The following is a 115519-nucleotide window of genomic DNA, read 5'->3' on the forward strand; positions in this document are numbered from 1 at the left end:
CTCCTGCTGCAGGTTGGTTTTTAACCAACCCCGTTCTCTGTGACCGGGCCAGCACAGAACAATCAGGCATTTGTTGGGCTGATCTGAACCACATGCCCCAGCAATAGAAACAGCAATATTTGAAAAGCTGTGAAGCACTCAGCAGTCATTAACAACAGGGATGGCTGTTCTTAAACTGAATTACACAGAAGTGCAATTAAGAGGAAAGAGAATTAAACATTCTTCCAATTTGCAATGAACTCTCCCAAATGTCTTGTCATGGCCCAAGTCTGTGAGGCTGAAGTAAACCAGACTTTGTTCAGACCCCATGTCTCTATTAAGTATAAAACACACAGGAGATTATATCTTATTATTGTATCAGCAGCCCCATTTCACAACTGAAGTCACTGCAGATTTGTTAGAATTGGTTTTAGGTGCAAGACCTCATGAATAAAGCTGTTGGATTAATAATGCCATTTAAAACCCTCATGGGGAGGTTTATCCCAGTGAAGAGTGCTGAGTTCCCATCTCCCCATGCTAGGAGAGCAGTTTGTGAGGGGAGAAGTTGTCATTTATTACCAACACAATGTGACACAAGCAATTTGGGAAGTGTATTCTCATTCTGGGACAAGGCTGCTCTCAGGGGGAGTTTCAGTGGCATAAAGGATCATTGTGCTCATTCTGCTTCCCAGGCAGCTCCAATGGCAGGCACAGCCCTGCAGCAGAATGAAATTCCATGTGAGTTACACAGAAATAAGATCAGCAGCACGGAAATCGGGGCTGGTAAAGCTCAGGGAGGAGGAGGAGGCTGCTTTAAAGCTGCTTTAAAGCTCTGGTGCTGCAAAAAGGCACCCAAGAACTCAGCACCCTTCTCTCTGGGAGTTGCTGGGGAACTGCTGCAAACACACCCTGAAACCAAACCAAACACACGCTGTGGTTTTCCAGCAGGAAATTCACAGAGTGCTGCAGGTCTGCGAGGATCCAAGGCTGTGCCTGCAAACTGGAGGCTGGAACATGCAAGACACCTCAGGTTTATTTCTAAGCCAAGGCAGAGATCCTTCATCACTCATTGCAAACCCGTTACAAAATCATTGTTGCAGATACCACACACTAAAAGCACGCTGACCTTATTTAGAACTTCAGCTCATGCCAAGTCATTCTAATGGCTAAAATTCTAAAAAATTAAAAGAACACTTCACCTGGCTTTCTTCACGACTGCAATGACTTCACTTTTCCAGCAATGGTGCCAATCTTTCCCATCCTTCTGGCAATGTCCTTCTGCCACAGGGCACCCCAGATCTGGGTGGAACATTCAGTGCAGGTCCTCATGTGAAGCAGTCAAACCTGAGGGATGCTGATCAGACTGAGATCTGTGTCCCATGGCCCGAAGGAATGAACATTCCTCAATGGCACAGCAGCCTGGGATGGCAGCTCTGGATTCACTATTCCACAAAAACAAATTTTCTGTGCATTTTTCTGTGAAGGACTCCACTGGAGTATTTATAATCTAACTTGGATCTTGTTCCAAGTTTTGATTCCCAATCTGACAAGCTCTGACAAGGTATTCCTGGCAGCATGGATTCCCATCCATCAAAGTCCACTCTCTGGCAAATTAATTGTTTTCAGAATGTCTGTAAAATGTTGTTTTTTTTTTATTTTTTGCTCTGTGCCAAGCACTCCCACTACAATTCCAGTCTCTGATGTGCGTTCTTGGCTGGATTTTTAGGTTCTTTTAATGATTTGTGTGAGCAGATCTGTGTTTATATTGCACAAGGTAACAACTCGACCTGCTGCTTGCATACAGAAAGATGCTAACTGTAAATATTTAATGCAAAAAACATGATCAGAGATCCCCATCCCTTCTCTGTTGAGTCCTGCACACAGACCCTGAACATAAAACCACACAAATTCCATTTTTTTGGGAAGTGTATATGTCTGCACATCTCCTGTGTTAGTGACTGAACTTCATCTGCCATTCAAACTTGAATCATCTGTCATTCAAAACCTGTAAAAATCAGGCACTTCTTCATGTGAGATTGCCAAGATATGAACAGCAATGTCCTCCCACCAGTTTCCATTCATGAATATTAAAAATAAAGATGAAAATACACTGGTGGCAGACACCAGGGCTGCATCAGCTCCAAGTCTTTCTGTCCCTGCAGGAGTTTGCTGCAAATCCCTCACATGAAAATGCAGACACTTTTCACTGAACTCTTCACCAAACCCTGTGACTGTGGGGTCAGATGTGCCTTTTATCCACCTTTATGTGAGTCACACATGAGCGTGGTGAGAAATCATCTCTCCACCCACCAACTGGATTGTTTTCATCACACAAACAGCTTTAATGGAGAGGGCTGGTCCTGTGCAAACAGCCTGGTGACAACTCCTGGGGCTCAGCAGGGCAGTTGGTAATGGTGTTCTCCACAAAAATTGCATTAATTACTCTGTGTGCAACAATAGTTACACACTCCAGAGAGACACTGGTCATTTATTTCAGGGTTGCACAGTTGGGGCCCTGTGGGATTCCACAAATTGAACTCACCGATGATCAAAATTTATTACTATTTACACATTTTAGCAAACAAAGGAATTAGTGTGCCTTGGCTACAGGTCACATAGTTCTGAATTAGTATTCTATCTTCTCTTGGTTAATTATTCTGTTGTTTCTCATGCTAATTAGTCCCGTTCTCTCCTTTTGGGCCAGTGGTCTGTGGGTTGGTGGTCATGACCTGCCCCTGCAGATGTAAAATTACATTTACCCAGTTGGAGGTCATTTCAGCACAGTCGCTGAGTTGAGTTTATTAGTTTCTTCCTTATCTTGGGAGCTCTTGCCAGATGGCCCATAAATTCTGCATTCTTTGTGTCCTCTATCAGCGGGCATCCTTTTTTCTCGAGCTTTGTTAAGCTCCCCCTAGGTCTGGGACCATGGAAGCATGTCCAGCCCTAAACTTTAACAAGGCAATTCTACCAATCTGTTATTCTAACACAGGCACATCACTTAGAGTTCGTTAGCTGCCGTTTCACGGGTTACATCTCCCTTCTTGTTGATTAGGCTAGAAGGCATAAAAACGCCAAACATCAAAGAACACCTTTCCTTAACAGAACTTATCCATACTCCACATTTTGCAACAGCAATGCCACAGGACAGCGATCCCCTGAGCCTCGGGAAGGACGTTAGAGCCCGAGGCGGTGTCAGTTGGGCGCACAGGAGGGAGGCACGGCGCCGTGAGGCGGCCGCACGAAGCCGGGCCGCGCTCTCCCCTCACGGCGGGGGCGCAGCCGCCATCTTGCCCCGCGCGCGCTCCCCCTTCCCGCTCTTTCGGCGGGAAAAGCGAGGGGGAGGGAGGTGAGGAGCAACGCGCATGCGCGGCGCGCGCCGGCGGGCCCGCGAGCTCCCGCGCGCGGCCGGGGCGCATGCGCGAGGCCGGAGCGGGGCAGGATTTTGGCGCCGCGTTTCGCTCTCGCCGGAAGCCCCCCCGGGAAGTCTCGCGAGAGGCGGCGCGCGGGCGGGCGGTGCAGCTCCCCCAGGGTCGCCTCAGCCGCTCCCGCCGCGCCCGGGCCGCGCTCGCTCCTTCCCTCCCTCCTTCCTTCCTTCCCTCCTCTCCTTCCTGCCGTCCGCCCCGCCGCCGCCGACATGTCCCGCTACCTGCGGCCCCCCAACACCTCGCTCTTCGTGCGAAACGTGGCCGACGACACCCGGTGAGTGGGGGCGGAGCGGGGGCTCGCGCAGGCTTTGGCGGGCTCGCTAGGCCGCGGCCGCGGGGGTCCCCTCACAGCCGGGGGAGGGGAGGGAAGGGGGCGAGCCCGGCCCGCTCCTTTCCTCCGCCTGGCTTCTTCCTTCTCCCTGCCCTGCCTTCCATTTTCCTCGCGATGCTGCTGCTCGTTCCCCGCCTCTCCACGCGGCTTCGTTTCCAAACAGCGTCCAGGCAGAACAAAGCTGGGCCGCAACAAAGTGAAACTCCCGCAGCCCTCGGAGCGTGTCCGGCGGGATGTGGCACCGGGGCCGTGCCGGACAGCCGCTGCTTTGGGATGCTCCTCTGGAAATGCAGGATTGCTGCTAGAGGGGAGGAAATGGAGAGTTTGTGCCCAAAATTCCTGCCTGGCCGGTCCCGTTAGCGGGGAGCTGCTGCGGTGCAGGTGGAATGTTCGGTGCTTGTTGGGTACCGGGGCCTCTCGGGACGCTCAGGCCGGAGCCGAGGGAAGCAATGCTTGGTCTCCGTTATAATCCTGTGGTTCCGAGAGCCTGTAAGGACTAAACAGTGAGAGAACTTCTCGTAGGGAATTGAAACAACAAAAAAAAGCGTTGCACAGGTTCTTATTTATTCTTTATATGCTTTTAGTGAGCTGCTGGTTTTCTTCATTTCGCTTGGGCAATTTAGTGACCAAAACCACCTTTGGTGTTTGTTATTGTTTGTGGAACATTTACACATCGTCCTGTGGGCACAATGGAATGGAATGGAATGAAATTAAACTTTTTTTTTTTTTCCCATGAATTTGTTCATTTTTCCAATAGTTTATTTTACTTCAAGAAGAGCTGAGGATGATCGCTTCCAAATTCTTTACAGTAATGTGGATCCTGTTGAGGATTCACCTTAAGCACTGAGTTCTTGGAGGTGATTTCGTTGTGAGATCTCCCCTTCTGCCAGCACTGACTGTGCAGATTTGTTTCCCAACTGGTGCAAGAGAAAGAAAAAAATACTAAAAACCAATAGTAATTGTCACATACCACCTCAATGTGGTATTGCATCAATCTTCTCATGCAGGATTTTGTCCTCAAATTAAACGTGAGCAGCTGATGTGAGTAAGAAGCCTCTGTTGAGGAGAGGCTGTTCCGGGGTGGCTGCAGCTGAGCAGTTTTGTCTCAGCTCTCTAAATCCAACTCTTTGGAAAAGCTATCCCGAGGGCATGAGTGGCTGCTCACTGGGATCTGTCCTTTTTGATGTGGTTGTGAGTATTGATTATTTATGGAAATGAGTTTGGGTGACTGGTTTGCTCTCACAATGTTTATTTGGATCTCATAATTGATGTTTATGTGTTGCAAAATCACTGTCGAGGTACTTGAATAATAACAACGATAATTGAACAATCCTTTCTTTCCTTTCTGCCAGCCTTGGCTGCATTGGATGAAGTGGTGCGCATCACTTCTCAGTTTACATTTTTGTTTTAGGTTGTGCTGAAGGCTGGTTTCAAACTGCCAGGGTGTGCTTGAGCATCCTGAGTGTTTCGGGAAAGCTCTGTGTGCTCCCAGCGCTGCCCAATCACTTCTTCTCCCCAAATCTCCACTTTCATCCTCCACCACATGCTTCCAAACCCCGGGGGTGCTGATGCTAACTGCAGATTTGATTTTTGCCTGTCCAGGCTCGGTGTGGTGGGTGTTTGTGGCGCTCAGGCGGTGCCACAGCCACATCGGGTGTCTGTGGTGTTGCAGGTCCGAAGACTTGCGCCGGGAGTTTGGTCGGTACGGGCCCATTGTTGATGTTTACGTTCCCCTTGACTTCTACACTCGCCGTCCCCGAGGATTTGCCTATGTTCAATATCCTTTCTTCAGATGCCTCATTAGTGAGGGGTGTTGAAGTTTGAAATTCAAGTTTGTGTAAGAGGTAACCAATCTCCATGAAAAAGCAGTTTATTTTGTGTTGTATCTAATAAGTGTCTTACTGATGTCGTGGTGTTGCGTTATTTTTGAAGATTTAACTTCTCTCAATTGTTCTTTGCCTTTTTTGCAAAACTTAAATCCAGTAATATAAAAGCTTGCTTATGCCACTGAAATTAATACTATATGATTTAATTGAAAATTTATCACTGCCTCAGAATTGTCTAGCACGTTTTTATTATCACTGGTGTGTAAGTAAAGTTGTGCTTAGCAAAATGTGGCTGCTATTCATTGTTAATTTAACAAATGGAAACTGGAATCACTTGATCAAAATCAGATTGTGTAAAAAATGAGGTGAACTTCTTTCTTTAATATTGTCCCCTAATTTGCTGTCCTCTGTTGTTGCCTCAGAATGTAAAGCTGTACAGTAATGGCGACCCCAAAGAGAAAGCATGAAAGAACCTTTAGAGTAGAGTTCAACAATTAAGGCAAGTAGACAAGCCAAAGACCTCTTAAGGATCAGGCTTGAAGAGAAGGGAGAGTTTGGGAAAAGAAAAAATAAAGAAAAGCTGGAAGAAGGACAAGCCATAATGGGAGACAAAGCTTCGCTTTATCTGCAAAAGGGGGAAAAGGTTGTTTTTCAAAGTTAAAGATAAAGCCATCTGTCATTTTTGGCCAAGCATCTCATGACAAGTCCTTCTGACAAGCACTTAAAGAGTTAAAGGTCAAGATGAAGTTGAATGGTGGCCAAGATTAAAGGAGTCATACCTGATGTATCCTACAGAATAACAGTTTTTCTTCTGTCTGTCATGTAAGCAGTAATTTGATGAATTATTCTGGTTTAGTCCATTGACAAAACCTGTAATATTTCTCTTGTGAGTGCTACTGTAACTGTGGTCTGAATGAAATGGAAGTTTCTCTCCTGCAGAGATGGTGCTGCTGAGAATTGAGTGGCGTGGAGGGGAAAGGCAGCTCATTGTTTTGGGGCCCACGAGCTGGAATTAGGGGTGTAGATTCCAGCATTAAAACAAATGTCTGTCACTGTACCTTGGCCCTGAGTGGCACCGCTGGGCTCCCAGTGTCTGCTCCTCTCTCACACTGGGGAGGCTCTCTCTGCACACAGGGCTGTGACATGGCATCAGTTAAACCCAAAATCACTTGTTTAAAACATAAAGGAAAGCTTTATTCCAATTCCTAAGTTAATAGTTAATATTTACCATTGGTATTTCCAACATAACTTAAGAACTAGGGCTTAATTTTAATAAACTCAATGTAGTGGAGAGAACTAAATGACCATTAACAAGTGTGTTTTGAAAGGATACCTTTGTTTTCTTTGCATAAGTACAAGTGGGAGAAGAAAAAAAATTGCGAGTATCACATAGCAAGTGCTTGCTGATGGATAAATTCATGGTCATGTTACAAGATTTTAATTTTATAACAGGAGTTCTCAGCTAGCTGGTGGTTAATTAAAGAAAACACTAGTGTGTAGAGTAGCATGACTAAAATACTTTAAACATGGCTGTAAAATGAGAAAATAACTTGAAAATTTTATTTTAAATACCAAATGTGTTAAACTGCTCAAACTGCCAAGTACCTTAACACTGGCCACATTTGAAGATGTCCGTGATGCAGAGGATGCTCTCCATAACTTGGATCGCAAGTGGATTTGTGGGCGGCAAATAGAAATCCAGTTTGCACAGGGGGACCGCAAGAGTGAGTGCCTGCATTTTATCTCCTCTCTCCCTGCATTTTATCATCTCCTCTCTCCCTGCATTTTATCTCTCTCTGGATTTTATCTCTCCCTGCATTTTACCTCCCCGATTTCAGCACCCAGCCCTGCACGTGCTGCTCGTGTTTGTGATGTGCTCCTGTTGTATATAAATAGCACATGGATGTTCTGCCTTTCATCCAGTGACTGTTAATGACTCGTTTAATTATAAATGGATAACTAAGTACAGCAGTCACCACAGTCGTTCTTCAGAGCTTTCTGTGCAGCTCTGTGTGATTTCCAGGATTGAGGTAATGTCTTCATTTTCATTTGGCTTTAGGATAAAAGTCAGTTTCGAGTTATCTCAATCAAGGTGGAGCAGAACTTTTTATTTTCTGAACAGATAAATGTAAAGAGAATTTGGGTCTTTTACATCTGTTGTTTGTGTGCATAGTCGTAATTTGCAGGGAGATAAAGATTTGTAAAACCTGGCTCAGCCCTGTTGGAATAAACCAGGACTGTAACACTCATGTGGTGCCTGGAAATAAAGAGACCTTAAAGGGCTTTAGTTACAGCTCTCAGAGAAACAACCTGACTGTCCAGTTTTCCCTCAGGTCCTCACAATTATCTTTAATGGAGTCAGTGGAAATTCTACCCTCCAAAGGACAACTTTCTGCCCTGTGTATAAACATTGGGATTTCTAACAAGTTTCTGAGCAAAATTAACTAAATGCACCTTAGCGTGTTGCAAGCAGCACCAAAAACTTAAAATTTGAAGCTGTTTAGTACAGAGGATATTTGTTGCAGCATGTTTAAATACTTGGAGCATGAATTCCATACAAAGGAAGGATAGCTGTGCTGCTTAGAGGAAATACAGTGGAAGACTAATAGGTTCATTCATTCTTAATTACTTTAATAACTAAGCTGCAGAGTGAAAGTGAATTGTTTTATTGGAGAGTTCCTTTTGGAATCAGACTTCCCTTTGTGTGGCATCCTCCAAAGCCTTTGTGTAAGCTGGGCCTTTAATCATTGCAGACAGCTGTGGATCAGGTGTGATGATGGTGCTGTGCAGCCAGGAGAAAGTGTTTAATTAGCTTTCACTCGTTGGGTAAATTCAGCAATGTCAGAATGTGTCAGTCATGGGTCTGACCTGCTGTACCAGTTTCCAGCTGGCCTGAAATCACCTTGGCCAGCTCTGTGTTCTGCTTTTATGGAGCATTAGTCCTTTCTGACTGGTTTTGAGGGGGCTTTTTTTTGTTTGTTTTGCTTTCTGGATTTACAGTGCCCCCAGGGCTGCATTAATTTGTGTCCAGTGGCCCAAGCAGCGCAAAACAAATGGCACAGAGCAGCCTCTCACCTGTCCCATCAAATCACAAACGAACCTTTCTGCTCAACACCAAATACAAGGCTTAAACCTTGAGGGGAGAAAGTAGGGCATCATCTTCACCTGCAAATATTGCTATTTTTCCAGCACCAAACCAAATGAAAGCCAAGGAAGGGAGAAACCTGTACAGTTCTTCTCGTTACGATGACTATGACAGATACAGGCGGTCTCGGAGTCGCAGCTACGAGCGCAGGCGGTCTCGGAGTCGCTCCTTTGATTACAGCTATAGAAGATCCTATAGTCCCAGAAAGTAAGTGTAGTGTGTGGGGCTGGCCTCAGCTGCACAGCACTGTGACTTTTTCACACACCACGCTCACTATTTCATTGTCACACTTTGCAATAATCTTTTTTTTCTATCGTGGGAGTAACTGCTGGGAGTTGTGTACCTTGCATGCTGCATCTGATCAGGAATAATGAATGAAACCATTCTGTGCTGCATTGGAGAGTAGCTAAAAGCAAATGCACAGCTTGAAAGTAGAATGTTTCGAGTGTTTGTATGTTTACGTAGGTATTTGTCACCGTTTACTTTTTCTGATGTACCTTTTTAGCAGTAGACCTACTGGAAGACCTCGTCGTAGCAGAAGCCATTCGGACAATGATAGGTAAAAATCCACTTTTTACACCCTTTCAATTGCAAGCTAGATCACTGTATTCCTTTAACTATAGGTTTAAAAAAAAAGTTTCTCCTGCAAAAACGGTAAACAATTTTTGATGTACTAGATGTGTAAGAATAGTGTTTTTACATTCAAATCTCCTCTCTCCCCTTTATTCTGCTAGGTTCAAACACCGCAATCGATCTTTTTCAAGATCTAAGTCCAATTCAAGATCACGATCCAAGTCACAGCCCAAGAAAGAAATGAAGGCTAAATCACGGTCTAGGTCTGCATCTCACACCAAATCTAGAGGCACCTCTAAAACAGATTCTAAAACACACTATAAGTCCAGCTCAAGATATGAGAAGGAGTCGAGAAAAAAAGAACCAGCTAGATCCAAATCACAGTCAAGATCACATTCTAGATCTAGGTCAAAATCCAGATCGAGGTCTTGGACTAGTCCCAAGTCCAGTGGCCACTAACAGTGTATCCATGTTGGTTTAGGCATGTAAGATTCATTTACACACAGTTCAGTTTACTTAAATTATCAGGAATATGATGTTGCAACAGTGCTAAAAAATATTTTCTTTGTCAGTTTTCCCTGTAGCCGACAATGGTTGAAATTAAAACAGTGTTGAGAAGCCACAGAGAGAGAGAGGGAGAGAGATTGTCCATTTGGTTAAATGTCATGGGCAGCTACTGATTTGGTTGTGGTGTCTCTGTATATTTTTGTAAAGATTTGCATTTTTAATGCTTAGATATTTGGTGATGACTTGATTGATCGTAACTTGCAACATTGTCCTTTTACAAATGTCACACCCATAGAGAAATTGGTACCAGTTTGTGCTGGGCAGTTAAACCAGCTGTTTGACTGGTTCTTCAACTCTATAAACTTTGTGAGGAAAAGGAAAACTGGACAGCTGTAGTGCAACACTGGCTGCTGGGAGATCAGCCTGGCAGTTTGTTTCCATGGCTCCAGGGCAGGTTTCGGTGTTCTCCGTGCCCACCAGCCCCAGCAGGTTGGCACAAGGAGCTCTGTGGAGGGAGATTTGGGAGATTTCTCTTTAGCCTGCTGTCTGGAGAGGTGGTACTGACCGTGCATGTACGACATGGGCAGAGAGCTGCTCTGGGAGCTCACTCAGAGCCTCGGGATAGAGGAGAGGCTTCACTGCCTCTGCCCTGGCTGCTGGTGTTGAAAGTGAGGGAAAAACCCACCTTGAAATGGAAAATCTAAATTCACATTTCAGCAAACGGCAGAGCAGCTAAATATTAGGTTGTGTGTACATTTTATGCAGTTTTTTGTATCTATTCTCAGTTTTAGTGAGCAGTTAACCATAAAGTTGCTTAGTTTTCCTGCTGTTAGATACAAGTAGATCGTTTCGAGTTGTGTGTGTACAGTATATAAGAACTAAACTTTTATGCCAATGACTCCTGTGGTTAGTTGGTGTATTCATAGGTATCAAACTGTAGCCATCTCCCTGGGTTACCAGGCTTGCTTGCTTTTTACACAGCAAAAAAGCAGTTGGTCAAGCAAGCCTGAATCACTCCTTCCTCAGAATGGATAGTGGTTTGGTTAAAAGATTTCGTTTTCCTTCAGAACAAATGTTTGAAGTTGGATATGAACAAGAGCTGCATCTCTAGTTATGTAGTTTATCACTAATACAGTATATTTAGAAAATTGAACGTGAAAAATAACAAACCCAGTGTGTACTCTTACCAGTATTTCTCTAGAAGGCAAGGTCCTTTGTTATGGAAATGGCTTTTGGCATTGTTTTTTCTTTTTCCTCTTTGCCTTCAAAAGCCACCATCAAACACTTAAGTGTTCCTCGCTGTCTGATGTCTGTAGCATATAAAGACATTGATTTCCAAAAGTTCCTTTTTAGAGAAATGTTTTAGAGTTTGGGTTTAGTGTTTCAGCAGGGCCTTTCCAGAAGCGCAGGTGGCTTTGGGATCTCGTCAGCGGAACGTGCTTAGGAGTTGATCCTAGAACCTTTGTACATTTAATAGTATTTCTAACTTTTTCTTTACTGTTTGCAGTTAATGTTCATGTTCTGCTATGCAATCATTTATATGCACGTTCCTTTAATTTTGTAGACTTTCCTGGATGTATAGTTTAAAAACAGCAAAAAGTCTATTTAAAACTGTAGCAGTAGCGTGCAGCTCTAGCAGAGGAAAGTTGTGGGATTAAACTTTGTATTTCCTTTCTTATAGAGGCTTCTAAAAAGGTATTTTTATATGTTCTTTTTAACAAATATTGTGTACTACCTTTAAAACATCGATGTTTTGATCAAAATAACTAAAGACCCAGCTTATTTTCTGCTTGCTGTAAATTTAGCAAACATGCTGTAATAAAAAAATGAAGGAAATACTGATCCACTGGAATTATTGTAGCATTAGAATTTGACTCCAGAGCATGGTTAGGAGTAGAGCTATGCATCCCTTATGGAGTAAAATCCTTACTATGGTATTTCAGTAAGGGCAGGAATTTTTCATTTAGTGTCTGAATAAATAATGTCACTTCACATTTTTGAAGGGGTACAAGACAAACTGAGAACACTAAGCATAAATTGTACTCTAATATATTGAATTTTCTTTGCCATTAACTTTCATTATTGCTGGATGGACTTGCCCCATAGGTTATAATTCAGATATTATTAGCCAGGTTATGAAACGTACTTGAAAACAACGACTGAATGTTCATACATAATCAAAATTATGGTATCACCATAACAATTTCTAATTGCCATATCCAAACTGGTGCCAGCAGTGGTTCTGTGGGAGGTGGCAACAGGGCTGGAGCTGCCTCCTGGCCCTGGTGTGTGCCCAGCTGAAGGTGCTGCCCTGAAAGACAAAAATCCTCTGTAAAGCACTGAATTGCTTTCATAAACCCACTGTCACCCTTTCTAAGCTGAGCTGTGATTATTTCTGCTTTAGCAGCACAAACCCCACTCTTTTCAGCTTTCTAGATTTCTGTATATATAAATGTAGTCTTCATGACCACCTGCTGCCTGAGAGGGTCCTGGTGCCTGCGAGGTGGGGAGAGCGGGGCTGTGTCTGCCAGGGCCTGCAGGGATTGCTGTGCTTGGTGCTGCTGCTGCTCCAGCTGCAATTGGAGCTGGAAGGGGGGAGGAGGGAGGAGAAATCTCCACGTCCAGGCAGGGTAACAGTAACTGTTCCTTAACTGTTGTGTCAGCATGTCCTTATATTGTGTGCCTCAGCGTTTATGTATAGCACAGTTTAATTTTTGTTTTGAAAAGCCAGATCATTGCAAGTATAATGTAGTGTCTGCCAGTTCTGATGGTTCTTTCTTTCTCTCCCAGAGGTAGGACTAAACTTTGACTTGACTTGTGTATATGAACAAGCCAGAAAAGCCGAACACAAACCCACGATGTTTCAAGAGTGCATGAATAAAGATGTTGTCCTAGTTCTTGCTCCCATGGAAAAATTGTGAAGAAGCTGTTCTGTGGGCCTGTCAGTTGGGGACGAGTTAGCAGGATGTGGCCAAAAGGGCAGGGAATGTTTATGCATTCATGCAAATCAAGCCACAGCCCATCTAGATAACATCTCCCTTCCTTGATGCAGGTATCCCAGTCCTGCCCTAAACAAAGCAGGAGCCTGTCTTGTGCAAGCTTCCTGCAGGTTATGCACAGCTGGAATGCAAGAACTTTGCAGGCTATAAAAGATCATGTCTAGATATCTTTCTTTTGGAGTCTCAAGAACGGTGGGAATTACGTTTTTCTGTGGTAAATCTAGATTTTGTCATTCCTGCAAAATTTGTAGAATTGAAGTAGCGTGTAAAAAAACCCATCTGCTGAAATTAATGGCTGTGCTCCAAAATATCTGCAGCAAATCGATTGGTGTCAGCAGTCATAGAAGGCTCTATTGGAACTTCTTTTTCACCTAAAGTCCATGCACCCAACTGGTAATTAAAAATCTTCAATTTAGTGGTTAAGTAGCTGGGTGTTTAATTAGGGACTCTGATAGACTGGTCTCTGAAAGCTCAATGTTATCCTTTCTATGTCTTATCAAGATGTTTAATGTACAGTATCATGGTTTTACTCAAAGTGGAATCTTTTGGTTTCAATGTTGTTTGGAGCTCTCTGCTTGGACAGAGCTTTTTTTCCTGCCTGTTGAGCCTGGTGCCAGCTGGGGCGTGCTCAGAGCCGGGCAGTGCAGCCTCACCCAGCACTGCTGCTCGGGCCTTGCCAGGGAAGTACAAAGGGATAAAATTGACACATTTTTAGGACATAATCACCCATTAAGAATTGCTGGTTTTCTCCATTTATCTTGTAACTTGCTTAAAAAAGTCTGTAGTCCATTGCTATAATTAATATTTGTCTAAAGATGCTCTTGCTGCTGAGACTATTGTAGGAAGGGAAGACTCTGTACCCTGTAGTGTGTTTGATGGGAGATGCTGATGTTTTATTCACCCACATCCTTTCTTCTTGAGTTTTGTGTTCCATCTGTGCAAATAACCCTGTGAATTGGGAATAAAATGTACAAGTTTTGACTATAACTTGAGAGCAACTTCTGACTTAATTAATCCAGCTGTAGTGTGTGGGAGACGGAGCCCCAAGCTTTTGGTTAATTAGTGTTAATTCTCCAGCCCTGTGTGCCCTAACCACTGCAAAGGCATGAGGAGAAGGCTGCAGTTAAAGAAACCTCCCTTGAGAAGGGAACTGCCAAAATGAGGTCATCCCACTTTTCCATTTCCATCTGAAAACAAAGAGATGCTTTTAGGGGGTAAAAAGAAAGTTTATTTATGTTTTGTTTCCAATTTGTACAAACATCATCAGTAATTGACAATTTGAAGTGGAGAATAGATAATTAACTGGGATACAGCTCAGACTCTGGTGAAGGTCCAGGTCACAACACAAGTTTAGAGACTGCCAATTCCGTGTGATTTGGAGCAATAATTTTGTAAACATTCAGCTCAGCTGCCACTGCATTTGGAATGTACAGAAAGACACCTCCAAACATTTCACAATCTGCAAAAGGCCCGTTCAAATTAAAGCACTTTTTTTAGTAATCCTTGTATTTTGAAAGAGCCCTGGTTGCTCCTGCTGTCACCCTGCAGCAGGATCAGCTGGAAGGTGACAGCTCAGGAGCCACCTGCCCTGGCCCTCTGCTGAGGGATTTTAGCAAAGACTGGGACACAATGTTGTTTTACAGAGCATTGATGCATTTCACAAGCACAGAATGATTCCAATCCTTCAGTTTTATCGAGCACCTGAACCCAGGCATTTGCATTTCTTGTGAAACACTTGATTTGGAACATTTCAGTGCTTTTTCATCACTGAACACACTCCTCCTCTCCTACACATTCACAACAGGAGGATCTGGGATCTGAAACTCCAGCAGCTTCTTTTTTTTTTATTTTTTTTCTTTAATTAAAAAAAATTCTAAATAAGCATTTTTGCACTGATTTTACTTAAAAAAATGAGATTAGAACCAAATACAATGTGCATATTCATTTCATGTGAAGTGCAAGGGCACAGCCACAAATGTCTTTTTTTTTTTAATTTTTTTTAAACAAAATATCTTTTTTTTAAACCAGGCCACGTACTCAACATGGTCATCTTACATTCAGCAGTTTTGTACTAAAAATACTTCTGTGCAGGAAAGCCCAGCAGAAATTTACATATGCTACAATGTTTTACATGTATTTACATGGCTCTGTCTTTCCTGTGAGAACATCTAACACCTGCCCCAAACTATTAATTGTTACAGGGGAACCAGTTAACACCAAACTAAAGAACTACTCCACCTTTTTTTATAAAAACTGATACAAAACTGTGGTTTAGAACTCCTCAGTGCAGTGGGCACACAGAGGATTTGGGGGAGCTTTTTTGGCAGTCACCTGGCAATGCAAGGTCTTTAGTTGGCACTCAGGGAGATTCCTGGGAAGCACAGGAGGGTCTGCCCCGGGCGTTCTTCCACACCCTTCCAGAACATTCCAGATGGGAGTCAGGGGCTTGAAACGCTCACCCAGCACTGCAGGAGTGCCACTAAAGGTCACAGGGCAGGGCAGAGGATCAGCTGTGCCTCCCCGTGTGCCCAGGTGGAGGTTTCTGCTCTGCAGAGTGTTTAGCAAATCTCACACCAGCCTGAAAGCAGCAAATCACCTGACTAAAGTTCTCAGTGCGTTTTTATTTTCAGTTCATGCTGCATTAAGTTAGCTAAAAGTTGGTTTTCTAACAATTCAAAGCCACAATTCCAATTTTGGCACACAGTCCCATTTATTCTTAAATACAGTAAATGGTGACTGCTCAAGATTTGATTGATTTACAAGAAAATATCTGTTTCACAGTGAGGTGAACACAGCACTGAACTTTTGAGGTAAAAGATGAGGGGAATGTAAACTTTCACCCCTCTCCAAGTGACTAACTACATGCAGCAAGAACACCTGGTCCTGGCACACCTGGAGTTTGGAATAACAATGCTCAAATCTGAAACCCTGACAGTCGAAATCACTTCTGAAAATCACACAAGTTACACCTCAGGCCTGGACTTTCAGTAAGGTTTTGAGCTGAAATGTCATTATTTCCTTATCAGAAGGTTTAAAAGAAACAGGTACCCAGTGGCTTGGTGGCTTAGGCAGAACACTTGGGGAGGGTGGCTCGCTGAACTTGGCTCCAGCATAGTTCTGGTTGCTCTGAGGGGTGAACAACAGGTTGTGATTGGACAGAGCAGGATTCCAGTTGGGATTCTTGGGGAAGTGAACGTTGTTCTTCCCCCCTTTCTGCATGGCCTGCCATGCACCAGGAGAGGAGCTGCAGCCGTGGCCTCTTTCCTTCTTCACGCAGGTTTTCATCTGAGAATTGGGGTCTTTGCTCTTCTGCCTGTTTTTAAATTGCTGATGGTTCTTGGTGGTATTTCTAGACTGGGGAACGGGAATGTTGTATCTTTCTCCACCGCCCATCTTCAACTTAAATGTCACCTGCAAAAACGAGCAGTCAGGATAAGTCTTTACTGCTTTTTTTTTAAACAAAGTATTTCAGAGAATGTTTAGATTTCAAGCAAAGGGACAAAAAACAACCTAACCAAAACTGGCTCTAAACACACCACTTCTCTCCTCAGAAAAGGTGTAACTGGAGAAATGGGACTGACAAAACCTTGCTCAAAAAAGGCAGAGCCAGATTTTATCAGTCAATATTGAGTGCTGAGACATTTAAATTCAGCCTGTTAGCCCCTTAAGAGTGGGCAAAGTTTGCACTGATAAGGCCACTGCCCAGAATTCCTGGTAAGTGTAAGAATTGCTCTGATAAACTCAAAATGAACTGAAAAGCACCTCAAGTGGAGCAGATTTCACACAATTCCCAAAGCCCGTGCCCAGACTCCAGCACAGCACACTCAGCACTTCCCTGCTGGCTCTCCTGCAATGTTTATTTCCCCTCTCCCACCTCCATTTACCTCTCAGTGGTCTTCTCCGATTCCACACTCTCCAACTCTTGCCCCCTTTCTTGCTTCCAAGCCTGAAAGAAGAGGTGCTGCCTTGTGCTGGACTCCTTCCTTTGACTGGGAATAGAAGTTTTCATGGGCTGATCTGCTGTCTTCAGCCAGGGAGCCGAGCCCAACATCGGATTCTCGGCACAGAAGCTCCAAGGGAGAAGTCCTGCTGCAAAAAGGAGAAAAAAAATTCAATTCAAATTATGGAAACAATTGCTTCACTTGGGGGTGGAAAGAAGGGCAAGCAGAAATAGTTCAGACTCTGCTGTGTCTGTTTATATGTTAAAGACGACAACATCCTACAAACAAAACCCCAAAACCCCACCCAAAAAGACACAGCTTTGTCTTTCTCTACTTACATCAAGTTCACCATATTTAGCCTATCCCAAGTAACATTTTGCTCGTGCTCTGTCTTACAAAGCATTTTAACAGACAATCAAGAACTACTGCCCTTTCGTTTTAGAAGGGAAAATGTAAAGTACAACAGAAAGTACTTTGGGAACTGGGACAATACAGGAACTGCCCACATTGTCCAAACCTTCCCCAGCCATCACAGAGCTTCATTTGTCATCTGTCAGCTGTTTCTTTAACCTTCGTTAGCCGAGTAATTCCTTAATAACTCTTACACTAATGTCCTGTTTTGCTCATGGCTTGTCTTTCCTGGGATCTCTGAGATTTTAACCTTGACGCACTCGAGTCTGTTCAGCTTCCCAAACGGAGCAGCCCCCTGCCCATCCCTCCCAGAGCTCCAGAGGAGCCGCCCATCTCCATTTCCAGCTTCCGCCTTGTTTGGACTGCAACCAAAAGCCGAGATAACGTCACCGGCCCCGGCCCAGCAGCCCTCTTCTCCCGCTCACCGGAGCTTCTTCGCCTCCGAACTTTCTCCCTTCTCTCACCGACACCTGGGGGCAGCCGGGACCCCCGTCCCCGCTTCCCCCACAACGGAGCACAACATGGCGGCGGCCGCGCCCGGCCCTTCCCGCACCGCTCCGCCCTTACCGACTTCTGTCCGCTGCGCTCGCCCACAAGCACGGACACACACACGGCCCTCCGGGAACCGACCCCGCGCTGCTCCGCCGTCACCGTCCGACCCCCGCCCCCAGAGCTCGCTTAGCTCCGCTCCGCACCGCCCCTGACTCTCTCTCACAAAATGGCGGCCGCGTCCTGTGCCGTTTAACACCCTCTCTCTCCTCCCCCCTCCGCGGGCCCGTGCGGCCGCAGCCAATGGGATCGCGCCCTCCGCGCGCTCCGCCAATGGGAGCCAAGCCCCGCCTGTTGCCAGGCGGGCCCGGGGCAGAGCGGACGCGGCGCGCGGGCGGGCGGGGCCGCCATTTGAATCCCCTCACGGAGAGCAGCGCGGGAGCGGCCGCCGCTCTTTGTCCCGCCCGGGTCGGCCCCGCCGCCCGGCACCGCCCGCGGGCCCCACTGGCCCTTCGCCACAGCCCCCCGGCCCCGCTGCCAGCCCCGCCCCGCCCGCGAATTAGCACAACAAACATCGCGGGGAACGCCTCCGCCAGCTGCCGCTGGGGGCTTCAAAGAGATGAAATAATTAACAACAACAACAAAAAAGAGAAACGCACAAAACACCCGGCTGTGCGATCGAGGGCCTTCGAGAGAAGGGATTGAGCGAACAAAGAGTGAAATCCGGCCCCCCGGAGATGGCCACAGCGCTGCGGTGTCAAATGGACGGTGTCGGGTTTGTTGGACCCATTCCCCAGCCTGCATTTAGTTAAACTATTTAATGTTTAAATTTAAAGTATTGAAAATTATGTAGAGCGATGTTTCAGGTCAAAAGACGGAAGATATTTCCCAGGTTTAAAACAGCGCTGTGGGTACGCAGAGCCCCTGGCAGTGGCTGCACTTTGTGTTTATATTCACAATCTCTTATTTTGCCTCAAAGGATCGTTTCAAAGAAAAAACCCACAGGATTTGGCCTTTGCCATGTGTAGGATGATTAAAAATTAGGTATACATAAGAAATTCACACATGTGAGACTGTTCCCTGCCCACCACTGTGGGGCCAATCTAGACTGTACACCACATTAAAGGCTGAAAAAAGGAAGTTTCAAAGAAAGTGGAAAAGAACGAGTTCAGTTCCAACCCCACCAAATCAGGGCAGTACTTAAAAACAACAGATGAACCTTGAGAGTTTTTATTTTGAAGTAAAGATCCTGGTTTCATTGAGTAACCCTGTATTCTTAGCTACAGAAGGAAAAAAATCCTGTTTTATCCCTAAAACAAAACTGTTTCCTTACTGACCTAGTGTTACAGTGCTCTGACCCACCCCAGGACAAGGTAAAGACTCTTAAATAGAAGTTTGTATTCATTGTGATGTTATTTTAAAAGCCAGCATATATTTTAATACATGAGAGATGTTGACATACCTAAACCCAGACCTTTGTTCCTGTTCTTTATTGTATGTTAGCTCAAAGCCAACTGAAATTAATTTGTTTTCCTCCCTTTGCTTTGGATTTCTTGGCACAATGTAATGGCTGAGGTCCTTATAGGAGCTTTTTCTGCCTTTACATGGAAGACAACAATATCTGCTGTAAGCCTGGAAATTCCACTCATTAATTAACAACTCTCCTCCAATGCACATCAGCTGATTTTTGCTTTGTTTCTATCTCTAGTGTGTTTATTTCTGCTAAAACACGATCTCAGCCCAGTGTGGATGTTCTCAAGCCAGGATGTGTCAGTGGCATTGAGAAACAGCATTTTGCAGGCTGCAAATGTTCTGCTCTTGTCTGGGCAGCACAACAGCGTGTACTTTTCAGTTCAGAACAAGGATGACACAAGGTCTGGCTGTTTGTCCTCGCTATCTCTGAGATAATTAAAGAAACATCTTGTCTTTCAGAGCTGGTGTTGGGGTCAGGCTGACACATTCAGCCTGGGGGAGCAGGAAATGTCAGTGATAAGCCATTGCTGTATTTGTGCAGGAACTGTTCCACTGAAACAAATGGAGTCATTTGGAGGCCGAGCAGGAACATGAGGGCATTTTTAAAATCAAAGGGACAAAACCCCAAACACCACAAAGTCCAGCTTGCAAAGTTGTGTGTTTCACCCTTCAGCTGTTAGAGCCCTGGGCTGGTTTCCTCCCCTGCAGTGGAAGGAAAGGAGATGTTCCCAGGGCTGTGCAAACCACAACAGACAGAAGCACTCGAGTTCCTGCTGCATCCTAAAGACTCAGCACAGACTGAATCCTGAGGTTCCGTCTCAGTCCTTTATCATCACCACCTGAGATTCCTCCAACAGCCACTTCACTCCTTCAAATGCTGATTTTTAACCTTCTTCCTTTTCAAAGGTCTCACTGTAACATTTGTGATTCCTGAGCATGTGACACTACATCCACCTCAGGTACTCATGGGCAGGCTGGGATATCGTAGCTGCCTCCAGGATCTTGCTGTGCTCACCCTGATGTCCTGCATGTGCCACAGGCCCAGCTCCAGAGCCCTCAAACACTGCTGGAACAGGGCAGTGCCTCCAAACCCACCCTGAGGATCATGCTGTGCTCACCCTGATGTCCTGCATGTGCCACAGGCCCAGCTCCAGAGCCCTCAAACACTGCTGGAACAGGGCAGTGCCTCCAAACCCACCCTGAGGATCGTGCTGTGCTCACCCTGATGTCCTGCAGGTGCCACAGGCCCAGCTCCAGAGGCAGAGCCCTCAAACACTGCTGGAACAGGGCAGTGCCTCCAAACCCACCCTGCTGTGCCACAGACTCAGTGACCTCCTGTGCACCTCTCATAACCTGTACACAGCACGAACAGGAGTTTTCTATTGTGCAAGTGTCTGCCCTGTCTGGATTATTCCACTTCCTCCAGGCACTCCAAAGATGACTGCAATAAATCCCAGCTTCCCTCATGTTCCCAGGGAGCTGTGTTACCCAAATCCTCCTCAGCTCCCCACCATGCTCCTGCTGCCACGGTGACAGCACCTCAAGGAATTCCCCAGCCACTTTTATTTCTCACTCAGCACCTCCACTCCCTCTCAGAGCAAACATTAATCCAGCCCAGGGACGCAGCTCCATCTGTGCTGGCACTGCCACAACCAGCAAGTCCCAGTGAACACAAAGCCTCCAGGGCTTCATTAGCCCCACATTAAGATGCTCCCAGCTGTGGCTGAGCTGGATCTCAGCACACACACACTCCTGGCCGGGTGTTTCAGTGGATGCTGCAGGAAGTCTGCAGCACGGATGACTCATTTGTTAAATCAACAGTGAACCATTGCCCCAGTTTCATTCACAGTGACGAGTTTCCGGCTGTGGGTGATTTTCAGTAAAGCCAAGATGTTTACATTTTGTGGCTCCAAGAGCACCATGACACACTTGAAACTCGTTAGACGTTTCCACCTGAGCCAAACATTAACCAGATTGTTAATCTAAGTTTCCTTATGAGGGAAACGTGTGAGCTTGTGTTTTCTTTAAAGGCTGCATGGAAGCACTGGGTATTCAGTAATGTTTAGAATATCCTTTATTCTGCCTGGCAGAGCACCCATGTTCATTAAATGAAGCTCAGGATATTCACAGCAGTGAGCTACAGGAACTGAGCACACATTTGAATGTCTCTCTGCAGGGTAAATAAAGAGGCTCAAGAACCCAAACAATGTGATAAAACTACACATTTTTAATGTTTAAATCTCATTATAAGTATATTGATATATGCTTTAGACATGAATTAAGTTGGTATCCAGCAGCACCTGAGTTAGATCAGCTCTAGAACACGAGTTCTGTCCTCTGCCCTGCTGGAGCTCGTGAGTGTGAGATCACATCCAGCATCGTGCATTGGTGTGTGGGGCGTGCACAGCACCCAGCAAACAGCACCAGGGGTAAAACCCCCCTGGACACCGACAGGGCCAAACCCCGAGCCTGGGGGGTTTAAAGGGCTCGTGCTGAAGCAGCTTTGTCACAGCTGACAGCTTTTCCCACTCTGGAAAACAAACACATCCAGGCACGACTGCCGAGTCACACCCTGTTTTGTGCCTCAACAGCTCCCCGTTGGAGCCCTCACCGGCTCTGAGTCACAGAGGAACCTTCAGCCCATGTAAATCAATATGCCTGGTGCACGTCCTGTCAGCAGGGAAAACAGTTCTACCTGAACCCTCCTCCCTCCAGGAGAGCAGCAGAGGTGTTTGTGCACAGGACAATCCCTCAGCCAAGCCCTGTTTGCTCTCAGGAGCTGTTCTAGACATGGCAGTAAAGATGGGTTTTTTTCTGGGCATTTTCTCTATGAGTGCAGCAGAGTCACTCACCGTGGCTCCCTGAGTCACACCTTATCAAGGTGAGCAGTGCCCGACCCTCGGCCCCATCTGCACCACCCGGTTTTCAAACAGCCCAGCAAACACAACAGTCAGAGAAAAATGAGCAATCCCTGTCCTCCCACAGAGCACAGGCACCCTTCCAGCAGGGGCTGGGTCTGAGTGTCCCAGCACAGCCCCAGGGCTCCTCTCTCTGCTCTGGAGACAGAAACTCCTGCACTCCTGAGCAATACCGGGCTCACAGTCCCTTTCCCCAGCACCTGCTCAGCGTTGCTTCAACCCCGAGTATGGGGGTGCTCCCAAAGCTGGGTTATTCCAGCAAAAACCCTTTACATTCCAACAATCAGCTCTGATGGTTTTCCTTTAGTCTGCCAGGACAATTTTTGCTATAAATCAGAGTCAATTCAAAAGCTTCTAACTATGCTGCCATAATAATATTTCTTTCCTGTGACACAAGGTTCTCCCTGCAGACAGAGGAAACTTGGGGCCATGCTTCACAGGATGCTGCTGGATGTGAAGCTGTGTCAGGGCAGAGAATAATTTGGGGCTGGGTGCTGCTGTTGGAACTCAGAACCAGCATAAAGAATCTTTGTTTCTCACCTGCTCTTTACAATCTCGTACCTGCTCCTGCAAATTTCTCAGTTCCTGGAAACAAGAATGGAAGAATTATTTTTTGGGACAGAGCTGACAACCCATCATCTCCTGTGATGCCTCTCATGGTCATTGTGGTTTCCAGACCCCCTCCCAGCCCCGGAAGGTCCCTGCAGAGCCTGGAACCCCCTTTTCCCGGCCGGGGCCCAGGAGGAAGCGCCGAGTTCCCAGTTCTGCCTCCTCCCGAGCTTTCCCCGGGCGCTGTCCGGGTTTCCCTGGAGAGGGCAGCCGAGCTCCGCTGAGCTCCGACGGCCGCTGCCGAGCCCTGAGCCGCACACGCTGCCCGAGGGGAAGGAGGCAAAGCGGGGTTTGGAGAGCACGCGGTGTAACCGCTGGTGATGCCACCGAGTGAGGGAACTGGGCCCCCTGCAGGAGGGAAAGTTGAGTTCCCAGCTGGAGAACCGCGTTGCTGGTGCTGGGATGGCGCTGTGGGCTGGCTCTGGGTGGCAGAGCCAGGTAAGGAGCAGCCAAGGGCTAAGGATCACGGCTTTGCTTCGCCTCCAAGGTCCCCGCTGCAGCCTGGATGGTCACATCCAACCACAGCGTGGCCAGCTCCTTTGGGACTTGGGGCCAGCTTGCCTGTCCCCCCTGACCGGTGACATTATCCGTGGTGTCACCAGGCAGGGAGAGCTGTCCCTGCTTTCCATCAGCACCAGCACAGCCCAGCCGAGGAGGGAAGTGGTCACTGGAGGGAGGAGGGATGGATGAGAGCAGGTACAGCAGCACCACAGCCTCTGCAGCCCCGGGTCCTGCCTGACCACACGGATTGTGGAGTTGAAGACCTTGATTTTCCTTCCACTTGAAGAGAGAAAATTGCCTCGTCTCTCCAGCATGAGTGGACTGTGTGCAGAGAAATTCAGGGGCACAGGTGAGGTTTGTGCTGCTCATGCAGGCACAGACAGCAGATTTCTGAGCTTGCCCTTAGACCTGCACACAGCCAGGTACATACAGATTCTTCCACACTGCCTCCTTGCTTTCCCCCCCCCTCATACTTTCCCATGCTCCCAGAGAAATCAGGAGGAGAACCTGAATGTCTCTTGCCTCAAACTCTGCAGTTAGAAGGAGAAATGAGAGGGACTGGGAGAAGAATTTCAGCGAGCCGGAGGGTTTGGGTGGTTTGTAGATGTGGCACGAGCAGGCAGCAGAACACAACACCCAGAGGAGAAGGGAGGAAGGAAAGAAAACCCGACACACATTCTCCGAAAGAATGTGCCAGAGAGCAAGGAGGCAGAGGAAGGATTCACACTGATGGATTTCCAGCCCAGGGGAATAAAGCAGAATGGTTCAAGAAACGCAGAGGAAACCAGAAGTGCCGTGAGAGGAGAGGGAAGCAGGCGCTGTCCGCAGCTGCAGCAGCTGCCCTGAGAGCCCGGGCCATGGGAAGCCCCAGAGCCTCGGCGGGGAGGTGAGTGGTTTGTGTTTGCTGACCCACAGCATCCTGCAGCCCTGGGCCCTCTTCTCACATCACCCCTGATGTGAGAGCCCTCGGTGCTGCCCTGCACAAGGCAGCCTGGGGAGACTCTGCTGCACAGGAGATTCCTGGGGTTCACCATCAGCTGTTGGGGATAAACTGCAAGGCAATGTGTAACTGCTTTTTAGGATGGATCCTTTCTTCAGGAGATGAAAGGTAAGTGCTTCATGGCAGGCTGTGGGTTAACTCTTTACAGCTGATTTTGGGAATTGTTCATGTTGGAACTGGAGTGACAGGACAAGGGGGAATGGGTTCCGAGAATTCTTCCCTGTGAGGTGGGCAGACCCTGGCACAGGGTGCCCAGAGCAGCTGTGGCTGCCCCTGGATCCCTGGCAGTGCCCAAGTCCAGGCTGGATGGGGTTTGAGCAACATGGAATGGTGGAAGGATGGCACTGGATGGGCTTTAAGGTCCCTTCCTCTCTGATTCTCTGTCAGAGTATTTCCAAATGTCTCACAGGGATGTGACGCTGAGTTCAGTGTTTCTGTGATGGTTTTGGTGCTGTGAGAGCAGCCCTGGTTTGCCCTGCTTTGTGCCCAAAGTGGCACTTGCAGCTGCTCTGCACCCACCCCGTCCTGAATTTCACTTTCCCCTCAGGCAGTCACACATGGGCAGAGCTGATAAAGGATCAAATAATCCTCAGTGTGGCATTTGAGGCAGACAGCTCTTACATCAGGGAGGGAATCCCACTCAGTGTCATTTAATGTGGTCAGGACAAACCAGGGGAACAGCTGATTCCAAAATAATGGAAAAACTTCTGCAACTAAACCAGGAAATCACATACAAACTAAAATGTTTGTAAAGCAAAAGATACTTTGCTTCTTCAGCAAGTGAAATTTGCAAGCATTAGTGACAATTTTTTGCATAAATCACTGCAGATGTTCATAGCAGGTGATCATTTAGGACATTTTATTTTATTGTAAAGCTCAAAACTCTCAGATATTCTGCACATGAAATATTCAAGAGCACTTTCAGAGTGCTGCAGGCACAATGCACTGGCTGATTGCAGCAGGCAAATTTAATTTTACATTATCTAAGCAACTGGTACATAACTTTTTAATCAGCAGGATGCTGTGGTGGCTCTGTGAGGGCAGAGCCATCCCAAGTGGAGCAGGATTGGTGCTGCTGTGTGCAGGGCACTGCCAGCCCCACAGCTGGAATCAGTCACAGGCACTGAGAGGGAAAGGACTCCTTCCTTTGGAAATTGAATTTCCCCAAAGCCAGGGGAAATTCAGGAGTTTAGGCTGAAATTCAGGAGTTTAGGGAAATGTTAGGCTGGAGTGAGTGGGCTTGGAGCAGATCTGATGGGAGGGGAGGTTTCACTTTGCAGTCACTGGGGCTGCATCAGGAATATGTTGCATTCCCAAGTCTCTGATCTGTGTTCTGTTCCTAATAACTCACCCCTTGTTCATTCACTGCTGTTTGCTGGGGCTCTGCTCTTGTTGCTGGGGAGTCCCTATTGCAAGGCCACGTTATTTTGGCAAAATATTCCCTGCCCTGGGCCTTCCTGCTGGCAGGAGATGCCGTGATCAGAGAGTTCATCCTGTGCAGCAGCCAGGGAATCTCAGCTCAGCTGCTGCATTCCAGGGAAGCAGCCCCTCTGTGCCACAGCCCCTGGAGCCACAGGAGGGCCAGAAGACACTTGGTGCCTTTCTCGTTGAGCCCATGGGGCTGTGGCTCCCTGGCTGGATGCACAGCCATGCCTGGGGCTGGGATTCCCAAGGAGGTGGAGATCTGCTCTTGAAAAGGGGTTTCACCCTGGGAGTGGGACCTGTCCCATGGAGGATGCTGCAGGTCAGCTCTCCCCCAGGAACCAGATGTGGGCTGGCACTTTTCCCAGCAGCTAAGGCAGGCAGGGGGCAGAGACCACGGTCAAACAAATGCAGGGGCCCATCTGACAAGAGGGAAATGTCCCCTGGGCAGGAAAAAGCAGATTTGTGGCCAAAAAAGAAAAAAAAAAAAGAAAAAAAAAAAAAAAAAGAAAAGAAAAGAGGTACAGGCAGTGCAAGGAGAGGAGCTCCTGGCACTGCCTGTGTTTTCATGCTTGTGCACAGGGGACCTTTTGCTGGAGCAAGCTCTGTGCTTCCCTCATGGCCACAGGAGCTGCAAGGAGGCTCTGGGGAGCAGAGATCTGTCCTTGTCATTCAGCCTGAGACAGAGCAGATGTGGGAAAGGAAGATCAGGGCTGGCTGATTGCTGTGAGCCCAGCACACCACTTTGAACTGAGGCTTATCTGAGTTTTTTCAGCCTAGTGGAGAGAGCTGGGCCAGGACAGGCAGCACAGGAGTTATTTTTACATTATAAGCAGGTTCTCTCCCCAAGCAGCTCAACATCAGGGATGGCATTTTGCTGCCCTCACTCCCTTGCCTGGTGTTCAGTGCTTTCCAGGCTCCTAAGGATGTGAGCTGGATATTGCACAACTGCAGGTTTGAGGATTTATGGTGGTCCTGGGAATGCTGGCTGCAGGTAATGGATGCCAAGGTGATGCTGGAGGCTGCTTAATGAAGAAATGTCTTGGTTTGGATGCTGGGGTTTGGCTGGGGAGGGTTGGAAACTCGAGGCAGTTGGTCCCTGCAGTATGAGAAGTCCATCTGTCTGCTAAATCCATCTCTCTCCAGAGGAAGGGATGTGTCAGGTTTAATAACAGCAGTTGGTAATTCCTGCTGCCAGTGAGGTGTTCCTGAGAAGGGCTGCAGGAAACGAGAGCACTGAGATCTGAGGGCAACATCCTCTCCTGTGATGTTACCCCATGCAAGAGCCTTATGTAAGAGGAGGGCAGCTTGCTGCAACTCTCAGCCACACATCAGCCCAAAGTCCAGGACTCCTCCAGCCTTGGAACACCAAGAAATCCCAATCAGGAAATCAGGATTGCCCTGCTGTGCCTGAAACCTGCACTGAACTCCCTGACAGTCAAATGTGGGGCTGGGGCTCTTCTCTGTCACCTCCTGGGCAGCCTCTCCAATCATTGGGGTATTTTGCAACTCCTGAAACACAGGAAGAGAGATGAGTGTTGGGGGAATCAGTGGGGAAGGAAGTGCCCAGGCCAGTTAAAACACCCATGTTTTACAAACCCATCTCTGCTGAGATGTCACGGCTGAGGTGTGCTGGGCAGCGCTGGCTGCTCTCACCTCCAGCAGCAGCTGAATTTCACACAGCAGGCAGGTGGAGGGGCACAGGAGGGTGGAACCCACAGTCCTGCCCCTGTTCTGTGTCTGTCACACATCCTGGCCGTGCCTCGGGTGTTTGGGACATTTCCTCTTTCACAAGAGAGCCCAGGGCAGCGAGGGACAGTGAATTGTTCTGGGGGAAAGGGAACGCTGTCAGCTCAGTGCTCTCCTCCAGCAGAGGGAACTCACGATCCCATTGCCTGCTTTTGGGAAGGGGGGTCCTGTTCCCTGGGCTTGGTCACAGCATTTTGCTGTACTCCAGGCAGGTTTGGGGTATCCCACAGCTGCCTCTTCACCTGCTCTAACCCAGTCCAGCATGACATTGTTCCCTGAAATCCAAGGCTGCACAACTTGGTTTAAATACCAGTGCAATCCACAGAAAGAATGGGAGAAAATAACACCTCAAGGACAGGTTATGAAGATGAGGGGGTTAAATTGAGCTGCAGAACTGTAGAGAAAAACCCAGCTCTTGCTGCAGAATGCACTGAGTAGCTCAGCATCTGCCCTGTGCAAAACCAGGCACTTCCCTCCATCACACCTCTGCTGGTGCTAAAAGTATTGATGAAATTACCTAATTCTGGGTGTGGGCAGGGGTTCTTAGGCTCAGGTGGTCTCAGTTTGTATGTCCCACCTGTACTCTAATATTGATCTCTAATTAATCTCTAATAACATCTATTAATCACTCTGACAACCCTAACCCTAGGCAGGAAAAGCAGCCCTGGCCTAGGGCTGCTCCCAAGGAAAAAGCCATGGAGGCAGGCATGTTGTGGCAGTTTTGTGCTCCCCTTGGGATGCCTTTCACAGCTGTGGTGTCCCCCTGAGCTGTCCCTTCCAGTGCTGCTGGCCCTGAGCAGTGAGTCCTGGTAAGATCTGGCTCAGGATTTGTACAATTCTCAGTGTTGCTGCTTCCATCTTGTGGTGTGCCACCGAGGTGGTACAGCCAGGCTTCCCCTGGGCTGTGGGAAATGGGTCTCAGCCAAAGAACCAGCTGGGAAAAGCATGGAAGTTGGGCTGATTTTATTTTCCTTACTTGCTTCTAAAGAGAAGAAAGCATCTTGGGTAAATTTATTGCTTGTTAAGTCCTCTTCACCTCCACCTTTTCCAGAGCACCTGAGGAAGTGCAGAGGGAAGCAGCAGGCTCTCTGTGAGCTCCCAGCTCCAGGTCACCACCATGGATTCCTGCAGGATCCCTGCAAACGCCTCCAAGTGCAGCGGGACCACCATGGAGTGCTTCATGGTGCTCAGCACACAGGCACAGAAGATAAGCATTGGTATCCTGTGTGGCCTCTTTGGGACAATGTGTGTTTTTGAGAACTCTCTGGTGCTCTACCTGATTTTCTCATCCCCTGGGATCAGGAAGAAGCCTTCCTACCTCTTCATCGGCAGCCTGGCGCTGGCTGACATCCTGGCCAGCGTCATCTTTGTCTGCAGCTTCGTGAACTTCCACGTGTTCAACGAGGCTGGTTTCTCCAAGGAGGTGTTCCTGCTGCAGCTGGGAGGGGTGAACACCTCCTTCTCAGCCTCCCTCAGCAGCCTGCTGCTCACGGCCCTGGACCGCTACCTCTCCATCGGCCGGCCCTCGGAGTACAAGCTCCTGATGACCAGGAAAAGGGCCTGGACAGCCCTGGCAGTGCTCTGGGTGACCTGTGCCACCATTGCTGGCCTGCCCCTGCTGGGCTGGAACTGCTGCACGCTGGATTCCTCCTGCTCCGAGCTGTTCCCCTTTGTGGATGACAATTACCTGTCGGGCTGGCTCTGCTGGGTCGTGGTGCTGCTGGGCTGCATCGTCTGCGCCTACGCCCACGTGCTCTGGAGGGCTCGGCAGCACGTGGCCTACATGGAGCAGCACCAGGCACAGGCAGGGAAGCAAACCAGCAGGATGAGGATGGACGTGATGCTGGCCAAGACCCTGGTGATGGTGCTGGCTGTCCTCATGCTCTGCTGGTCCCCCGTGCTCGTGCTGATGATCTACAGCGTCTTCGGCAGGCTGAGCGACCGCCTGCGCAAGATGTTCGCCTTCTGCAGCACCCTCTGCCTGCTCAACTCCATGGTCAACCCCATCATTTACGCCCTGAGGAGCAAGGAGCTCTTCTCCTCCCTGAGGAGGGTGCTGTCCCGCTTCAGGAGGCAGCTGAAGGCCCCTGAGGAGAGCCCAGAAGCAGAGAGCAGCCACAAGTCCTCCGTGATAGAGACCGTCTGCGAGGACACGCACACCGTGTAGGGAGGCACCGGGGGAGATCCACCCACTCAGCCTGCAAGGAACAGTCTGGATCACTTTTCTTTTTATTTTCTCTTCTGATGGGAGTTGAGGGGTCAGCTGTGATGGGGAGACAGCTCCTGCTGATGTCACCCTTCAATGCTGGGACATGAAGTGCACAAACTTTGCTCTCAGGCACAGGTTGGGATTGTTGGGGTGTCCTGTGCAGGACCGGGACTGGATGGTCCTTGGGGTGTCCCTTCCAGCTCGGGATATTCCATGATTCTGTGATAATCTCCCACCAGGGGAGGTTCAGGTTGGACATCAGCAGGAATTTCTTTATGGAAAAGCTTTGGAAGGAGCTGCCCAGGGAGGTTTGGAGTCCCTGTCCTTGTAGGTGTCACCTGGATGTGGCACTCAGTGCTCTGGGCTGTGACAAAGTGAGGACTGGTCACAGCTGGGACTCGATGATCTGGGAGGGCTTTTCCAACCTCTCCCTGTGGCTTAAGGACTTGGCCAGAGCTGGGGCAGACAGGACCTTGCAGGCAGCACAATTCTTCCAGCAGATTTCAGGAGAACTGACCGAGCCACACGGGTGTTTGTGAGATGTTATGTGATTAAACATACAAGCCATTTTCCAGGACTTTCTTCCTTTTCTTTCCTGGTGTACAAAGTTCTCCAGGTGACAAGGTTAAGCCCAAACTGGGCCAGATACTTTGAGCACGAGGAACTTGATTGGGGTTGTTTTTCTGCAAATTACGCAAAAGCAGCACTTCTGACTGAATGGACAATGAAATGGGACAGGGCCATTCACCGGTGACCTGGAGCAGCTGGGCTCCTGCCAGCCCCCAAAATGCCTCCAACAGGGATGAGCCTGCCTGGGGCACGGCCACGAGGCCCTTGCACTCTGCCCTGTGTCCCAGAGGATGCAGTGCCCAGGCTCCCCAGGGAATGGACACAGCCCCGAGACTGCCAGAGCCCCAGGAGCCTTTGGACACGGCTCCAGGGATGCTCAGGGTGGATTATTGGGGTTTTCCCTGGTGTTCCTCCATCTTTTCCCAGGATGTTATTCAATTATTGGGGTTATCCCTCCATCCCTCCCCGGGACATTCCCCAATTTTTGGGCTATCCCCGGTGTCCCTCCATCATTCCCCAGGACATTCCCCAATTTTTGGGCTATCCCCGATGTCTCCCATCCCTCCCCGGTTCATTCCCCGCCGTGCCCGCGGGCAGCTGTCGGGCCCCAGCCTCGAACCCGCGGCCCCAGGACCCGCGGCGTGGGTGACGTCACGGGGTGGCGGCCATGGCGGCGCTGGCCCTGCTCGGAGTGGCGGCCGCGCTGGGCCCGGGCCTGGCCGCGCCCCGCTACCGCCCGGACTGGGCCAGCCTGGACGCGCGGCCGCTGCCCGCCTGGTACGACCGGGCCAAGGTGGGGGTGTTCGTGCACTGGGGGGTGTTCTCCGTGCCCGCCTGGGGCTCCGAGTGGTTCTGGTGGCACTGGCAGGGCCAGCACGATGCCGCCTACGAGAGCTTCGTGCGCCGCCGCTTCCCGCCCGGCACCACCTACGCGGAGTTCGCGCCCCGTTTCACCGCCTACGACTTCCAGCCCCGACAGTGGGCACAGCTCTTCCAGCGGGCCGGGGCCAGGTCAGCGCCGGGATGGCCGGAGCTGGGGTCCCTGAGGGGATGAGTGCCATGGCCGGGGGTCCCTGAGGGGATTGGGTGTCCCTGAGGGGATGAGTGCCATGGCCGGGGGTCCCTGAGGGGATTGGGTGTCCCTGAGGGGATGAGTGCCATGGTCGGGGGTCTCTGAGGGGATTGGAGATCCCTGAGGGGATGAGTGCCATGGTCGGGGGTCTCTGAGGGGATTGGAGATCCCTGAGGGGATGAGTGCCATGGTCGGGGGTCTCTGAGGGGATTGGAGATCCCTGAGGGGATGAGTGCCATGGCCGGGGGTCCCTGAGGGGATGGGGGGTCTCTGAGGGGATTGGAGATCCCTGAGGGGATGAGTGCCATGGCCGGGGGTCCCTGAGGGGATGGGGGGTCCCTGAGGGGATTGGAGATCCCTGAGGGGATGAGTGCCATGGCCGGGGGTCCCTGAGGGGATAGGGGGTCCCTGAGGGGATGGAGGAGTCCCTCAGGGGATGAGTGCCATGGTCAGGGGTCCCTGAGGGATTGGGGGTCCCTGACAGTGCTGGGCATCGCTGAGGGGTGCTGAGAAGATGAAAGCTCTTGCTCTTTCCTAAGTACTTCCCGTTCATTCTTTCCCAGCATTAAAATCCACTAACTCTTATTCTTATATTTGCTTCTAAACCCAAGGGATAGTGACAGAGGGCTCCTCACAGTGTGGTTATCCAGTGCCTTGCTGTTTTAGTGACTGGGATTGCAGTAGGGTCGGGAAATATTTCATTTGTTCCTTTGCCATCCCAACAATTCCTTTTCTCCTCTCAGATACGTGGTCCTGACCACCAAGCACCACGAGGGCTTCACCAACTGGGGGTCGCCAGTGTCCTGGAACTGGAATTCTGTGGATACAGGGCCCCACCGGGACCTGGTGGGAGAGCTGGGAGAGGCCCTCAGGGAGAGGTGAGGCCCTGGCAGGGAGCTCTGCTCTGAGAGCAGTGAATGCTCCTGGCTCTGCTTGACAAACAGCAGAAAACCCTGTGAAAAATGGAGTGCTTTCAAATGATGAAAAATAATAATGCCAGTAATTTCATTTCCACTTATTTCTAATCCCCACTGAAGCCTAACTCTCCCCTCTGTGTTTTGTCCTTCAGCAACCTCCGTTATGGGCTGTATCACTCCCTGATGGAGTGGTTTAACCCTCTCTACCTTGCTGACAAACAAAATGACTTCAAGACCCAGAGCTTTGTTTTAAAGAAGACGATGCCAGAACTTTATGATCTTGTCTTAAAGTAAGAGCCACAACCAGCTCAGAATCACCAGCATTTCCTGGTTTCAGTTCTGTAGAGAAAGGTGCAAAGAACAGAAATGTTGATTTTTGTCAAGGCAAATTCTCTTTGCTAAGCAGTAATTAGAGAAGGGCTTCAGTTTTAACCTGTGGAAGGTCTGATCTGTAGAATAACCAGGGACAAATTTTTCCTGCAATTCCCTTTAATCCTGCCTTTGTGCAGGGGGGCTAGAAGTGGAACAAACTGTTCAGTATTTAGTAGAACAGAAAAGTGATTTCACTGGGAATTTGCATCCTTGCCTGCTGACAAAAATAAAAGGCTTGGGCTTGTGGATTGTTGTCCCAACTCAAGAATGTGCACTTTGAGGTGCCAGATTCTGGGTTTTTTGGAAGAACTGCACCCTCTCTTGAGCTGTGGATCTACACCTTCTTCTTTGCTGCTGCAAGAACCTCCCTTAGAGCTTTGTGTGAAGCAGAAAATGAAGCAAAATCCTCCTGGTGATGGCAGGCAGTGGAAAGGGGAAGAAACAGAGTGTGGCAGGAGCAGATGAGCCTTTATGAAACAACTTCTGTCTCCCTTAGATACAAACCAGACCTGATCTGGTCGGATGGGGACTGGGAAGCTCCAGATTCCTACTGGAATTCCACCTCTTTCCTTGCCTGGCTCTACAACGACAGCCCCGTGAAGGTACCAGTGCCTGCTGCCCCTCCTGGCTCTGGGTGGGTGTGGGAGGGCAGGAGGCTGTGGGGTGTGGGATCAAACCAGAAACCTCCTGGACATTTGGTGTGTTTTATTCTCTGACAAAGAGAGAACCTTGGCTGTGCTGCTGGGACAGCTCCAACCTTTGATGGACGCTCAGCTTTGTTGTCTCAGCTCCTGCCTGAGCAGAGGGAGGCATTCAGCCTTCTCAGTTGGGTTTCCATTACACTGGGAATTTTTGGTGCTTCCTCAGGGGGGTGGCTGCCAGCTGGACAGCCCAAGAACAGAAGGATCTGTGCCCTGAGCTGTTTTCCTTCTCTCAGGACACCGTGGTTGTCAACGACCGCTGGGGTCGGGGCTGCTCCTGCCGCCACGGGGGTTTCTACAACTGTGCTGACAAGTTCAGGCCAGGCACGCTGCCCGAGCACAAGTGGGAGATGTGCTCCTCCCTGGACAGGCTCTCCTGGGGCTACCGCAGCAACATGAGCCTGCCCGAGGTCATGGATGAAATGAGCATGATCGAGGTGAGAAACCTGACCTGAATAGCCTGGGGGGATTGCTGGGAGGGAGGGGCTTCTGGGTAAAACTGCTCCGTTTCTGTGTGTCTGAGGTGAGGATAATGTTATCTTGCTTTATCTGCCGCAGGAGCTGGTGCAGACTGTGAGTTTGGGTGGCAACTACCTCCTCAATGTGGGGCCTACAAAAGAAGGGGTGATTGTCCCCATCTTCCAAGAGAGACTCCTGGCCCTTGGGAGATGGCTGGATACCAATGGGGAGGCGATTTATGAGTCCCAGCCTTGGAGGGTGCAGATGGAGAACACCACAGACACTGTCTGGTGAGGGCCCTGCTGCTCAGACCAGCTGAGCTGGTGTTTATTTCTTACCTTTTCCTAAATTCGGAGTTGGGGGCAGTGGGTGACACCTGTGTGGTGACAGAGGGCAGAATTGTGTTCTTGTGCTGTCTGGGCAGGTGAGGTTTGTGCCTGGTGCCCTTCCCCTGCTGAACTCCTGCTCCCCCAGGTACACCTCCAAGGGACCCGTGGTCTTTGCCATCTTCCTGCTCTGGCCTCGGGACAATGTCCTGCACCTGTCCTCACCCATTGAATCCCCAGGCACACAGGTGAGGGACTGAGCACACGCTGAGAGCATCTGGGGGCATTTGGGGGTGGGAAGGGCCAGCCTGGATTTGTTCAGGAGCTGGGGCACTGGGGAGGTGTGGTGGTGTTTGCAGGGGTCTGAGGATGAAGGAAGAGAATCTTGACTCCATGTTTGAGAAGGTTTGATTTATTATTTTATGATATATTTTATATTAAAACTATACTAAAAGAATAGAAGAAAGGATTTCATCAGAAGGCTGGCTAAGAATAGAAAAGGAATGATGACAAAGGTTTGTGACTGAGACAGTCCAGACAGCTGGGCTGTGATTGGCCATTAATTAGAAACAACCACATGAGACCAATCCCAGATGCACCTGTAGCATTCCACAGCAGCAGATAATCAATGTTTGCATTTTGTTCCTGAGGCCTCGCAGCTTCTCAGGAGAAAAAAAACCCTAAGGAAAGGACTTTTCAGAAAATCTCGTGGCTACAGGGAGGGTGTTTGCTGTGGGCTCCTTGCAGCACCCCAGGCTGTTCCCCAGGCTTTGGCTCACATGGAACGTGGCACAGGAGCTGCCAGGGAAGATTCCAGTCCTGGGGTGTGTTGATCCTGCTGTTGCAGGGGAGGGAAGCAGGAGGGGCTGTCCTGCAGCCCAGGTGCAGTGCCCTGCTGGTGGCACATGTCACCGTGACGCACACGTGGCAGCGGCCTTTGCTCTGAACAAACAGGGGCAAAGCATCAGCAACAAACAAACCCCAAACAACAAACTGCAGCCTGCTGTGGCCTCCAGACACCCCTGTGTCACCCCCTGTGCCACCTGAGCCATGGCTGGGTACCCCAGACAACAAACTGCAGCCTGCTGTGGCTTCCAAACACCCCTGTGTCAGCCCTGTGCCATGTGAGCCATTCCTGGGGACCTGCAGGGGCTCTGGGCTGTGCAAATGGGGCTGCTGAGCCCCAGCTGAGTGTCCCCTTCCTTCCTGCCTTCCTCTGCAGGTGACACTGCTGGGCTTTGCTGGCACTCTGGAGTGGCAGATCCAGCCAGGGGCAGGGATGCTCATAACCCTGCCCTCCATGCTGCCATCTCCCCTCCCTCCCCAGCCTGGCTGGGTGGTGAAACTCGAGGGGGTGAAGTGATGCCTGTGGGGGGATCGCAGCATCTCCCAGTGCCTTTCTTTTTGATGGAAGCCAAGAGGAATTTTATGTTTCACATTGAATACATTATTTTTCACTTGAGAGAATCTCCCCTCCGGTCTCTGTTGCCTTGTGTCACTTCAGTGTTGGTTGGAACAGTTGTGATCAGCTGCTTCCATGATGAATAAATCTAATGGAACCTTGCTGGAAGAAATCTTCTGTAAAGATATACAAATCCATCAACAAACTTTTATTGATATTCTGCTGGACACAGCTACAACAAAAGATTTTGTTCTTAGAGAATTGAAGAGACTCCACTGTTGTGAATTGCACTGGTGACTTCTGCTTGCACTCCTGAACTTGTGAACTTTGGGTCCCAGTGGGAGCAGGGCTCCTGCGTGGATGCTGAACTTCCCAGGAAGGGTTGAACAGCGTGGGTGTGAGCGGTGAGGCCGCTCCCAAGGGCACACCCAGGTTGTTGTGAAGGCACCGCGGCGTTGCAGGCACCCCAAGCATTGCGGGCACCCCAAGCTTTGCGGGCACCCCAAACGTCGCAGACCCCACAGCGTTACAGGCAGGCTGTTTTGTTCCCGTCCCAGCTAAACCTGCCGGGACGCTCCGAGCTGAGCTGGAGCAGAGCCCCGAGGCACGGCCACGTGCGGAGCCGGTGCCGTGGGCGCCGTTACCCAAGGGACAAACAAACATCCACCGGCACCGAGCGCCAGGACCCGCTCACGGGAGCGCCGCCGGTGACGCCGTTACAAACAAAAAAAATGCGACAAACGGGGACAACGGAGCGATGGCCTCTGCCTCGCTGCCCCATCAGCGGTGCCGGTGACCCCTGGCGCGGAGCGGGGCCCGCCCCAAACAAACAGCTCGGTGTTTACTCGGCGCACCGGGCACCGGCAAAGCCCCGCTATAAGGGCGCGGCGGGCGCGGCGGCGGGGCAGAGGCGCAGGGGAAGATGCCGCGCTGTGACACGGGCTGCGCGCCGCGGGACGGCGCCTGGGGACAGGGACAGGGACAGGGACAGGTACCGGGACCGGGGCTGCGGGCGGGACCGGGGACGGAGGGGACGGCGGCGGTGCCACGTGCGGCTGCGCTCACGTGACCGCAGCGGCCACGCCCCCGGTGGCGCGCCCCCGGTGATGTCACGTGCCGGGGGCGTGTGCGGTCACGTGAGCGCGGCGGACATGGCGGCGCGGCGGCTCCTGCCCCGCTGGGCGGGATCGCTGCGGCCCGTGAGGGACCGGGGCACCGGGAACCGGGCAGGGGCATCGGGGGCACCGGGAACGGGGACAGAGAGACCGGGGGGAATCGGAACCGGGACAAAGGGACCGGGGGCACCGGGAACGGGACAGGGGGATCGGGGGAGAAAAAGGACCAGGGGATCGGAACCGGGGGCACCGGGGACGGGGGAAAAGGGACTGGGACAGAGGGACCGGGGGATCGGAACCGGGACAGAGGGACCGGGGGATCGGCACCGGGGGCAGAGGGTCTGAGGGGATCGGAACTGCGGGAAAAGGGACCGAGGGCACCGGGACAGACTCGGACGGGGCCAGCGTGGGGGGATCGGTACCGGGGCCCGGCTGACCGTGCCCTCCGTGCCAGGTGAGCTCCGCTGCGGCGGCGGGCGGGCCGTACCCGAAGCGAGTGAAGGTGGTGGAGGTGGGACCCCGCGATGGGCTCCAGAACGAGAAGGTAACGGCGGCTCCCGGCTCCTCCCGGGGGGTTCTCCAGCCCAATCCCCCAAACGCCCCCCTGTGCCCTCCAATGGGGTGGGTTTTCTTTAAATGCTGCTTTTTTCATGTTGAAAATTCTCTGGTTTTTATTTTTCAGTGGTGGAAGAGTTCACTGTGTAAATAATAATAACTTTGTGTCATTTTTCTTTTCTTGTTCTTCTTAGAATCTTGTGCCCACCCCAGTGAAGATCAATTTAATCAACATGCTGTCAGAGACAGGGCTGCAGGTCATAGAGGCCACCAGCTTCGTGTCCCCCAAGTGGGTTCCTCAGGTCAGTGTTCACACAGGATTTGCAGTGCTGTGCTCTGAAAGTGCAGCAATGCAGTGGTTCTGCTGGCTCCCAACTCCCTGTTACTGGGCAGGAGGAGTTAAAACATCCCAGAGCTTCCCTTTGGACCCTGGACAGGGCAGAGGGACACGCAGGTCACCCACAAACTCTGTTTGTGCCTGCCTGGGTGACCCCTGACCGCTCACAGGCTGCAGCTCTGTTTGCTTTAGGAGGCTCTGATCCCTGCACGTTTCTGTGCCCTTTACAAAAAGGAATTTTAGTGATGATTTTCTGGCAGGCAGAAGTGCAGAACCCTCACGGACATTTCTTTGTTTGCAGATGGCTGATCACACCGAGGTGCTGCAGGGCATCAGGAAGTGCCCTGGGATCAGTTACCCCGTGCTCACCCCAAACCTCAGGGGCTTCCAGGCAGCGGTGAGGGCTGGGGGCACCCCAATATCCCCCTGGGCTCTGCGCTGCCCCTGCTCCTCTGCCTTCACCCTTTCCCAGGCAGGCTCAGGGCTGTTCTGGTGGTTTTGCTGCAGAACGAGCTGAGGGAAGGATTGGGATGTCTGGGGGAAATGCTTTTGTAAAATGAGAGAGCTGCAGTCAGGGATTGCAGATCACAGAGACATTGAGGAGGAGAAGAGCCCCGAGATCTCCAAGTCTAAATAAGCAAGGCAGATTTATTTAGGAACAGAGGAGCCTCTGTAAGGGGAGGTGTTTATGGGCTGGTTTGAGACATCCCTACCAAGAGATGCTTCTGAAACCCTTGGATTAACTCTTGGCCGTGAAATCATGAAGTTGGGGCTCTGTTTGTCATTTCCCTCACAAGAAAAATCCCCTGGCTTTGATTTAAGTGCTGGGGTAAGGCTTGGAGCTGCTGATCTCAGGGCTCTTTTCCAGCCTCACTGGTGCTGTGGTTCCAGTTTGGGATTTTCTATTTGCAGGTGGCAGCAGGGGCCAAAGAGGTGTCGATCTTTGGGGCAGCATCCGAGCTCTTCACCCAGAAAAACATCAACTGCTCCATCGAGGAGAGCCTGGAGAGGTTTGAGGAGGTGATGAGGGCAGCCAAGGAAGCCAGCATTCCTGTCAGGGGGTAAGGCCTTCCTGCTGGAGCTCACCCTCATTCAGTTGGGGTCAGATTTTCTTGGCCAGCATCCCACGTGGAGGTACACACATCACACCCCCAGCAGCCCTCTGGGCTCATCTTGGCAAATTTTACACCCGTGGAAGGAGAAATTGGTGAAATCCTGTAACCTTTGGCCACGGGAATATAAAATTGATTCTCCCATCTTGCAGACATGGAAGGTGCACAAATACTGACTGATTTGTCAGTAGAATCCCATTGCCCTTTTCCAGCTAAAAGTTTGGGGTTTGTTTTAACCACAGATACGTTTCCTGTGTCCTTGGATGTCCCTATGAAGGGAAGATTTCTGCAGCTAAAGTTGCAGAGGTGAGTCACTCATAGGAGTCACTCATAAGAGTCCCACAGCCAGGACTCCTGAGAGGGCTCTGATTGATTTTGATGGATGTGAGGTGGGCACTGGGGGTATCCAGGATAAAAGGGGGGTATAGAAGGGAATATCCAGGTCCTCAGAGACTGAAATGGGGAACCGAGGGGGGGTTGGATTTTTAATTTCAGAGAGGAGTGGCCAGGGGATTGTACAGCAGGAATGAGCTCTGGGAGGGCAGGGATGTCCAGGGGATTGTACAGCAGGAATGAGCTCTGGGAGGGCAGGGATGTCCAGGGGATTGTACAGCAGGAATGAGCTCTGGGAGGGCAGGGATGTCCAGGGGATTTTGTACAGCAGGAATCAGGTCTGAGAGAGGAGGAGTGTCCAGGGGAGGATGCCCTCTGATGCCCTGCTGGCCCTGCCCAGGTCTCCAAGAAGATGTACTCCATGGGGTGCTACGAGATCTCCCTGGGGGACACCATTGGCGTGGGCACCCCGGGCTCCATGAGGGAGATGCTGGCAGCGGTGATGAAGGAGGTGCCCGTGGGGGCTCTGGCCGTTCACTGCCATGACACCTATGGCCAGGCCCTGGCCAACATCCTGGTGGCCCTGCAGGTAGGATCCCCGCTCTGCACCACAAATTCTCTAAAGGGAATTCCTTAAAGGACCTTAGATCCCACCTTGTCCCACCCCCTGCCCGTCTGCCACTGTCCCAGGCTGCTCCAAGCTCGCCCAGCCTGGCCTGGGGCACTGCCAGGGATGGGGCAGCCCCACAAATGGAGCAGCTGCCCTTGGGGAGTTTGGGCTTGCTGGGAATTGCAGATTTGTGCTCCCAGAGCAGCCCCTGCCCCGGGCTCTGTTTGCAGATGGGGGTGAGCGTGGTGGACGCGTCCGTGGCCGGCCTTGGGGGGTGCCCCTATGCCCAGGGAGCCTCTGGGAACGTGGCCACAGAGGATCTGGTGTACATGCTCAACGGGCTGGGCATCCACACGGTGAGTGCCACCTCAGGCTCTGCTCAGGGCACTGCACAGGGCAGCAGCCTGGGCACGCTGGGGGCAGGACAGGGGGAGTGTGAGATGGGATATCAGGGAAAACATCCCTGGGAGGGTGGGCAGGCCTGGCACAGGTGCCCAGAGCGGCTGTGGCTGCCCCTGGAGTGCCCAAGGCCAGGCTGATGGGGTGTGAGCCACCCTGGGGTGGTGGGAGATGTCCCTCAAGGCATGTCCTGGGCCTTTGCCATGCAGGGGGTGGATCTGCAGAAGCTGATGGACACAGGCACCTTCATCTGCAATGCCCTGAACAGAAAAACCAACTCCAAGGTGTCTCAGGCCTCCTGCAGACTGTGACACTGAGTGGGAATTCTCCTTGGATCAAGAAATCGAGGATCCAGCCCTGGCTGGGATTCCTGTCTGACCTGAGCTCCTTCCCGGCTCAGCATTTGAGAGGAAGCTCAAAATCCACCAGAATTAGGAAGAAGTGAGAGAATCTCCTGTTAGATTGTGTTCTATTGGACCTTGAGGCTGTCCCCATGTGCCTTGGAGAGGGGAGGACGTGGAGGGGCACAGGAGAGCCCTGAGCACAGATTTTGCAGTTGGAGCTCAGCTCCAGCTCAGGCTGTCCCTTCTCCCCTCTCCCCTCCACAAATGTCCAAAGGCTGAGCCCAAACCTCCCCTGGGGCCCCCTCAGCCTTCAGGGCTGTGTGTGCTGCTGCTCTGTGTATCTGTTGTAAGATACCCTGGCACACCGGGAGTAATAAACACGTTATTTAATAATCTAAACTGAAAATTTGATTCAGCTGAACCAACAAAGGAGCTTTGGCTGCTGCTTTGGCTCCAGGTGCCTCTTGTGTGTGGAAATTGCACCATCGTGGGCTGGGGGTGAGGAATTCCCTCCACCCTGAGAGCAGAGAGTGAAACTCCTCAGGTGCTCAGGTCCTTGGGAACTGCCCCCAGCTCTTTTTAAAGTAATTTATGGAGGAGTTTATTTGTGAGACTGGAGAGAAGCACGGGAACTTTGTCCTTTGAGGGCCAGGACAGGTGTGAGGCTGCGTGTGCCTCCTCTCCACATGACTGCAATAAACTGTAACAAAAAGTTACCAAACCTTCACTAATGAACGCTGCAGAAATGGAGCGGAATGGGGCAATAATTTGCGGTTTTGCGGTAATAATTCGTGATTTTGGGGCAATAATTTGGGGTTTTGGGGCAATAATTAGGGATTTTGGGACAGTAATTCGGGGTTTTGGGACAGTAATTCAGGATTTTGGGACAGTAATTCGGGGTTTTGGGGCAATAATTCGGGGTTTTGGGACAGTAATTCGGGGTTTTGGGACAGTAATTCGGGGTTTTGGGACAGTAATTCAGGATTTTGGGACAGTAATTCGGGGTTTTGGGGCAATAATTCGGGGTTTTGGGACAGTAATTCGGGGTTTTGGGACAGTAATTCGGGGTTTTGGGACAGTAATTCGGGGTTTGGGCCTCCTCCCGCCGCCAGGGGGCGCTGCGGCACCGAGCTCCCCGCGGTGGCCCCGCCCCCTCCCGCGCGCACCAATGGCCGCCGTCCCCCGCGGAATTTTGTCCCCGCCGCCGCCCCGTAGCTCTGACACGTTTCCATGGAGGAGCCGCGCGCGTGGCGCCGAGGGGCGGGGCCAAGTCCCGGCCTTAAAGGGGCCGCGCCCCTCACGGGGCTGAGCGGGAGCGGCGGCAGCGGCGGGTGAGAGACCGGGGGTAACCGGGGGGGATGGGCAGGAACGGGCAGGGGAGCGGGTGTGCTGCCCTGCCCTGCTGCCTTTAGTAGGGACATCCAAACACCCGCGGCTTGGGGCGCCCCCGCGCTCTGGAGCGATTCCGGTCCCCGGTTCTGCCCCTCGGCCCCGGGACTCTCCGCTCCTCCCGGGCCGTCCCCGCTCCCGGCTGAAATCCGCGATATTTTGCCTTTCACCGAGCCCGGTGCTGTTTCCCCAGCCCGGGAGTTTGGGGGGCTCCGGTTGGGGCCGCAGCTCCGGAGGGAAATGTCCCGGTCCCGGGCCGGGTCCTCCCGGGGCTCCCGCCCCTACCCGGGCCGGAGGTCCCGGGGGTCCCACACGTATCCCCGGCTGTCCCCGAGCCCTCCCTGGGGCTGGGAAACAGGAAGCGGCTGAAGGGCAGAGCTGGTACCCCGCGGAGACCACCCCAATTCATTCATTGATTAATGAGTTAATGAGTTCATTAACAGCGAGAACTGCTGCCCTGAGGGGGACAGGTGAGCCCAGGGTGTAACAGGAACAACCCGGACTCGTATCCGGGAGGTGCGACCGGCCCTGCCCGCCCCGCCCGTCCCTCGGCAGCACGGACCTGGCCGTGCCGTGCCTGTACCGGGCCGTGCCGTGCCTGTACCGGGCCGTGCCCACCCCGGCTCTGCGCTTCCCCCGCAGGAGCCATGGCCGAGACCATCCTGGTGACGGGCGGCGCCGGCTACATCGGCAGCCACTGCGTGCTGGAGCTGCTGCAGGCGGGCTACGAGCCCGTGGTCATCGACAACTTCCACAACGCCATCCGAGGTACGGCAGCCCCGGCCCGGCCCCGTGCCCGGCCTGGGCCCGGCTCCAGCCCCTCACTCCCCTCCATCATCCCCAGGCTCCGAGGAGCTCCCCGAGAGCCTCCGGCGGGTGCAGGAGATCGCGCACCGGCCCCTGCTCTTCCAGGAGCTCGACATCACGGACCGGGCGGCGCTGCAGGAGCTCTTCAGGAAGGTACGAGCGGGAGCTGCAGGGCCCGGGGCGGCTCCGGGAACCCTGGCAGGGGTGGGAGCCACGGGAGAGGGAGGGAACGCGGTGCCCGCTCCTGTGGGAGCGCCCCGGGCCGGCCGGCCGGGGATCCGGGGGGATCCTGGGGGATCCCAGCCCGTTCCCGCTGTCCTGCCCCTGATCCCAGCCCGTTCCCGCTGTCCTGCCCCTGATCCCAGCCCGTTCCCCTGCAGCACCGCTTCTCGGCCGTGATGCACTTTGCGGGGCTCAAGGCAGTGGGGGAGTCGGTGCAGAAGCCTCTGGAATATTACAGAGTGAACCTCACCGGGACCATCGGGCTGCTGGAGGTGAGAGGGGCCGGGGGTGATCCCGGGCTGCTCCCCCTGCCCTGCCAGCACCCCCGGAGGGCTGGCACAGGGCACAGGGCTGCATCAGCGCTGCCCATTGCTCCTCCCAGACCATGAAGGCCCACGGCGTGAGGAACATCGTGTTCAGCAGCTCTGCCACCGTCTACGGGGATCCCAAGTACCTCCCCCTGGATGAGAATCACCCGGTGGGGGGCTGCACCAACCCCTACGGCAAATCCAAGTTCTTCATCGAGGAGATGATCCGGGATCTCTGCAGAGCGGAGAAGGTGAGGAGCTGCCCCGTGGGGCTGAGTCCCCACACTGGCTGCATCCCCACGGGGTGACCCGGCAGCCCTGTCCGTGTGTCCCCAGGACTGGAACGCCGTCCTCCTGCGCTACTTCAACCCCATCGGCGCCCACGAGTCGGGGATGATCGGGGAGGACCCTCAGGGCATCCCCAACAACCTCATGCCCTACGTGGCTCAGGTAGAGCCCCCAGAGCCCCCGGGCATCCCAGGGAGGGGACACAGGTGCTGGGGCTCCACGGGGCTGTCCCTCTGTGCAGGTGGCAGTGGGACGCCGGGAATTCCTGAGCGTCTTTGGGAACGACTACAAGACTGACGATGGAACGGGTGCGTCAGGGGATGGGGGAGGTTGGCATGGGGGAGTTTGGGATTCCCAGAGCCCTGGCCCTGCCCTCACCCTCTGCATCCCCACAGGAGTCAGGGATTACATCCACGTCGTGGATCTGGCCAAGGGCCACATCGCTGCTCTGAAGAAGCTCAAGGAGAACTGTGGCTGCAAGGTGCCAACCTCAGGGTGCTGCCAGCCCAGGGGGGGTGTGGGGGTGCCAGTGGGGGCTGAAAGGCACCTGGCCCTTCTCCCTTTGATCCCTGTCCTTTATCCTCCTCCCAGATCTACAACCTGGGCACAGGCACCGGCTACTCCGTGCTGCAGATGGTCCGGGCCATGGAGAAAGCCTCGGGGCGGGAGGTAAGGGCAGAGCTGCAGGGGCACAGGGGGGGCAGCAGCTGCTCCCACGGGGCCCCTGGGACCCCCCGAGCCCTCAGTGCTGCTCTCCCTGCAGATCAAGTACCGGATCACGGCCCGGCGCGAGGGGGACGTGGCCTCCTGCTACGCTGACCCCGCGCTGGCCGAGCGGGAGCTGGGCTGGAAAGCTGCCTTTGGCCTGGACAAGATGTGTAAGGGCATCCCCTCCCTGGCACAGCGGGCACTGCCAGCCCCCTGCCCTCCCTCACCTCCCTCCTCCCGTTCCAGGTGAGGACCTGTGGCGGTGGCAGCTGCAGAACCCCACGGGCTTCAGCAAGAACTGAGCTGTGACCGAGGGCTGGCTGAGCCCAGCATGCTGTGAGCCAGCCCTGCCTCCTTCCCGAGGGCTGTCACTGTCCTGGGAGGGCATTTCCAGCTCCCCTCCTGCCTCTGGCAGGGGGCAGGAAGGCTGGAGCATCCTCAGCCTCCCCCCTTCTCATCCTCATCCCCCAGGTCTTTGCATCTCACAGAGCAGAACCACAACGAACACAGAACAGAGCCAGGGCCTGGAACCCCCATGGGAACCCCCAGGGGCTGCAGCCAGCCCGGGCTGGGAGCTCCTGGGCCCTCCCTGTGCCCTGGACATCCAGCATGGGACAGCAGAGTCCTGCTGAGCCCAAAGTGCAGCAGAGCCCAAACCGTTCCCTCCTGCCCCACCTGGCTCAGGGGGAGCCCAAGGCCCCTGTGCCCCTGCCCTGGCACAGAGAAGGCACCAGGAACCTCCCACAGGGACCACTCACATTCCAAGGCTTCCTCCACTCCCCCTTTTCCCCCAGCATGGTTTTGGGGACCAAATCTCATCTCCCCCCTCTCCTGCTGAGCTGGAGAAGCCCCTGCCCAGGGCTGTGCCAGCCTGGCTGCCCACAGCCCCCTGGGTGCCTGCTCCGGGCTCCTGTGGCAGCCACTGCCCACAGCCCAAGGCTGCCAAAGGCTGCCAAGAGCCAGCCCTGCCCTCCTGTCCCACACTGCTCCTGTTTATTCCTGGCAGCTCCCAGGGCAGGGATGACGCAGCCGGCCCCGTGTGCTGTCGGCTGGATGAATAACTTATGAATTGAGCTTTTGATTTGTTTTTAAAATAAACTTTCCTACTTTCTAAGTGGCAGCTTTGTTCTGCTTCCCCTCAGCCAGAGCTGCTGCCCCTATAAATGGCACCCTGGGGCCTCATGGAACCTGATTCCACCCCAAATCTCCCATCCTGCCTGGCCAGGGATGACGCCAGCTCAGCTCCAGGCTAAGTTGAGGATTTATTTCACCTTGGTTCTCTGTGGAGCACACACACACAAAAAAAAACCCCAAACATGTACAAGGAAGACAAGAGAGAGAAGAAAAATAACCAAAAGAAAAACCAAACCCAAAAGGAAAAAAAAAAAAAAAAAACCAGAAGAAAAACCCCAAAGAAATGGAGAGAAGCCGTTCTCCCTCCCGGGTTCCTGGCACTGCTCAGGCAGGGAGTGAGCAGGAATGCTCTGCACAGGGCTGGGCCCGGGCCCCGTCACACACGGTTCCAGTTCACAGTCACACAGGTCAGTCTGTCCATCTGCAGCCCCTGGTGCCCCAGGGAGCTGCTATCCAACCTCTGCTAATGCAGGGAGCTGCCATCCCACCCCTGCCAGCCCCAAGGAGCTGCCATCCAACCCCTGCCAGCCCCTGGTGCCCCAGGGCACTGCCATCCCACCCCTGCCACCCTCTGGTGCCCCCCAGCCAGGCCTGGGGGGCAGGGGCACAGCAGCATTAAAACACAGCATGAAAGAGCCCAGGGCAGGGCAGAGCTGGGCTGCCCCTGGTGCCAGCAGCAGCTCTGCTGCTTTCACACTTCCTAAAAGGAGCAAAAACGCAAAGCCCAAGCCCAGGGCCCAGGCAGGGTGGGCCCCACGCTGCACTCTCCAGAGGGCAGTTATTGCTTTGCACAGCCCGGGCAGGAGGGGCAGGGCTGGGGCAGAACTGCTGGGGCTGAGCCCCCCAGGGCAGCCCTCACCTCTCTGGGGCAGGGCAGGGGGAGCAGGGCCAGCCTGGGGAATCTGGGGGTGCTCTAAAAGCCGTGATCAGCCCCGAGAGGGGGCTCAGCCCAGGGAAAGGGGGGGAGGGCAGAGCTGCTCCACAGCCGCTGCCCTGGGCCCTGTGGGAGGGGAGGGTCAGCCAGGAGCCCCCCCAGAGGAGACATTCGGGGCCCCAGCACGATGCCAGCACTCAGAGGGGACAAGCCACAGGTGATTGTACATGGGGTGGCAGGGTGAGCCCCGGGGGCACACGGGGAGGGGCACAGCAGCAGCCAGGCTCAGCTGATGGCTGGGAGCAAAGCTGCTCCTTCCAGCTGCACCAGGAGCCAAAGCCGGGGTGCAGGGACCCCCCCTCCCCGAGGCAGCCCCAGTCCAAAGGGAAGGACGAGTAGCAGCAAGAGAAGACGTTGAAACGGGGCCGGTGGCTCCGTGAGTGTAAACGAAGCTTTGGGGCTCCCAGGGTGCAGAGCTGGGCTGGGAGGGGGGGGGGAGACGCCTCCGGGATGGAGATTGTAAAAGCAACAAGAGGAGGAGGAGCAGGAGGAAGGAGGTGATTATCCCAGGAGGGCAGAGCCGCCCCGATGGCTGAGGGGAGTGTGCGTGTGTGACAGGCGGGGCCGTGCGGGAGCTGCGCTGACCCTGCCCGCGGCCCCGGGCAGCCTTTGGCGGTGCCAGCCCAGGGCAGAGCCCGCCCCGGGGCCTGCAGGCGCCCGCAGGGGAGTCCCGGGTTCCTGAGCCCTCACTGAAAACCCGCGAGTCGCCTGAGGGAGGCCAGGGCAGAGCTCCGAGCCTCGGGGGTACCCAGCCCGCCCCGCTCCTCCCACCGCAGCCGGGCACGTCCCGCCCTAATACTGGTACAAAAACCCCAAACCCAAAACCTCACCCGCGCCGTGCCAGCCCCGCGGGGCGCCGGGCCGACGGTGACCTTCCCCCGTGAGCAGGAGCGAACAGGCCGCTGCCAGGCCCGCCTCAGGCAGCTCCGGTGTGGGCTCCGGGAGCAGCGGGACAGCCGGGCAGCCCCGGCCGGGGGACGCGGTGCAGGGCGCGGGCACGGGGGGTGCGGGAGGTGCGCTGGGGGGGCCATGGCTTCCGTTGGCAGCGGGCGGGGCACGGGGACACCTCGGCACCCTCCCCTGCGACCGTCCCGAGGGGCTCGGCTCAGATCCGGGGCAGCAGCTTCTCGATGAACTCCTTCACCGCCATCATCTCCTGCGGGCGGCGCACGGCCGTCACACCGGGGCTGCCCCAAGGGCGGGCTGGGCCCCGGGAACGGGGAACGGGGCTCCCCAAAGGCTGGGATGCGCCCAGGGAACGGGGCTTGGGGCTCTGCATCTCCCCAAGGCCAGGATAGGGCTCTGTACCCTCCCAGAGCAAGTATATCTCATGTGTTCCCAACCCTGCCTGACCTGCAGTGCTGGGGTTGGTCCCAAAGATCCCAAAGGAAAGGGACCCACAAGGATTCACAGCCCAGCCCTGCCCAGACCCCCCAACAATCCCACCCTGGGCATCCCTGGCAGTGCTATCCAAACACTCCCATTCCCTGGGGAGCCTGGGCAGTGCCAGCACCCTCTGGGGGAAGAACTTTTCCCTGAAATGCACTCCGGCCCTCCCCTGGCACAGCTCCAGGCCATTCCCAGGGGCCCATCACTGATCACCACCCCCAGCACTGACCTGAGGACAGGAACTGTGCATCACTCCAGGGAAGGTTTTGAACTGCACCTTGGTGGGGGTGACCACAGACTTGAGCTTCTCGGCCGTGAGGGCCCCGAAGCGCACGGGGATCATGGGGTCCAGCTCCCCGTGGCACTGCAGGATGGCGATGTCCTTGTTCACGCCGTTGTTCGCTGCCTGCCAAAAGGAGGGAGGGGACACTCGGGTGAGGGGGCACCAACCGTGCTCTGTGTCCCCAACACGAGCCAGCGGAGCCCTCCTGGTGAGGGAGGGGCGTGCCCAGGGCAGGGGTACCTGGGGGAAGGCCTTGTGCAGCGGGAGCCAGCAGCTGAGCGCCACGATGCCGGCCAGCTGGTGCTGGCACGTCAGAGCCGTGTACAGCGACAAGGCACCGCCCTGCAGGGGGAACAGGCACTCACTGGGACCCACTGGGGTGCAGGGACACCCCCAGGGCCAGCTCACACCCTGTGACAGGTGGAGCGGGAACTGGGGACCCTCACCTGTGAGAAGCCCCCCAGGATGATGCGGTTGGGGGGGATCCCGTTCTTCATCTCGTGCTCGATGATTGCTTTAACTGCAAGGAGATGTAGAAATGGGTGAGTGGAAGGGGAAAGGGCTGGAAAGCATCACCCCAAGCTTCAGGGTGCACATCAGGGACAGGGAGGTGCCAGGGGAAAGTTTGCTGGGATCACAGGCCAGCAGAAACAAAGGAGAGGTGGAAGGAAGACTCCTGCTGCAGCCACAGCGAGGGAGAGCCACACAGCAGCTCAGCACCTCCCCTCACAGAGCTCCTTACTGTTTTCTGCAGCTTTCTTGATCCCAGCCTCATCCTCAGGTGCATCTGGAGTCAGTCCCATCAGGTCAAACCTGGGGGAAGCGGCAGGGTCAGCCAAAGCCTCTCCCAGCACCCCGAGTGTGGGGAGGCAGGAGCTGGGGGGCTCTGCCCTTCCCCACAGGGCAGTGGATTTTGTCCCCCATCCCTCTCACTCCACAAAAGGGTCCCACCCAGGCCTGTCCCCCACAGCACTGACCAGGAGGGCATCACCATCTTCATGTTGAGGGTCACCGGGATCCGGGGCCTGTGGAGGAACATTTGGGGTGGTTGAGCTCAAGTCTGAGGGGAGCAGGAAGGCTGAGACCTCTCCCCTCCCTGCTGAGCCCCCTCCTGCCTGAGCAGGGATGCACTGGGAGCTCCAGAGCTCTCCCTGCAGCCACCAGGGATGAACAAGACAGGAAAGAAAAGAGCCTCTGGTGCTGCTCACTGTGTGGGAACACGGAGCAGGAGCTGACCATGGCAGCAGAGCTGGGCAGCCCTGCTGGCCTCAGGCCTTCCCCAGCAGCCCTGGCAGCCTCAGGGACCCCCAAGAAGCCCCCCAAGAACCCCCCAGGGCAGCACTCACGCGTGAGGGCAGATGTACTTCACGTAGGGGAGGCGGATGGAAGACAGAGCATCGGCCCAGCTGTGCCTGGGGAGGGACAGGAGATTAATCTAAGGCTTGTCTGAGCCATTTTCCCAAACCCTGCTGCCCCCCAAACCCTCCCCTGAGCTTCCATCAGCCTGAACCCCCCCGAAACCCTCCCAGAACTGATCCCATCTGGGGGGGAGACCACAAAGCCCCAAAGCTGCAGGCAGGGAGGACAGGGAGGAGGGAATCCCCTGGACAAGGGTGAGCCCTTTGTCACCACCATGGGACCCCGAGGTGGCCTTGCAGAGCAGAGATGCCCTGGTGCAGGCCCAGCCCAGCTGCCAGCCCTGGAAGAGCTGCAGTGCTTATCAGCAGTGCTTATCAGCAATCCCCAAGGCAGCACGAACACGAAATCCACCCGCGGGGGGTGGGGGGCTGCCAGGCTGCCGCGATCATGAATATTTAAGAGCAGCCAGCTCTGGCAGCAGCAATTCCCTGCCATTCCCTGCCAGGCTGGTGGTGCAGGAGGGGCTGCAGACCCCAGCCCAAAGCCCCACACAGATCCTGGAGGTGCCCTGAGGGAAAACAGCAGCAGCAAAAGGGCAGGATCTGCATCTGGCATCCACACATCCCAGGCAGAGCCAGCTCAGGGACACTCACCCCGTGTCTCCAAGGCCATGGAGGAAAATGACCTGTTAAACACAGAAGGAAGGGAATTAGCTGGTGTGAGAGTCACAGAGGGCTGGGCTGGGCTGCAGGGAGGTGGCAAATGGACACTTAGTCACCCACTGGAAGAGGCTGAAATGAGCGTGGAGCAGCGGATGGGTGGGTCAGGGATGTGGAGTCATCCTCTGCCACAGAGCTGCCACGGGCAGGTCCCAACTCCTCTGCACACACAGGGACAGGGAGTGACAGATCATCCCACCAGGATGGCACCAGAGCACAGACCCAGCCTGAACCCCAGAATGGGCTGGAAGGGATCTGAAAGCCCCTCCAGTGCCAACCCTGCCATGGCAGGGACACCTCCACTGTCCCGGGGTACTCCCAGCCCCATCCAACCTGGCCTGGGCACTGCCAGGGGCAGCCCCAGCTGCTCTGGGCACCTGTGCCAGGGCCTGCCCACCCTCCCAGGGAGCAATTCTTCCCCTGTATCACCAAGGCCTCACAAATCCACCTCCCCACGCTTTTCATCTCAGGCTCCAGCAACCCCTAAACCTCGGGGAGCAGAGGGAGGCAGCCTGCAACCCCAGGGAAGGACAGAGTGGGGGGCTCCTTTGGGAGATTTGCTTTTAAAAGCTTAAACCCCAGTGCCTTGACAAGCTGAGCTCCCACCCTGGAGCAGACAGCACAGAGCCAAGGGAGGGGAAGGGAAGGGAAGGGAAGGAAGGGAAGGGAAGGGAAGGGAAGGGAAGGGAAGGGAAGGGAAGGGAAGGGAAGGGAAGGGAAGGGAAGGGAAGGGAAGGGAAGGGAAGGGAAGGGAAGGGAAGGGAAGGGAAGGGAAGGGAAGGGAAGGGAAGGGAAGGGAAGGGAAGGGCAGCCCTTACCGCGGCGGTCTCCCGCTCTGCCCCTGACACGGTGACAGCGTCGGCAAGGAGGGGGACAGACATGTTGTTACCACACATACACCGAGAGGGGTGAGCACTGGCACCTGCGGGCACAGCCTGGGGTGAGGCAGGAAAACAAACAACAAACCTCCCACCCCCTTTGGCAGCTGCTGCGCCCACAGGAGCAGCTGTTTGGAAGAAAATAAAGAGCAGTCTGCTGTGGAACACCCCACGGTGTGGCCTGGCAGTGCTGGAGAGTCAGGAGCAGCCAAGGCTCCACGCGTGGGGTGCTGGAAGTGTTAAAATTAGCCTGGAAATGGAAATTACAGCTCAGAGCCAAAGTTGTTCCTGTGGCTGCACCAGCGTGGGCAGAGGGTGGTCAAAACAGCCCAGCCTCAGCATCCCTTCACCCTTCCCTCATCTCTGCAGGTCAGGCAGCCCAGCCTCAGCATCCCTGCATCCTTCCCTGAGCTGGGCAGGAGCCTGACCCACATCTGCTCCCAGCGGGAAGCAGGAAACCCTCGGCACACAGAACAGGCTCTGCTGCACCCACAAAGGTCCAGCCCTGCTTTATGGGGCTGTTGAGGATGAAGCAGAGCACTGGGAGCTGCTCTGAGCCCCCCCAGTGATGGGAGACAGCCTTGTGGCTGCCCGGGGCAGCAGGCAGGGTCAGCACTGCTGTCCTGTCACGGCCAGATCCCACAGAGCACCCAGCCCTCAGCCACAACAGCCCAGGGTGTTTGCTCCAACACATCACAAATCACAGCTCCCACGGTGCCCTGACCCCACTGGCCAGCAGCACTAATTAGATCAGAGCTTGTTTAGGGCACTGCCTTTATCCCCCAGGAACAGGATCAGCCTCCAGAGCACCATCACAGAACATCCCGAGCTGGAAGGGATCAAGGATCATCCATCCCTCCCCAAACCCTGCACAAACCCCCCAACAACCCATCCTGAGCATCCCTGGGGTGGTGCCCAAACACTCCTGGAATTCTGGCACCCTCTGAGGGAAAACCTTTCCCTGAAATCCAACCTAAACCTGCCCTGGCACAGCTCCAGCCTCTCCCGAGGTCCTGTCCCAGTCCTTTCCTCATCACACTCTGCCCCACCATCCCAGATCACCCCAAAGCTCCCCCAGAGTGCCAGCAGCCAGCCTTACCCAGGAGAAACAGCCTGCTGTGTCTGCCAGCCCGGCCAGGACCTGCCCGACTCGTTCCACCCACTGCTCGTCAGCGGCTTCCCCACTCAAATAAAAACAAAACCACCGGGAACAGAGCAGCTCCCCGGATCTGACACAGCCCCACGGCCCACGTGCACTCCAGGGGCAAAACAAGCGGCCAGGAGAGAAACCACAGCTGCCAAAAACCTGCCAGGGAGATGAGGGACAGCCAGGAATAACAGCACTGTCCCCTGGCAGGGATGGGACACTCTGCTTGCTGGGAAACACGGGATGCTTAGAGATGCCCCAGACATTCCTGCTGGAATTACTGCTGGAAACCCTGAAATTCCGGCCGGGAACCCCAAAAAATTCCTGCTGGGAATCGCCACACATTCCTCCTGAGAACCCCAAACATTTGTCCTGGGAATTGCCACACATTTGTCACGAGAACCCCCAAACATTCCTGCAGGGAACCCCAAACATTCCTCTTAGGAATCCCAAAATTCCTCCTGGGAACCCCAAAAAATTCCTACTGGGACCCCCAAACATTCCTGCTGGGGATCGCCACACATTCCTGCTGGGGATCACCACACATTCCTCATGAGAATCCCCAAACATTCCTGCTGGGAACCCCAAGCATTCCTCTTGGGAATCCCAAACATTTCTCCTGGGAACCCCAAAAACTTCCTACTGGGATCCCCAAACATTCCTCCTGGGAATCCCAAAAAATTCCTCATGGGAATCCCAAAATTCCTGCAGGCAATCCCTGCCTGGGATGCTCCTGCCCCGCTCCTGGAGGGAGCACAATGGGGATGAATCCCCTCAGCCGTGCCCGTGTGGGTGTAATGGCACAAACAGAGCCAGGAGGTGAATCTGGGTCCGATCCCGCCGTGTCGCACCCACCGGTGCCACCGGATGTTAATTAGCGTTAATTACCGTGCCTCAGCCTCTCCCCGGGCCCGCGGGGAGCGGAATCCAGCGGGGGCTGCAGCGATGGAGGCGGGATCCCCGGTGTTCCGCCAGAACCGGAGCTCCCTGCAGGCTGCGAGGCCCCGGGGGCGGAAAGTCGCAGCCCCATTATCTCACCGAGGCCCACCGAGCCAGAACCGCGTCCGCGCACCGCCGTTAATACCCGTTAAAGGCCCCGCCGCCCCCCCCCCATCCCCGCGGCCCTCACGGAATGTCCCCCCCTCGTCCCACAGCAGTGGTACGGCCCCCCCGCCGCGCCGCCGCCCGGCTGCGCACCCCCAGCCCCCCCCCGCAGTGCCCGGTGGTACGTGCCGCCCCCCCCACTCCCCGCACCTCTCCCGGGCCCGGCGCGCGCGCTCCTCGCGGCTCCCCCGACGCGCTCCCACAGGAACTTCCGGCTGCGCGGCGGAAGTGACGCACACACAGCGGGAGCGACCGGGCGGCCATGATGGAAACGGGCACCGGGGCGCGCTCGGAACCGCGGCCGGGCCCTCGGGGATTATCGGTGACACGGCCCGGTCCCGCCCTGCACCCCGCGGACGATGGGTCACGGGGACAGGAGGCCCCCGCCGCTCTCCCCGCCGGTGCCACCCGCGCACACGGGACGGACAGCGCACAGCTCTGCACCGCAGCGTGTTTATTGTCAGTCACGGCCGGTACCGGCCCCGCACACGGCTCGGTGCAGCCTCCAGAGCGGCCCCGCCGCCCCCGGGATGCCTCGCAGCGACCGCGCCGTGTCCGTCCCACAGCCCCGGTGCTCCGGTCGTGCCCCGTTAGGAGATGAAGTGAGTCTGGGGGGTGATCTGTTCCAGCTTGTGGTCGGCCGGGTTCGCCGAGGCTTCGTAGTTGCAGATGGTGACTTCGTGGCGATGAGCCTGGGTGGAGACGGGACGCTTAAAATCCGGGAAAAGCAGAATTCCAGAGGGGAAAAGCAGAATTCCAGAGGGGAAAAGCAGAATTCCAGAGGGGAAAAGCAGAATTCCAGCCCCTCCCACACTCTGGGCTCTCTCTGCTCTCACTCACCTCCGTCCACTCCCCCTTCAGGCCGATATAAAAAATCTTGGTTGTCTCAGCTCCGAAGTTCTTTGGGAAGTGCATGGAGAGGTGGTAAACGTTGGAGAAACGGGCGATTCTGCAGGAAAACACACCCTGAGACCAGAGCTGCTGCTCCTGCACCTGCCCTGAGCCCAGCAAGGGGGGTTCCCTCACACCAGGGTGATCCTGCACCCCAGGAATTCCTGCCCCAGGCTCTGGGCAGGACAAAGCTGGGGGGATAAATCCCCCCGAGGGCAGCTGGGAGGCTCTGCCCTGTGCTGCCCCTGCCCCAGGTGTGGGCAGGGCTCCTGTGGCAGGCAGGAGCAGCCCCCGGGACCCAGGGAACGGCTCCTACTTGGTGGGATATTCCAGCTCTCCCAGGGGATCCCGGCTCAGGCTGAAGGTCTGCTCTGGCTCCTTGGCTGTGTCATCAAAGGACATGTGAGGAATGTTCCTGAACCTGGCAGGACAGGGACACACAGGGAGCAATTAACAGCAGGTCAGCTAATTGGATTCCATCCATTAAGAGAAATGGGTTTATTCGGTGTCCCCTGTGAGGAGGGGAGCTGGTTTTACTCACAGCCTCATCTCAGCCGGGTGCGTCCCGTCGTCCTCGCCCATCACAATGACTCCTTTCAACTTCACACTGCCCGTGAACCTGCCCAGACACACGGCCAGGCTGCTCAGACACACAGAGCTCACCCCTGTGCCCTCCAGGCAGCCCCAGGGAAGGAAGGAGCCCTGGCAGCAGCCAGGGCCGTGCCAGGGGATGGAACTCACGGGATGTTGAAGAGCAGCTCCTCGTCATCGTCGCTTTCCACAAACTGGGGACAGAGAAGAGCAGGTCAGGGGTGTGCAGGGGGTGCTGGGGACAGCTGGAGGGATCACCCCAGAGGGGTTTAGGGGGCCCTGATTCTCTTGCTCAGAGAATCCCAGAATGTTTAGCATTGGAAGGGACTCTGGAGATGTCACCGGGTGACACAGGGACACGTCCAGGTGGGTTGGGGATGTCCCCAGAGGGAGACTCCAGCCCTCCCTGGGGTTCCAGGGCTCTGCCACCCTCGTGGCAAGTTCTTCCTCACGTTGAGGTGGAACTCGTTGTGGTTTATTTTATGGCCATCGCTCCTCGTCCTGTCCCTGAACGGAGTTTGGCACTGTCCTCTGACACCCCTGGGGATATTTTACGGGTTTGTGGGGTCTCCTCTCAGCTTCCCTCCTCCAGACCCCAAACCATCTTTGTGACCCCCTCCGGCAGCTCCTCCCGCCCTGAGCGGCCCAGGCCCGTACACCGCGCTCAGCTGAGCCTCCCTGGGGCCGAGCCGAGGGCAGGATCCCCTCGGTGCCCCGGTGTCCGCCCCGCTCCCCGGGCCCAGCTCCCCGTCCCACCTGCGAGCGGTCCCCGCGCTCCTCCCAGGGCCGGAACACGGTGGCTCCGGAGCCCTCGCGGCGCTCGTTGAGGCACTGCAGGCGCTGCCGGTCGATGCGCAGGTAGAGCCCCCAGGCCGCGCCGCGCTCCGCCGCCTCCTCCCCGCAGCAGCGGCACCGGCCGGGCCCGTGCCCGTGCGCCATGGCCGCGCCGCCACCGCCAGCGCGCATGCGCGGCGCCCAGACACGCCCACAGCGCCTCAGGACACGCCCCTCTGTCATCTAAACCACGCCTATATTGCTCGTAGGCCGCGCCCATCTCCCTGACGTCACCGCACATGTTAATTAGATACGCCGCCGTGTACATAGCCACGCCCATGCAGGCCGGTGATTGGTCCGTTGTGTTGTAGTCACGCCCATATGGGGCGGGGTCTGGCTCTGCACGTGCTGAGCCCGTGATCCGCCCGCTGATACCGGGGAGGGGTCCCGGTGGTCCCGGGGAGGGGTCCCGGTGGCCCCGCCCCGCCCGGGGAATGGCGAAGCTGCTTTCCCAGAAAGGCTCCGGCCCTGTTATCCGCGGGGATCGTTCCAAACAGCGCAGGAACGGGAGCAGCACCCCGCCGGGATACCGGAGCGGAATACCGGAGTGGGATACCAGAGCGGGATACCGGGAGTGGGATACCAGAGTGGGATACCGGAGCATCACCCTCCGAGCAGCCACGGAGTTTCCCCATGGTGTGTGTAACGTTCGTTGTCAGTGTCAGGAAAGAACGAGCAGGCACAGTCCAGTGTTGGGCTTTTATTGAGACATGATTCTCCTCTTTTTTTCATATAACTTATCTAATTAAAATATTCATCTTAGTTACCACAAAAAAAGGAACATAGAAAATTGTATATATATATACACAGTTTGGGACCAAAATACAAATACGAGTCCGAGTCACTGCCCCTCCTCCTCCTCCTCCTCCTCCTGCAGGGATGGGTGGGAGGAAGAGGCAGCTCTGCTCCACCTGCAGCGTGTGGAGGAGCACAGAACACCGCACAGTGTCACAGCCCGAGCACTTGATCCCAGACTTTGCCTCGAGTGTCCCCAGGGAAATATCCCTGCTCTGCTCCCAGCTGAGGGCCGGTGCCAGCCCCTCCCCAGGCTGGATTTAGTGCCCAAGCCAAGGGAAGGGAAGGGTGAGGGGCTGGCATCGAGGGGTTGGCATCGAGGGGTTGGCATCGGCCCTGTGAGAGCAGAGTGACACCAGCGTCACCTCCCTGCAGTGCCACAGACAGAACACAGACACAGCTGGCAAAGCCTGGAGCAAAGGGGGAGCTCTGGGAGGGAAAGGACAGCAGTGCTTGGGCCATACCCACAGCTGAGTGTGAGATCAATGAATTGGCAGTTTAGCAGTGCCCAAATCGCTCTTGGGCATCGCCCAGATCCTTTGCTCAAAGCTCCACCGTGTCCGAACAACACCAGGCTCTGCTTCCCTCCCCTCTGCCCCCACCCCAGCACAGAGGAGAAATGAACAGTAGCACAAGGGTCAGCAGAAGAGAATATATTGTTATCTAATTAAAAATACAGCAAAATTAAATACAGCAAAACCACGGGAGAGTAAGGAGCCGTTATCTTACAGCACAACACACACTGAAATGCTGCACGGGGACATTAAAGCATCTGGGACTGTAACAAACTTACAGCACATGAGAGTCTGAGAACATTTTTTCCAAGAATTCCAAACTAAACAAAGAACAGACCAAATAAACAGGAGACAGGTGTTCAGAATGCTTTTAAAGAAAGACATGTCTTCTAAAGCAGGTGGAAAAAATAAAAAGGAAAGAAACAAACAACCCAACAGAAACCAGAAGCAAAACAGGGATTTTTCTCGAGCCCTCCAGGGAGGACCCTTCACAGCAAGGTTTCCCCCGGTCAGTGCACACAGACATTGGGATTTGGCAGCCATGGAAAGCCAGCTGAGCTTCTCAGGAGCTGCCAACAACAACAGCATCCACCACCAGCATCTCTTCCACCCAGACAGCAAAGTCCTAGGGCAGCAAATATGGCTTGGAACAGGAGAATCCCTCCCCTCCCCGACCCAGAGCCCTCCCAGAGAGGCCTGGGGTCTCCCCAGCCCCATCCTGTGCTTGCAGCACCCCTGGGTTTCCCTTTGGGGCAGCAAAACACGAGGAGAAACCTTCCCCAGGCACAGCCCACAAGCAGAAACCTTCCCAGCAGCACAAAGTGTGCCCAGCCCTGTGAGCCCAGCTGCCATCCCCACACCCCCAGCAGGGCTCTGACCTCTCCAGGAGCTCCAGGGCACCCCCTGGCACCCCCATCCAGCCCCTTCTCCCTCCTGAGCTGCAGCTGCTCACACAGCAGGCACAAGGGAGCCTCTGGAGCTCCTGCTCTGAAGGACACACACGTGTTACAACAGCCACATTCCCTTGCTCACTCCCCTCCAGCCTCATTCAAGTGGTTTCAGGTTCAAAGACCAAAATCCTTGGATTTTTCCAAAGAAGGGACAGAGCAAAACATACAGGGAAAAGACTTAGGGATCTTCCAAACTGGAAATAAATCCTTTGCAATTCCACACAGAAAACAAGACAGAAGAATTCCTTCCTGCTTCCCACTAAAACGATGCCTTCACTGCTATTTAAAACCTGGTTTCCATTGCAAAGTCCCCTATCTCTCTCAAGATAAAAAGTTAAAATCTGACTTGATGCACAGTAAAAGTTCTCCCAAATCCCTGGCAGTTTCATTCCCAGCAGCCAGCAGAAGACAACAGCAGCAGAGGAAACGTCCCCAAAGGCTCTTGGCATCCCTGCAGGACCACAAAAGCACCTGGACAGGATCTACAGCAACAGCACAGAGAGAGTCAGGAGCTCAGATTTTATTGACACACACGAGCAGGGAGCAAAGCCAAAGGCCTGGCAAGTGGCTGGGCCACTGGTCCTGCCTGTCCCAGAGTCTCCAGGTGAGACTTTGGGCCCAGCAGGTGACAGGAAAGGCTCCTGTGACACCCAGTGTCCCCTCAGATGGATTCCAGCTCGAGTCACACCCTGGGACTGGGTTGGGAGGGGAGGGACTACTGGGAGCAACATAAATAATGCAACAGGGTAGAGGGGCAAAATATTAATTAAAACCATTTTATAATTTATTAAGAGGTTAAATAATTGTAAATAAGTCTCTGGATCCTCCATTCTCAGCAGGTGCCAAGATTTCACATTTTCCTGTGTCAGGAGATTCTGTACACCCTTCTTTCGAGGGATGACAAAGCCAGAAACAGAATGTTGGGGACAGGGGGGTAAAAGAGGGGGGGCTTGACACTGAGAAAGGGACCAGAATAAAAGATAAAATACTGTGCCGTCATCTTGTGCAGATCAAAGCTTCTCCCAGCAGCTGCAGCCTCCAAAGAGTTCAAAGATAAGGAAGGGCTGTTTGGGTGCCTTCTCCCCCTCCAGTGCCACTCCTCCCCAAGAGAGAAAGGCCCAGCTCAGCACTGCAAACTTATCTCCGAGAGAACCTGTTCTTGAAAGCTTTGATAGTCTTTGCCATCATTGGTGCAATTTCTGCAAAAGAGAAAGAAAAACACACCACCACTGAATCAAACGAAAAAGCCCCCACATGAAAGGAAAAGTGATGGAAGAAGAGCTGAGAGCAGTTGGAAGCTGCAGCCCTGGCAGACAGGAGGGTTTGAGCGGGGCCCATCAGAGTTTTTAGGTCACAGACTGAGGAGAAGGTGCTGCTTTCTGCAGTGCACCAACACTGATCCCTGGTTAAACCTTCCAGACAGAGCTGCACTCCAATTCCAGACAGCTGGACGGACACAGGGCAGCAGGAGGACAGACAGAGGTTCTGCCTCACTGGTACCATCAGGACAGGCTGATCCAGTCAGCTCTGAGTGGGTGAATCAAATATTTCCCTTTGCTGTTGTTCATGCAACAAGTTTGAACAGAGAAAGAGAGAGGAGAGACACCGACACCAACCCTCCTGCACAGCAGGAATCCTCCCCCAGCAGAAGCAGCTGTTCCTAAGCTCTGAGAGGCCACAGGGGTGTGCTGCAGGCTGTACTTACTCTTCACAGGGGGTTTCCTGGGGTCGTAGGAGGAGAAGGTGCTACCTGAAGACGGGGCCGAGTGGGCGCTGCTGGTGCTGGGCCCATCGTAGGACTGCTCGTCACTGGCCCGAGCGTGGCTTTTGCTGGGTGGGTACAGGACTGGTTTTATTCTGCAACAGACACAGCACAGGCATTGCCGTAAAGGATTCACTTTGAGTTGATTCTACAGGTACAGGGCAGGTTTGTAACAGCAGCAGGGCTGATACAAGGTGGAACCAGCAGGATCTCAGCACTTCCCAAGCAATTACAGTTACAAGTTTCCCTGCAAAAGGAGCTCCCAGACACACAGTATCCTCTCCAGAGCTTCAGGGGGCCCTGAGCAGCGAGTGCTACAGAGAAACACTCACTTGGTCTTCTCTGGCACGAGAGGGCCTCCAGTTCCAAACTTCTCCTGCCTCCTCCGAACGTCCCGAGGGGGCTTGGCTGCAGAGTTCACAAATGCCATCTTGGCCACTCTCCCTGCAGGAGTCAGAGGGAAACATCTCTTACATCCAGCTGGCTATAAAGGAGGCTCCTCACTGCTTGTCTTACTATTGAGACTTCATCCACCTCTCCCCAGTCAATCCATTCCAAAGAAACAGTGACAATCTCCTTCCTAAGGTCTGAACCTCTCAGAGTGAGAAATCAAACTGATCAGCTCAGCAGTTCTCATTATGTTCACCCAAAAACCAGAAATGTTTCCCCCCACCCTGCCAGCATGGAGAAGCCACATGGAAGAGGAGCCTGCTCATCATTGCTGTAAAATATTGAGCTGCATCAACACCATCACGGATGAAATCAAGACACCGCTAAACCACGAAGCAAGGGAGCACACAGAGCTAAGCATGGTTAAACCTTCCAGGGAGAACACACAGAGCTAAGCCTGGTTGAACCTTCCAGAGAGAACTGGACTGGTGTTAAGCCAGCTGGGCTCCCCCAGCCCCACCTTTGGGTTGTTGGTGTGGGCAGAGCCGATGTTGCGTGCCAGCATGAGCAGGCGCTGCTCGCGCGCATCGTGCAGCCGCAGGTATGTTCACCCAAAAATCATTATGTTCACCCAAAAACCAGAAATGTTTCTTTCCCTCCACCCTGGTTCTTTTCCATGCCAGCAAGGAGAAGCCACATGGAACAGGAACCTGCTCATCCCTGCTGTAAAATATTGAGCTGCATCCACACCGTCACGGATGATATCGAGACACTGCCAAACCACAAAGCAAGGGAGCACACAGAGCTAAGCCTGGCTAAACCTTCCAGAGAGAACTGGACTGATTTAACCCAGCTGGGCTCCCCCAGCCCCACCTTTGGGTTTGTTGGCGTGGGCAGAGCCGATGTTGCGTGCCAGCATGAGCAGGCGCTGCTCGCGCGCGTCGTGCAGCCGCAGGTACATCTCCCGCCACGACTCGAACTCCTCGGGCTTCTCGTTCTTGAAGTCTCGCAGGCAGTGGTTGTGCCACAGCTGATCTGTGTCCTCCACCAGCACCTGGAGCAAATACAGAGCTGGGATCCCTCCTGACTCGTCCTTTCCCTCAGCACCAGCTCAGTGCTGGTGGAATTCCAGAAGGGGCCATGTGCTGCAAGGCAGGAATTGTGTTTTCTGACAAAACTATCTTTGGTCTCCTTAAAAAGGAAAAAGCTCAGAAGTTTCTCTCTTTGATTAGGTAAAAAGACACCTCATAGGACCTGGGGAACTTCACCTCAAACTTAAGGATAGCCAATTGGACAGGAGCCAAAAAGTCCTGCCTAAGCCATTTACTAGAAAAAGAAGAGAACAAAGAAACTAATTGCTTTTGTGAGGTGTTTTACCAGGAGCAAGAACCTCTTGCACCTGGCTCGGTTTTTCTCTGTAAAGAGTTTTGTTATTTTGCCTTTTATTAAAGCTTTTATTAAAGCTTTTCTGTTTCCAACACTACCACAGGAAGCCATCCTGTTGATTTTATGCCTTATAAGGTAGCTGAGCTATCTTAGGTGCAATATAAATCTCCAACAGGTTATGAGACCTAGCTCAAGGAAACCCATACATGACTGCAATGCCAGGAACTCAGGACTAGCAATGAAAAGAGCAATGAAAAGCTCTCAGAGGTGAGGACAGCCCTGCACACCACATCCCTTGTCCCAGCCAAGGCACTCACATGGTTACATTCCTCGATGCGATACAGCTGCTCCGGGGTGCACCTCTCCAACACTGGCTCCAGCACTGAGAAAGGGACACCACCCACTTCATAGATTGCTAGAGAGAAGCAAGAAGCACAGGGTATTAATTATCCTGCTCCTTCCTTGCCAGGGAAAGGGCTTGACACCTTGAAACACAGTGAAAAAAACTGCAATGTTGCACAACACCATTCAGGATGAGGGGAGGAGAAAGGAACCTCAGGCACTAACATCTCCAAGTTGAGAAATATTTGTGCAAGCTCCATTTCCCATAATTTCCAGTGCTTTAGCACTGCTTGAAAGCATTCTAGGTGCTGATCCCTGCAGCCCCTGGGCTTCCAGTAGGATTTATCCCATATTTATAACAGGGGGAACTGCTGGGTTCTGTACCAAGTTGCCAAAATGTCAGTGCACAGTGACTCAAGAGACAAGGACAGGTACTCACAGTCGATGTTGTTGCTGAGGACCCTGATACACTGCTGGTACAGGGACATCATCTTTGGGAGGTAGGCAGTTTTGGAGCCAGAGTACACCTGCATTTTGGAATTTAACCGGCGGCCTGTGAAACCAGCTTCGCTCTCCTCCACCGGCGAGGACACAGCTGTGGAGGGAAACCATTGCAGTGAGGAGGGGACAGAGAAAAGGAAGAGCCTGTCCTGATAAATGGAACAGGAACCACAAATTGGAGTCACCCAGAAGTGACCTAAAGGGCAAAGTCTTCTTCAAGAGGCTGCAGAGCAAGTTGAGGAAGGGCAAACCCAAAGCCTGAGCCCCAAAGAAGCGTCAATGAAGGATTTTTCTATTTTCTGATGGATTACATGGGAAACAGCTGCTTTTTTATCTGAAACCTCTGCCCTTGGCAGACCCCAAAGAAAAGACCTGAACCCACCCCTGCTCTCTGCCACAGTCTGGCTCATTCCAAACCCCTTTTCCTGCCCAACATACCTTTCCTTTTTGTCTGGGAGCAGGTGATGGACTCGATGGAGGGAAGAGGACGATAATTGGCCTGGATGGGGGGCAGGGGGATGTCTGGTAACGTCGGGACCACATCTAAAATTATCTGGAAGGAGAGGATGGACATGGAATAAAGACAGGAATACAGCAGAATGTGACATTCCACCAGGGTGCAAACAGCACTGAACTGTGGGGTTTTTTGCACATTTTAAGTAAACCATTCAATGCTGCTCAGTTTGTACCAGGGAACAACCTCAGGGGTGCTGCCAATAGGAAGAAACTGAAATTTGGGATCTGAATCATTCAGCACCTCCCAGAAAGAGCCATTAATGTTTTTAACATATTCAGGACAAGCAAAAGCATTTCCTTGATCTCAAACACTCATTTACCAGTTCTGCCTCTTCTCCTCTTTCTGAGAAAAACTTTGCACTGGTGGAGGAGAAGGGAATCTCAGAAACTGAGGGAAACTGAAAACTTTTATGAAGCACTTAGTAGAATGAGTGGCAAAGCAGGATTTGTAAGTTAAACCTTATAAAAAACACTTAGTGAAGAGCCAAGTGTTTCAAAGTTGAGTAAAAAGATGAAACAGTAAAGATTTTACATATTAGTTCCTATTTATACACCAAACCCTGGCACCCATGTGACAAAGGTTCTGCACAGAAATATTGCTCATCTTCCAGGCTTTCACAAAAGAAGGTTTGTCTTCTGGAATGAGCTGCCTTGTACCACCAGTTCTCCCATTTCTGGGCACTAAAAAAGGTCCAATTTAGAAAAGCATAAATACTTGAGAGGGGAGACATGGGAACCTCTTTAGCAGGACATGCAGTGCAAACTGGGCTGGATTCTAAGCTCACACCCACAGATACTCTGCTTTCTTACCAAACCTTACCCTCTTTGGTTTAGGAGGCTCTGGGGATTTCTTCTCTGCCTTTTTCTCACTTGTTCTCTTGTGGCTGGGACTTTTCTGACTGGAGCTGGAGCTATTGGTAGTGGCTTTGGATCCGTTCTGTTTGCTGTGCCCTCTGTCTTTGTCCCCAGCTGACCCAGCTGAGGGTTTCACCACTTTCTTTTTCTTTTTCTGGGGCTGGTCATAGCTGAGATATGACTCAAAGGACATTGTAGGTTGTTCAAACTCATCCTCTGCTTCCCCCTCCCCAGAATTTGAGGAAAACCCCACTGATTTTTTGTCCACATCGGAGATTTTGCGCTTCCCCTCCGAAGGCTTTAAGCTCCCAGAACCCCCCTTTTCCTTGATCCTATTGCCTGAGTCACTCTCAGCTTTCCTTTTCTCTGAGTTAGAGCTCTCCAGACTCTGCTTGGACTTTTCCAATTTGCTCTTCTCAGAGTCCCGATGCTTTTGCTTCTTGACATGGTTCTCCAAAGATTCCTCCGAGTGCGGCTTCTCCTTCCTGGAGGCGCCGCTTTCCCGATTCTTCTCCTTTTTGCCGCCCTCTGACGTCCTCTGCTTCTCCTTGCTGCCTGCTGCCACGGGGGATTCTCGGAGCTGCTCCTTAAAGGAAGCCTTGTGCAACCTCTCAGGGCTGAAGGCAGAGCTCCTGTCATCCCCTCTGCCATCGAGTCGCTGTTTCTTGTGCGAGGATTTGTGCTCTTTGCTCCGACTCGCGTTCCCTTTGTCGCAGACGTCGCCGCGCTCCCGGCCTGCCCCCAGCTTCTCCTGGAAGCTGTGCCCTTTATTGGCTTTCCTAGGGAATAGTGCTGGTTCTTCCTGCTCCTCAGAGGCATAAGGGTCTGTGTCCATATCCTGAGGGCTCTCACTGGGCTCAGGTGACACAGCTTGCCCACAGTCCGAGTACTCCTGGTCTGAAGAGAGCACCGGGGAGGATCTGCCCCAACCCTTCCCCTGGTGGCTGCTATAGCTGTAAGTCTCATAGGCTCTCTCAGGCCTAGGATACCTTTTGGACTTCTTTTCCCTATGATCTGGGCTATAGGACTGGCTGCAAGAAGGCTGGAAGGGTTCTGAGTATTCCTGATCAGCCTCCTCATCCTCTCTGAGAGAGGATTCCTGATGCCTTTTGCTCGAGCTGCTCCTCTCGTAGTCACGGTCTTCGGAGTCCAGGTTATTTCTGAAAGGAGAAGGAACCAAAAAGAGTGAGATTAATACTGCCCAACATGAATGAAAAGATCCATTCCCCGGACTGGAACACCCCTCATGGAAGACCAAAGTAGTATTTGGTAGCTTTGTGGCAAAAATCCCACTAAATCTCTAAGGAACAGCAACAATCAGGCATTTAAAAATTGCATTTCTAGTGCAAGAATTGCATTTTTGTTAGAACTAGAGACAGAACCTTGTCTGTGCCTACACACTCCTGGCTGTGTGATGCTGTGGGAAATGTCCCCCAGTTCCACACGTGGGAATACCACTCCTTTAAATTCCCATTAATAACTGGACTTTATCACTCAAATCTGTTTGATCTCTGCTGGGTTCAACACAGCTTTGTTACTGCCACATGCCTGCTAGCAGTAACTTCCAGTTTCCATAGGATTCTGGCTCATGAAAGCATTCTTTCAATTTACTTGGGCCTAGAACTTCCTGCCTTCAGAATCACAAAATGGGAAGCAAGCAAATTTCATCTTTTGCTTTATTAAGGGCACTTTTTTGGCATCTCCTATTAATCTCTTCATCAAACTGCAAATTCCTGAAAGTTGGCCCCAACTTCCACATGAAACTGCAGCTGTCATCATCCCAACACTCCAGAGCCAGCAAGGGCAGGAAGTTTCTGCCAAAACAAGGCAAAACCCCCAGGCAGAGTTCACATATTGGTTTTACAAGTTTTTCCAGAGCCTTGGCCAGAAAGGTTTGAAGTATCCACTGAGAAAACACTCCCAAAGCTCACTCACCGCTCTGCCTCCTGCGCCACCGGCACCAGCTTCTTCCACCTGGCCACCAGGTCCTTGGCAAAGTCTCCCACCAGCTCATGTTTCCTCAGGCTGTTCACAGTCTTCCCAACTCCTGTCTCCTTCAGGAGAGAGCCAGGAATCCATCTTAGCAAAACAGGAATTCTCACCCCTGTTAAACTCCCTGAAGAGTCAGAGAAACCAACACACTCCCTACTGCTGCAAGGGAGAAAGTTCCTTGATCTAACAGCAAAGATATCGTTTTATTATGTCTTCAGCTGCTTTATATCACTCACTACTGTAAATCAAAGGTTAATTCTACCTTAGACAAACGCTAATTATTTGTATTATTAACCCAAGTCAGTATTTACCATGAGAGCTGGCAAGTTTGAAGACAGAAGGTATTAAAACCTGTAAGGATTAGCACTTCCTCATTTCCTGCTGGTTTGTTATTGCTGGGATCTGCTCCAACTCCCTTATCCCAGCCAGGTGTTAATCTTTTGGGAGAACTGAACATGACAAACTGTCCTGCATGGCTTCCTACCTGCCCTGGCATGCTCCCTCCCCGTGCCTGGCACTTGCAGAACCTTATCACAATCACTCCTGTGTCACTGGGCTGGAGCAGGTGGTGAGACAACACACCCTGTTCCAGGGAAAGCAGATTGCATGGAGAACAGCCCTCCCTGGCTCCACAGACACGAGGGAAAGCCCCAGAGATTTCACAGCTCTTACCACGAGAATGTCAACTGTGATGGGTAACTCTGACAGCCTCTTCAGACTCTTCAGCAGCTGTGGAGACAAGAGGAGAAGGGTTCAGAGCTGTCACACAGAACCACAGACTGGGATTGGGGAGGAAGGAAATGCTGCACTGCCTGAGAGCTTGTTAGGAAGATCCAAGTGGCTGACAGCTGCTGTCTGGCTCCAAAAAGCTCCTGAGAAGCTGAACACGAGGGCCAACTGCAAAAAAATCTCATCTCTGCCCACAGGAACCCACCAGAAAGTCTCGTAACACCCAAATATTAATGTTTGCAGCTTCAGTCTGGTTTAAAGCACTGGGAACACAAACACACAGCAAGGGAAGAAAGCACTTGGAAGCCTCTCAGAAGGTGGTGTTGGAATCACAGCCCTTGGCAATAAAAAAGGGAAGGAAGATTTCTAGATGCTCTTAAAGACCTAAGAGGGGAACCTGTGTCTCCACTGCAGACAGGCTCTCTTCAATCAGGTGCTAAAACAGCAAGTTCCCTCCCTCTTGCTCCACTCTTTTCACCAAACACCAGAGAAGTGTTTTTTTCCTCCACACACCCCAAGCAAGGTTCTGCCAGCATCTTCAGCTGCTCCACGGGACAGGGTGGGACAAGGAGCCCTCTCCAAGGAGGAGCTGGAGGAGGTTGGCAAGAAGAAACAGCCTCAAGCTGAACCAGGGGAGGTTCAGGTTGGACACCAAGAGAAATTTCTTCAGGAAAGGGTGGCCAGGCATGGAATGGACTGCCCAGGGAGGTGGTGGAGTCACCATGCCTGGGAGGTGTTGAAGGACTGACCAGACAGGGCTCTGGGCTGGGGATCAGTCACAGGTTGGACCAAATGATCCTGGAGGATCCAACCCCAATGATTGTGGGATTCTGAGTGCAGGGGATGTTCCTGTACCTCTGCCAGCCAGGTGCTTGGGGACATGGCCTCCCCACGATGGCTGTTGGCTCTGGAGCTCCAGTACATGGTAGAACACATCTGACAGCACTGTTGCCCCTCACATCATTTCCCACAGCTCAGCTATAGCCACAGTCCAGCCTCATCAGCATTCCCATTATTATAGCCCCTATGGAGCCCAGGCTGTGCTCAGCACTCCTATGCTATATGCCATACAAAGGGCTGCCCCTGATCCACAAGATCTTCTCTTTGAAGCACTGTGCTCGTGCTCAGATCAGCAGTGTCAGCCTGAGCTGACACCCAGGCATCCCCACAGCCACCCTGCAAGGACCAGGCAGGTTTGCAGGTCTCTCTGGAGGGAAAGGAGTTCCCTGAACCTGTTTGAGGAGGGTTCTGCTTTCTGAGAGGAAACACTCCTCGACACCCAGAGAAGGGTTCCGCTGACATGAGCAAAACCACAACTTCTGCTCACTAGAAACCACCCCTTTCTATTTAGGACCTAATAACTGTGACACAAGGTTTCGGTTTTCTTGGTTTAGAAGAGTGAAACACTGATACCAAGGGTGGCTGCTGTTGCCTTGCCAGCACAGCTGCTCAACAAGTGCTGGCAACTGAAGGCACCAAAGCAAAGGCAGCAGAGACAGAGCCCAACTCTGCTGCCTCTCCTCACAGTTCAGGGCTCAGGATCCCTCTGGGAAGGCCAAAATCCTTCTGGGATTGGTAATAAAGAGTTTGGATTTGTGTGAACAAAGGGGGCAGGAAGGGAAAGAAGGATGGATTTTTGTACTAGATAGAAAAAGACTACAGGAAAATATTAAAGCAACAGCATCTCTGTGAGTAATTAAATTCATAGAAAGGTTTCTTCAGAGCTTACAAAACCCACTGTGAGAGTCAGAACCAAAGGAGGGCTCGTTCTGGTGTCCCTAAATATTTTCTAGCTACACCCCACTGCAGCATCTCCCACAGTTCTGTTTGCTCTTTAGTTATTTGCTGCCTTCAGGGCTGAGTTCCAGGAAGAGAAGTGCTGCTCTCAATGGCAATGCTGTTCTCAGTGTGGCTGGAGACCAGGGGAGCCACACACTTGATCCAGAACACATCTCATGAGGAGCTGAGATATTCCACAGCCACTGCAGTCGGTTCCTCCATGGTCCTTGTGCTTGAGATGCACCAAGTGAGACAACTTTGATGCAGTCAGGCTTAAAAACTCGTACTAAACTTTATTTCCTTTGGAAACAAGCTGATGGAGTTCATCCCACTGAGGCTTACAGGGACATCAGAAGGAATTTTGGGCAACAGGAGGAAATTCTTCACAGAAAGGTGGTCAGGCATTGGAGGGAGGTGGTGGAGTCTTCATCCCTGGAGGTGTTCAAGAAACAACTCAATGTGGAACTCAGTTGATATGGAAAGGTTGAATCAAAGGTCGGACTCGATCCTGGAGGTCTTCTCCAACCTGTAACAATCCTGGGATTCTAAATCTGGCAGCTCATCTTGGAAATAGCCAAGATCACACAAATCCTGCGAGGAAAAGGCGACCAGGTGGGAGACAGAGAACACCAGGCTTGAGTCTGGTGAGACACACAGGGCAAAACTCTTCTAAAACACCCCAGAACAGGGCAGGGCTTCAGTCAATCAAGACACAACCCACAAAACTGAGCTCCAGCTCCAATCAAGTCCTGCTGAACATGGGTGGATCGTTTTCTTTCCCTGAAAGAAGGCAGCCAGACCGTTACCACACTACAAACACACACTAATATCAAACTGCTCCAGCACAGCCTGGCCTCCATGAAGATGCTCTTGCTCATGTTTTCCTTCTCCTCTTTCTTCCCATAGCCCTGGAGCAGAACTTGTACCTCCTCTGCTGGAAAAAAAGGACATTTTCCAAACCATGACAGCACTGTCCAAGATTTCACTCGCGCTGTTCCTTGCCAGCAGCCCAATTTTTACCCCAAACCAGGAATAACAACACTTTACACCTTTCAGCAAGGCATACTGGGCAAATATTATTCTTGCACATTCCTGATAAAATATTTTTAAGGGACCAGGCAAGAAGAGTGAGGACTGGAAATGGTGTAAGGGTGGGCAGCACCCAGGGATGCTGTGGGTTTGTCCTGCTGATGGGGTAAAATTTCTTCAAAGGAAGATCCTGACAAGATCCATCAAGACAATGCAATGGCAACTAAATTCAGGCTTTAAACCACTAACATTTCCGAGGATATGGTTGGAAAAGTATCAGAAGTAAAGAATATAGGTCACAGGGCCTTTCTGCTGGGGAAGAAAAGAGCTTTTCAAGTCATTACCCTGCTTTACCTCCTCTGCCTGCCCTTGCAAAACCGCCCAGGATCAACAGAGCAAGAAACGACTTCACACCACGAGGTCACTGCAGAAAGAGCCGGGCTGTGCAAACACTGCCCGGGGCTTGCAGTGCTCCAGAAACACTCTTGCCCGAGCTCACACGAGGGGCTGGGAACAGCAGAGCTAATTCTCTGTGCACAGAGCGCTGAAACAATATTACAAGTCTTGCCCACGATCTCAGGAAGCTCAGACCCCCTGGATCTGCCTCCTTGGCAGTCCCTCGGCTCCATTTGGGGCTCCACCAGTTCAACCCTGCTCTGAGAGGGTGAGGAGAGTAACCAGATCCCATTGCATCACCCCCAGCCAGGCCGGAGCTCCTGCAGGGGCTCCCATTTCAAAGGGTCAGCACTCCAGCATCCTCTCCTCCTCCTCCTGGGTGGTGGGAGATCTCGGGCAGCGAGTTCTGCAGGTGTTGGTTTCGGTGAAACAGAGCCAGCCCAGCACGGAGCAGCTGCACAGCCCTGCCTGCCTCCTCCTTCACCTGAATTACACAAAACGCGAACCCAGCACGTGTGAATACTCCCAGCAGATGCTCCCCCTTTCAAACAGGAGAACGGAGTAACAGCACGCCCGAGTTCCACCAGAATTCCAAATCTCACTAGAAAAAACAGCTCTGGTGCAGGACGGCCGCTGTCACCAGAATGTCACCGAGCACAGCGAGCCCGGGGCAGGTCGGGGCAGCACCGCAGCAGAACATTTTGGCAGCGGGGACATTCCCTGGTGGAGAGGGGCGAGAGGAGGCAGGCGAGTCCCCCCAAGGCCAGGGGGGACTGGAGGGGACACGAGGGGAGCCCCGGCCCCCAGCGGGGCCTCCCTGCGTGGGCTCACGGGCGCCGCGGCTCCGCCACCCAACACGTCACCGGGACACGGCTCTCCCGGAGAGCTCTCCCTCCGCTGCCCGAATGCCCAGCCCGGCCCGGTACTGCCAGGGGAGACCCCAAAAGGGACACCCCAAAAGGGACACCCCTAAAGGAAGACCCCAAAAGGGACCCCAGCCTGCCACTGCCAGGGGACACCCCAAAAGGGATCCCTGCCTGACACTGCCAAGGGAGACCCTAAAAGGGACGCCCCAAAAGGGATCCTTGCTCGTCACTGCCAAGGGACAACCCCAAAAGGGAGACCCTAAAAGGGGCCCCTGCTCGTCATTGCCAAGGGAGACCCCAAAAGGGAGACCCCAAAACGGACCCCAGCCAGCCAAAGGAGACCCCAAAGGGACCCCTGCCTGCCACTGCCACGGGACACCCCAAAAGTGATCCCTGCCTGCCACTGTCGCGGGAGGATCTGCCACGGGACCCCTGCCACCACCCCAAGGCTGTCTCGGGGGGACCCTAAAAAGAGACGCCCGCCCACCACTGCCACGGGGACACCCCACAGACGACACCGGCCCGCCGCAACGGGACACCCAGGGCCCGCGAGCCGGGGACGAGCCCCGGGCAGCCCGCGCGTCCCAGCCCACGCAACGCGGCCCCGGCCGGGCACGGAGCTGCCCGCGGGGGAAGCCCCGGCGGAGGGAGGCCCCGACCGCGCACTCCCGACCCCCGTCCCCACCGCTGGCACCCCGGCGGGCCGAGGCAGCCCCCATCACCTTCTTGGGCTCGGCGCTGCCCGCCAGCCGCGCCTGGAGCCGGCCCACAACTTCCAGCACCGACTCCGCCATTTTTACTGCTGGAGAGCCGGCGGCGGCGGAAGCGGCTTCAGCGGCCGCCGGGCCCACGGCGCTGCCCCGCCGCCACCGCCATCTTGGCTGCGGGCAGGAAGCGGAAGCGGCGCCGCGCGGCCTCGGCCATGGCGGGTGAGGGCAGAGGGCGGCGGGCGCCATGTTGGGGGCTGGCAGCGGCGCCATCTTGAGTGCTGGCAGCGCCGCCCTGAGGGGAGCGCGGCCCCGCGGCTGTGCCGGCCCTGCCACAATCCCGGAGGAGCTGCGGTTCTGGAGATCGTCCGGTTCAACACCTGCCCAGGCAGGGTCAGCAGGTGGCACAGGGACACGTCCAGGTGGGTTTGGGATGTCCCCACAGAGGGAGACTCCAGCCCTCCCTGGGCGGCTGTTCCAGGGCTCTGCCACCCTCATGGAAAGTTCTTCCTCACGTTGAGGCAGAACTCGTTGCGTTTTATTTAATGGCCCTTGCTCCTCGTCCTGTCCCTGAACAGAGCCTGGTACTGTCCTCTGACACCCTTGGGGATATTTTATGGGTTTATGGGGTCCCCTCTGACACCCTTGGGGATATTTTGTGGGTTTATGGGGTCCCCTCTCAGCCTTCCCTTCTCCATCCTGACCAGGCCCAGCTCCCATAGACTGTTCATCAGAGAGATGCTCCAGTCTTTTAATCATCTTTGTTCCCTCTTTTAGACCTGCTCCAGCAGCTCCTCATCTTTCTTGACTTGAGCCCAGACCTGGAGACATATTTTCCCTGACACAATGTCACGGCACACCTATTCCTGTTGCCTCCCAATGGCTGCTTTTCTTTGGGATGGCTGGCAGCTGTCTCAGCTGAGCCTGGACCCGAGTCCAGCCATTTCCAGGTCTCAGTGTGGACCCAAGCCCAGCCCTTTCCATGCCCCTGGGATTCAGCGAGGGGGCAGACCTCAGAGCACCCCAAAAGGCTGCTGGAAGCGTAGAATTGATAAGAGCACTCAGCTGGCTGGGAGGAGGGAAGAGGGTGTTGTATGAGGAAAGCTGAGGGTCTCTGTGCCTCAACTTACAAATGCTGGTACTAGGCAGAGCTTCCCCCTGGACAAACCTGTCTGAGAGCAAGGTAAGAGCAGCCCCAGCCTGTGTGTGAGTCACACAGAGCCAGGACACACCTGGCAGCACCAGCAGAGACCTTGTGTGGCGCTGGGACCTGCTGAATAATGGAAAATGGGGAAAAAGCCTTTGTTGCTTTCTAAATCAGGGCTGGAGGAATTAGCAGCAGCAATGGAGTGCCTGGAGCAGCAGTGCCCAGGTATTTTGCAGGCTGGCTGGGAGTTGGCTGTGACTGAACCCACCTGCAGGAAGGACAGAGCTCAGGGGTGTGGGACAGCTGGCTGAGGAGGCACACTGATGCTTGGGGTCACTGCAAACTTTGGGAGCTTGGAAACTGTCCCCTGAGCTGCCTCCATCTCAAAGCTTAAGCAGGGAATGCAGATACAGAAGAGCTTTGCTCCCCAGCCTGCAGCACTGGATTGCAGCATGGATTGGAAAATACAAAAAGGGGAAAAAAAGCCAAATCATACTAGTGAAGGACCCTCATTCCCATCAGCTTCCCCACAAAATTCACAACACAAGTTAGGGGTTAGAAAAATTCATTTACTTCTCTGGCAACAGGAACTGCTCATTTACCAGGAAGGATGATGCCATCATACTGTGAGGGGAAAAGAAAAAAAAAGAACAAGTGAGAAATCACCATCAGGTAAAAGTACAGTGAGAAATCACCATCAGGTAAAAGTACAGTGCTGCTGTGCAGAAAACCTGAATCACCAGAGTCATTCCAAGCCAACATGGACATGGCAGAGCAGTTTTCCTGCAGCCCCTGTGCTGTGCTGGAATGTCCAAGGGGCTGTGCTCAGATAAAATCCCTGGAAAAAGCAGCCACACCCTCCAAGGCTGGTCTGAGCAGCCCAAAATCTGGGCCCTGAGGGCAACTGTGCCACATTAACACAGCCAGGCAGGATGGGGAAACAGGAATTCAGCAAGATCGGGCAGAGGCCTCCCTGCACAGGCTGTGACCTGCGTGGATCCAGGCAGACTCCACACTTTTTATCCAAAAAAAACCAACAAACCCAAGAAACTATCAGCAGTCCCCACCTCTGAGATTTCCAAACCAGCTTTCAGCAGCTCCCATTCATTTTATGGACAGATAAGGCCAAAATTTTGTTTTATTTTTGGATCTCTCCATCCTCCAAGTGTGGCAGCTGAGCCTGGAGCAGTGTCAGACCAACAAATCCTAACGCCGCCTCCTCACTCACGATCCCCAAACCCCAAAAACTCTGGGAGCCATTTACACAAGAGCTGGTTGTTCCTCCCAGCTCTCCTGCCAAGAGCTGCTCTTCAGTTCAGCACACCCAAAAAAAGCAAAATATTTCTATTCAGTAGCAGCAGCTTCTACTGCTCAGGGACAGCAAAAATCCACAATTTCAGCACTCAAAATCTGTTCAGTGATTTGCTGCAGCCTTCCCAGGAGCATTCTGCTGCTCCTTGGGATACTCCAGGGAGATGGGACTGTACCTTCTGCTGGAACCAGCGCATGGCCTCCTCCTTCCCAATCCTGTGCTTGGCCCCGATGTTGCCAGTCCTGCGTTTCTTGTCAGCAATGCTGAAACCCGGCCTGCCCAGCACCTGCAGGACAAAGCCAACAACAGCTCTGCTTCATCCTGGTGCTTCCTGCTTCCCTAAACTAAGCACTTTTCCAGGACAGAAGCCGGGAGTTCCCTCAGCAGTGATGCCTTGCTGCCATTTCTGTGTTATCCCAGGAGTTGCTGTCAGAGCAACAGGATTTGCTTCTGAAGAGGTTTTGTGAGATTTGTAATAAATCAGGGATTTTATGGAATTGCAGCTCCGGGAATCTCATAAAATAATGTCAACAAAACCCAAATTTATCTTCCAGCAAGTCCACGGGAGGCAGTGCTCGCTCCAGGCTCCTTCTGGAGCCTTCCCCCAAGCCCAGCAAGCAGGGAATACTCACCACGTAGAAATCCAGGCCATAAATCCCAATACTGGGATCGTATTTAATGCCCAGATCGATGTGTTCCTGGATCCCAAAGCCAAAGTTCCCCGTGTCTGAGAAGTTGTTTTTCCTCAGCTCGTATTCTCGCACCTGAAACGTTGGTTCTTGCTGGTTATTTTGTTCCTGACTGGAAGCAGAATTCAAACTCCTGCCCACTGCTACCAGACCCCCAAATCACTCATTAGCTATTGAGTCTTTATCCCAAAAATTTTACTTCCAAATCCTAGCAGCAAAGAAAAAACCCCCAAAAAATCAGCTGCTGCACCAATTAGTTCTTAAATAAGGCTGAAACACCACCCAGATAAACAGTGTGAACAGTTCACCCCGTGTGTCTGACCTGGATCTGGATCACCTCAGCATTTCAGAGCACACACCCCTTTATGCAGAAAGGAAAAGTTCTGTTCTGTCACAAAGCAAAGATCCAGCCCAAAATCCTCACCTTCAACCCCTTCTCCAGGATCTCCTCTGCTTTGGCGCCACGAACCGTGCAGTGAACAGCGATTTTCTCGTTTCTCCTGATCCCGAAGGACCTCACCGTGTACCGGGCTGTGGGCAGCAACACTCACACTCAGGGGACAGCCAGAGAATTCCCACCCGGGGGATTCAGAGCTTCTCAACACCCAAAAAATTCACGGAATCACAAAGAACGGAGGCAGTTTCACGTTCTGTCTTAAGGGATGCTGGCAAAGCAGCAGCCTGAGTTTGGACACAGAACTAAAACGCACAAACGCGCACGAATCCCTGAATATTGAATCTCCCCAATTCTCCAGCAACTCTCCCGATTTAAGGAGCCTTTCCTGGGAAGGGCACCCAGGGAGAAGGACGGAAAACACCCGAGAGAACATCCAGGGCTCCCGGGCAGCCGCTCACCTTTGGAGAACACGGGGGTCTGCCCCGTGAGCTGCTCCAGCACCTTGGCGGCGCGGGTGAGCCGATCCCCGCTCTCCCCGACGCAGATGTTGAGGCAGAGTTTGCGGATCCGCAGCTCCCGCATCGGGTTCTCCTTCTCACCTTGGTCCTGCTGCGGAGAGAGCACACCGGGGGTAACCGGGGCTGCCCGGGCCGCTCCCGCCCCCCGCCCCGGCAGCCCCAGGACGCTCCGCCGGGGCTCCGCAGAGAGGTTTCCTCAGGCGGACACCGCGCCCCGCTCCCCGCCGAGCCCGAACTCCGGTACCGCGGCCCCTCCGGGAGCGCCGCCCGCACCGGGCGAACCGCGGCCTGTCACGGCTGCAGCCGCTCCTCCGGCTCCTCCGCGGCCATCCCGGCCCCACGCTGTTCCCGCCGGCCTTCCCCGCTCCCGCCCGCACGGGCCGCGCCCGGGAAAGCCCCGCCGAGCGCGGATGGCGGCGGATGGAGGCGGCCCGGGCCGCGGGCCCGGCACTCACCGCCATGATGGAGGCGGGGAAGAGGCGGGCGGGGCGCGGCCGCGGGGAATTGTGGGAGCGCGCGGGGAGGCGGCGCCCCCTGGCGGGCGGAGGGCTGGGTTGCCATGGCAACCGCCATTAATTAATGCTCATTATTGACAACAAAGCCAAACGCGGTAATTACGGTAAATATTTACAGTAATTACAATTAACCGAGAGAGGGAAAACAACCCGAACATGTGATGCGCAATGCAGTTGTTCACCAGCCCTGATTGATGCCAGAACTCTTCCTGAACGTCAAGTTCTATACTGGGAATGACTTTCCCTCTGTGGGCTATTCCTTTGGGATCAGCTGTCCTAGCTACACTCCCCAGCTTCTTTTGGGAGCTCCCTCACTGGCAGAGCATGAAACCAAAACAACAGAAAAAGAAGAAATAAAAGTTCTTGACTTAGCATAGACATATCTTAGCAAAAATCCAAACCAAAGTTCATTCTTCCTTGGAGCAAGGATCAGGGGAAGGCAGGCTCAGATCCCCAGAGCAGTTATAGTTTAATACCATTTAATTCATTGGCTGTTCTCAGCCAAAATAAAATCCCCAGCAGCAGCCTTGGTGGGAGATGCTGCACTCGATATTGGAGCAGCTCCCAGCGAGTGTGGTTATCAGAGCCTCTCACATCCTCACAGCCCCGAATTCCTTGAAGCAGACCTGGGAAGGCAGTCCAGTTTCACTTCACTCTTTCAGGAAGGTGTTGGTGTGTTTCAAGAGCTCAGTCTGGGATCTGGATCCTCTTGGGAGGCTGCCAGCCCATTCCCTGCTGCACTCAGCTTCACTCACGCCACTTTGGAGTCCAAGCTTCTCCTCAGTGGCCACATCCTGAGCAGAAAATGCCTTCAATGAGGCTCACACTCAGTGAGGATGGCAGCAGCTCAAGGCTCTCCCTGTTTATCCCCTTTCCCTGCCTCCCCAAGGCCGTGTAATGCCGTCAATTATTTTTTGCCCCAGTTGCTTCTAAGCGAGGATGAAGGATAAATGAATAATCAGCTTGTCTCATTAAGGAGAGAAAAAAAAACCTGTCAGGAGTCTCCGTGCAGAGGGTGTGAAAAGCCTCTGGTTCAAAAGCAACATCGCTGCTTCATTCTGGATTTCCTTCATCCAGGAACAGCTCTGCTGGAAAGAGCTGCAGGCTGGGCTGGCTTCCAGCTGCCAGCAATCCATGGATCCAAAGGATTCCAGCAACCCAGGAGCAATCCTGTGCTGCAGGGCTGCTCCCCACGGGCACAGGGGGCTGGGGGTGCTGTGCTGTGCCCCCTCCCCTCTCCACAGCAGGGCCCTCCTTTGCCCAGCCTGCATGGTCTGCCAGATCAGAGAATCTCAGTGTCACTACAGGACACCACTGCTGCTCTCCAGGTGAAGAAAAACTTTCTGTTTTCTGACTCCAGCATTTACAGATTTCCCAAAAGTGGCAGTGGATTGCAGGGTGACAGTGCCACCTCTCCACTGGACAAACCAACAGTCCATCAGATTTCTCCTCCTCCATAAAAAAAAATAATGCAAAACAATCAGTTATTTACAGGAGGTGTATGAGGAAGTTCATTACAAGAATGTCAACATCAGAAGGTTTGGAAAATCTTAAAAAATCAGGGTGACAGCTGAGGGCTGCAGAGAGGGAGGAGGAATTGTCCCAGCCACTCTGGGGGTGCTGGGGGACAGCACAGAGCTCAGGGTGTCACCCTTCCCTTTGTCTCTGTGTGACCACTGATGGTGTGAGCCCATCCCATCCTGTGCTCCTGGCTCCTGCCAGCAGCAGAGAGCTTTGCTCCACTCCAGACGTGGAGAATCAGAGAATTATGGGGTGCTTTGGGTTGGAAGGGATCTCAAAGCCCCTCCAGTGCCACCCTGCCACGGCAGGGACACTTTCCACTGTTCCAGGGTGCTCCCAGCCCTGCCCAGCCTGGCCTTGGGCACTGCCAGGATCCAGGGGCTGCTCTGGGCACCTCTGCCAGGGCTTTGCGCCCTCCCAGGGAAGAATTGCCACATCCCATCTTGTTGCAGAGACATTTCCTCCCTTGGCATTTCTCTGCTGAGTTCAGGAAGCTTTCCCTGCCTGGCTCAGAGCTGCCCACTCAGCACTGCCTCTCCCCATCCCCATCCCCAGATCCGCCCAGATGGGTCCCACAGGGAGCTCTTCCTGCTCTGACTCATCCCTGCCCCCAGAACAGTCCCCAGCTCTGCTTGGCCAGGTGCCACCACCACATTTTCTCTGCGACAGGGGGTGGGCTCTGTGTCTCGATTCACTGCAAGGGAAGGAATTTTCTTCTTTCATTGCTGGGAGCAGGTTTGGCTTTATCCAGGGATGTGCTTCTGTCCCTTCCCTCACTGCAGGAGCGCTGCCTGGAGGGCTGAGCAACGTCCCTGCAGCAATGGGGGGGATTTTAAACCTTTATTTCACCCCCTAGGATGTCCCTACAAGAATATGGGGGGATTTAAAATCTTTATTTCACCCCTTAGGATGTCTCTACAAGAATATGGGGGACTTGAAACCTTTATTTCACCCCTTAGCATCATCCCTGCAAGAATGGGGGGGATTTTAAGGCTTTATTTCACCTCCCTGCAAGAATGGGGGGATTTTGAGCCTTTATTTCACATCCCTGCAAGAATGGGGGGATTTTAAGCCTTTATTTCACATCCCTGCAAGAATGGGGGGGATTTTGAGCCTTTATTTCACTTCCCTGCAAGAATGGGGGGGGATTTTGAGCCTTTATTTCACTTCCCTGCAAGAATGGGGGGGATTTTAAACCTTTATTTCACCCCTTAGGATGTCCCTACAAGAATATGGTGGATTTGAAACCTTTATTTCACCCCTTAGCATCATCCCTGCAAGAATGGGGGGGATTTTAAGCCTTTATTTCACCTCCCTGCAAGAATGGGGGGATTTTGAGCCTTTATTTCACATCCCTGCAAGAATGGGGGGATTTTAAGCCTTTATTTCACATCCCTGCAAGAATGGGGGGGATTTTAAGCCTTTATTTCACCTCCCTGCAAGAATAGGGGGGGATTTTAAGCCTTTATTTCGCCCCTTAACTTCCAGCAGAAGAAAGGGGAGAGCAGGAATTGCAGAGGAACTGCAGGAATTGCTCGTGGGACAGGGAAAGGGAAGGATGTGGTGCCAGGGAGGGCAGAGACGTGCGATACCCACGTGTTGGTGCTGATGCCCGCCCCTGGCACGCTGATTATTGCCAAGGCCACTTGAGAAGGACCAAAACAACCGCGGGACTGCAGCCAAGGCACCGGGGAGGGGCCGGGAGCAGCATCCCCTGGGAGGAAACGGGAAGTGCTTTACAGCACTGTGCTGGAAGGGCTGAATGGCCGATGAAGGCTTCTCCTCCCTCGGCGCTGAGAAAAACTTCCTGGCGGCTGCAGCGCCAAGCGCCCGCCGCCGGAGCAGGAAACAGCCAGGGTGTGCCCAGCCCATTCCCAACGCACGGCAGGGCACAGAGGATGCAGCGCCACGTGGGCAGCTCGCAGGCAGCGGCCTCGTGGCTTTCCCGGCCGCGTGTCCCGGGAGGAGCGGGATGCGGCCGCAAATTTGGGCAAATTTGGGATTTCTGGGCGCGATCGGCACCGGCGGGACTCGAACCCGCAGTCCTGGGAGCCTCGAGACCGCGCCCCAATCGCCAAACCACGCCCCATTCGGGATCCACGCCCCTGATTGGTCCCGCCCCCAGGCCCCGCCCCTCCATTGCCGCCGGCGGGTCATGTGACGGGCCAAGATGGCGGCGCTCAGGGTGGCGGTGCCGGTGCTGGCGCTGCTCGGGCTGTGCCCGGGCCCCGCCGCCGCCGCCGCGCCCCTGGTGATCTGGCACGGCATGGGTGAGTCGGGACCCTCCGCCAGGGCCGCGGGGGCGGCGGGGCTGGGCCGGGAACCGGGCAGCACCGAGGGGCGCTCGTTCCGGTGTCCCCCTCCTCCGGACAGCCGGTCTCGGCGGGGACCGGGAGGTGCTGCCCCTCCCGGTGCCGTGGCCGCTGGGCTGGCGGTTGTCTGTGGAGGTTCGGGGCCGTGGCGTGGTGGCGCATCCCGGTGTTCCCTCTTGTAGGAGACAGCTGCTGCAATCCGGTGAGCATGGGCTACATCAAAAAACTGGTGGAGAAGAAAATCCCCGGGATTTACGTCCTGTCGCTCAAGATCGGGAGCAGCCTGATCCAGGTGAGCCGCGTGTCACCCGCGGGGCTGCGGGCGGGCGGGCGGGGCTGAGGGCTGCAGCCCGCGCTTCTAACAGGATTCCAGCGGGATTCCTGCCCTGCTTCCCGGCCAATTTTTGTTCTCGCTGAGGTAAACAGCTCTGACAGGTAGAACCCGATAAAGTCCAGCTAATGCCTGCAGAAAAGCACTGGGGGAAAACAAATCCCTGACCTAAATTGGATTAATATGCAAATCCAGTGATTAGCACACTCAACCAGTGCAGGTAGCGCGTGGGAGGCTGTGCTGAGGCAGGGATTTATCCCTGGCCATGCTCCTTCATCTGCAAACATTTATTTATTTCAGTGTAATCAATCTGATTACAGTCAATCAAAGTGCTGCACCTTCATGGGGTTTGACAGGATTTTGTAGTGCTGTGGAATTTCTTTAAATAATAATGTGTAATGTAGGTGGTTTTCTGGGTTCTGGAGATTCTGGGTTCTGATTTTTAATTTTTTGAACAAAATCTGAAGGGATTCAAGTTGAGAAGAAGTTTGGGGAAATGTGCCCCACGTGGGGCAGCTCTGCCAGCCAGAGCAGGAGGGGAAAGGGAAGTGAAGGTGAAGAGAAGTCTCAGAACAGGAATTTCACTTCTGTCCCGTCAAAGCTCGGGTCCTCTTTGTAAACCACAAATGTCAGCGATGCGTTTGCAGGGCTCAGAGCAGCCCCAGCACAGGTACAAATGCTGCACCCTGCTCTGGTCCCCAGGACGTGGAGAACAGCTTCTTCATGAACGTCAACGCGCAGTTGAGCGACGTGTGCGGGCAGCTGGCCCGGGACCCGCAGCTGCAGCGCGGCTACAACGCCATGGGCTTCTCCCAGGGAGGCCAGTTCCTGTGAGTCTGCTCTCTGCTCCAGCCCGGGGGCTCTGGGGGGCTCAGATCCTCCGTTGTGATCTTTCAGAAGTGCTCAGCAGACACAAAATGTTAAATTCCTAAAGGCAGGAGTGCTCCAAGGGGGCGGGTTGTGTTTTCCTGCTCTCCCAGGCAGGGTTAAATCCCCTGGCAAGTGTTGCAGCAGTGCCCAAGCCCACACAGAACCTGCACAGACTCACAGTTCCTGTAAGTCTGCACTCTGCTCCAGCCCAGGGGCTCTGGGGGGGTCAGATCCTCATTTATAGCCCTTTAGAAGTGCTCAGCAGACACAAAATGTTAATTCCTGAAAGCAGGATTGTGGTGTTGTGAGGTCCCCAGGATGAGTGAGAGATGAGAATTAACTCCATGTTCTCAGAAGGCTGATATATATTACATTACATTACATTGCATTGCATTGCATTAATTACATAAATTACATCATATCATATAATATCTTATATTAATTACATTAATTATATTATATTATATTATATTATATTATATTATATTATATTATATTATATTATATTATATTACTATACTAAAGAAAGAGAAAGGAGACATCAGAAGGCAAGAAAATAATGATAATAAAAACCTGTGACAGACTCAGAGTCCGACACAGCTGGCTGTGATTGGCCATTAATTAAAAACAATTCACATGTTTGGATAAACAATCTCCAGACCACATTCCAGAGGAGAAAACATGAAGAAACTGAGGTTTTTCAGCTTCCCAGGAAAAGAAATCCTGGTGAGGGGATTTTTCATAAAATATCACAGTGACACAGGAGTGCTCCAAGGGGGCAGGTTCTGTTTTCCTGCTCTTCCAGGCAGGGTTCAAGTCCCTTGGCAAGCCCACACAGAACTGTCAGAATGAGAGCACACAGCCTCAAGCTGCACCAGGGGAAATTTAGGTTGGATATCAGGAAAAAGATTTTTACACAAAGGGTGATAAAGTTCTGGAATGTTCTGCCCAGGGAGGTGCTGGAGTCTCCATCCCTGGGGGTGTTTGACAAAGCCTGGATGTGGCACTGGGTGCCAGGGGTGAGCTGAGGGGTTGGGGCATGGACTTGATGATCTTTTAGGTCTTTTCCAACCCGGTGATTCTGAGAATTCTGTGAATTTGTGTTGTCTTTGCTCTTCCCCACAGGAGGGCTGTGGCCCAGAGGTGCCCTGCTCCTCCCATGCTCAGCCTCATCTCCGTTGGAGGACAGCACCAAGGTAGTGTCTGCCCCCTGGCACAGCTCCTGGGCACCTTTGGGGGCTCTTCCCTAGACTCTGATCACTTTCTCACCAGTTAAATTGTCCCTTTGTTCCTGGCTGGATCTGGTGATGTCTTTGGCCCAATTAGTGTTTGCTGATTTCATTATCTTGATCTTGCTTAATTGGCAGTGGAAAGGAACCTCTGTCTTCTGCCTGGGTAGGATTCTTACCCACCTTGGGAGCTCTTGGGATGAGTTATTTTGTGAGGAAATTCCTACAGAAATTGTGAAAATTGTGAAACTGAACCTTCTGGGTCACGAGGGTATTTTACAGTCAGCATCCTGAAGCTGACTGTAAAATCAGCTGCTTGTTTGGGGGGACATTTCCCTGCAAAGCCCCAAGGAGAGGGACTTGTAAAAAGGAATTTAAGAGTGAATTCCAGATACTCTGCCCTGAGAATCCCACAGCTCCTGGAGCTGTTTGTGTGTAGCAGAGAGGGAGGATTAGTGGGGAACCCCCAGCACCCCCATCCCTTATCTGTGCCCCAGCTCAGGGCAGGAGGGGCTGTGTGAGATCTTGCAGGGCCAAAATCTGCCTGATCCCCGGGGTGACTGTGCTCCTGCTGTGCAAGAGGAGGCTCCTGTGCAGCAGGAGGGCCCAGGTTGGTGACTGGCTCTGGCTCTGGCTCTGTCCTGCCCAGGGGTTTATGGATTCCCTCGCTGCCCCGGGGAGAGCTCCCACCTGTGCGACTGGATCCGCAGAACCCTGGACCTGGGGGCCTACAGCAAGGCAGTGCAGGAGCAGTGAGTACATCCCCAGTGTTGCCAGTTTTCCTCCTTCTGGGCTCCACAGACTCCCAGCTGCCAGTGGGGGTTCAGCACAGAAACAAAAGGCAGCAGCACGGGCCTGGGGGGGAACTTTATTTAACTTTATTTAACTTTATTTGATGGTAAAACTCCCCAAGTCCTGGATCCCAGGCTCCAAACTGAGAACAACACTTTTTTCTCTAGGGGTATTATTAATTATTTTGTAATTAGGTTGTTAAATCGTACCTGGAGGGTTGAGAGTTGATTACTTGTGATGGTGTTCACAGGGGTCTCAGGGTGAGGGAAGACATGAGGATCTGACTCCATGTTTCAGAAGGCTGATTTATTGTTTTATGATATATATTACATTAAAACTATACTAAAAGAATAGAAGAAAAGATTTCATCAGAAGGCTGGCTAAGAATAAAAAAAGAATGAATAACAATGGTTTGTGACTCAGCTTTCTGTCTGAGCCAGCTGACTGTGATTGGCCATTAATTAGAAACAACCACATGAGACCAATCCCAGATGCACCTGTTGCATTCCACAGCAGCAGATAACCATTGTTTGCATTTTGTTCCTGAGGCCTCCCAGCTTCTCAGGAGGAGCAATCCTAAGGACAGAGTTTTCCATAAAAGATGTCTGTGATAGTCAGTAATTCATTGATTGTCTAGGGAGGGTGGTAATAGAGCTGGGAATGTTTTGAGATGAGGATTAGTGGGATTCCTAGGAAGGACGGGCTTGAAAATTGGTGGAAGAAGCTGAAGTTCATGGTCAGGTTCAGGGGGAAGTGCTTGGAGCAATGGGTGGTTTGCTAGAGGGGGATTTATTGATACCAATGACAGAAGTTTGGGTTGGATAATTGAAGAGAAAATGAGTCATGAGGTGAGCATGATAAAAAATCAGGGGCTGGGGTTTAGTTGAGGCATACATAGTGTGAGGGCAAACAACAGCTTATAAACAGGGGGAGGTCTCAGGGGAGGATACAGCCTTTAATCAGGAGAACTGGGGGTGGAACACAGGGCAGGGAATACAATGTGTACACCAGTGAAGGATTGCAAGGCAGGAGAACAGCTTAAGTAAACTAATGGGTTTGGAAGGATACAACACTGAGGGAGAGTGAGAAAGGTTCTGGGGAAAGGGGTAGGAGGTTTGAAACTCGGCAGGGAGTAGGTAGGTACCAAACAAACAAACTGACACTTAACTAAACTGAATAACAATAAAAGACAAGTCTGTGCCACTCTAAAGACAGAGGGAGGAAAATACAGAGGGATTACAAGACTACAAATGAAACACTGAACATGCCAAATAAAAAAACACTAAAACACCCCAGGGCAGGCTCAGGAGCAGCTCTGCCTCTCCAGGCTGAGCTTTGCTTTGTCCCCTCTGCAGCTTGGTGCAGGCAGAGTATTGGCATGACCCATTGAAGGAGGAGGAGTACAGGAAAAACAGCATTTTCCTGGCTGACATCAACCAGGAGAGGGTAAGGACACTCTGCCCTCTGAGGGCTCAGGCTGAGCAGTTTCCCTCTCTCTGGGCTCTGCAGTGGCTTGGATGTGTTCTGCTTCCATCCAGGGCATCAATGAGACCTACAAGAAGAACCTGATGGCTCTGAAGAAGTTTGTGATGGTGAAATTCCTCAATGATACCATGGTGGACCCTCCAATCTCTGAGGTGAGGAAGGCAGGGCAGCTCTTGGGGCTTCCTTGTCTCTGGTTTGTCCTTTGGTGGCAGCCTGGGCACAAACCCAGCCTGACACTGCCCTGGAAGCCCCCTTGGCTCCTGGCATTCCTTCAGCAGCTGCTCCTTCATTTTTTATCCATTTCTATGCAGTGGTTTGGGTTTTACAAAAGTGGCCAAGCCAAGGAGACCATCCCACTGCAGGAGACCTCGCTGTACAAAGAGGTGAGTGCTGGGGGCTTCTGCTGTGTCCCCTTTCCTGTCCCTGGGGTCCCACAGCCCTGCTGCTGTCACTCCTGGGGCATTGCCTCCCCTGCCAGGAGCTGCTGGTTTGGGGGCACATTTCCCTGCAGGGGACATTTCCCTGCAGCCACTCCTGGCACTGGTGGAACCCAGGGAGTGACTCTGGAGGTTCCTGCCTGGCCCAGGGTCCCCTCAGTGCCTCATGAGCTCTGCTCCAAGCTTTGCTCCTGGAATCCCTTTTCCCCTCCTGGAGGAGCAGAGCAGAGCTGGAATCTCCCCATTCTCCCCACAGGATCGCCTGGGGCTGCAGCAGATGGACAAGGCGGGGAAGTTGGTGTTCCTGGGGGTGCAGGGGGATCACCTGCACTTCTCAGAAGAGTGGTTTGACAGCACCATCCTCCCCTTCCTGCAGTGAAGCTCCCTGGGCAGGGTTTTCACTGTAACTCACACCAGCCACTGTGCACAGCCCTTGGGGCATGCAGGCCTGCAGGGATCGGGGAGGGGAACAAGAGGGGCTTTGGTTCAGGGGGCTTTGCCAGGCTGGAACTGCACTCCCAGCTGGGCTGAGCCTTGCCCTGACTCTGACACAGCCCTGGTGAATCCACCCCAGTTCTCAGAGCTGCTCTCCACCCCCTGTTCCTGCAGGCAGCATTAACCCAGCTCACTAATGCAGGGATCAGCAAAACTCTCATGGTAGGCAGGGCAATCATGTCACAGCCCCTGCTTCAGCAGGGGGGAAAAGGCCAAATTTTGGGGTTTCTGGGAAAATAAAGAGGGTTTAGAATTCAGCAGTATTAACAGCTTGAACAGTTTTCAACTAATGCCTTGGTTTATGCTCTTTTGTACAACAAATCAATAAAGAACTTGCCATCTAACTAACTAAATAAAAGCTTGGACAGCTGCTGTGTTTGGAGGGGAGCTGAGGAAATTCTGGGAAAGTATTCCTGGGAACTTGTCCCCCTCAAAAATGATACAAGAGCCACAGTAATGAGCAAGTTGGCATTAACTTTATTCTATCTTCTGTATAATCTTAAGTACATAAGAAAGGTTTTTTTCACAAGCCTCAGGAGAAGACAAGTACAAGTCACAGGACAGTTTCAAAATAAAAAAAAAAAATTGCATAATTTTTCCTTTTTTTTTGTTTTTTGCAAGTTTTGTACTAGAGAAAAAGAACATTGACACTTTACAGAAGAAATGCATTTCAGATATGCTTATGCCACCCGAGGCGTTGGAAAAATGAAGGTCAAAGCACGTGCAGCTCCCTTTGTGGGTCAGTACAGTACTGTGAGATCCATCACTCTGCTCCAGGGCCCTGGAACAGAGGCTACAAAGCTTCCACCAAAATAAAGAGCCAAGCAACAGGAGGGGAAAAAGGACAGGATTCAGAGGGGGCTGATTGCAGATGAGGAAGAGAGTGATGAACCGACTTGATCCAACTCTGGTATTTACAGCTCTGCACTGCTGACCTGGAATGGAGCAGCTCCTTCCTCTGGGGAAGGGCACAGCTTGAGAAAAACCATCCTGGCAGCCTGAACCTGAGCTCAGCTGCTCCAGGAAGGAAGCCCTGGGGCAGAGGTTGCCTTGTGAAGGTGGAGGGCTCATGGAATGAGAGGTGCTCAGCTCCAAGCTACCAGCCAGACTGCTGGGTGGCCCTGGTGGCACCACTGCAGCCTTCCTGTGGCACTGGGGCATGAAAGCCTCCTGTCATGGCACAATCAGGAATGCACTGAGCTAGTGGGAATGATGGAAGAGAAATCAGGGTGGAATTGGCCCAGGTCCTCAGCCTTTGGTCCGACAAAACCGTTCCCGTGTCCTGTGGTGGCAGCAGCTGCTCCAGAGAGCTGGAGGGAGCAGCCTGCAGGAGCTGCCCAGGACAGCTGGGTGCTGTGGCCTCTGACAGACACTGTCACTTGGTAAAAAAGGGGACAACATTCCTCTCACGTGGACCAGTTTTGCTTAAAGGCAATACAAAAACAACACTCTGAAAGCCAACTGCCAGGACTGGCTGTGGAGTTCACCGAGACTCTGATCGATTGGTGCAGTTAGATGGGACAAGGGGAGAGAGAAAAGAACCTTCCTGCTGAGAGAGGTGACAACCACCACCTACCCCAAGCCCCAGGCACAGGAACCTCAGTGATGGCAGGCAGCTGTGTCTCTCGGGTAGAAGAGAAGCAGTTTGAGAGCAGAAAGGTACAAGAAATCTAAGAGAAATCATCTGAAAGCAGATTTGTCCCACAGCAGGGCCAGGGGAGGGTGAGAGCCTTGGAGCTTTTCGGCTTAGCCTGCAATTTCTGTCACAGTGGTGACCAACTTCTGACCGTTCCACACTGTCTTGAACTGTTCTGGGACAGGGAATTCAGTCTGGAGGGTAAAAACAGAGAATTGTTGTCAAAAATCAGTTTATGGCTGAGTTAGCAACCACTCCCACTGCTTCAGGCATTTCTTTTCTCAGCTTTGTGCTGTCCTGTACCATCACTGGTGCCTGTTCTGCCCCCAAGAGGTCCTGAGAAATAAGCAGCTCTCACAAACCAGCAATAATCTTATTTACAGGTATTTTTGCTACTTCTATAAATCAGATCATCATTCACAACCTCCAAACCCCACAGTAACCAAGACTCCCTGCAGAGCTTTATCAAGACACAACTCCTGCATCCCCCAGCAGGCTGCAGGAGGATTCCAAAGCCAACTTACAAAGTTTTCCACCTCCCAAAGGACTGCACTTACAAAGTCCCCCCCGTCGGTGGGGATGAGCACGTTCATCTCCGAGGACTTGGCACTGACGATCTCGCAGTCGAGGGAGCTCTTGCTCAGGTACACGTGGCACCCATCTGTCTTGTTGATGGAAATCGTTGGCACTTTACCCATGACCTGGCAGGGCCAGAGCACAATTAGCCTAAACTGGACAGCCACAGCATTTTTGGGGTGTTTTCTTTCAAGGCAAGAGGTTGGACTCCAAGCCCTCCCCGTGACGATCGCACAGGATTCAAATATTCCCATCTTTAGCAGAAATCCAAAGTTTTTGTTTGTGATTTTCCCCAATTTCTTGCTCTGATTTCTTTAGAACAAAACGTGGGCAAACTGACCATCCCAAATCAGATGCCCAAACTGAACTGGAATAAACCCTGCTGCTGTGCTCCTGCTTTGGCAGCCAAATGTGCTTTCCACCTCACAGAGCCTCAGCTCTTACCCAAACCCTGAAACAGCTCAAAGGCACAAATGTCAGCCCTTTCCCAAAGGACAGATGGTGTTTCATGGGTATTCTCCACAGCTGCACACTCCTGGTCTGGAAATACAACTGCTCCAGGGCCAGGAGAGAGAACAAGAACTTTTACTCACCTGAACTTTGACATCCCTGCTGTTGATGATCTCCACAATGCCCACCACGTCATCAAACACCAGACCCAGCTTCTTGCAGTTGTCTGCAAAGAAAAGCAGATCAGGGCACAGAGGTTTTGGAGGCCCCAGCTCCTGCACACACACACCAGCAGGCAGGAGCAGCTCCCAGGGCTCTCCCCACTCACCCAGGGTGATGGAGTTGATCTTGCCTTTGATTTGGAGTGTGCTGTTTGTGCACTTGAAAACATATGCTACCTGCTTCAGTTCTGTGTCACTGATCACCAGGTTAGTGGCATTCTCCTGGTTTTCCTGAAAAGGCAGGGGAAACACACTTCATTTTCTGAATGCAGAGCAATTAATCCATGAAAATCCCTTTAAAAACAATCAGGTGCCTTCAGGCTGGTTCCTCTCAGGAGAAAGTTCTCCAGAAGAGCCCCCTTTGCTTCTCCAAAGCTCCCATCCCTCCAACCCACTCCTGCCAGCACCAGGCACTCACCACTCTCCACTTTTTGCCTTCTAATTCTAGCAAAGGAGGTGCCTTTGGGGAGGGGTTTGCATTACAGGCAGGTTTGGGAGCAGTGAAAGGTTTGGGGCCGCTTCTCACGGGGCCCCCCTGGTTCTTCAGGGCTGGATTCTTGTGGGTTTTCATGTCATCTGAGACGTGCCTTAAACCTGCAAGAGAAGGCAAAGCTGAGAGCCAGCTCTCCTCCAGGAATGCAGCTCCCCAAACACCAGGCATCAGATAATACTTGTTAAAACACAAATAAACTCCTGAGGCTGGGGCTAAGTGTGAGTGACAGGAAGGGAAGGAGGAAGCAGGAAATGCTGCTGCAATAATGACAAGAACACAACATGAACCACAGAACCAGAGTGTGGCACAGCTCTTCCACTCTGCAGCTGGGAAAAGCCCTGAGCCCAGCACCTCCTGAACTGATGTGCTCACCAGGGAACACAAAAAAGGGCAAATTCTGTGCAAACAACAGCTGCCAAATTGCACTTTTTGCACCAGAAAGATGCAGGGAATCAAAGGGCTCAGCCTCAGGTGTTTACGGCTGCAAGTTCATGCCTTGCTCCACCTGCCAGATGAGGGTGACAATGATGAGGGGGACAATCCTCACCTGCCAGATGAGGGTGACAATCCTCATCTCAATAACATTCCCAGCTCTCTCACTTCCCTCCCTAGACAATCAATGAATTACTGACTCTCAACCCTCCAGCTATGGTTTATCAACCTAGTCACAAAACAACCAATAATACCCCAAGACAAAAAAGGACACAAATGAGCCCTATAACATCCCTCATAATCTTCCTCCTACTCATCAACCTTCTAGGGCTGCTACCCTCCACATTTACCCCACATTTACCCCACACATTTGTCCCTGGGAAAGCGCCAGCCCCGGAGTGGGGCCAGGTGGGTTTTTGTGTCTTTTTTAAGCAGGTGCATTGAGGGGCAGCAGGAAAACAAGGAGCAGCAGCAGCAGGAGCAGCAGGAGCAGCAGCAGGAGCAGCAGCAGAGCAGTCCCTCCCTCGCTGAGCCCCCACATACCCGAGGTGATCCCTTCTCCCCGGTTGATCTGCGCGAACAGCGCCGAGCGCGAGGCCGAGTCGTCCGTGCTGGAGCTCACGGGGGCAGGAGGAGGGGGAGGCCCTGGAGGTGGGGGTGCAGGCCCAGCCGGGGGGGCAGGGGCTGCTTTAGCCCCTGCTGTGGCCACAGGACCCTGGAAGAGCAGGGAAGAGGAAAGGAGCTGGCACCAGCCCCGCTCCTGCCCCGCTGACCCTCCCCAGGCTCCCTGCTGCAGCAGCACTCACTGTTTTGCTCCAGGTCAGCCCTGTGGTGTGGTACTCCTTGATGTAGGCCTGCAGCTCTGTCCAGATGCTCAGGTAAGCTTTCACCCAGTCCACTTGTTTTTTATCTCTGAGAACACAAAGACGAGGAATTAAAGGCTGAGGGAAGCGGCTGTGGGCAGATGCTGGAGCAGCCCTGTCACAGGCATCTTTTATGGAAAATCCTTTCCTTGGGATTTTTCCTACTGAGAAGCTGAGAAACCTCAGGAACAAATTGTAAACAATGGTTATCTGCTGCTGTGGAATGCAACAGGTGCATCTGGGATTGGACTCGTGGTTGTTTCTAATTAATGGCCAATCACAGTCAGCTGGCTCAGACTCTCTGTCCAAGCCACAAGCCTTTGTTATCACTCCTTTTTCTATTCTTACCCAGCCTGCTGATGAAATCCTTTCTTCTATTTTTTCAGCATAGTTTTAATATAATATATATGATAAAATAATAAATCAAGCCTTCTGAAACATGGAGTCAGATCCTCATCCCTTCCTCATCCTCAGACCCCTGTGAACACTCACACAGCCCCAGCTGGCCAAGCTCAACACCAGCCCTGGGAGAAAAGGTGAACTTACACATCCTTGTACTCCTTGAGGATCCTGTTGGTGTAAAACATGGCAGCATCAGTCATCTCCTTCACGTAAGGACCAGGCTTTGGAGCCTAGGGCAGAGAGAACACGTTGGCACTGAGCAGCCCTCCAGAACCTCCCGAGCAGCCCAAGGAAATTCCCTTCCCATGGAATCCTCACCATGGCCACCCAGCCCAGGGCTGGGATGCTCTCACTGACTGCTGACAAGTGGTTGAAGAGTTTGCTGCCACGGTTCTTCTCCCTGAAGTTCTGCACAGCCTGGATCTGCTCCGAGATGGGCTTGAGGAGCTCTGAGAAGGCGTTCTGCAAACACACACGGGGACAGGGCAATTAAAGAGATTAATTAGCACTGGAATGGCTCTGCAATGGCTGCACAGCTGAGCTGGTGGGGACTCAGAACAAGACTCCAGCTGGCAGCAGTGGCTGCTGCAGCTCCTGTCCAGGCCTGGTCCCACAGTCAGCTCCTCCAGCTGAAGTCATTGCTCCCATCGGATCGGCGCCGTGGGAGAACGCCAAGATCTGTGACTCATGTTCAATCCAGGAGACACTGACAGGGCTTGTTAGTAACGAGGACAGAAATAGCATTTGCCTTTCCTGGGTTCTTTTGTTCCAACACAGTTTGTGGAATTTTTCCTCTCCTCCATGAACCCTCGGAGAAAGGGGTGCTGGCACCCACAGCCCATCCTCAACCAGAGTCCCTGCAATTTCTAAGGTCACCCCCACCAAGCCACATTTGAGGATTCCAGCTATTTCTTGAGCCAATCCTTCACTACTTGGATGGTAAAAGTTTGTTCCTGTGTGCTGTTCCCTTGGAATGCTGACTGGATGTGCCAGAAGTGCTCTGGGGTCAGAGACAGCAAAGAGCCAATTCCACATTTCCAGAGATGCCTCTGAGGAAACTTTTCCTTCCTTTAGTGAGAGTCTCCTGCTGGTGGCAGCAGAGAGGGACAAATTTGGGCAAAACTTGCCTTCCAAAACCTCAGCTTCTGCTTTTGCTGCTTTTTCATCTCTGTTTAGATGAAAACTGAGAGGTCCCAAGCACTGCTGGCCAGGCCACACTTTCAGAAGCTCCAGCCCAGCAGCACATTCCAGTCCCAGGATGGGGAAATTCTTCAGCACAAGCACTGAGAGTTCACACATTTTGCATTTTAAACCAGCTGCTCCAGAATTAGACTCCTGCCAGACAACCTGCACAAAGAGCTACCCTAGATTAAGGCTGCTCTTTGTTCATAATCCTTTATTTAAATAACGTGGCCGTGGGATTTGTAAGCAGGTTCTCAGGCTAGAGGCTACACAGAGCTGCATCCCAGCAAGCCTGGTGGAACAGAGCAACCCTCCAACGCTGACTTTGGGGGAAAAAATGCAGATCTATTTTGCAGTGAACAGGAAAGGAGCACAGCAATCCAGCTCCCACAATGTAACAGTAGAAGGCACGACTGAGTGAGATAATAACTGCAGAGAAAAGCAAGGTGGGATCCTGTTGCTCAGGAAAATACAGTTCTCAGCAGGGAAGAGCCAATGCATTCAGGATCAGATTCTCAGGCACACATCCTGCTGAGAAGCAGCAGCCCAGGGTAAAGTGTTAAATTACCTGCTAAGGACAAATCAATCCTAAAAGCCCGGCCATTATTCAGAGGCCATTCAGCAGAGACAAGTGTCTGCTCTGCTCCTGGAGGAGTTTTGATGCCTGAAAGTCTCTGAGCAGCATCACATAATGAAAAGCAGGAGCTCCACAAATCCCAGGGTGGCTCCTGGCTCAGACAAGCTCCTGTCTGCAGCTTCTCAGGGAGCACTGATTGAGCAGAGCTGGTGCCAGGTGAAACTGGAGACAGAGGCTGGGAGCTGACAGCCCCACAGCTGCTGTAACAACTGGGAAATGTCAGCTCTGCAGCTCCCAGAACCAACATCCAGGGTTCTGCCCAGTATTGGGGAGAACCCAGAGCAGTTCATGCCCTCAGAGTGTGGGAAATGCCTGGTCAGAAACCCCTGATCAGAAATTCCCTAATCAGAAACCCCTGATCAGAAACCTCTGCCCTCGGGTCAGGGGTGCCTGTGAGTGCTGGGGGAACCTGGGCTGTCACAGCTGGGCTGCAGCCATGGTATTTTTTTATGGAAAATCCTTTCCTTAAGATTTTTCCTCCTGAGAAGCTTAGAGGCCTCAGGAACAAAATGTAAACATTGATTATCTGCTGCTGTGGGATGCAACAGGTGCATCTGTGATTGGTCTCATGTGGTTGTTTCTAATTAATGGCCAATCACAGTCAGCTGGCTCAGACTCTGAGACAGAAGCCTTTGTTATCATTCCATTCTTTTTCTATTCTTAGCCAGCCTTCTGATGAAATCCTTTCTTCTATTCTTTTAGTATAGTTTTAATATAATATATATGATAAAATAATGAATCAGCCTTCTGAGACATGGAGTCAGATCCTCATCTCTTCCCTCATCCTGGGACCCCTGTGAACACCTTCACAGCTGGGCCAAAAGAGGAACTGGAGCAGGACAGGGACACTCACCTCTGCTGGCTGCTGATGCTGGGATGCCACCACCAGAAGAGCCCTCTCACTCATCAGGCCTGCATGGACCATCTCAGCCTGAGGACAGACACAAACATGAGGGAGATTCCCTTGTGAAACACAACAAACCACCCCAGCTGTGAGGAACCACCCACACCAACCCAAAACACATTCCTGGAGGAACCCATCCCCAGGGGAACCTCAGCAGAGGGAGCTGGGGAGCTTTCAGGCCTCCTGAAGGAGGTCTGGACACAGCCAGGCACTTCAGGATTTCCAGGAGAAGGTTTGGTTCACCCTGAGTGTGTAGGTGGCAACCTGGAGTTATCTGGGCATCTGCTTTGAACCCTCAGGGGTTCTAAAGGTCTTGGGACACAGTGCTAGAGGAATGCAGCTTCTGACAGCAAATCTGGCCCTTGCAGCCCTAAGGAGAGGCAGCACCCCTGGAGCAGAGGGGGAACGGGGTCCTTACGTGCTTCTGCACATCCCCACCGACTTCTCTGCTGATCTTGGTGTACTCAGCCACGGGCCCGGCCAGAAGGGCGTCGAAAGCCTGCACGTACTGAGCCACTCCTGTGGGAAAGCCAGAGCACAGAGATCACCAGGAGCACCCCCAGGCTGCCACAGCACCCCCCACCTGCAGGAGGCTGAGCCCAGGCTGGGGAAGTGCTGCAGCCACAATTTTTATCTCCATGGGCAGCCCCCTCCAGCCTGGCTGCCCCAGAGTGAGCCCTGTGCCAGCTCTGCAGTGCCCTGGGGGTGCCCTGGGCCTCACCTTTGGCAGAGGAATCCCCACACATGCCAGGGCCTTGGCACACGTTCTCCAGGCGCTCCACAGCCTTCTCCAGGCGCTCCACCAGCCTCTCCATGTCTGCTGCTGTCCACAACCTGCACAACAGGACGCAGTTACTGCATCCCCAGGTGCCACACAGGGTTTATGGCTGGCTGCTACAAGCTCTACCAGTTCCAGGAGAACCATTCCAGCCCGGCTGTGCACCCTGAGGATGGCCAGCAGTGCACCCTGCCATTACACAGACAGCTGGCTTACACAACAGCCTCTTGCTGCTGCCACACTCGCTCCCGAATAGTTCCTATTCCATTTAAGGGCTCCTTACATGTGTAAGCACATGAAACTTCCACCTTCTAACCTCGTAGTGACACCACAAAGGCGTGCCCAGGCTCTCAGTGCAGTCAGCTTCTGGCCAAAGTCCCACACAGTCACTGCTCTGCTGGGAGCTCACACTCTCCAGGTGAAAAGTAGTGAATTTAAGTCTCCAAATGCATCTGCAAGGACCTCCTGGAGTCCTGAACTGCTCCCAGGAGCATCCGTGAGCTCAGCACCACCCCAGCACAGAGCCTGAGGCGCCCTGGCAGCTGCACGAGCTGAGGCAGCAGAGCTGCTTGTGCAACAACAGCCCCGGCTCTTCCCCTGCAGCCACCACACAGGAAAGAGGCCCGGGCACGCCAGCCATTGGCTGCATGTCATCTGGAAAAAGTCTTAAAAGTCACAGAAACTTTCCATTAATGGCTGCTCTGCACCGAGCAACGAGACGGGTCAGGCTCCCTGCACAGCAGTGCCCAGGGAACGCAGGCAGGGAGCAGCACGGCCACTGGGGCATTTCTATCTTATCAGCACTCATCAGAAAGCTTTTACAGCATGAATCACCACGGCGGCCTGCGCACAGCTTCCCTCTGCAGCCTGCTGAGGCTCAAAGCCCTGTCTGGAGGGGGAGATCCTTCCCCAAACACCCCCAGAGAGGAAGGCAGCGTTTGCTCAGCTGAGCTGACCCTGGATCCCCTCCGAGAGGAAACCTCGAGTTCTCACTGCGAGTTTTGCTTTTGTTCACCAGCCCTCCCAGCCCCGCTGCTTCAGAGTGCACGTTCTCACCTCATTCCCAGAGGATGTGGGGCAGACCCAGCGTTAGTCACGAGCCCAGCACTGGTGTCACAAGACAAACAAGGCCCTTTTTCCACCCTTGTCTCCCTCCTTGCAGCAGGAGAGGCAGCCCTGCTGCGGGGACAGAGAGAGGAGGGAGAGAAGCAGCTTCCTCCTCTGTTTGCGCTGAACCAGGGCACACACTGTGCACAAACCCCACTGGATGGCTTCCAGATACACCAAAAAAGAGTCCAGAGAAGCTGAAACTGCGGCATCAGAGCAATGAACAGCTCTGCATCGTTAATTGTGAGCTCTGCATCTTTAATTCCAGCCCTGCATCATTAATTGGGAGCCCTGCATCTTCAACTGTGAGCATCTTTAATTCCAGCCCTGCATCTTCAACTGTGAGCCCTGCATCTTTCATTAATTGGGAGCCCTGCATCTTCGACTGTGAGCATCTTTGATTCCAGCCCTACATCTTTAATTCCAGCCCTGCATCTTTCATTGGGAGCCCTGCCTCTTTAATTGGGAGCCCTCCAAAAACCTGAGCTCCCCTGGGAGCACAGCCAGGACAGAGCTGGCTCACAAAATGTGGGATTTCTCCCCCAAAAGCCACTGCCAGGGTGGCTGTGCCATGCTCAGACAGGGCAGCAGGCACCCGGAGCAGTATTTTCCCCAGCCATCAGAAAATTAACACTGGAAATGTCATCACAGTGATCTCTCCAAACTGATTTACACGTGGATCCTGCCAGCACAAGCAGAATCTGTTCTCTGGCCTTCAGTCCCATCTGCTGCAACACTTAAATCACATTTTACACGGCCTGGGCATCCAGAGAGGTGCTCTGGAGGAGAAATCTGTTCAAGCTCTGCCCCATGGTCTTGTTTTAAACCCCACTGTCACCTCTGCTTGGCACTACCAGGAAAGCCACCAGTTAAAACTGGGTAAATTTAACACTTAACAAAGCACCTGACTGCATTGGCAACCAAATTATTATTGTTTTTACAGGTTTTTGGGGGCTGCACAGAGCTGTGGTCTCCTGAGCAGAACAATCTGAAAATGCTGTGAAGAGCAGTCCTGTTCTCAGCACACAGCAGTGCAGGCTGTGCCTGAAATCAGCTCTCTGAAAAACCAGCCTGACTCAAACTCCAATCAAACTGACTCAAACAAAGCTCTGCAGCACTGATCCCCGGCAAGGCTCTAATCTGATCAGCCCCACTGCCCAAACTGCAGCTCTGAGCAGATTACTGGGCAGAAAATCCAGATGGAAAACTGGAAAACTGCTTCCTACCCTAGCAGGGGCAAACTGCAGCTTGGGTCAGGAATATTGGGCAGAAAATCCAGATGGAGAACTGGAAAACTGCTTCCTACCCCAGCAGCTCTGATCAGGATTACCAGGTGGAAAATCCAGATGGAAAACTGCTTCCTACCCCTGGCAGCAAAGGAAGCTGCAGGAGCAGCACATCCCTCAGCTCTGGGTGGGATTAACACCCCAAAATCCCCAAAATCAGCATTTCTTGGGACTGCCATGCTCCCTCTCCCTTCATTTGACAAGTCCTGCCTTGTTTATCCATCAACCCCCAGTGCCCCTCAGCAGCTCTGCAAACCTGCTGCTGCCGGGCAGATGGTGAACTCATTTTAATTTCCTTTTAATGGGCGGCATTAGGGCAACTTAAAAGATAAGTCAGTCGGTAAATTGGCAGCAGAACGAGAGCTAAGTGCAGGCAACCCAAAGTCCTGGATGCCAGTCCCTCCCCTTGACTCACCCTCCCTGTGCTCTTTGCCCTGTGGATGAAGTTATTTCTGCTGCCTGGGTACCCACACGGAGGGAAATAAAAAGATTGAGCTGTACCTAAATCAGAGATTAACATTCAGCAAGGAAAATAAAAACAAGCACACAGGACTGCACCTAGACAGTGTTTTGTCTACTGGCCTGTAAATATAAAATAATTCAATAAAAAGCGACAAAATGACTTTACATATCTCAGTGCAAATTATCAGATTTTGTTTCCCTTCTCTGAAGAGGAAGATGAGAACACAGACCACCCAAAAATATATTTCTTTTTGTTCTACAGATCATCCAGGAGTCATTTTTGCTCTGCTCCAGATGGATGAGGGAGGCTTTCCCAGCTCTCCCTTCCAGGACATCAACACAGGATTTAAATTTAAATCTCGTTCCAATTCAATTGAACTTTGATTAGCAGCGGAGCAGAAGCAGCAAACACAGTTTCACCCAGGGCCAGAGGGGCCATTCCTTTTCACAGCACATTTGTTCAGCCATCAACTGCCCTTTATTCCCATCTCAGCCTGGGACAGGCTGTGCCACAAACAGGCTGAGCAGAGCAATAAATAAAAGGATTTTATTGCTAAAAACATCATTTACCCCAAACCCTGCACATCCCAGCAAGAGGAGCTTGGGGAACATCAAGGAGCTGGCCTGTCCCAGCCTCAGAGCGAGCAAATTCTCAGAAAATCACCGAAAAAATGAAATTATTTCCTTGCCTGAGACAGCACATGAACCTGAGCCCTTCCTGAGACGTTCTGGAAGACACAAATGTTGGTTTTATAGGCAAAGCAAGCCAAACCTACGCCCGTGCTCACAGCGAGCCCGACACTCTGCTGTCAGCACCACCACATTTGCATCAGCCACTTCCTGTTCCTACAGGCAAAAGAAATAAAGATGGGACAACTAAATTAGGAACATACCACAGTTTATTTCTGAGCTGACACTGGGATATCTCAGGGGATCAGCTACCAGATGATTTCCAACGTTTATATCTGCCAAAAGCCCGGAGAATTTTTATTTTTTTTTTCTTTTTTAAACAGTTCAGCTCCTCAAGGCAGGAGTCAAAAGCCTGAATTTAGCCAGTGGTCAGGAGCTGCCATGAACACAAGACAGCTATTGCTGGTCCCAGCAGCTGCCAGGACAGAGATCTCAGCTGTTTCTATCCAACAATACTTGCTGACACTGCGCCAGAACCCGTGCTGCCTGCTCCTGCTATTTCAGATCCACTCGATTTAGAAAACCAAGAGTGCTTTTAAAAAAAAAAATAAAAATCCATCTGGCCCCTGCTCCAGCTTTCCCATACAACAAACCCTCCTGAAGCCATTGGAAATGTTATTTGGTGTTTTGCTCACAGGTTAAGAGGGGGTTAAAGCTCAGCGCTGGAGCAAAGGCTCCGTTTTCAGCACAATCCTCTGAATCGGGAGGTTTGTGCCTGCCAGCCTCAGCTGCCACCCTCCTCTCACTTCCTCTGCCTGCCAGGGTGATGAATCCAGCAGGGAGGTAACCAAGGATGTGGGCTCTGAGCAGGGCTGGGCGCAGCAGGGAGCTGCAGATCGGGAATGCTGAGCCTGGGAGTGCTCAGCATCAATCCTGAGCCTGGCACTGCTCAGACTGAGCCCTCTGCATCGATAACTGGGGATATTGAGCCTGGGAGTGCTCAGCATCAATCCTGGGCCTGGCACTGCTCAGACTGAGCCCTCTGCATCGATAACTGGGGATATTGAGCCTGGGAGTGCTCAGCATCAATCCTGAGCCTGCCCCAGCACAAACTGAACCCTCTGCATTAATAACTGGGGATATTGAGCCTGGGAGTGCTCAGCATCCCTCTGAGCCTGCCCAGCTGAGCCTGGGAGTGCTCAGCATCAATCCTGAGCCTGCCCCAACACAAACTGAACCCTCTGCATGGATAATTTGGGATATTGAGCCTGGGAATGCTCAGGATCCCTCAGTGCCTACCCCAGCACGGCCCGCTCGGCTGAACTCTCTGCATGGATAATTTGGGGTATTTTTGGCTTTCAGAGAGCTCAGCGATATGGCAGGGACACAGGAACAGGACGGACACACACAGCAGTGCCCCGATGCCGCGGATCCCTGGGTTCTCAGGGCACCTGGGGGGATTCCAGAACCCCGGGATTTGCCAAACAATCCAGTAATTATTGTAATTTCCTTTTGGCCGGCACGGAACGCTTTGGAATCACACGTTGATCCCATCCCAGGCACGACACAGAGGAGGAACCGGCAACGGGCTGGGAACGGGAACCGCCCGGGGGATGGAGAGGGAGCCCGGGCTGTGGGAGAACAGAAATCCCCAAAAAGCGGATCGGCCCCGCCTGCCCGTCCCGGTGAGCCCCGGTCACCGAGAGAGCCCTGCGGGGGTGTCTGCGCCGTTCTGGGCCAAATTCACCCCAAACCGCCGCCTTTGGGGGATCCACCCCCATCAACCGGGCCGGGGCTTCTCCCGCCCACCGGCCCCGGTCCTGCGGTCCCGGTACTGCTCCCGGGGCTGGGCCCGGTCCTGATCCGGTGCCCGGTGCTGACCCCGTGGCCGGTTCTTATCCCGGTGCTCGGTTCTGATCCCGGTGCCCGCTCACTCTCGCCGGTACCGCCCCCAGATCCGGCCGTGCCCGGTGCCGGTACCGCTCACTCCCACCCACGGACCCTCGGATCCTCAGCCCGGGCCGTACCCGGTGGCCGGTGCCAGCACCGTTCACTCCCACCCTCACATCCCCAGCCGGGCCGTGCCCGGTGCCGCTCGCTCACTCCCATCCTCGGACCCTCAGCCGGGCCGTGCCCGGTGCCGTTCACTCCCACCCTCAGCTCCTCATCCCCGGCCGTGCCCGGTGCCGCCCGCTCGCTCGCTCGCTCCCACCCCCGGACCCTGGGACCCGGGCCGTGCCCGGTGCCCGGCGCTCACCCCCGGCCGCTCCCGCTCCGCCGCTCCCGGCGCCGCCCAGCCCCGCCGCGCCCGCCGCTTCCGGCCCCCGCCCCGCGCGCCGGATGTGCGCACGGCGCGCTGCGCGGCGCGGCGCGGGGGGCGGGGCTTCGGGACAGCCGCTACGCGATTGGCCGGCGGGAGCGGAGGCGTGGTCGGAACGGTTGAGGGGTGTGGTGAAAGGGGTGGAGCTTCGGGGCGGATTCCGCCCTGCGATTGGTGGATTGAACTGAAGGCGCGGTTTATTATGCGATGGGCGCGGTGATGGGCGTGGTCTCACGTGTGGGCGGGGTCACGAGTTCGGGACCCCCGGGGGGATTCGGGACCCCCAAAGGGTCGCACCGAGGGGCTGGGGAGGCTCCGGGGGTCGCACCGAGGGGCTGGGGGGCTCCGCGACCCGGTCAGGGTCGCACCGAGGGGCTGAGGGGCTCTGAGAGCCCCAGCCGGGTCAGCCGGGACCCTGCCGGGTGCGCTGCTCATCCCCCAGGAGGGGCTGCTGGGGTACGGGGGGTCCTCAGGAGCTTTGGGGTCCCCGAAAGGGGTTGGGACATTGACCGGGAAGGAACGGGACGCTGTCTCGGTAATGGCTGGGACACGTTGCCAGGCTGGCAAGGAGGAGGAGGAAGAAGAGGAGGAGGAGGAGAAGCCGCGGGCGCCGCTTCCTGCCCGGCTGCGCTACCAAAGATGGTCACGGCTCGGGGATGGGGCTCGGAGCCGGCGGCGGAGCTCTGCTGACACCCAGCGGGGCTCTGTGACACCGGTGGGGCTCTGCAGGTCCCGGGGATGATCTGGTGACACCGGTGGGGCTCTGCTGTCCTACGGGAACCAGCGCTTGGCTCAGCTCGAGGTGTTTGGAACCAGCCCTGGGCAATCCCTGCTGCTCCGGGATCCTTCCAGCCCAGGGAAATCCATCCTCACCCCTGGGGTGTTTCACAAACCCTGCTACCAGATAAAGCCCAGGCTTTTTGCCCTTTCCCTGCAGCTAAGGAGGGGGATTATTCCTTTATTCCTCACCTCCCGCAAGGAGAGACTTTCACACTCCCACTTTTCCCCTGCAGGGTGAATAGCCTCAGCTGTCACCTCTGGAATTGTCCCTGCCGTCGTTCCTCCTGCCCTTCGCTTTCTGCTTTTCTCGGCTCGTTCTCCCACGCCCGCTGTGCCCCCTGCCCCGTCTCCATCACCACCAGACAAATCAGGAATAATAAGAAAATAACTCGTGTTTTTCAGCATCCTAAAAGTCGCTGTAGGGAGAAGCAGCCAGGTGTGCCTTGGCAGAGCAGGGAGAATCCAGGTGGGCAGCACCCGTGGGGAGAGAAAGGAGAAATCCCAGAGAACAGGGAGAGAAATAAAAAATAACCCGAGAATGGGGAAGGGGAGAGCGGGGCTGCTCCGCCCAGGTCATCCTCAGTGGTTCCTGGAGGAATTAAAAAGTTATATAAGGAATAAAAAAGCTCCTAGAATGGCTGGGGCACGGAGGAGCGCTGTGTGTCAGTGACCTGCTCCATCCCTGCTGCTCATCTCCCTTTTCTCCAAGCTCCCTGGGAATATTTACTTCATTTTTCATATTTGTTTCGTGTTTCAGCCCTGTTTTGTCTAAAACATCTCAGCCTCCCTCACACAGCAGCTTTTGGGTTTTTGCAGCCACAGCAAAGCGAAAAGCCAAAGGTTTTTGTGTCCCTCGTGGTGGGATGAGTGAGCACTGCAGCCCAGCTTCATTCCTGGGAAAATGGATTTATTTATTTTTATTTTTTTCCAGCAGGAAACCACGTCACTACCTGATCATTTCTGCCCACGTGCAGCACCCCTGGGGCTGCTAACAAACTTGGGAGCAGTGGTTTTTGCAAAATATTAACCAAAGCCCACCAAAACCACGTCAGCCCGTGTTTGCAGATGGTGAGAGTGACCTCAGGCTGGTGGCACAGCCAGGGTGACCCCTGGGGACCGCTGTGACACCATCCTGGGTTAACTCTGCTGAGCTCAGCCCTGCTCCAGCATTCCTGCTGCCTCTTCCCAGGCTGAGCTGATTCCCAGCTGGATCTGTCCCCTGATCCAGCCTCCCTGGGGACCCTGAGGTGACATCCCTGCCTGTGGGAACCTGTGCTTGGTGTTTGGAACCAGCCCTGGGTGATTCCTGCTGCTCCAGGATCCTTCCAAGCCCAGGGAAATCCATCCTCACCCCTGGGGTGTTCCACAAACCCTGCTGCCAGATAAACCCCAGGGTTTTTACCCCTTTCCTGCAGGTAAGGAGTGGGTTTATTCCTTTATTCCTCACCTCCCGCAAGGAGAGACTCTTCACACTCCCACTTTTACCCTGCAGGGTGAATAAATTGCCACCTCTGGAATTGTCCCTGCAGTCACTCTGAGCCACTGAGTCCTGCCCCTTGGAGTTCTGCAGGTTCACGTGCTGCTTTTTTGTTTGATTTTGTCCCCTTTGCACTCATCTGGTCCCCAGAGCAGACCAGAACCCTCTGCTCCCCTCCTGCACGGCTCCCCCACATTCAGGGCTGGCCCAGGAGGGCGTGGGACCCTTCAGGTGGGATTCAGGGCTCATTTCCAGCCCAGCCCTAGAAATGCACCCTGCCTTTTCCACCTCCTGCCCCTCACCTTAGGATGTGGCAGCTCTGCCATCAGGGAGATGCTTCCCAGCACCTGGCTGCATTTTCTCCATGCCCAAGCTGTGTGTGGATTAAGCTGTAGGTACAGGCAACACCTCCCTGCGTGGTTTTTTCCACTCATTTCTTCTCCCTGCTTGGAGTGAAGCCCTCTGTGAGCAGGCTGGAGCACAATCCCCGCTCCCAGGCTGGAGCCCTGCCCAGGGCTCGAGGGTTATCAGCTCTCAGGGTCACTTTCCCCCCAGACATCTCATTTTCTTCAAAGCCTCAGACAGGGCAGGCATGCTTAGTGAGGAATAGCCCACAGCTCAAGCTCCTCTGGGTGGTTTTAGTCTCTTGGGCTGGCTGAAAAAACCCAGAGACTCCTCCTTGTGAACTCCACAGAGCCAAAAAAACAAGGAAAACAAGGAGGCAAAGAATAAAGTGTCCCTTATTTCTGTCTTTGAGTAAAAACAAAGGCTCTCAGCAGTGTTTGAAAGCCCTGGAGCAGCAGCACTGCCCACACCCCTCAGAGGCAGCCAGGTCACGGCCAGGGCTGGGACAACTCCTGGCCAGGAGCAGAGCAGGGTCAGAACATTCCCAACAACCCCGAGCTCTGGTGGCTGCAGCCTTCCTCCTCCTCCTCCTCCTCTTGCAGAGGATGCTCCTGCCACCCCCCTGCCCCAGCACAGGGGCTGCAGAGGGAACTGGCTTTGTCCTGCCCCAGAAATTCCCCGGCCATGGGGCCCTGCTGAGCACAAACCCAGCTCCCATCCCTCATCCCCATCCCACCCTCTGCCTTTTTTCTGGGAGCATTCCCAGCTGGTCCCTCCGGCTATTTTTAACCACCCCCCATCCTCATTCCTGTCCTTTGTACCCAAACGTGGAACAAAGGATGAGCCACATCCTTCCCCCCAGACCCCTCACTCTCAGCTCAGCCCTCAGCTTCTCAGTGTGACCAATGTGCCCCACAAAAGGAAGCAGCCCTGGCCCCTTGGGGAATTCACCCCATCCGTGGAGGTGGCTGCTCGCAGCCCCTTTTCTCCAGCTCCTGGAGGCACTGGGCAGGGCAGGGCTCTCCCCCTTTGTGCCGTGGGAGCAGGGAATGTGAGAGGGGGGTATAAATATGCAGGGAGATCAGTGCTCCCCAGCGCTCTGCCCGTGTTGAGTGTCACCCACAGCCCACATTCCCTTTTCTCTCCGCTCCCCAGCTGCCTCTCCTGTTTCCAGCCTGCAGTTCACCATCCCTGCTGGCAGCACTTTGATTTCATTCCTCCCTCCGCCCCCCTCTTGAAAAGGAGCAAATAATGGAGCCTTTGTTGGGCGCAAGGAGCTGCACGGGGGCAAGGGGCTGAGCGCAGCCTCCTGCCTGGATTACGGCATTCCTGCACCAGGGCTCAGCAAAAGTCAATCCCGCACCCCGTGGTGGCTGAAGGGACCCTGGGCTTGCTGACAGCCGTGAAAAATCCCGGCTGAGTGAAAAAAAAAAGGAATTCTTCACACCCGCCGCCGACTTCCCCCACTTTTATGTAAATTAATATTAACAGGTCCTCGGGTTTGGGCTCTGTACAGATATATACAAACAGGAAGCAGCTTCATATTTACATCATTAAGTTAATTAGGCTGTGTAAAAAAAGCACAGGTCCCACATTAGTGCCCTCTGTAGAGACAGCAGAGGTGAGCTCAGTCCTGGGCACAGTGTAATGTACACTAACAGTCACCCCCAGGCACGGCTGATCCCGGCAAAACCATCCCAGGCTGGGCTTCCCTGCCCTCCAGAGCCCAGCAGGGAGAGTGCTTCGCCCTGGGGAGGCACCACCATGTGTGTAATGTACACTACCAGCGCTCTGTGGGCCCCGTGCAAGGCACAGGACGGGCACAGATCCCGAGTTCTGGGCAGTGGATGCTCCTCCAGCACCTCCAGGGCCCCGTGCAAGGCACAGATCCCGAGTTCTGGGCAGTGGATGCTCCCCCAGCACCTCCAGGGTCCCATGCCAGGCACAGATCCCGAGTTCTGGGCAGTGGATGCTCCTCCAGCACCTCCAGGGCCCCGTGCAAGGCACAGATCCCAAGTTCTGGGCAGTGGATGCTCCCCCAGCACCTCCAGCACCCTGTGCAAGGCACAGGACGGGCACAGATCCCGAGTTGGAGGCAGTGCATGCTCCTCATGGCTCCTCCAGCCTGGGGGGACGAGCCCAGGGTGAGCAGCCAGCCCCAGCCCGGGTCACACGATGCTGGCCAGTTCTGTGTTGTCCGACTCGGAGCTGCTGTTGCTCTCCTCCCTGGGGGAAAGAGTTGGGAATGAGGCGTGGATTAACCCACAGGAGCCAGGGCTGCACCCCAGCAGTGCCTGCCTTGGGGAACAGCGGCTTCCAGAGGGATGTCAGCACCTCGTGGGGTGTGCACCCCAACACAGGCAGCCGGGGCAGGTCCCTGCTGATCTCCCACACTTCACACCACCCCTCTGGGAGCTGGGATTGGGAAAACAAGTCAGCCCTTCCCTCACGCCACCACCCACGGGGCCTGGAGGATTCCTGGACAAGCCCCAGTGTGTCCCAACCCGTCTGCTCCTGCCCCCACGGGCTGTGCTTGCTGCCTGGTGCTCACCTTAAATCCTGCAGGGCTTTCTTGTTCTTGCTCCTCTTCTCCTCGTCGATGGGGTAGAGCTTGAAGAGCAGCAGGCTGAGCAGGATCAGCCCCACGGGCACGGCAGACACCAACATCTTCAGGGTGAAGTGCACCTGGCCAGGCTGGGAGCAGCCCCTGGTCTGGTACCCTGCAAAGCTGTGGGCAGAAAAGCACTTTCAGACAAAGAAATGGGGTTTGCAGGGGTTCCCTGGAGAACCAGGGAGAGTTTTGGGGTGACAGCTGGGTTTGGAGCCCATCAATCCCCTCCCAGAGGTTGGGAAGTGCCTCCCTCCCTGTCCCCCAGGCAGGAACTCACTCCAGGCTGAGCGTGGAGATGCCCAGGGACACCCCAGCTGTGAACTTGGTGAAGAAGACGTAGAAGGAGAAGAAGATGGCCTCGTGGCCGTGGGAGCTGGGGTGCTGCAGCTTGAAGTCATCGATGACATCAGGCAGCATGGACCTGTGCAGAGACAGGGACAGTGACCACCAGGGTTGGCACAGCAAAGCCACCTGTCACAGACATCTTTTATCCTTTCCTTAGGATTTTTCCTCCTGAGAAGCTGAGAGGCCTCAGGAACAAAATGCAAACAATGATTATCTGCTGCTGTGGAATGCAACAGGTGCATCTGGGATTGGGCTCATGTGGTTGTTTCTAATTAATGGCCAATCACAGCCCAGCTGGCTTGGACAGAGAGCCAAGCCACAAGCCTTTGTTATCATTCTTTCCTATTCTATTCTTAGCCAGCCTTCTGATGAAATCCTTTCTTCTATTCTTTTAGTATAGCTTTAATGTAATATACATCATAAAATAATAAATCAAGCCTTCTGAAACACGGAGTCAGATCCTCGTCTCTTCCCTCATCCTGGGACCCCTGTGAGCACCATCACAGCCACCCCCTCTCTGCTGAGAGCATTTCCCTCAGGAGCCCCACATGGGACTGAAAACATGACCAAAAACCTTCTGGGGGTTTTTAGGGCTCTGGAAGCCCCTCAGACTCACCAGGGCAGGAGGAAGGCAGCTGCCACGCTGATGCCAGCAGCGACGGCCACCAGGTAGGTGACAAAGAGGTTACTGTCCAGGAGAACCACGAGGATGAGGAAGGGGATGGCAGACTGCAGGGGGGCAGAGAACAGGTTGGCATCCCCAGAACCCCCTGGTTTTCCCCCCTCCCACATATCCCAGCCCTCCAGGGAGGCAGAGGGGCAGGATCCCTCCCTGAGCCCAGCACAGCACACAGCGCAGCAGGAGGATGTCACCATATTTTATGAAAAATCCCTTTGCTAGGATCTTTTTTCCTGAGGGGAAACTTCATCTTCTCCATGTTTTGCTACTTTGGAATGTGATTTGGAGAACTGTTTACCCAGCGTGTGAATTGTTTTAATTTAATGTCCAATCACAGCCAGCTTTGTTGGACTCTCTGAGTCTGTCACAGGTTTTTATTATCATTCCTGTCCAGCCTTCTGATGTCTCCTTTCTCTTTCTTTAGTATAGGTTTTAGTATATAATATTTTTTAATAAATATTTCTTATTATATTTATAAGATATATAATAAATAATATAACATAAATAATATATCATAATATAACATATATTATATAATATAACAATAATATAAAAATAATATAACATAAATAATAATTGTATTTATATAATAAATTATCATGTTGTTTATCATGCTGTTTATCATAATATGCTAAATATTATATTATAATGTTTATTATTATATATTAACAAATATTAAATATAATAAATCAGCCTTCTGAGAGCATGGAGTCAAATTCTCATCTCTCACCTCATCCTGGGGACCCTCACAGCACCACCACAGGAGGACAGGCACCAAATTGGCATTAGCAGCAGGGGCAACTCTTTTGGGGGAACTCTGCTGATCCCACATGGTAAAGACCATCCCCACCTGCACCCCACGCTGAGGGGACACTCACTGAGATGCCCACGTAGACAGCACTCTTCTTCCCAAATCGGGTCAGGAACCACTGCCAGAAGGGGATGGTCAGGGTGGCCGAGAGCTGTGGGGACAGAGGGGTCACGGAGGTGGCTCTTGGCTGCTGGAAAGGCCCTTCCCAGCTGCTCCCACCCCAATTCCAGCACCTGGGATTGCCACACACTCCCAGGTGGGGCTGGCACAATGCCACACGTGGAGTGTGGGGCCACGTCCTCCTCCCCCAGAGCAGAGCCCTGGCACCACTCCTGCCCCAACAGGGGAGGATCTGACTCAGTCCTGGGGCTGAGAGGGGACCTGTGTCACACACAGCTTTTATGGAAAATCCTTTCCTTGGGATTTTTCCTCCTGAGAATCTGAGAGGCCTCAGGAACAAGATGTAAACAATGGTTATCTGCGGCTGTGGAATGCAACAGGTGCATCTGGGATTGGTCTCATGTGGTTGCTTCTAATTAATGGCCAATCACAGTCAGCTGGCTAGGAGTCTGTCTTTTGTTCTCATTCATTTTCTATTCTTAGGCAGGCTTCCGATGAAATCCTTTCTTCTATTCTTTTAGTATAGTTTTAATATTTAATAATAAATATTTAATAAAATATAATAAATAAATTATACATATTATATAATAAAAATAAATATGTATTAGATATACATTAATAAGATATAAACAATATAATGATAAATACATGATAAATAATATAATAAAGACATATTTGATATAATATTGATATTTAAAAATATATTATTAAAAAATATATTATATAATTATAATATATAATTATAATATATAATACTTAATATATTATCTAATAATATGAATAAATATATAAAATATATTAATAATAAATATATAAATAATAAAGTGAATATTCATTTAATATAATAAATATATATTAAATAGATCTTATTATATAATATAAATTTAATAATATATATATATCATAAAATAATAAGTCAAGCCTTCTGAAACATGGAGTCAGAGCCTCCTCTCTTCCCTCATCCTAAGACCCCCGTGAACACCATCACAGACCTGATCTTGTCACAGCATGGCCAGGAGCCAGGCCCTGCTGGCACCATGGCACCTTGGGCCTTCCCACCCATGAGGAGAGGCTGGCAAGTGCTTCCAGGAATGAGGAAAGCTGCAAAGAGCTCTCAGGGAGCTGCTCTGCTCCTGGCAGCCAACACTGAGATCCTTTGCTCAGAGCAGGGAGGGGAGGGACACAAGCGGCAGGGTTTGCACAAAAGGCCCCCAAGGCTCCTGGTGTCCCCCATCTGTGGCCTTGCTCACACACGAACAAAGGCCCTGTTGTTCCTGCCAACCCACCCAGCCCTTGCAGGACGTTTGGCAGCTTCTCCTCCCTGCCCTTGTGCCAGGGGATCGCTGTCCCTGTCCCTCAGGCCATGCCAGCCCCCAGGGAGCCCCCCATGGGCTGCAGGTACCCACCATGATGGCCAGCAGAATGTTCTGGAACTCGTTGCGGAAGCCCAGGGTGTAGGTGCAGAAGAGGGCAAAGTTTCCCTCCAGCAGCTGTGGGAAAGGCACAGGCAGGACAGTCACACCCCCAGCACAGACAGGGGTCAGGGGGGACACGTCTGTCCTCACACAGCCACACTCCCAGCCCAGACAGGGAAGAAAGCGGCCATTGAGCCATCGACCGAGGGCACGAGGCCACATCCTCTTCCTCCTGCCCGGGGCAGCTCCGGCTCACCCACCATGTGCTCCCAGCCCCTGGGATGGTCCCCACAGCCACCCCCAGTGCTGCTCCCTGTCCCCTGTCCCCAGCTCACCATGAAGGCCAGCGAGGTGAAGAGGAAGCCGGCGATGAGTTTGATGTAGGGCCTGTGGTTCATCACCAGCTTCAGCCCCTGGAAGAAGGAGACAGGCTCGTCCGACTGCAGCTCACAGGACTCTGGGGAGCAGAGATCAGCCCAGCGTTAGAGCCCCCCAAAAACAGCACCCAGGGTGCCCCATCCTGCTGCTCAGCACCCTCCAGAACCCCTGTCCACACACAGCCCCACAGAGCAGCTGATTCCCCCAGGATAAGCAGGGAGAGGGAAGGACACAAGTTTGGATATCACATCCCCCCGGGATGCCCTGGTTGGCACTGGCAACCTTGGCCAGCCAAAAATGGCTGAGATAAAGGTTATCTAACAGACCCCAGAGGAGCTCTGGCCTCCTGCAGCACCTCCCCAGACCCAGAGCTCAGCTCCTCCTGCCCCTCTCCTCGGAGAGAGCCACGAATGAGGGGCCAAAAGCTCAGCCAGGTTCCTGGAGAGGAGGGAACAGCAGCACTTCCACAAATCCTGAGCATTCCAAGCCCTATCCAGCCTCACCTCTCCTCTCCCTTACGCCCAGCACCAGGATGAAGGCACAGAGGACATAGAGCCCCCCGATGACCCCAGCAGCAATCATGTAGGCATTTTTCTGTGCAAGAGAGGGAGCAGCAGTCAGGGAAGGGGCTCAGCCAGGGGAAAGGGGCTCAGCCCTGCCCCAAGGGGATCCCACACCAGGGCACCCCCAGCTTACAGTGTCTGTGAGCCCCCCAGTGTCGTGGGTCATGTTCAGCTCCTCCATGGCCACCGAGGAGTTGGTCAAGCTGAAGAAGAAGGGGCTCCCCACGCAGGGAGTGTCCACCTTGCCAACGATCTGGCCCTGGATGGCAGTGCCCAGCACGGTGCCCAGCACCTCCACGGTCATTCCTGCAGGGAGAGGCCAGCGCTGAGCACAACAGAGCATCCCCAGCTGGGATTCACTGCCCTTCAAGGGGAAAAATGGGCTCCAAATCCCTGAGGGATGAAGGGAGAAGGGAAGGGGGAAAAAGGGAAGGAAGGAGGGGGAAAGAAGGGGAAAAGAAAAAGAAGAAAGGAAAGGGGAAAAGGAAAAAGAAGAAAGGAAAGGGGAAAAGGAAAAAGAAGAAAGGGGAAAAGGAAAAAGAAGAAAGGAAAGGGGAAAAGGAAGAAAGGAAAGGGGAAAAGGAAAAAGAAGAAAGGAAAGGGGAAAAGGAAAAAGAGAGCTCTCACGGTAGGCAGTGGCTGAGTCCCGCTCACTCTGCTCCCTGCTGATGAACATGGTGAGGGCTGAGTAAGGCACGTGGAAGCACTGCAATGGCACAAGGAGAACTGGCTCAGGGAGGATGTGACAGCACAGGGGACCTGGGGCAGGGTGGTTTCTGCCCCTCTGTGCAGCTCAGGGGCTGGCACCTCTGTGCCAGGTGTGAGCAGAGCCTGACTCACCGTCACGAGGGTCTGGAAGGCACAGTAGAAGACAAGGTACCACATCACTTGACCTGTGGAGATGTCTGGCACGTACCAGATGAGGAAGTAGGAGATGATGGCGAAAGGGGTGGAGAACATGATCCTATGAGAGAACAAAGTGTCAGCCTGAGCAGCCCAGCTCTCCCCACACATCCCATGGACTCCAGGCAGCCGATCTGGGGGCTCGTGAGCTGCCCCAGGGCTGATCCAAACCAGCCTCAAGTCTCACAGGGTCACAAGAGCTGACTCAGAGTTCCAGGGAAGAGCTTTCCTTGCACTAACAGAGGAGTCTCCTTCCACAGAAGAGATTGATCTGCTCTTGCCTTGGGCTTCCACCCCCAGCCCGACCTCTCCCCCAGGCAGCACTGCTGTGTTCAGCAGGATGTAATCACCCCCCTGATCCTGGCAAGGGCTGGGGAGCAGCTGGGGAACAGCTCAGCCCTGCTCTCCTGCAGCCAAAAACCTCTCACCAGCTTGGCTTTGCTGCCAAGGCCCCCCAGGCCCTGCTCCTGGGGTCAGCCCTGCTCTGCTGGCAGCAGTGGGGCAAACCAGCAGCAGGCTGGCTCCTTCCTCCACCTCTGCCCAGCCTGCAGAGCTGCAGGAGCAGGGACAAGGGATGCAAAACACAACAGAGGATCAGAGGGGACTGCTCAAGTGCTGGGCCCTGGCAGCAATTCCTGCAGGATCTGCCAGCAAGGGCTTCTGCTCTTTTCATCCTGTGGCTCTCATAACCCCTGTCCTGCTGCAGGACGGCCAGGGCACAGCTGTGCCCTGCTCCAGGGACACCACAGGCACCCAGGGCCCCCCATCCCTCAGGGGAGGAGGGGAGCAGGAAGGAGGGAAGCCAGCCAGGTGCTGAGGTTAGACCCACATCTGTTTAGAAGATGGATTTTGCTGGGAGATTTGTGAGCACCCTGCGCTCCACAAACCCCAGGACAGAGCTTGTGAGGTCCTGGAGCAAGTCCAGCAGACCTGGACATGGGACAGAGCCACTCATGGCCCTTCCCTGCCAGGGTACAGCGAGATCTTTCCAAGACCTTTCCGCCTGGGCTGACGTACAGGACACAAAGCTTAAAGTGAAAGTCGGGGAGGGAGCGGGGAGAGCGAGAAACAGAAACTCCACGGATGGAGAGCAGCGACAGAGGCTGCACAGGACCCAGCACATGCACATTTTTCCACACCCACGTCACTCCTGCAGGGGAAGGAGGGGGGAGGAAAGCGCCAGCAGCTCCAGCCCCTCCTGCTGCCGCTTATCTGCCCTCCCATACGTGGAGCAGAGGGAAACGCAGCGCCAAAAGCTGAATGAAAGCACCAGGAGAGAAGCGAGCAGCGTCACGCCGGCCATCCCATGAGCGTCAGATGCGCCAATTCCCCCCAGCACGGGGCAGCTGAGCCCCAGCCAGGGCTGACCACAGCTCCTGGCAGGCTGTGCAGTGACTGAGAGTAACCCCTGACCCAGGGCGAGGTGATTAAGGAGCTCGGAGGCGGCTGTGACGTGCCCCGGCGCTCATTGGCCCCGCTGCATGGTGTGTTCCTTTGTGCCGCTCGCACGCCCCTTCCCAGCCGGGCCTGAGCTGCTGGAAAGCGGCTGGAAAAGGTCAAGGCCAGGGGTTCCTCACTCACAGACACCTCAAGGAAACGGCTCAGGCAGCGGCAAGCCCGCTGTGGTCACGGAAATGCGGATCCCAGCCCGGAGCTGGGCATGGGGTGACATCCACGAGGCTGGGGGGAAAGGAGGAAGCAGACGGCGTGGATGAGCTGGTGGATGGAAATGCGCCAAAAAATGTGTTTCAAAGAGAAGAGGGCTGAAAGGAAGAGAGGTGGTGGCCCTCAGGGAAGGTGTCCTCTCCCTTCCAAGGAATGGAACAGCCACAAGCTTTGTGCCGGAGCCAGCTGGGCTTGGTGCCACAGATCGGGGTCGCCTCGCAGGTGTTGAGGGCTGGGGCCAGGCCTTGAGACCACCCCAGTGCCTGCAGCTCCTGCCTTTGCACGCAGGGAAACTGAGGCAGCCACACCAGCCTGGGGCCGGCAGAGCCAGAAAAACCTGGGTTTAAGAGGTTTAAAATCAGCTCGGCTCCATCCAAACAGGGCTCAGCGGGCAGCCCTTGAGCCATGCACAATAGCAGCGACGTGGGGCCCAGCGCTAGCAGAAAGAGCTCTGGCTAATTTTAACGAAGCAGGAGCCGCTCGGAGGAATGCGGCCGCTTCAGTCCCACCCCCTGCCTGGAGATTAGGGCAAGCGGAGCCGTCCCCTGGCTGCCCCGCACGCCCAGCCTGCCCCGCGCTAATCTCCGGACCCCAGACCCCGCAGCAGGCAGGCTGAAGCTATTTCAGGCCACGTGTGTGCAGCCTGCCTCCAACAACTGCCTGCCGCTACTGCTGCTGCTGCTGCCAGAGCTATTCCAGGAAAGCCGGGAAGCAGAGGGTATAATTCTGCGGGGGACAGCACTGCGTCCCCGCAGCTCCGCTCACTCCCCCCGTGCCCACCCTCGCTGTGTTTCAGCCATCCCACGGGCACACGGGGTTATTTTAGCCACGCTGTCCCCTGCTCAGGCATTAAAGCTCCACATCCCGTGCAGGAACAGGTGTCCAGGGATGTCCTGAGCCACGTGAGGGCTCACAAAGCCCATCGCCGCTCCCAAGGGCACAGGGAGCACCCGGTGCAGACACCCAGATCCAGCACAGCTGTTTCCCTGCTCTCGTGACTGTCAGCCACCAGCACAGACCTGTCACACACACCCCCAACCCTCCTCCCCGTGGTGCCACCTGCTCTGTCTGCCACCACGGCACCACAGGAACAAAGTCCACCACGCTGGAGTTTGCAGGTGCAGTGACATTTAGGTCAGCCAGGCCCGGCAAGAGCAACAGGCGCCAACTCGAGGCCACCTGGCTGTCGGTGGCACCCGGGGCTTTTTGGAGCTCCTGGCACCACACCTGGGCGAGCCAGGGCGTCAGCACAACCTGCCCTGCACTGCCACATGCCAGGAGATACCCGAAGCTGACTGGAAGGGCTGTGACACAGCAGGCAGGGAATGCAGGGCGCTGCCAGCAGCTCTTACCAGGGCATCAGGCGGCCGAAGCGGGTCCAGGGAGTTTTGCTGATGAAGAACCCCACCATGGGGTCCGTGATGGCATCCCACACTCGCCCCACAAAGAGGATGATGGAGGCATAGAAAGCGTCCACCTGCAGAAGGAGGAACTTGGGTCAGGAAATGCAAACTCTCGGTGCTCCTAGCTGCCCTTCCTGAGCCCCTCAGGACCATGCCAGCCCTACCCACTGAGACCCCACAACCACTTGGGAGCAGTCCCTCGGTCTCTCCCCTTCCTTCAGAGGGATTTGAGGCTCCCAGAACCCCCGACTGGAATTCCCACATCTCAGCGCCGAGTCCCCAAACCCAGCACAAAAGGGTTCTCCCACACTTTCCTTCCCTCTGTGTTTCACACCAACCCGGCCCGCCGTAGGACGGGCCCCGTGCCCCCCAAAAATGCCACCACGACCCCGCTTTGACCCGCACGGCAACAACAACACCGGGGGAAACCCGCAGCGCCCGGGGGTCGGGGCAGCTCCATCCCGGGGGCAAAGCGGCACCGGGGGTCGGGGCAGCTCCATCCCGGGGGCAAAGCGGCACCGGGAGCTCCGGGGCTCGGGGCAGTTCCATCCCGGGGGCAAAGCGGCACCGGGAGCTCCGGACCGGCAGCCCCGGGGGTCGGGGCACTGCCAAGCCCCCGCAGCTCCATCCCCGGGGGCAAAGCGGTACCGGGGGCTCCAGGACCCGCAGCTCCGGTGCCAATCCCGCCCTCCAGCCCGGCCGTACCTGCGCCACGTCCAGCAGGTAGATCTGGAGGAAGAAGCCGAGCGCGCAGCCCGTGATCTGGTACGGAGCCCCCCCGACGGCGTAGCACAGCTTGCTGCACACCGACAGCCGCTCCCGGCTCTCCTGCCAACGGGATGGGTGTTAGCGCCCCCCGGCAGCGCCCCCCGCCCCGAACCGGCCCCGAACCGGCCCGGACCCCCCCCGGCGTGCCCCGGGGCTCACCCTGCGGCGGTGCTGGCGGAGCGCGGGCGGCAGGAGCCCCCCGGCCCCGGGCCGCTCCGCGCCGCCGCCCCCGGCCATGCCGTGCGCGATGAATGGGGCGAGCGCCGGCCCGCCCGACCGCCCTTGTACCGGGGGGACCCGCCCCGAGAGGGGCAGGACCGGCCCGCCCCCACCCGCCCCCGCCTCCTCGTCCGCCTCCTCTTTCTGTCCCGGCCCTTCCCGGGCTTCCCCTCCCTGTGTCCCGGTGCTTTCCTTGCCTCTTGTCTGTCCCACATCCCTCCATTCCATCCCTGCCCTTCATTCCCCCATTCTTCATCCCTCAGCCCCCCACTCCATCCCTGCCCTTCATCCCTCAGCCCCCCATTCCACCCCAACCCTCCATTCCCCCATTCTTCATCTCTCAGGCTCCCATTCCATCCCTGCCCTCCATCCCCTCATTATTCATCCCTCCATCCTACTCCATCCCATCCCTCCATCCCTGCCCTTCATCCCTCAGAAAGGCAGAACAGTTTGGGTTGGAAGGGGCCTTACAGCCCATCTCCTGTCACCTCCCAGCCAGGTTCTCCGAGCTCCATCCTCCCTGGCCTTGAGCACTTCCAGGAATGGAGAATCCACCGCCTCTCTGGGCAGCCTGTGCCAGTGCCCCACCACCCTTATCGTTAAAAACTGTCTTTATATCTCACCAAAATCTCCCCCCTTCCAGTTTAAACCATCAGTTAAAACCCTTTCAGTTTAAACCCCGTGTCCTGTCACGACAGGCCCTGCTACAAAGGATGCAGGGGACGCTCAGTGTCCCCCTGGCTGGATGGCCACATGGACCTCCATCCCAAATCAGTGACATGAAATACCCTGAAAACAGCAGAGGAGTGGATAAAGTTTCTCTTTACCTCAGGGAAAATCTCTTGCCCAGGAGCAGAGGGGACTCCTGTGGTGGCACCTGGCCCCGCTCTAGGGACCAAACTCCCCACCATGTGTGACCCCAGCCCCATTACTCTGTTCCCTCTGTCCCAGGGGCTCCTCAGCTCCTGGGAATGCTTTTGGCATTCCTGTCCTTGAGCAGAGCTGCCTCCTGGGCAAACAGGGCTTTGGGGGAACAAAGAGAGGCCTTTGGGACAGAGATTGTGCAGAAAGAACACAGATAGGGGAGCCCAGCCTTGCATATGAACAGGAGGAGTAGACAGAGCAGGATTTCCCTGGATTAGGAGGATTTTCTCCCCCAGATCTGCTATTGCACAATTTCCTGTGGGGGATTTGAGCCCTTCCTTCGGGGCAGATGCTCTGGGGGTTCCTCATGGTGATAAATGGCCCACCAAGGGCATACCCCAACGGGGATGTCCCTGCAGCAGCTCCTGCCATGCCTGGGGACTCTGGGGACCCACAGGTGGATGGGGTTGGGCCACTCAGGGTCACCAGAACCACTTCAGTGACACCACACCAGCCTGGCTGGGGACACCACTGGGGCCTCCTGGGGGATAGGACCCAAATTATTGCCCTGGGGACATGGAAGGGTGGGGGCTCCAGTGCAGGATGCCATCCCTGCTGCCACCCACACTGTCACACATCCGGCAGAGCCTGGAGCAGGATCTGAGCAAGTGTGAGAGCACCCGAAACCAGACAGCCCTGCCAGGCTGGGCCAGCCCTGCCAGGGAGCGTGGGCTTGGGGGCAGACAGCACAGGGTGATCCCAGAGCTTTTGGGGGTCTGAGAGTGGGGATAGCACTGCTGACAGCACAGAGCTTCCCCAGGGCTCAGGGCACCTCCTGCTGTCGGGCAGGGAGTGACAGTGACAAAATGAGGAGGCAGCAGGGCTGGAACCAATGGTGCATTTTCCTCTCTCCTCCTTTTCCCTGTGCTCCCAGGGAGCTGGGGATGGTGTGACCCTGGCCACTGTCCCCTCCCTGCCAGGCTGGGCAGTTTTTAGTGCTGTTCCTGCAGCCCACAGGGGTTTGGGATGGCGTTCTGCAAACCTCCAGCCAGACTCTGTGCCTGCTGCCCAACAGCTTCTTGGGGACAAAGGGGACTCATTGCGGGGCTATGTGTGAC

General features: G+C 53.8%; 13 protein-coding genes across 29 annotated transcripts; 6 read left to right on the plus strand and 7 right to left on the minus strand.

The window, feature by feature from the left end:
* The first annotated feature begins 3440 nt into the window (after positions 1-3440).
* On the plus strand, positions 3441-13772 carry SRSF10 (serine and arginine rich splicing factor 10). Of its 8 annotated transcripts, none has more exons than XM_059488605.1 (7): positions 3441-3678; positions 5408-5512; positions 7182-7285; positions 8751-8913; positions 9215-9265; positions 9441-9542; positions 12577-13772. In XM_059488605.1, exons 1-7 carry the CDS (start codon positions 3614-3616, stop codon positions 12593-12595), a joined length of 609 nt encoding a protein of 202 aa, XP_059344588.1. In that variant the 5' UTR covers positions 3441-3613; the 3' UTR covers positions 12596-13772. The 8 variants fall into 8 exon arrangements, with proteins under 8 accessions (XP_059344588.1, XP_059344586.1, XP_059344587.1 ...); XM_059488604.1 differs by having other exon boundaries at positions 3474-3678; positions 9212-9265; XM_059488603.1 differs by lacking the exon at positions 12577-13772 and having other exon boundaries at positions 3443-3678; positions 9441-11622.
* A 218-nt stretch (positions 13773-13990) lies between these two features.
* PNRC2 (proline rich nuclear receptor coactivator 2) lies at positions 13991-17856 on the minus strand. Of its 2 annotated transcripts, none has more exons than XM_059488586.1 (3): positions 17705-17856; positions 16670-16874; positions 13991-16196 (listed from the first exon to the last, which is right to left on the minus strand). In XM_059488586.1, exon 3 carries the CDS (start codon positions 16176-16178, stop codon positions 15756-15758), a length of 423 nt encoding a protein of 140 aa, XP_059344569.1. In that variant the 5' UTR covers positions 16179-16196; positions 16670-16874; positions 17705-17856; the 3' UTR covers positions 13991-15755. The 2 variants fall into 2 exon arrangements, with proteins under 2 accessions (XP_059344569.1, XP_059344570.1); XM_059488587.1 differs by having other exon boundaries at positions 16670-16871; positions 17705-17825.
* A 10559-nt stretch (positions 17857-28415) lies between these two features.
* CNR2 (cannabinoid receptor 2) lies at positions 28416-29537 on the plus strand. The gene has a single exon (XM_059488788.1). The coding sequence runs from the start codon at positions 28416-28418 to the stop codon at positions 29463-29465; it is 1050 nt and encodes a 349-aa protein (XP_059344771.1). The 3' UTR covers positions 29466-29537.
* Positions 29538-30733: 1196 nt separating this feature from the next.
* On the plus strand, positions 30734-35391 carry FUCA1 (alpha-L-fucosidase 1). Its single transcript, XM_059488720.1, has 8 exons — positions 30734-31088; positions 31893-32027; positions 32219-32356; positions 32935-33040; positions 33376-33576; positions 33698-33888; positions 34073-34172; positions 35147-35391. The coding sequence occupies exons 1-8, from the start codon at positions 30745-30747 to the stop codon at positions 35285-35287; spliced, it is 1356 nt and encodes a 451-aa protein (XP_059344703.1). The 5' UTR covers positions 30734-30744; the 3' UTR covers positions 35288-35391.
* A 1066-nt stretch (positions 35392-36457) lies between these two features.
* On the plus strand, positions 36458-40852 carry HMGCL (3-hydroxy-3-methylglutaryl-CoA lyase). 2 transcript variants are annotated; one of them, XM_059488721.1, is made up of 9 exons: positions 36458-36525; positions 36896-36985; positions 37191-37298; positions 37635-37730; positions 38246-38394; positions 38688-38751; positions 39179-39367; positions 39619-39744; positions 39997-40852. In XM_059488721.1, exons 1-9 carry the CDS (start codon positions 36478-36480, stop codon positions 40096-40098), a joined length of 972 nt encoding a protein of 323 aa, XP_059344704.1. In that variant the 5' UTR covers positions 36458-36477; the 3' UTR covers positions 40099-40852. The 2 variants fall into 2 exon arrangements, with proteins under 2 accessions (XP_059344704.1, XP_059344705.1); XM_059488722.1 differs by lacking the exon at positions 37635-37730 and having other exon boundaries at positions 36478-36525.
* A 667-nt stretch (positions 40853-41519) lies between these two features.
* GALE (UDP-galactose-4-epimerase) lies at positions 41520-44967 on the plus strand. 3 transcript variants are annotated; one of them, XM_059488532.1, is made up of 11 exons: positions 41520-42288; positions 42365-42480; positions 42708-42821; positions 42932-43108; positions 43194-43307; positions 43387-43453; positions 43541-43626; positions 43737-43814; positions 43909-44023; positions 44100-44189; positions 44325-44967. In XM_059488532.1, the coding sequence occupies exons 1-10, from the start codon at positions 42168-42170 to the stop codon at positions 44153-44155; spliced, it is 1044 nt and encodes a 347-aa protein (XP_059344515.1). In that variant the 5' UTR covers positions 41520-42167; the 3' UTR covers positions 44156-44189; positions 44325-44967. The 3 variants fall into 3 exon arrangements, with proteins under 3 accessions (XP_059344515.1, XP_059344514.1, XP_059344516.1); XM_059488531.1 differs by having other exon boundaries at positions 44100-44967; XM_059488533.1 differs by lacking the exon at positions 43194-43307 and having other exon boundaries at positions 44100-44967.
* Positions 44968-45588: 621 nt separating this feature from the next.
* LYPLA2 (lysophospholipase 2) lies at positions 45589-53086 on the minus strand. 3 transcript variants are annotated; one of them, XM_059488537.1, is made up of 11 exons: positions 52585-52637; positions 50490-50593; positions 49735-49832; positions 49606-49637; positions 48940-49005; positions 48571-48618; positions 48336-48406; positions 48040-48113; positions 47834-47935; positions 47540-47716; positions 45589-47077 (listed from the first exon to the last, which is right to left on the minus strand). In XM_059488537.1, the coding sequence occupies exons 6-11, from the start codon at positions 48591-48593 to the stop codon at positions 47027-47029; spliced, it is 498 nt and encodes a 165-aa protein (XP_059344520.1). In that variant the 5' UTR covers positions 48594-48618; positions 48940-49005; positions 49606-49637; positions 49735-49832; positions 50490-50593; positions 52585-52637; the 3' UTR covers positions 45589-47026. The 3 variants fall into 3 exon arrangements, with proteins under 3 accessions (XP_059344520.1, XP_059344518.1, XP_059344519.1); XM_059488535.1 differs by lacking the exons at positions 49735-49832; positions 52585-52637 and adding an exon at positions 52951-53086; XM_059488536.1 differs by lacking the exon at positions 49735-49832 and having other exon boundaries at positions 52585-52659.
* A 153-nt stretch (positions 53087-53239) lies between these two features.
* Positions 53240-55233, minus strand: PITHD1 (PITH domain containing 1). The gene is made up of 6 exons (XM_059488538.1): positions 55039-55233; positions 54433-54476; positions 54233-54310; positions 54008-54112; positions 53641-53749; positions 53240-53492 (listed from the first exon to the last, which is right to left on the minus strand). The coding sequence occupies exons 1-6, from the start codon at positions 55219-55221 to the stop codon at positions 53391-53393; spliced, it is 621 nt and encodes a 206-aa protein (XP_059344521.1). The 5' UTR covers positions 55222-55233; the 3' UTR covers positions 53240-53390.
* A 574-nt stretch (positions 55234-55807) lies between these two features.
* On the minus strand, positions 55808-70795 carry ELOA (elongin A). Of its 2 annotated transcripts, none has more exons than XM_059488529.1 (11): positions 70642-70795; positions 65793-65849; positions 65064-65182; positions 63094-64288; positions 62196-62310; positions 61696-61851; positions 61232-61329; positions 60402-60582; positions 59471-59582; positions 59082-59233; positions 55808-58575 (listed from the first exon to the last, which is right to left on the minus strand). In XM_059488529.1, the coding sequence occupies exons 1-11, from the start codon at positions 70711-70713 to the stop codon at positions 58514-58516; spliced, it is 2319 nt and encodes a 772-aa protein (XP_059344512.1). In that variant the 5' UTR covers positions 70714-70795; the 3' UTR covers positions 55808-58513. The 2 variants fall into 2 exon arrangements, with proteins under 2 accessions (XP_059344512.1, XP_059344513.1); XM_059488530.1 differs by having other exon boundaries at positions 65064-65179; positions 70642-70788.
* A 1526-nt stretch (positions 70796-72321) lies between these two features.
* On the minus strand, positions 72322-75176 carry RPL11 (ribosomal protein L11). The gene is made up of 6 exons (XM_059488670.1): positions 75145-75176; positions 74630-74780; positions 74199-74305; positions 73718-73849; positions 73261-73371; positions 72322-72397 (listed from the first exon to the last, which is right to left on the minus strand). The coding sequence occupies exons 1-6, from the start codon at positions 75148-75150 to the stop codon at positions 72368-72370; spliced, it is 537 nt and encodes a 178-aa protein (XP_059344653.1). The 5' UTR covers positions 75151-75176; the 3' UTR covers positions 72322-72367.
* Positions 75177-78886: 3710 nt separating this feature from the next.
* PPT1 (palmitoyl-protein thioesterase 1) lies at positions 78887-85034 on the plus strand. Its single transcript, XM_059488624.1, has 9 exons — positions 78887-78995; positions 79220-79329; positions 80071-80198; positions 81364-81434; positions 82117-82219; positions 83615-83705; positions 83798-83896; positions 84056-84127; positions 84438-85034. The coding sequence occupies exons 1-9, from the start codon at positions 78896-78898 to the stop codon at positions 84558-84560; spliced, it is 897 nt and encodes a 298-aa protein (XP_059344607.1). The 5' UTR covers positions 78887-78895; the 3' UTR covers positions 84561-85034.
* Positions 85035-85130: 96 nt separating this feature from the next.
* Positions 85131-99047, minus strand: CAP1 (cyclase associated actin cytoskeleton regulatory protein 1). Of its 2 annotated transcripts, none has more exons than XM_059488622.1 (13): positions 98993-99047; positions 93194-93306; positions 92891-92991; positions 92422-92499; positions 90068-90211; positions 89894-89979; positions 89291-89396; positions 89028-89199; positions 87978-88153; positions 87667-87790; positions 87482-87564; positions 86870-87013; positions 85131-86506 (listed from the first exon to the last, which is right to left on the minus strand). In XM_059488622.1, exons 2-13 carry the CDS (start codon positions 93285-93287, stop codon positions 86423-86425), a joined length of 1392 nt encoding a protein of 463 aa, XP_059344605.1. In that variant the 5' UTR covers positions 93288-93306; positions 98993-99047; the 3' UTR covers positions 85131-86422. The 2 variants fall into 2 exon arrangements, with proteins under 2 accessions (XP_059344605.1, XP_059344606.1); XM_059488623.1 differs by lacking the exon at positions 98993-99047 and adding an exon at positions 93467-93475.
* A 4077-nt stretch (positions 99048-103124) lies between these two features.
* Positions 103125-113555, minus strand: MFSD2A (MFSD2 lysolipid transporter A, lysophospholipid). Of its 2 annotated transcripts, XR_009419981.1 has the most exons (15): positions 113478-113555; positions 113256-113378; positions 112500-112624; positions 109420-109543; positions 109207-109285; positions 108713-108885; positions 108520-108610; positions 107974-108095; positions 107630-107713; positions 106171-106254; positions 105230-105342; positions 104546-104689; positions 104209-104385; positions 103712-103883; positions 103125-103580 (listed from the first exon to the last, which is right to left on the minus strand). XR_009419981.1 is itself a non-coding variant. In XM_059488639.1 (14 exons), exons 1-14 carry the CDS (start codon positions 113553-113555, stop codon positions 103826-103828), a joined length of 1575 nt encoding a protein of 524 aa, XP_059344622.1. In that variant the 3' UTR covers positions 103125-103825. The 2 variants fall into 2 exon arrangements, 1 of the variants encoding a protein (XP_059344622.1); XM_059488639.1 differs by having other exon boundaries at positions 103125-103883.
* Between the last annotated feature and the right edge of the window lie 1964 nt (positions 113556-115519).

Source organism: Ammospiza nelsoni, chromosome 25 (genome assembly GCF_027579445.1).
Source record: "Ammospiza nelsoni isolate bAmmNel1 chromosome 25, bAmmNel1.pri, whole genome shotgun sequence".
NCBI classification, from domain to species: domain Eukaryota; kingdom Metazoa; phylum Chordata; class Aves; order Passeriformes; family Passerellidae; genus Ammospiza; species Ammospiza nelsoni.

Bases quoted from the DNA above. Each gene is read 5' to 3' on its own strand.
- SRSF10 (XM_059488602.1), top strand. From the start codon at position 3,614: ATGTCCCGCTACCTGCGGCCCCCCAACACCTCGCTCTTCGTGCGAAAC. The intron at 7,286-8,750 runs GTGAGTGCCTGC...CTATTTTTCCAG, and splicing joins TGCACAGGGGGACCGCAAGA to CACCAAACCAAATGAAAGCC. The intron at 8,914-9,211 runs GTAAGTGTAGTG...GTACCTTTTTAG, and splicing joins AGATCCTATAGTCCCAGAAA to CAGTAGACCTACTGGAAGAC.
- PNRC2 (XM_059488586.1), bottom strand. From the start codon at position 16,178: ATGGGCGGTGGAGAAAGATACAACATTCCCGTTCCCCAGTCTAGAAAT.
- CNR2 (XM_059488788.1), top strand. From the start codon at position 28,416: ATGGATTCCTGCAGGATCCCTGCAAACGCCTCCAAGTGCAGCGGGACC.
- FUCA1 (XM_059488720.1), top strand. From the start codon at position 30,745: ATGGCGGCGCTGGCCCTGCTCGGAGTGGCGGCCGCGCTGGGCCCGGGC. The intron at 31,089-31,892 runs GTCAGCGCCGGG...TTCTCCTCTCAG, and splicing joins TTCCAGCGGGCCGGGGCCAG to ATACGTGGTCCTGACCACCA. The intron at 33,041-33,375 runs GTACCAGTGCCT...TCCTTCTCTCAG, and splicing joins ACAACGACAGCCCCGTGAAG to GACACCGTGGTTGTCAACGA.
- HMGCL (XM_059488721.1), top strand. From the start codon at position 36,478: ATGGCGGCGCGGCGGCTCCTGCCCCGCTGGGCGGGATCGCTGCGGCCC. The intron at 36,986-37,190 runs GTAACGGCGGCT...TGTTCTTCTTAG, and splicing joins ATGGGCTCCAGAACGAGAAG to AATCTTGTGCCCACCCCAGT. The intron at 38,395-38,687 runs GTAAGGCCTTCC...TTTTAACCACAG, and splicing joins GCCAGCATTCCTGTCAGGGG to ATACGTTTCCTGTGTCCTTG.
- GALE (XM_059488531.1), top strand. From the start codon at position 42,168: ATGGCCGAGACCATCCTGGTGACGGGCGGCGCCGGCTACATCGGCAGC. The intron at 43,308-43,386 runs GTAGAGCCCCCA...CCCTCTGTGCAG, and splicing joins TCATGCCCTACGTGGCTCAG to GTGGCAGTGGGACGCCGGGA. The intron at 44,024-44,099 runs GTAAGGGCATCC...CTCCCGTTCCAG, and splicing joins CTTTGGCCTGGACAAGATGT to GTGAGGACCTGTGGCGGTGG.
- LYPLA2 (XM_059488535.1), bottom strand. From the start codon at position 50,567: ATGTGTGGTAACAACATGTCTGTCCCCCTCCTTGCCGACGCTGTCACC. The intron at 48,407-48,570 runs GTCAGTGCTGTG...CGCTTCCCCCAG, and splicing joins AAGATGGTGATGCCCTCCTG to GTTTGACCTGATGGGACTGA. The intron at 48,114-48,335 runs GTAAGGAGCTCT...ATCTCCTTGCAG, and splicing joins CAAGAAAGCTGCAGAAAACA to TTAAAGCAATCATCGAGCAC.
- PITHD1 (XM_059488538.1), bottom strand. From the start codon at position 55,221: ATGGCGCACGGGCACGGGCCCGGCCGGTGCCGCTGCTGCGGGGAGGAG. The intron at 53,750-54,007 runs GTAGGAGCCGTT...GTTTTCCTGCAG, and splicing joins GAGCTGGAATATCCCACCAA to AATCGCCCGTTTCTCCAACG. The intron at 53,493-53,640 runs GTGAGTGAGAGC...GTCTCCACCCAG, and splicing joins TGAAGGGGGAGTGGACGGAG to GCTCATCGCCACGAAGTCAC.
- ELOA (XM_059488529.1), bottom strand. From the start codon at position 70,713: ATGGCGGAGTCGGTGCTGGAAGTTGTGGGCCGGCTCCAGGCGCGGCTG. The intron at 65,850-70,641 runs GTGATGGGGGCT...TTGTCTCCACAG, and splicing joins GCAGCGCCGAGCCCAAGAAG to CTGCTGAAGAGTCTGAAGAG. The intron at 65,183-65,792 runs GTAAGAGCTGTG...TCTCTCCTGAAG, and splicing joins TCACAGTTGACATTCTCGTG to GAGACAGGAGTTGGGAAGAC.
- RPL11 (XM_059488670.1), bottom strand. The intron at 73,372-73,717 runs GTGAGTATTCCC...TTTGTCCTGCAG, and splicing joins ATGGCCTGGATTTCTACGTG to GTGCTGGGCAGGCCGGGTTT. The intron at 72,398-73,260 runs GTACAGTCCCAT...TTCCCCTCACAG, and splicing joins TGCGCTGGTTCCAGCAGAAG to TATGATGGCATCATCCTTCC.
- PPT1 (XM_059488624.1), top strand. From the start codon at position 78,896: ATGGCGGCGCTCAGGGTGGCGGTGCCGGTGCTGGCGCTGCTCGGGCTG. The intron at 82,220-83,614 runs GTGAGTACATCC...TCCCCTCTGCAG, and splicing joins AGCAAGGCAGTGCAGGAGCA to CTTGGTGCAGGCAGAGTATT. The intron at 83,897-84,055 runs GTGAGGAAGGCA...ATTTCTATGCAG, and splicing joins TGGACCCTCCAATCTCTGAG to TGGTTTGGGTTTTACAAAAG.
- CAP1 (XM_059488622.1), bottom strand. From the start codon at position 93,287: ATGGAGAGGCTGGTGGAGCGCCTGGAGAAGGCTGTGGAGCGCCTGGAG. The intron at 88,154-89,027 runs GTATGTGGGGGC...CTTCTCTTGCAG, and splicing joins GGGAGAAGGGATCACCTCGG to GTTTAAGGCACGTCTCAGAT. The intron at 87,565-87,666 runs GTGAGTGGGGAG...TTTTCTTTGCAG, and splicing joins GATCAACTCCATCACCCTGG to ACAACTGCAAGAAGCTGGGT.
- MFSD2A (XM_059488639.1), bottom strand. From the start codon at position 113,555: ATGGCCGGGGGCGGCGGCGCGGAGCGGCCCGGGGCCGGGGGGCTCCTG. The intron at 108,611-108,712 runs GTAAGCTGGGGG...TCTCTTGCACAG, and splicing joins CTGGGGGGCTCACAGACACT to AAAAATGCCTACATGATTGC. The intron at 108,096-108,519 runs GTGAGGCTGGAT...TCTGCTCCCCAG, and splicing joins GGGCGTAAGGGAGAGGAGAG to AGTCCTGTGAGCTGCAGTCG.